This window comes from Oncorhynchus keta, chromosome 30, assembly GCF_023373465.1.
Source record: "Oncorhynchus keta strain PuntledgeMale-10-30-2019 chromosome 30, Oket_V2, whole genome shotgun sequence".
Classification (NCBI taxonomy): domain Eukaryota; kingdom Metazoa; phylum Chordata; class Actinopteri; order Salmoniformes; family Salmonidae; genus Oncorhynchus; species Oncorhynchus keta.
In genome coordinates, this window is record NC_068450.1 from 10,581,224 (window position 1) to 10,713,102 (window position 131,879).

A 131,879-nucleotide genomic window follows, 5' to 3' on the forward strand; every position below is an offset into this window, starting at 1 on the left:
ATAAAACATAATAAAAAGTCAGTTTAAATGACACTGAGGAGCAGTGTTTTTACAGCTAATGCCGGTTTGCCTGAGGCTGATGCCATGCAGGTGTTTGTACACATGTATATACACACACTCTCATTCAAATAAACACATACACGTGTAAATAGTACAAAATGTAGCAGTGTGATGTTGTTCTCCTAGATTACGCACCAAGTTGCACACAAGGACCAGTTCAAATAGGCCAGGTCAAGAGGGGATGTTAATCATTTGATAATAATAATAATAATTCAGTGTGTTTTATATTTAATTACAGCTGCATAGCTAATGTTTTTCTTTGGTGTACAAACACTTTTTCATATCAATATTGTACATACATGTGATTGTAAAGGTTTTGTATGTTTTGGTTTGGTCCATCGCGGGTTGTCTGTATTTCCATACCCCCTTATTGTTCTCTCTTGCCTGACCTTCAGCTAGCAAGGTATGTTGTCCTTGGCTCCCAAATTGTTCAATATAAAACCGTGGTAATGTTACACAATGTACTGTTATGCTACCATAAGTTTGTTACAATATGGACATTATAAAGATTTATGTTAATAAGTTTCACTGAGCTCGCTAACTAGGGTACCTATTGTAACTGGTGAGTACTGGGGACAGTGTTTGAGTGAGTGTCCATGTGCTCACGCAGGTGGCCTGAGAGCTGTGACTGTGCCAAGGGCTAAAATATTGTGTGTTGTCTCTTCGTGTGCAGATATGTCTTTTATTTTGTCTGAATTATGTTCTGTATCATTTTACTTGTATTGTATGGTGGGCTGTTGTGCCCTAAATGTGTGCGCGCAACACCTGTTATTTATTTTTGGCGCTCTCTTTTGCCTGACCTTTAGCTAGCAAGGTGCCTGAGAGCTGTGACTGCGCCAAGGGCTAAAATATTGCGTGTTGTCTCTTCGTGTGCAGGGCAAATAGCAATAATTCAACCAGCAGACCAACAGTTGTGGCAGTGTCCTAATTAAAAGTACACAACGCAGAACGAACCACGCCAAACAGACATGCACTCAAACATATACAGTTGTCCTTGATGTTATGATTTTAGTTTTTAGTCCTTGATGTCCTTTGTTTTTGTTGTTTGCTGTTTTCCTTTCTTTCTTCTCTTTACAGTGCCGTGCGAAAGTATTCGGCCCCCTTGAACTTTGCGACCTTTTGCCACATTTCAGGCTTCAAACATAAAGATATAAAACTGTATTTTTTTGTGAAGAATCAACAACAAGTGGGACACAATCATGAAGTGGAACGACATTTATTGGATATTTCAAACTTTTTTAACAAATCAAAAACTGAAAAATTGGGCGTGCAAAATTATTCAGCCCCCTTAATTATGTTAATACTTTGTAGCGCCACCTTTTGCTGCGATTACAGCTGTAAGTCACTTGGGGTATGTCTCTATCAGTTTTGCACATCGAGAGACTGAAATTTCTCCCCATTCCTCCTTGCAAAACAGCTCGAGCTCAGTGAGGTTGGATGGAGAGCATTTGTGAACAGCAGTTTTCAGTTCTTTCCACAGATTCTCGATTGGATTCAGGTCTGGACTTTGACTTGGCCATTCTAACACCTGGATATTTTTTAACCATTTGAATCATTCCATTGTAGATTTTGCTTTATGTTTTGGATCATTGTCTTGTTGGAAGACAAATCTCCGTCCCAGTCTCAGGTCTTTTGCAGACTCCATCAGGTTTTCTTCCAGAATGGTCCTGTATTTGGCTCCATCCATCTTCCCATCAATTTTAACCATCTTCCCTGTCCCTGCTGAAGAAAAGCAGGCCCAAACCATGATGCTGCCACCACCATGTTTGACAGTGGGGATGGTGTGTTCAGGGTGATGAGCTGTGTTGCTTTTACGCCAAACATAACATTTTGCATTGTTGCCAAAAAGTTCAATTTTGGTTTCATCTGACCAGAGCACCTTCTTCCACATGTTTGGTGTGTCTCCCAGGTGGCTTGTGGTAAACTTTAAACAACACTTTTTATGGATATCTTTAAGAAATGGCTTTCTTCTTTCCACTCTTCCATAAAGGCCAGATTTGTGCAATATACGACTGATTGTTGTTCAATGGACAGAGTCTCCCACCTCAGCTGTAGATCTCTGCAGTTCATCCAGAGTGATCATGGGCCTCTTGGCTGCATTACATTTACATTTACATTTAAGTCATTTAGCAGACGCTCTTATCCAGAGCGACTTACAAATTGGTGCATTCACCTTATGACATCCAGTGGAACAGCCACTTTACAATAGTGCATCTAAATCTTTTAAGGGGGGTGAGAAGGATTACTTTATCCTATCCTAGGTATTCCTTAAAGAGGTGGGGTTTCAGGTGTCTCCGGAAGGTGGTAATTGACTCCGCTGTCCTGGCGTCGTGAGGGAGTTTGTTCCACCATTGGGGGGCCAGAGCAGCGAACAGTTTTGACTGGGCTGAGCGGGAACTGTACTTCCTCAGTGGTAGGGAGGCGAGCAGACCAGAGGTGGATGAACGCAGTGCCCTTGTTTGGGTGTAGGGCCTGATCAGAGCCTGGAGGTACTGAGGTGCCGTTCCCCTCACAGCTCTGTAGGCAAGCACCATGGTCTTGTAGCGGATGCGAGCTTCAACTGGAAGCCAGTGGAGAGAGCGGAGGAGCGGGGTGACGTGAGAGAACTTGGGAAGGTTGAACACCAGACGGGCTGCGGCATTCTGGATGAGTTGTAGGGGTTTAATGGCACAGGCAGGGAGCCCAGCCAACAGCGAGTTGCAGTAATCCAGACGGGAGATGACAAGTGCCTGGATTAGGACCTGCGCCGCTTCCTGTGTGAGGCAGGGTCGTACTCTGCGGATGTTGTAGAGCATGAACCTACAGGAACGGGCCACCGCCTTGATGTTAGTTGAGAACGATAGGGTGTTGTCCAGGATCACGCCAAGGTTCTTAGCGCTCTGGGAGGAGGACAGCAGATCAGATCAGGAGGACAGCAGATCATCTCTGATCAGTCTTCTCCTTGTATGAGCTGAAAGTTTAGAGGGACGGCCAGGTCTTGGTAGATTTGCAGTTGTCTGATACTCCTTCCATTTCAATATTATCGCTTGCACAGTGCTCCTTGGGATGTTTAAAGCTTGGGAAATATTTTTGTATCCAAATCTGGCTTTAAACTTCTTCACAACAGTATCTCGGACCTGCCTGGTGTGTTCCTTGTTCTTCATGATGCTCTCTGCGCTTTTAACGGACCTCTGAGACTATCACAGTGCAGGTGCATTTATACAGAGACTTGATTACACACAGGTGGATTGTATTTATCATCATTAGTCATTTCGGTCAACATTGGATCATTCAGAGATCCTCACTGAACTTCTGGAGAGAGTTTGCTGCACTGAAAGTAAAGGGGCTGAATAATTTTGCACGCCCAATTTTTCAGTTTTTGATTTGTTAAAAAAGTTTGAAATATCCAATAAATGTCGTTCCACTTCATGATTGTGTCCCACTTGTTGTTGATTCTTCACAAAAAAATACAGTTTTATATCTTTATGTTTGAAGCCTGAAATGTGGCAAAAGGTCGCAAAGTTCAAGGGGGCCGAATACTTTCGCAAGGCACTGTAGTTCATTTTCTTGGCACATTGGGGGGGTTCTTGGGGATGGGGAATGGAATTATTTTAATTTTGTATTATTTTGGTATTTTTTCTTGGGGGGGGCTATGGGAGGGGTCTCAGATGGTTGATTGGCAGCTCTTAGGGAACTGTGGGGGGGATCCTGGAGGTTTCGGATCCCCGTTTTTGGCCTACAGACGTGCCCTTGAGCAGGGCGTTGACCCTGGATACTTCTGTGTGTCGCTCTGAATGGGAGTCTGTTGGATGACTGGTGTGGTGTAGTTGTTGGATGACTGGTGTGGTGTAGTTGTTGAATGGGAGTCTGTTGGATGACTAGTGTGGTGTAGTTGTTGAATGGGAGTCTGTTGGATGACTGGTGTGGTGTAGTTGTTGGATGACTGGTGTGGTGTAGTTGTTGAATGGGAGTCTGTTGGATGACTAGTGTGGTGTAGTTGTTGAATGGGAGTCTGTTGGATGACTGGTATGATGTAGTTGTTGGATGACTGGTGTGGTGTAGTTGTTGAATGGGAGTCTGTTGGATGACTAGTGTGGTGTAGTTGTTGAATGGGAGTCTGTTGGATGACTGGTGTGGTGTAGTTGTTGAATGGGAGTCTGTTCGATGACTGATGTGGTGTAGTTGTTGAATGGGAGTCTGTTGGATGACTGGTGTGGTCTAGTAGTTGGATGACTGGTGTGGTGTAGTTGTTGAATGGGAGTCTGTTGGATGACTAGTGTGGTGTAGTTGTTGAATGGGAGTCTGTTGGATGACTGGTGTGGTGTAGTTGTTGGATGACTGGTGTGGTGTAGTTGTTGAATGGGAGTCTGTTGGATGACTAGTGTGGTGTAGTTGTTGAATGGGAGTCTGTTGGATGACTGGTATGATGTAGTTGTTGGATGACTGGTGTGGTGTAGTTGTTGAATGGGAGTCTGTTGGATGACTAGTGTGGTGTAGTTGTTGAATGGGAGTCTGTTGGATGACTGGTGTGGTGTAGTTGTTGAATGGGAGTCTGTTCGATGACTGATGTGGTGTAGTTGTTGAATGGGAGTCTGTTGGATGACTGGTGTGGTCTAGTAGTTGGATGACTGGTGTGGTGTAGTTGTTGGATGACTGGTGTGGTGTAGTTGTTGGATGACTGGTGTGGTGTAGTTGTTGGATGACTGGTGTGGTGTAGTTGTTGGATGACTGGTGTGGTGTAGTTGTTGAATGGGAGTCTGTTGGATGACTCGTGTGGTGTAGTTGTTGAATGGGAGTCTGTTGGATGACTGGTGTGGTGTAGTTGTTGAATGGGAGTCTGTTCGATGACTGATGTGGTGTAGTTGTTGAATGGGAGTCTGTTGGATGACTGGTGTGGTGTAGTTGTTGAATGACTGGTGTGGTCTAGTAGTTGGATGACTGGTGTGGTGTAGTTGTTGGATGGGAGTCTGTTGGATGTCTGGTGTGGTGTAGTTGTTGGATGGGAGTCTGTTGGATGTCTGGTGTGGTGCAGTTGTTGGATGACTGGTGTGGTGTAGTTGTTGAATGGGAGTCTGTTGGATGTCTGGTGTGGTGTAGTTGTTGGATGACTGGTGTGGTGTAGTTGTTGAATGGGAGTCTGTTGGATGACTGGTGTGGTGTAGTTGTTGAATGACTGGTGTGGTGTAGTTGTTGGATGACTGGTGTGATGTAGTTGTTGGATGACTGGTGTGGTGTAGTTGTTGAATGGGAGTCTGTTGGATGACTGGTGTGGTGTAGTTGTTGGATGGGAGTCTGTTGGATGACTGGTGTGGTGTAGTTGTTGAATGGGAGTCTGTTGGATGACTGGTGTGGTGTAGTTGTTGGATGACTGGTGTGGTGTAGTTGTTGAGCGGCCTCACTGCAAGTATATTGTTTTTTTTTGGATATTCAATATAACAATGTTTAAAAAAATAAGAAAAAAAGAATGATGGGGTTCTTGGGGACCTTAAAATCTGTAGATGTGTTTTGGTACGCTTCCCCAAATCTATGCCTCGACACTATCTTGTCTCGGAGCTCTACGGACAATTCCTTCGACCTCATGGCTTGGTTTTTGCTCTGACATGCACTGTAAACCGTGGGACCTTATATAGACAGGTGTGTGCCTTTCGAAATCATGTCCAATCAACTGAATTTACCACAGGTGGACTCCAATCAAGCTGTAGAAACATCTCAAGGATGATCAATGAAAACAGAATCCACCTGAGCTCAAAAACTGTTTTTGCTTTGTCATACTGGGGTATTGTGCGTAGATTGCTGAGGATTTTTATTTATTTTATCCATTTTAGAATTAGGCTGTAGTTTTGCAAAATGTGGCAAAAGTCAAGGGATCTGGAAGGTATTCTGTACATGCATGAAAAAGTCAAGGGATCTGGAAGGTACTCTGTACATGCATGAAAAAGTCAAGGGATCTGGGAGGTATTCTGTACATGCATGAAAAAGTCAAGGGATCTGGAAGGTATTCTGTACATGCATGAAAAAGTCAAGGGATCTGGAAGGTATTCTGTACATGCATGAAAAAGTCAAGGGATCTGGAAGGTATTCTGTACATGCATGAAAAAGTCAAGGGATCTGGAAGGTACTCTGTACATGCATGAAAAAGTCAAGGGATCTGGAAGGTATTCTGTACATGCATGAAAAAGTCAAGGGATCTGGAAGGTACTCTGTACATGCATGAAAAAGTCAAGGGATCTGGAAGGTATTCTGTACATGCATGAAAAAGTCAAGGGATCTGGAAGGTACTCTGTACATGCATGAAAAAGTCAAGGGATCTGGGAGGTATTCTGTACATGCATGAAAAAGTCAAGGGATCTGGAAGGTATTCTGTACATGCATGAAAAAGTCAAGGGATCTGGGAAAAGGGGATCTGGAAGGTATTCTGTACATGCATGAAAAAGTCAAGGGATCTGAAAAAGTCAAGGTATTCTGTACATGCATGAAAAAGTCAAGGGATCTGGAAGGTATTCTGTACATGCATGAAAAAGTCAAGGGATCTGGAAGGTATTCTGTACATGCATGAAAAAGTCAAGGGATCTGGAAGGTATTCTGTACATGCATGAAAAAGTCAAGGGATCTGGAAGGTACTCTGTACATGCATGAAAAAGTCAAGGGATCTGGAAGGTATTCTGTACATGCATGAAAAAGTCAAGGGATCTGGAAGGTACTCTGTACATGCATGAAAAAGTCAAGGGATCTGGAAGGTATTCTGTACATGCATGAAAAAGTCAAGGGATCTGGAAGGTACTCTGTACATGCATGAAAAAGTCAAGGGATCTGGGAGGTATTCTGTACATGCATGAAAAAGTCAAGGGATCTGGAAGGTATTCTGTACATGCATGAAAAAGTCAAGGGATCTGGGAGGTATTCTGTACATGCATGAAAAAGTCAAGGGATCTGGAAGGTATTCTGTACATGCATGAAAAAGTCAAGGGATCTGGAAGGTATTCTGTACATGCATGAAAAAGTCAAGGGATCTGGAAGGTATTCTGTACATGCATGAAAAAGTCAAGGGATCTGGAAGGTATTCTGTACATGCATGAAAAAGTCAAGGGATCTGGAAGGTATTCTGTACATGCATGAAAAAGTCAAGGGATCTGGAAGGTACTCTGTACATGCATGAAAAAGTCAAGGGATCTGGAAGGTATTCTGTACATGCATGAAAAAGTCAAGGGATCTGGAAGGTACTCTGTACATGCATGGGCCTAAATCTTTCCAGAAAGGTGGAACGATTTATGTATTTCTTGCTTGAATGCATCTTGATGCATGTCAATTAGACTGTGACAGACCTGGAGGGGATTGTATTTTCAGACTGTTACTGTTCATCTGAGAGAATCTGTAAGTGTTTAAGCTAAAGTTGATCCTCCTCTCATTCAACCAGTCCCGACCTGTTAACTTGTCTTCCCAGAGCTTTTAGCTCTTGGTATTTTGTATTTTGTAAGCATTATGTTGGCATAGCCTGCCCCAGGACAACCTCAGACTGTAAGCTCAATTATGTGATGTGTGACGTACATCCATTAAATCTCATCACTGTGAGATTCTGTCTGTATTGTTATTGTGTTGTTAGGTATTAATGTATGGATGATGTCTGTATTGTTATTGTGTTGTTAGGTATTAACGTATGGATGATGTGTGTATTGTTATTGTGTTGTTAGGTATTAACGTATGGATGATGTGTGTATTGTTATTGTGTTGTTAGGTATTAACGTATGGATGATGTGTGTATTGTTATTGTGTTGTTAGGTATTAACGTATGGATGATGTCTGTATTGTTATTGTGTTGTTAGGTATTAACGTATGGATGATGTCTGTATTGTTATTGTGTTGTTAGGTATTAATGTATGGATGATGTGTGTATTGTTATTGTGTTGTTAGGTATTAATGTATGGATGATGTGTGTATTGTTATTGTGTTGTTAGGTATTAATGTATGGATGATGTCTGTATTGTTATTGTGTTGTTAGGTATTAATGTATGGATGATGTGTGTATTGTTATTGTGTTGTTAGGTATTAATGTATGGATGATGTCTGTATTGTTATTGTGTTGTTAGGTATTAATGCACCTGAAAAAACATCTGAAAATTGTTGTACGTGACTAACAAAAATTCTGATTTAGATTTTGAGTGATTCTGCCCATAGAAAAACCACGAGTAAATGCCAAGAAAGACAGAAACACGTTCAATCTTAACAGAGCTCATTCTCAACCTCTGTGCTTTCTGAAAGGGAATATAATGAGCTTCAGAGAAAACCGGCAGAGAGACAGGGTGCTGCATTTGTGACTCTCTCTCTCTTCAAACCCAGAGAAACCCATCGTATCTCACAGGCAAGCAGGAATTAGACAGGCAGTCAGGCAGGCAAGCAGGCTTCCGTTCCCCCTGCGGTGGGACAGATCCTGGGGATGCGGGGAACACTGTGCGTCAGCAGCCCTCATTACCACACAGCACACCGACATGGGCTGGGATAGGTGTATAGAGATAGAATCTCTAGAATGGGCATGCCAATTCAAGTCAACGGTCCGGCGGCCATTTTGAGTCTATTCAGAAACGTTTCATGTTCTATTAATTCTATTGCTATGGTTATTTCTACCACCAGCATAACGTCATAATCTAAGTCACCTATTCCCACCTGTTCCTTGGCCTAGCCAGCTGATGCGTGGTCAGAGTGTGGCGTGGGGGAGGGGAGGCTGGGTAAAGGAATAAGGGCACTGGATGAGGGGTAGGGCCAGATGGAGCAGGGTAGGAGGGAGTGAAGGGGGAGTGGACAGGGTTGGACCGGGGCCTCAGCCCAGCCCAGCACGACCAGGAAACAATCCCAGCAGACCCACTGGGCATGACATGTATCCTCTCTCAGAGAGGGCTGTGGACACTATGGCATGATGTAACAATGTACGTACTGCCAAAGCTTACTTTGGAAATGTACAATATTAACATAATTAAAATAGCAATATTGTCAACGGGACAACAGTAACAACAGTAATCAAGGGTGAAAATAACCAATCTGTTGAACAATAACAATAACAGTAATGATAAGAATAGAGGACATGTGCGGGTTGGTTGGTCTGACACTGTCCCTCATCTTATGACATCCAGCAATGTAGTGAGCTGCCAACCCACATCTCTCTGCGTCCTCCCCCAGCAGGACAGGTAGCCGATTGTCATCAGAGAGGTCTTTGAAACCTTGTATAAGGGTTTCAAATTTGGGGAAATGACACTCTCTAATTGTTTTATTAAAAAAAAAAACATTTAGTCAAGAAATGCAGCTCCGTCTCAGGTTCTGCAGTGGTGCAGTGGTTGCACAGCCTTTCCTCTACAGGGAGCCAGGTTCTGCTGTTGTGCAGTGGTTGCACAGCCTTTCCTCTACAGGGAGCCAGGTTCTGCAGTGGTGCAGTGGTTGCACAGCCTTTCCTCTACAGGGAGCCAGGTTCTGCTGTGGTGCAGTGGTTGCCACAGCCTTTCCTCTACAGGGAGCCAGGTTCTGCTGTGGTGCAGTGGTTGCACAGCCTTTCCTATACAGGGAGCCAGGTTCTGGGAGCCAGTTCTGCAGTGGTGCAGTGGTTGGGAGCCACAGCCTTTCCTCTTCTGCTGTGGTGCAGTGGTTACAGGCCTTTCCTCTACAGGGAGCCAGGTTCTGCTGTGGTGCAGTGGTTGCACAGCCTTTCCTCTACAGGGAGCCAGGTTTTTCCTGTTCTGTCTAACCTTTCTCAATTCTGGAAAGGCTTTTCCTGTGTCTAACCTTCTCAATGGAAAGGCTGTGCTCACTGAGCCTGTACTTTGTCAAAGTTTTTCTAAGGTTTTGATCAGTAACCATGGTCAAATAGTTAGCCACGGTGTACTGTTGATTTAGGGCCAGATAGCACTGCATTTTGCTATGTGCTCGTATTTCCCAATAAGCAATGTAGTTTTTGTTTGACTGTATTGTAATTTGGTTTATTCTGATTGATTGGAGGTTCTGGTCCTGAGGCTTCAGTGTGTTAGTAGAACAGGTTTGTGAACTCAGCCCCAGGACCAGCTGGATGAGGGGACTCTTTTCTTTGCTCAGCTCTTGGCATTGCAGGGCTTGGTAATGATATGAGAGGGGGTCACTGTATTTTAGATGTTTCCAATACTGAATTGCTCTTTTTTGTGTTTTTATTATTAGTGGATATTGGCCTAATTCTGCCCTGCATGCATTGTTTGTAGTTGTCCTCTGGACATGTAGGGGACTCTTATAGAACTCTGCATGCAGGGTTTCAATGGGGTGTTTGTCCCGTAGGGTAAAATCTTGTTTTGCAAGTGGACCCCACACCTCACTGCCATAAAATGCAATTGGTTCATGGACACATTCAATTAGTTTTAGCCACATTTTAATAGGTATTTAGCCCTGCGTGCTTTCTCTCTCAGTTCATTCACTGCCTCATTAAGGTATTCAGGTATTTTTTTTAAACATTTAAGTAATTGTAGTGTGTGCAGTACAGGTCTGGCAGTACTGCTCTAGCAGGTCCAGGCTCTGCTGTAGGTCACAGAAGGCACAGGTCATCTGCGAAGAACAGCCATTTTCTCTCGCTCTCTCTCTCTGTCCCTCTGTCCCTCTGTCTCTCTCTGTCTCTCTCTGTCTCTCTCTGTCTCTCTCTCTCTCTCTCTGTCCCTCTGTCTCTCTCTCTCTCTCTCTCTGTCTCTCTCTCTCTCTCTCTGTCTCTCTCTCTCTCTCTCTGTCTCTCTCTCTCTCTCTCTGTCTCTCTCTCTCTGTCTCTGTCTCCCTGTCTCTGTCTCTGTCTCTCTGTCCTCTGTCTCATCTCTGTCTCTCTCTCTCTCTCTCTCTCTCCCTCTGTCTCTCTCTCTGTCTCTCTCTCTCTCTCTCTCTGTCTCATCTCTGTCTCTCTCTGTCTCATCTCTGTCTCATCTCTGTCTCTCTCTCTCTCATCTCTGTCTCTGTCTCTCTCTCTGTCTCATCTCTGTCTCATCTCTGTCTCATCTCTGTCTCATATCTGTCTCATCTCTGTCTCATCTCTGTCTCATCTCTGTCTCATCTCTGTCTCATATCTGTCTCTCTCTGTCTCATCTCTGTCTCTCTCTGTCTCATCTCTGTCTCTCTCTCTCTCTCTCTGTCTCATCTCTGTCTCATCTCTGTCTCATCTCTGTCTCTCTCTCTCTCTCTCATCTCCCTCTGTCTCTGTCTCTCTCTGTCTCATCTCTGTCTCTGTCTCTGTCTCATCTCTGTCTCTCTCTCTCTGTCTCTGTCCCTCTGTCTCTCTCTCTCTCTCTGTCTCTCTCTCTCTCTCTCTCTCTCTCTCTCTCTCTCTCTCTCTGTCTCTCTCTCTCTCTGTCTCTGTCTCTCTGTCTCTGTCTCTGTCTCATCTCTGTCTCATCTCTGTCTCTCTCTCTCTCTCTCTCTCTCTCTCTGTCTCTCTCTCTCTGTCTCTCTCTCTCTGTCTCTCTGTCTCTGTCTCTGTCTCTCTGTCTCATCTCTGTCTCATCTCTGTAACACTGGTAATATAGAGAAGAGTCTGTCTGGCTGAGAGGTGGTGCCGTAACATAATATAGAGAAGAGTCTGTCTGGCTGAGAGGTGGTGCTGTAACACTGGTAATATAGAGAAGAGTCTGTCTGGCTGAGAGGTGGTGCTGTAACACTGGTAATATAGAGAAGAGTCTGTCTGGCTGAGAGGTGGTGCTGTAACACTGGTAATATAGAGAAGAGTCTGTCTGGTTGAGAGGTGGTGCTGTAACATAATATAGAGAAGACATTATTTAATAAAGAATGTAGAGAGGGACTGTGGTGTAGATAGACAGACATCCTCCTGTCTACTGAGGCCCCCGGGGGCCATGAACTACACACACAAGCATGTAGTTACAGTAGTCTCCTGAGGCCCTCAGGGGCCATGAACTACACACACAAGCATGTATTTACAGTAGGTATACGCTCACATACTCTTTAACTAGTTCATGCACACACCTTGTATTTTCTTGTCTCAGCAGGTTGCAGTAACCATCCACATCTCTCTATTGTCCAACATGACTGCAGAGGATGGAGGGGTGGGAGAGAGAGTGGGAGAGAGAGAGAAAGAGGGGGAGAGGGAGAGAGAGAGAGAGAGAGAGAGAGAGAGAGAGAGAGAGAGAGAGAGCACGAGAGAGAGAGAGAGCAAGAGAGAGAGTGAGAGAGCATGAGAGAGAGTACGGTAGAGAGAGCACGAGAGAGAGAGAGAGAGCTCAAGAAAGAGAGGGGGGTGAGACAGAGAGAGAGAGAGGGGGAAAGAGAGAGGGGGAAAGAGAGAGGGGGAAAGAGAGAGAGGGGGAGAGAGAGAGAGCGCACGAGAGAGAGGGGTTGAGAGAGAGAGGTTGGGAGAGAGAGCGTAAGGGGGAGAGAGAGGGAGGGGGTGAGAGAGAGAAAGAGAGAGCGTAATGGGGAGAGAGAGGGAGAGCGTAATGGGGAGAGAGAGGGAGGGGGGGTGAGAGAGAAAACAAATCTGTAAAACTAACAGCACTGTAAATTTTGATTTATAAACACCATTAACAGACTAGACATATCCTCTGGCTGGAAAACCTGCTTTTTATACCCTAACACCCCCCTCTCTATCCATCTGGTTTCTCAGACCCTTCTCTTCACTGCACACCAGGCTAGTGGGCTAGATATGTCATGTCTCAGCTGTTGTACTTTACAGTAGATTTTTTACTAAAAGTGGAGATGACACAGAACCAGTCTGTACTGTAGTTAATCTGGTATAAATGGATAATACGAAAAGGCAGAATATATACAGTTAAAGCTATGATCTGAGTTCTTTATGTTGGAAGTCATAGGAACACCCCAAAGCCCTGACCTGTGCCTCAGGAGCTCCTAATGTTTATGACCGATTCTTTCCCTTCCCATTCCCTCTCTCCTTGCCTTTTCAGTCAACATTAACATTCAGGGATATAGATGGTGAAACCAGATTAACATTCAGGGATATAGATGGTGAAATCAGATTAACATTCAGAGATATAGATGGTGAAATCAGATTAACATTCAGAGATATAGATGGTGAAATCAGATTATGATTCAGGGATATAGATGGTGAAACCAGATGGGATATAGATGGTGAAACCAGATTAACATTCAGGGATATAGATGGTGAAACCAGATTAACATTCAGGGATATAGATGGTGAAATCAGATTAACATTCAGGGATATAGATGGTGAAATCAGATTAACATTCAGGGATATAGATGGTGAAACCAGATTAACATTCAGGGATATAGATGGTGAAATCAGATTATGATTCAGGGATATAGATGGTGAAACCAGATTAACATTCAGGGATATAGATGGTGAAATCAGATTAACATTCAGGGATATAGATGGTGAAACCAGATTAACATTCAGGGATATAGATGGTGAAACCAGATTAACATTCAGGGATATAGATGGTGAAATCAGATTATGATTCAGGGATATAGATGGTGAAACCAGATTAACATTCAGGGATATAGATGGTGAAACCAGATTAACATTCAGGGATATAGATGGTGAAATCAGATTAACATTCAGGGATATAGATGGTGAAACCAGATTAACATTCAGGGATATAGATGGTGAAACCAGATTAACATTCAGGGATATAGATGGTGAAACCAGATTAACATTCAGGGATATAGATGGTGAAACCAGATTAACATTCAGGGATATAGATGGTGAAACCAGATTAACATTCAGGGATATAGATGGTGAAACCAGATTAACATTCAGGGATATAGATGGTGAAATCAGATTATGATTCAGGGATATAGATGGTGAAACCAGATTAACATTCAGGGATATAGATGGTGAAATCAGATTATGATTCAGGGATATAGATGGTGAAATCAGATTAACATTCAGGGATATAGATGGTGAAATCAGATTATGATTCAGGGATATAGATGGTGAAACCAGATTAACATTCAGGGATATAGATGGTGAAATCAGATTAACATTCAGGGATATAGATGGTGAAATCAGATTAACATTCAGGGATATAGATGGTGAAATCAGATTAACATTCAGGGATATAGATGGTGAAATCAGATATAACATTCATTCAGGGATATAGATGGTGAAATCAGATTAACATTCAGGGATATAGATGGTGAAATCAGATTAACATTCAGGGATATAGATGGTGAAACCAGATTAACATTCAGGGATATAGATGGTGAAACCAGATTAACATTCAGGGATATAGATGGTGAAACCAGATTAACATTCAGGGATATAGATGGTGAAATCAGATTAACATTCAGGGATATAGATGGTGAAATCAGATTAACATTCAGGGATATAGATGGTGAAATCAGATTAACATTCAGGGATATAGATGGTGAAATCAGATTAACATTCAGGGATATAGATGGTGAAATCAGATTAACATTCAGGGATATAGATGGTGAAATCAGATTAACATTCAGGGATATAGATGGTGAAATCAGATTATGATTCAGGGATATAGATGGTGAAACCAGATTAACATTCAGGGATGTAGATGGTGAAATCAGATTATGATTCACTGATATATACTGAACATATAAAAATATATATAAAATCATCATGTAATGTGTTGGTCCCACGTTTCATGAGATGAAATTAAAGATAGAATGTCCTTCATATCTACTGGTTCAGTTTTTGATAATGGTGGGGCCCAGGCCTCTAATGTTAGCTCCGTTACAGTCAACTATAATATAGGCCCTTATGTGAACCATTTTAACTTTGAGCCTGTTTCTTATGCTGAGTTCTATAAAGAACTAAAGGCAATAGACACTAAAACGTCTGCAGGTCCAGACAACCCGGACCCCCTACCTCTTAAAGATAGCAGCTGGTATTATTACTGAACCTGTGACACACATTTTCAACTTGAGTCTCTTGACCAATTCCATACCCAGCATTTGTAAATCAGTTTATGTCCTCCCACTGCTAAAGGGTAGAGATCCCTCAGATGCTAATAACTATGGTCCCATCTCTAAACTCCCTATCCTGGCCAAAGTCTATGAATCCCTAGTGAACTCACAGTTATAAAAAAACGTCTTAAGGATAACATACTGAGCTGGGTTCAGTCTGGTTTTAGATCGGGCACAGCAGCTATGGCCCTTTACCTGCAGCTATGGTCCTTCACCTGCAGCTATGGTCCTTCAACAGCAGCTATGGTCCTTCACCAGCAGCTATGGTCCTTCAACAGCAGCTATGGTCCTTCACCAGCAGCTATGGTCCTTCACCTGCAGCTACGGTTCTTCACCTGCAGCTATGGTCCTTCACCAGCAGCTATGGTCCTTCAACAGCAGCTATGGTCCTTCACCAGCAGCTATGGTCCTTCACCTGCAGCTATGGTCCTTCACCTGCAGCTATGGTCCTTCGCCAGTAGCTATGGTCCTTCACCTGCAGCTATGGTCCTTCACCAGCAGCTATGGTCCTTCACCTGCAGCTATGGTCCTTCACATGCAGCTATGGTCCTTCACCTGCAGCTATGGTCCTTCACCTGCAGCTATGGTCCTTCACCTGCAGCTATGGTCCTTCGCCAGCAGCTATGGTCCTTCACCTGCAGCTATGGTCCTTCACCTGCAGCTATGGTCCTTCACCTGCAGCTATGGTCCTTCACCAGCAGCTATGATCCTTCACCAGCAGCTATGATCCTTCACCAGCAGCTATGATCCTTCACCTGCAGCTATGGTCCTTCACCTGCAGCTACGGTTCTTCACCTGCAGCTATGGTCCTTCACATGCAGCTATGGTCCTTCACCTGCAGCTACGGTTCTTCACCTGCAGCTATGATCCTTCACCAGCAGCTATGATCCTTCACCTGCAGCTATGGTCCTTCACCTGCAGCTACGGTTCTTCACCTGCAGCTATGGTCCTTCACCTGCAGCTATGGTCCTTCACCTGCAGCTACGGTTCTTCACCTGCAGCTATGGTCCTTCACATGCAGCTATGGTCCTTCAACAGCAGCTATGGTCCTTCACCAGCAGCTATGGTCCTTCACCTGCAGCTATGGTCCTTCACCTGCAGCTCTGGTCCTTCACCTGCAGCTATGGTAAAAAAGCATCATTGTGCTGCTCTATTTGTTGTTAGCGACATTGTTCTCAGTGATGGGGCACTAAATTGGTTTAGGAACTATCTTTCTGACAGAACACAATGTGTTATATACTGACTTGCTTATCTTTTTTTTTTGTGAATTTTACCCCGTTTTCTGCCCAATTTCGTGGTATCCAATTGTTTTTAGTAGCCACTATCTTGTCTCATCGCTACAACTCCCGTACGGGCTCGGGAGAGACGAAGGTTGAAAGTCATGCGTCCTCCGATACACAACCCAAGCGGCACTTCTTAACACAGCGCGCAGCCAACCCGTAAGCCAGCCGCACCAATGTGTCGGAGGAAACACTGGCAACCTTGGTTAGCGCGCACTGCACCCGGCCCGGAGTCGCGCAATGAGACAAGGATATCCCTACCGGCCAACCCCTCCCTAACGACGCTAGGCCAATTTTGCGTCGCCCCACGGACCTCCCAGTCGCGGCCGGTTACGACGGAGCCTGGGCGCGAACCCAGAGTCTCTGGTGGCACAGATGGCGCTGCAGTACAGCACCCTTAACCACTGCGCCACCCGGGAGGCCAAGTCTAACTTTCTTGAGATTAATTAAGGGTGTGCCCCAGGGTTCTATTTTAGCTCCTGTGTTGTTCTCAAGTTTTAGGGAAATGGGATGCAACCAGCAAGTTGCATCTACAGTGCATTCGGAAAGTATTCAGACCCCTTTACTTTTACCACATTTTGTAATGTTGCAGTCTTAATCTAATATGAATATGGATTTTTTTCTCATCAATCTACACACAATAACCCATAATGACAATGCGAAAAAAGGTCAGCAAATGTATTAAAAAATAAATAAAAAACAGAAATACCTTGTTTACATGAGCATTCATAGCCTTTGATATGAGAAATTGAGCTCAGGTGCATCCTGTTTCCATTAATCATCCGTGAGATGTTTCTTCAACTTGATTGGAGTCCACCTGTGGTAAATTCAATTGATTGGACATGATTTGGAAAGGCACACACCTGTCTATATAAGGTCCCACAGTTGACAGTGTATGTCAGAGCAAAAATCAAGCCGAAAGAATTGTCCATAGAGCTCCGGGACAGTATTGTTTTGAGGCACAGATCTGGGGAATGGTACCAAAAGATTCTGCAGCATTGAAGGTCCCCAAGAACCCGGTGGCCTCCATCATTCTTAAATGGAAGAAGTTTGGAACCACCAAGACACTTCCTAGAACTGGCCGCCCAGCCAAACTGAGCAATCCTTCTCCCCCAATGACCAAGAGAAGACCAAGAGATGACTCTCTGTCAGAGTGACCACCGGGTTGGTGGTCACTCTGACAGAGCTCCAGAGTTCCTTTGTGGAGATGGGAGAACCTTCCAGAAGGACAACCATCTCTGCAGCACTCCACCCATCAGACCTTGATGGTAGAGTGGCCAGACGGATGCCACTTCTCAGTCAAAGGCACATGACAGCCCACTTGGATTTTGCCAAAAGGCACCTAAAGGACCATTAGAAACAAGATTATCTGGTGTGATGAAACCAAGATTGAACTCTTTGGCCTGGATGCCAAGCGTCACGTCTGGAGGAAACCATCCCTACAGTGAAGCATGGTGGTGGAAGCATCATGCAGTGGGGATGTTTTTCAGCGGCAGGGACTGGGAGACTAGTCAGGATCAAGGGAAAGATGAAAGGAGAGATCCTTTCTGAAAACCTTCTCCAGAGCGCTCAGGAACCTTCCAACAGGACAACGACCCTAAGCTCACAGCCAAGACGACACAGGAGTGGCTGCAGGGCAACTCTCTGAATGTCCTTGAGTGGCCCAGACAGATTCCGGACTTGAACCCGATTTAACATCTCTGGAGAGACCTAAAAATAGCTGTGCAGCGACGCTCCCCATCCAACCTGGCAGAGCTTGAGAGGATCTGCAGAGAAAAATGGGAGAAACTTCCCAAATACAGGTGTGCCAAGCTTGTAGCGTCATACCAAAGAAGACTCGAGGCCGTAATCACTGCCAAAGGTGCTTCAACAAGGTACTGAGTAAAGTATCTGAATCGAATACATATGTAAATGTGATATTTCCGTTTTTTTTAAACAGTTTTTGCTTGGTCCTTATGGGGTATTGAGCGTATATTGATGAGGGGAAAAAACTATTTAATCCATTTAAGAATAATGCTGTAATGTAACAAAATGTGGAAAAAGTCAATGGTTCTGAATGCACTGTATATGCAGATGATAGTCATATATTTTTATTTCGTTGATTGAACCTTTATTTAACTAGTTAAGTCAGTTAAGAACAAAATGTTATTTACAATGACGGCCTCTCCAGCCGAACCCAAATGACGCGTGGCCCATTGCACACCGCCCTATGGGACTCCCAATCACGCCCGGATGTGATACAGCCTGGATTCAAACCAGGGACTGTAGTGATGTCTCTTGCACTGAGATGCAGTGCCTTTAGACTGCTGCGCCACTCGGGAGCCCCAAAATGTATGTGCTCCTTCTCTGTTTCAGGCTGTTGAAGAGCTCCAGACTGCTTTTCAGTCACTGCAGGCCTCCCTTTCTGGTCTCAAACTGGTCTTGAATGTACAAAAAAAACTACATTCATGACCCTTCCCAGAGCTCGCAATCAGCCAGAGAAGGTTAGCATTGTCACATCTGGCAGCTTATCCATTGAAAAAGTGTCATCCTACAAATAACTAGGTATCTGGTTGGATGACAAGTTGTCCTTTAAAGTTCATATGGATAATATTGTGAGGAAGCTTAAATTGAAATTTTATTTTCGTAATAAGGCTTGCTATCTGCTTATGGCCAGACAGAGACCATGGGCCTCAATGGGCTTTTCCTGGTTAAATAAAGGTTCATTTCAAAAAATGAAAAAGTGTTTAAATCCTTGTTAGTGAGCATTTCTCCTTTGCCAAGATAATCCATCCACCTGACAGATGTGGCATATCAAGAAGAAGATTAAAATTGAAATACATGCATAGGTACACCTCCAATGGACTCAAATGATGTCAATTAGCCTATCAGAAGCTTCTAAAGCCATGACATCATTTTCTGGAATTTTCCATGCTGTTTAAAGGCACATTCAACTTAATGTATGTATCTTCTGACCCAATGGAATTGTGATAAAGTGAATTATAAGTGAAATAATCCGTCTGTAAATAATTGTTGGACAAATTACTTGTGTCATGCACAAAGTAGATGTCCTAACCGACTTGCCTAAACTATAGTTTGTTAACAAGAAATGTGCAGTCTGGTTGAAAAACTAGTTTTAATGACTCCAATCTAAGTGTATGTAAACTTCCGACTTCAACTGCATATCTCACTAGGTCAGGGTATTTAAGCCTCCATATATCCACTAGTATATCCATGACATTCATGATTTCCATAAGTGCCTGAGGGTGATAGTTTGTAGTGTGATTTCCTTTCTGGTCCATAGAGGTATTTAAGACCATATTAAAATCCCCCACCAGGGAGGGTAGCTGGGTCACCTAGGGCGACAGGGTAGCCTAGTGGTTAGAGTGTTTGACTAGTAACCAGAAGGTTGCAAGTTCAAATCCCCGAGCTGACAAGGTAAAACTCTGTCGTTCTGCCCCTGAACAGGCAGTTAACCCACTGTTCCTAGATCATCATTGAAAATAAGAATTTGTTCTTAACTGACTTGCCTTAACTAACATAAAATAGAGTCTAGTGTTGCTTGTAGAGTTGATTCATTTTATATATATATTTTCAAAGAATCTTGGATCATCATTACTTGAACCGTATAGGTTAATAAGCCATATCTGTTTATTGTCCAATAACATATTTAAAATCATCCATCTACCTTCAGGATCTGTTTGGACAATACGCACATTTGCATCAAAATTTTAGTTAATAGTTTTAGTTAATATCATCGCCCCTTTTGAATTTCTTTGCCCGTGAGAGAAGTATATCCCATCCCCCCAGTTATTTTCCCACAAAACTTCATCTAAAATTGTTGAATGAGTCTCCTGTAAACGATAGATATCATGTTCCTTCTCTTTGAGACAGATCAATACTAATCGTCTTTTCTTATTATCTGCTAAGCCATTACAATTATAACTGGCTATACTTATTTCACCATTTACCATAATGAGACACAAGTTTCAATTCTATTTATCATAATATATGTTTGTAAACGTACCATTAAAAAGTATCTATATAGCTGTACCATGATATTTGCATTGCTACTAAGTAAACCTTCAATTGGTCCCCACTATTCCACCCGCTAAAACCCCTCCTCATCCTGAATTGGGTTGTCATCCCGATGCCCAGTAGACCACCCCCGACCCCCCGGATCCCAAGGCCCCGGAGAGACCGGGACCCATCCTTGGAAAAGAGCACACAGTGCCACCCACAGAACAGAAGCAGATTAACTGCCAAATGCATTTACATCGCCCTCACCTCCATTTGTATTATATATAGCTATTAAAAAATATATATTTAAATATTCCTGTATATCTTATTTTCTATAATTAGCTATTAATATTTGTAGTAATGTAGGCAATTTACTGCAAGGAATGTTATCTCTTATCAGTCTCGACATTACCAGATATACATTATGGCAAGCAATTATTATTTTAGCAAACAATTATTATTTTACTAAACAATTATTATTTTAGCAAACAATTATTGTGATTCATCCTATATTGTCCCTAACATATTTTACTCCCTCGCAACACTTGTGGGACACACACACACACACACGCACACACACACACACACACACACACACACACACACACACACACACACACACACACACACACACACACACACACACACACACACACACACACACACACACACACACACAAACCCTTTCCACCACAACAACCATAGACTCAGATTCTCACCCTTTCCCCTGAAACACCCACAATATGGTCCCCCCGTAGTGACCATATTCCCAAGCATCTCCACGCAGTCAGACCATTGATTTTGTGCCACCAGGGCCACAATAATATGGCCCCTCTCTGAGTGTCTGAGTGTGACCCCATCCCCATGGGTTACTGCAGCTAGTGTAGCCAACAATGCCACTGCCTGGGTGGGGGCACCCCACTGGAATCCCCACCGGCTAGGTACAAGGTCATCAAGGTTCTCATCAGCAGCTTTGAGAATTCCCTTGTATATTATGCTCTCCCATCAGGGGGCTCTGGCTCTGCAGGACCAACCCTGCCAGGCAGGCTCAGAATCGTGAGGGGGCGGTGCTGCTCTAGAAGGTCTCTGACCACATTTTGGCTGCATACAGGCAGCTTACAGCAGGCCCATAAAACAGATTGGGACTTCTTCTTAGTATCTGGGTTGTTCAGGTAGGTGTCTAGGGTTTAGGGTTTTGGACCGTTCCATTAATATATGACCATAAATAATTACATTTGATGTATAATTTATTTTAAAAATGCAGTTCCTCGTGATAGGACAACAAATAAATTAGATGTATAATTTATTTTAAAAATGCAGTTCCTTGTGATAGGACAACAAATAAATTAGATGTATAATTTATTTAAAAAATGCAGTTCCACCATGATAGGACAATAAATAAATAAATCAATAAGATGTATAATTCATTATAAAATGTATATCCCTCATTGAAAGCTCTTTCACAACCGCTGATCACAGACATACGGTGGCATCCGTTTCCTTTCTCAATCACTTAACACCACACTTTCCCCAAACACCATAAAACACACACCAGCCACCTCAATACATCCACACATACTCACATACTGCGCCTTCTGACAGCTGTGTTTTCATCTCCATGTTTAATTAGTGCTTCTGTGTTCCAATCAGTTCTGTTTCACAATAGATAGAAAAGCTATATATTTTTGGGGTATTATTACAATTCATACCATGGCTAGTATTGAGTGTTTCGCTATTTGCATCCTCTATGAGAACTTTTAGAATAGACATGGAGTAGATCTTTGTGTCTCTGAACAATCGGTTATCAATATAGAGTTTATCGACTACTAGAGCTACTCTTTCCCCTTTCAATCTATTTTCCTTGAATATAGAACTTTAGGCTGTTCTGTCATTTCCTTCGGGAACTGGTCATTCATGTCTATTTTCGTGCCAGCAAGTCTTTCACCCAGGCTTTTAACCATTATTTTATCTTCAAAGAAAGCAAATTTGGCAACGATTGGGTGTTCATACCTCTGCCCTCTCTGTTCGAAGCGGTGTATATGTTCCAGTTGGATTTTGTCGATAGCTTCACATGGGATCTGAAGTAAGGAGGAACGCTGTAAGGAGGAACTGTCTAACTACAGATTCAGGAGCTTCTCCTTCTTTCTCTTGGATACCTGTAAGTACCAGATTCTCTCTCATGGATCTAGTCTGTATGTCCAGGAAGGCTTCTCTCAGAACGATGTTCTCCTTTCTAAGTTCCTTCACTTCGGTTTCAATCTTATTGACTGTCCCGTTTAGCTTGTTTGTGTCTTTCTCCAATGTCGCAGCTTTTTCGTCACTCATCTCGAGGCCTTCAACTCTTTTATATCCTTACTGACTAGTTCAAGTATGCCCAGTTTGTCATTTATTGATTTTAACAGATGGGTTTCGACCTTTACCATTCCCGGTGGTATTAAATCGTCTGTGTCTGCCATAGTGTCACGTTTCTGTTTTGAAATAGGTTCTCCTGTCTTACTCTCCAGACCAGGTTTCCACTGTGTGCATTCCCCCAGAATATGCTGATTTGGCGATCGCTTTTTGTTTTATAAGAAGGCGACCAAATTACCACCCCATCGACGGTGGGATTGCGTGATAAACCTCCAGGAGAACGCTACACTTCCCAGGAGTCATGTGTACCCACTGTCACAGGAGGAGACGTTGGCTATGGAGACATATTTCACGGAATCTCTGAGACAGGGGTACATTCGGCCCTACATTGAGGAAAAGGAGAGAGGACTGCGTCCGTGCATTGATTATCGCGGTCTAAATTCGATCACAGTGGGATTTAGTTATCCGCTACTTCTCATCACTACCGTGGTGGAATCATTCCACGGAGAGCGTTTTTTCACAAAACTGGACCTCAGGAGCACGTATAATCTGGTGCATATTCGGGGAGGAGACGAGTGGAAAACCGCGTTTAGTACCACATCTGGCTATTATGAGTACCTCGTCATGCCGTATGGGTTAAAGAATAAAAATAACAAGGGTAATACTGGGTAATAACAAGGGTAATAATGGGTAATAACAAGGGTTATACTGGGTAATAACAAGGTTATAATGGGTAATAACAAGGGTAATAATGGGTAATAACACGGGTAATAATGGGTAATAACAAGGGTAATAATGGGTAATAACAAGGGTAATAATGGGTAATAACACTGGGTTATAATGGGTAATAACAAGGGTAATAATCGGTAATAACAAGGGTTATAATGGGTAATAACAAGGGTAATAATGGGTAATAACAAGGGTAATAATGGGTAATAACACTGGGTTATAATGGGTAATAACAAGGGTAATAATGGGGAATAACAAGGGTTATACTGGGTAATAACAAGGGTAATAAAGGGTAATAACAAGGGTAATAATGGGTAATAACAAGGGTAATAATGGGTAATAACACTGGTTATAATGAGTAATAACACGGGTACTAATGGGTAATAACAAGGGTAATAATGGGTAATAACACTGGCTATAATGGGTAATAACAAGGGTTATAATGGGTAATAACAAGGGTAATAATGGGTAATAACAAGGGTAATAATGGGTAATAACAAGGTTAATAATGGGTAATAACAAGGGTAATAATGGGTAATAACAAGGGTTATAATGGGTAATTACAAGGGTAATCATGGGTAATAATGACAGGAGGGTTCTATAGAGACATGGAAAACATATGTTTTATATGGAATAACCTGTCGTATGAAGTTTCTGAAACATGTGAAGGAAGCTTTCACCTCAATACTGATACAGAGGTATTCAAAAGACAGTGAAGACCACAGTATAAAGAAGCGTGGCTTCACAGCATGGCTTCACAGCATGGCTTCACAGCATGGCTTCAACAGCATGGCTTCACAGCATGGCTTCAACAGCATGGCTTCACAGCATGGCTTCAACAGCATGGCTTCACAGCGTGGCTTCACAGCATGGCTTCAACAGCATGGCTTCAACAGCGTGGCTTCAACAGCATGGCTTCAACAGCATGGCTTCACAGCATGGCTTCAAGCATGGCTTCAGCATGGCTTCAAACAGCATGGCTTCAACAGCATGGCTTCACAGCGTGGCTTCACAGCGTGGCTTCACAGCATGGCTTCACAGCATGGCTTCACAGCATGGCATGGCTTCACAGCATGGCTTTCAAGAGCATGGCTTCAAACAGCATGGCTTCAACAGCATGGCTTCAAACAGCATGGCTGCATGGCTTCAAGCAGGCATGGCTTCAAACAGCATGGCTTCACAGCATGGCTTCAACAGCATGGCTTCACAGCATGGCTTCACAGCATGGCTTCAACAGCGTGGCTTCAACAGCATGGCTTCACAGCATGGCTTCAACAGCGTGGCTTCAACAGCATGGCTTCAACAGCGTGGCTTCACAGCGTGGCTTGTCTGCAAAGCATGGCTTCAACAGCAGGCTTCAGGCAGCATGGCTTCAACAGCATGGCTTCAGTCAGCGTGGCTTCACAGCGTGGCTTCAACAGCATGGCTTCAACAGCATGGCTTCACAGCATGGCTTCAACAGCATGGCTTCAACAGCATGGCATGGCTTCAACAGCGTGGCTTCACAGCGTGGCTTCAACAGCGTGGCTTCAACAGCATGGCTTCACAGCATGGCTTCACAGCATGGCTTCAACAGCATGGCTTCACAGCATGGCTAGTTCAACAGCATGGCTTCAACAGCATGGCTTCAACAGCGTGGCTTCAACAGCGTGGCTTCAACAGCGTGGCTTCAACAGCATGGCTTCAACAGCATGGCTTCAACAGCATGGCTTCAACAGCATGGCTTCAACAGCATGGCTTCAACAGCATGGCTTCAACAGCATGGCTTCAACAGCATGGCTTCAACAGCATAGCTTCAAGCAATAGCATGGCTTCAACAGCATGGCTTCAACAGCATGGCTTCAACAGCATAATTCAACAGCATGGCTTCAACAGCATGGCTTCAACAGCGTGGCTTCAACAGCGTGGCTTCAACAGCGTGGCTTCAACAGCATGGCTTCAACAGCGTGGCTTCAACAGCAACAGCATGGCTTCACAGCATGGCTTCAACAGCATGGCTTCAACAGCGTGGCTTCAACAGCATGGCTTCAACAGCATGGCTTCAACAGCATGGCTTCAACAGCATGGCTTCAACAGCATGGCTTCAACAGCATGGCTTCAACAGCATGGCTTCAACAGCATGGCTTCAACAGCGTGGCTTCAACAGCATGGCTTCACAGCATGGCTTCAACAGCATGGCTTCAACAGCATGGCTTCAACAGCATGGCTTCAACAGCATGGCTTCAACAGCATGGCTTCAACAGCATGGCTTCAACAGCGTGGCTTCAAAGCATGGCTTCAACAGCATGGCTTCAACAGCATGGCTTCAACAGCATGGCTTCAACAGCATGGCTTCAACAGCATGGCTTCAACAGCATGGCTTCAACAGCATGGCTTCAACAGCATGGCTTCAACAGCATGGCTTCAACAGCATGGCTTCAACAGCATGGCTTCAACAGCATGGCTTCAACAGCATGGCTTCAACAGCATGGCTTCAACAGCATGGCTTCAACAGCATGGCTTCAACAGCATGGCTTCAACAGCATGGCTTCAATGGCTTCAGCATGGCTTCAACAGCATGGCTTCAACAGCATGGCTTCAACAGCATGGCTTCAACAGCATGGCTTCAAGCAGCGTGGCTTCAACAGCATGGCTTCAACAGCATGGCTTCAACAGCGTGGCTTCAAACAGCATGGCTTCACAGCATGGCTTCAACAGCATGGCTTCAACAGCGTGGCTTCAACAGCGTGGCTTCAACAGCATGGCTTCAACAGCATGGCTTCAACAGCATGGCTTCAACAGCATGGCTTCAACAGCATGGCTTCAACAGCATGGCTTCAACAGCATGGCTTCACAGCATGGCTTCAACAGCGTGGCTTCAACAGCGTGGCTTCAACAGCATGGCTTCAACAGCATGGCTTCAACAGCATGGCTTCAACAGCATGGCTTCAACAGCATGGCTTCAACAGCATGGCTTCAACAGCATGGCTTCAACAGCATGGCTTCAACAGCATGGCTTCAACAGCATGGCTTCAACAGCATGGCTTCAACAGCATGGCTTCACAGCATAGCTTCAACAGCATGGCTTCAACAGCGTGGTTTCAAAGCATAGCTTCAGAGCTGGACGAAGGTGGTAGAGACAGGACCGAGGCTAAAGAGATGGGAGAAACATGTTTTGTTAAATCCTCTTCACACTGTTTAATGTCTGAGACAGAGAGAGGGAGGGAAGACGAGGAGAGACACGATGGATGGAAGATCAGCTCAGACAATCAAAGGAAGAAAGATTTAGTGGTATGTCCCACCAGGTACCCTATTCCTTATTTAGTGCACTACTTTTGACCAGAGCCTTGTATTATTATGCAATAATAGGGCAGTAAGGAAACAGGGTGACATTTTGGACGCATTCTTGGTGATGCCAGAGAGAGGAGTCTGTCTGGTGTACCCTGTCCTACCGTCTGTCTGGTGTAACCCTGTCCTACCGTCTGTCTGGTGTAACCCTGTCCTACCGTCTGTCTGGTGTACCCTGTCCTACCGTCTGTCTGGTGTACCCTGTCCTACCGTCTGTCTGGTGTAACCCTGTCCTACCGTCTGTCTGGTGTACCCTGTCCTACCATCTGTCTGGTGTACCCTGTCCTACCGTCTGTCTGGTGTAACCCTGTCCTACCGTCTGTCTGGTGTAACCCTGTCCTACCGTCTGTCTGGTGTACCCTGTCCTGCCGTCTGTCTGGTGTACCCTGTCCTACCGTCTGTCTGGTGTACCCTGTCCTACCGTCTGTCTGGTGTACCCTGTCCTACCGTCTGTCTGGTGTACCCTGCCCTACCGTCTGTCTGGTGTACCCTGTCCTACCGTCTGTCTGGTGTACCCTGCCCTACCGTCTGTCTGGTGTACCCTGTCCTACCGTCTGTCTGGTGTACCCTGTCCTACCGTCTGTCTGGTGTACCCTGTCCTACCGTCTGTCTGGTGTACCCTGTCCTACCGTCTGTCTGGTGTACCCTGTCCTACCGTCTGTCTGGTGTACCCTGCCCTACCGTCTGTCTGGTGTACCCTGCCCTACCGTCTGTCTGGTGTACCCTGTCCTGGTCTGTCTGGTGTACCCTGCCCTACCGTCTGTCTGGTGTACCCTGTCCTGGTCTGTCTGGTGTACCCTGCCCTACAGCATGTCTGTCTGGTGTACCCTGTCCTCCGTCTGTCTGGTGTACCCTGTCCTACCGTCTGTCTGGTGTACCCTGTCCTACCGCTGTCTGGTGTACCCTGTCCTACCATCTGTCTGGTGTACCCTGTCCTACCGTCTGTCTGGTGTACCCTGCCCTACCGGCTGTCTGGTGTACCCTGTCCTCCGTCTGTCTGGTGGCCCTGCCCTAGTCTGTCTGGTGTACCCATGCCCTACCGTCTGTCTGGTGTACCCTGTCCTACCGTCTGTCTGGTGTACCCTGCCCTACCGTCTTCTGGTGTACCCTGTCCTACCGTCTGTCTGGTCCCAGCCCTACCGTCTTCTGGTGTACCCTGTCCTACAGTCTGTCTGGTCAACCCTGTCCTTCCGTCTGTCATGGCCCTGTCCTACAGTCTGTGGTGTCCCAGTCCTGGCTTCATCTGTCTGGTGTACCCTGTCCTACAGTCTGTCTGGTGTACCCTGCCCTACCGCTGTCTGGTGTACCCTGTCCTAGCATGGCTGTCAACAGCCCTGTCCTACCGTCTGTCTGCATGGCCCACCAGCTGTCTGGTCACAGTCCTATGGTCTGGTGTACCCTGTCCTACCATCTGTCTGGTGTCACCCTGTCCTACACAGCTGTCTGGTGTACCCTGTCCTAGCTGTCTGGTGTACCCTGTCCTACCGTCTGTCTGGTGTACCCTGTCCTACCGTCTGTCTGGTGTCCCTGCCCTGGCTTCACAGTCTGGTGTACCCTGTCCTACCAGTCTGTCTGGCACCATCTGTCTGGTGTACCCTGTCCTACCGTCTGTCTGGTGTTCAACCGTCTGTCTGGTGTACCCTGTCCTACCGTCTGTCTGGTGTACCCTGTCCTACCGTCTGTCTGGTGTACCCTGTCCTACCGTCTGTCTGGTGTACTGTCCTACAGTCTGTCTGGTGTACCCTGCCCTTCTGTCTGCATGGCTTCCTGTCCTACCGTCTGTCTGGGTACCCTGTCCTACCATGTCTGTCTGGTGTACCCTGTCCTACAGCATGTCTGGTGTACCCTGCCCTACCGCTGTCTGGTGTACCCTGTCCTACCGTCTGTCTGGCTGTACCCTGTCCTACCATCTGTCTGGTGTTCACCCTGTCCTACCGTCTGTCTGGTGTACCCTGTCCTACCGTCTGTCTGGTGTACCCTGTCCTACCGTCTGTCTGGTGTACCCTGTCCTACCATCTGTCTGGTGTACCCTGTCCTACCTTCTGTCTGGTGTACCCTGTCCTACCTTCTGTCTGGTGTACCCTGTCCTACCGTCTGTCTGGTGAACCCTGTCCTACCGTCTGTCAGGTGTACCCTGTCCTACCTTCTGTCTGGTGTTCACCCTGTCCTACCTTCTGTCTGGTGTACCCTGTCCTACCGTCTGTCTGGTGTACCCTGTCCTGGAAGTCTGTCTGGTGTACCCTGTCCTACCATCTGTCTGGTGTACCCTGTCCTACCGTCTGTCTGGTGTACCCTGTCCTCCGTCTGTCTGGTGTACCCTGTCCCACCGCCTGTCTGGTGTACCCTGTCCTACCGTCTGTCTGGTGTACCCTGTCCTACCGTCTGTCTGGTGTACCCTGCCCTACCGTCTGTCTGGTGTACCCTGTCCAGTCTGTCTGGTGTACCCTGTCCTACCGTCTGTCTGGTGTACCCTGTCCTACCGTCTGTCTGGTGTACCCTGTCCTACCGTCTGTCTGGTGTACCCTGTCCTACCGTCTGTCTGGTGTACCCTGTCCTACCGTCTGTCTGGTGTACCCTGTCCTACCGTCTGTCTGGTGTACCCTGTCCTACCGTCTGTCTGGTGTACCCTGTCCCTACCGTCTGTCTGGTGTACCCTGTCCTACCGTCTGTCTGGTGTACCCTGCCCTACCGTCTGTCTGGTGTACCCTGCCCTACCGTCTGTCTGGTGTACCCTGTCCTACCGTCTGTCTGGTGTACCCTGTCCTACCATCTGTCTGGTGTACCCTGTCCTACCGTCTGTCTGGTGTACCCTGTCCTACCGTCTGTCTGGTGTACCCTGCCCTACCGTCTGTCTGGTGTACCCTGTCCTACCGTCTGTCTGGTGTACCCTGTCCTACCGTCTGTCTGGTGTACCCTGTCCTACCGTCTGTCTGGTGTACCCTGTCCTACCGTCTGTCTGGTGTACCCTGCCCTACCGTCTGTCTGGTGTACCCTGTCCTACTGTCTGTCTGGTGTACCCTGTCCTACCGTCTGTCTGGTGTACCCTGTCCTACCGTCTGTCTGGTGTACCCTGTCCTACCGTCTGTCTGGTGTACCCTGTCCTACCATCTGTCTGGTGTACCCTGTCCTACCTTCTGTCTGGTGTACCCTGTCCTACCTTCTGTCTGGTGTACCCTGTCCTACCGTCTGTCTGGTGTACCCTGTCCTACCGTCTGTCTGGTGTACCCTGCCCTACCTTCTGTCTGGTGTACCCTGTCCTACCTTCTGTCTGGTGTAGCCTGCCCTACCGTCTGTCTGGTGTACCCTGTCCTACCGTCTGTCTGGTGTACCCTGTCCTACCGTCTGCCTGGATCAAATGAGAGAGAGAGAGAGGACTGTTTGATAACATCATAGCATTGGTATCGCTCCAACATAACTCATACAGGTCTACGTCAGCCTGGGAATCTGATTAGCCAATGTTGTCTTGTGTTGATTTTATAGGCTTAGTCCTGTATAAACTAGAAACACGTAGATACAACTGTGCTCTTACAGTACATCCCTACTAACCCTTCCAGGAAGAATCTCAACCAGCCCAAGCAGGATATATCTTTCTCAGGGTTATTATCTGTCCCACCAGTCCTGTCACTATGCTGTCTCAGGGTTATGAGCTGTCCCACAGGCCCTGTCAATATGCTGTCTCAGGGTTATTAGCTGTCCCACCAGTCCTGTCACTATGCTGTCTCAGGGTTATGAGCTGTCCCACAGGCCCTGTCAATATGCTGTCCCACCAGTCCTGTCACAATGCTGTCCCACCAGCCCTGTCACTATGCTGTCTCACCAGCCCTGTCACTATGCTGTCTCATGGTTATTATCTGTCCCACCAGTCCTGTCACTATGCTGTCTCGGGGTTATCAGCTGTCCCACAGGCCCTGTCAATATGCTGTCTCAGGGTTATTATCTGTCCCACCAGTCCTGTCACAATGCTGTCTAAGGGTTATTATCTGTCCCACCAGTCCTGTCACAATGCTGTCTAAGGGTTATTATCTGTCCCACCAGTCCTGTCACTATGCTGTCTCAGGGTTATTATCTGTCCCACCAGTCCTGTCACTATGCTGTCTCAGGGTTATTAGCTGTCCCACCAGTCCTGTCACTATGCTGTCTCAGGGTTATTATCTGTCCCACCAGTCCTGTCACTATGCTGTCTCAGGGTTATTATCTGTCCCACCAGTCCTGTCACTATGCTGTCTCAGGGTTATTAGCTGTCCCACCAGTCCTGTCACTATGCTGTCCCACCAGTCCTGTCACTATGCTGTCTCAGGGTTATTATCTGTCCCACCAGTCCTGTCACTATGCTGTCTCAGGGTTATTAGCTGTCCCTATGCTGTCCCACCAGTCCTGTCACTATGCTGTCTCAGGGTTATTAGCTGTCCCACCAGCCCTGTCACTATGCTGTCCCACCAGTCCTGTCACTATGCTGTCTCAGGGTTATTAGCTGTCCCACCAGTCCTGTCACTATGCTGTCCCACCAGTCCTGTCACTATGCTGTCCCACCAGCCCTGTCACTATGCTGTCCCACCAGTCCTGTCACTATGCTGTCCCACCAGCCCTGTCACTATGCTGTCCCACCAGTCCTGTCACTATGCTGTTCCACCAGCCCTGTCACTATGCTGTCCCACCAGTCCTGTTACTATGCTGTCCCACCAGCCCTGTCACTATGCTGTCCCACCAGTCCTGTCACTATGCTGTCTCAGGGTTATTATCTGTCCCACCAGTCCTGTCACTATGCTGTCTCAGGGTTATTAGCTGTCCCTATGCTGTCCCACCAGTCCTGTCACTATGCTGTCTCAGGGTTATTAGCTGTCCCACCAGCCCTGTCACTATGCTGTCCCACCAGTCCTGTCACTATGCTGTCCCACCAGTCCTGTCACTATGCTGTCTCAGGGTTATTAGCTGTCCCACCAGCCCTGTCACTATGCTGTCCCACCAGTCCTGTCACTATGCTGTCCCACCAGTCCTGTCACTATGCTGTCTCAGGGTTATTAGCTGTCCCACCAGCCCTGTCACTATGCTGTCCCACCAGTCCTGTCACTATGCTGTCCCACCAGTCCTGTCACTATGCTGTCTCAGGGTTATTAGCTGTCCCACCAGCCCTGTCACTATGCTGTCTCAGGGTTATTAGCTGTCCCACCAGTCCTGTCACTATGCTGTCTCAGGGTTATTAGCTGTCCCACCAGCCCTGTCACTATGCTGTCCCACCAGTCCTGTCACTATGCTGTCTCAGGGTTATTAGCTGTCCCACCAGTCCTGTCACTATGCTGTCTCAGGGTTATTAGCTGTCCCACCAGCCCTGTCACTATGCTGTCCCACCAGTCCTGTCACTATGCTGTCTCAGGGTTATTATCTGTCCCACCAGCCCTGTCACTATGCTGTCCCACCAGTCCTGTCACTATGCTGTCTAAGGGTTATTAGCTGTCCCACCAGCCCTGTCACTATGCTGTCCCACCAGTCCTGTCACTATGCTGTCTAAGGGTTATTATCTGTCCCACCAGCCCTGTCACTATGCTGTCCCACCAGTCCTGTCACTATGCTGTCTCAGGGTTATTAGCTGTCCCACCAGTCCTGTCACTATGCTGTCTCAGGGTTATTGTCTGTCCCACCAGCCCTGTCACTGCTGTCCCACCAGTCCTGTCACTATGCTGTCTCAGGGTTATTAGCTGTCCCACCAGTCCTGTCACTATGCTGTCTCAGGGTTATTAGCTGTCCCACCAGTCCTGTCACTATGCTGTCCCACCAGCCCTGTCACTATGCTGTCCCACCAGCCCTGTCACTATGCTGTCTCAGGGTTATTATCTGTCCCACCAGCCCTGTCACTATGCTATCTCAGGGTTATTATCTGTCCCACCAGTCCTGTCACAATGCTGTCCCACCAGCCCTGTCACTATGCTGTCTCACCAGCCCTGTCACTATGCTGTCTCACCAGCCCTGTCACTATGCTGTCCCACCAGCCCTGTCACTATGCTGTCCCACCAGCCCTGTCACTATGCTGTCCCACCAGCCCTGTCACTATGCTGTCTCAGGGTTATTATCTGTCCCACCAGCCCTGTCACTATGCTGTCCCACCAGTCCTGTCACTATGCTGTCTCAGGGTTATTAGCTGTCCCACCAGTCCTGTCACTATGCTGTCTCAGGGTTATTAGCTGTCCCACCAGTCCTGTCACTATGCTGTCTCAGGGTTATTAGCTGTCCCACCAGTCCTGTCACTATGCTGTCTCAGGGTTATTAGCTGTCCCACCAGTCCTGTCACTATGCTGTCTCAGGGTTATTAGCTGTCCCACCAGTCCTGTCACTATGCTGTCTCAGGGTTATTAGCTGTCCCACCAGTCCTGTCACTATGCTGTCTCAGGGTTATTAGCTGTCCCACCAGCCCTGTCACTATGCTGTCTCAGGGTTATTATCTGTCCCACCAGTCCTGTCACTATGCTGTCTCAGGGTTATTATCTGTCCCACCAGTCCTGTCACTATGCTGTCCCACCAGTCCTGTCACTATGCTGTCTCAGGGTTATTAGCTGTCCCACCAGTCCTGTCACTATGCTGTCTCAGGGTTATTATCTGTCCCACCAGTCCTGTCACTATGCTGTCTCAGGGTTATTATCTGTCCCACCAGTCCTGTCACTATGCTGTCCCACCAGTCCTGTCACTATGCTGTCTCAGGGTTATTAGCTGTCCCACCAGCCCTGTCACTATGCTGTCTCAGGGTTATTATCTGTCCCACCAGTCCTGTCACTATGCTGTCCCACCAGTCCTGTCACTATGCTGTCTCAGGGTTATTAGCTGTCCCACCAGTCCTGTCACTATGCTGTCTCAGGGTTATTATCTGTCCCACCAGTCCTGTCACTATGCTGTCCCACCAGCCCTGTCACTATGCTGTCCCACCAGTCCTGTCACTATGCTGTCTCAGGGTTATTAGCTGTCCCACCAGAATATATTTAAATCAGCGAGTGCGCTGCATGTTGCATTCATCCAATGGCTGTTTCCATGAGCTGCATTGCTAGAAATATCTTAATGCATCTGCAGAATATTAACCTGGTCAGCTTGTAGAAATGTTCAATATTTTGCCTATCTGGGATAAATGTTGTAAGTGCATGACATTTAGGCTATATGACTGTCTAGATAAAGGCTATATGACTGACTAGATAAAGGCTATATGACTGACTAGATAAAGGCTATATGACTGAGATAAAGGCTATATGACTGACTAGATAAAGGCTATATGACTGACTAGATAAAGGCTATATGACTGACTAGATAAAGGCTATATGACTGACTAGATAAAGGCTATATGACTGACTAGATAAAGGCTATATGACTGACTAGATAAAGGCTATATGACTGACTAGATAAAGGCTATATGACTGACTAGATAAAGGCTATATGACTGACTAGATAAAGGCTATATGACTGACTAGATAAAGGCTATATGACTGACTAGATAAAGGCTATATGATTGACTAGGTATATGACTGACAAAAACACTACTATCGTGTTATATACAATCAGAAAATAACATTGAAAGGATTTTAACATTTAAATTCGAAACAACTTATGCAAGACACTGGTGGACTTTGCTTTCAGCATTGTCTACGATGTTAAATCTCAGAGAGTCGGCCATGCCATGGTGTTCACAGGGAGGTGAGGAAATAAAGACAATAACTCCATCTGGTGGTGGGAAGCAGAATGACAGTACTGCAGAACAAGATGCTGCCCGTTGACAAGTCTGCTACTGTAACTATAGGCCAGCTCCGTCGATATGTGTAAACGTTTGTCTTCAAAATACAGTGCCTCAGGCTAGCAACCAATTAAGCCTCTACATCTGCGTTGCTTACTCTCGTGGGTTTTTGGCTCGGTTTCTGTATAGGCCTTTGTGACAACTGCTGTTGTAAATAGGTCTCTATAAATAAATGTGATTGATTGATTAAAGCCTATCCAATGGGTTTAGCTGCAATGCTATATGCTTGTTTTGGAACCTGGATTAGATACTAATGGATGAGTGTTTTGCTGAGATGTTTGGCTACTGTTTTTAGAACTAAATCTGGCAACCACTGAATTGTCTTTATGCTGGGGACAGGCTATGGATTCGATTTGTTCACAAAAGCTTGTATCACAATTGATCAATCTAAAGAATTAAGACCAATTTCCTGATTGGAGGTATCAAGTGAGGGATTACATTGATTACGAAAACTAACACATCTGGTAAATATAGTTATATTCTAACGTATCTGGTAAATAAACTTCTGACTGTGGGAACTGTTTAATTCCTCGCGTCTTCTCTCCACTCGCCTCCTTCTCAAACCCCATTGGATGAGAGAGCCAGAGATCCCGCCTATCTGACTTTCTCCTTCAATGAGTTTTGAGAAGAAGGAGAGAGGAGCAAGGGAAACAATTAAGATTTGTCCGTTGACATTTGCGCCTGCTTTATGGAGTCTGTCACGTGACGAGCGTCCAGTTTGCGTTGATAAACACGGAAGTGGGACTGAAATGTGAAAACAAATATTTGCCGCATTGCCTCACAAAGTGTTATGACACAGTCGTTACCGATTCTTTTTAAAACGTGCACAATCTTAGTTTACTCGATTTCTGCTGTTATTTTGAATTAACCGTAATTATTTATAGTTCTGCTGTAGAGTAGATTAGCACAATGAAGAACTGTTTTGCTGCTGTGATAACACTATGCATTGTAATGCAGGTGAATGACGCTTTGGATTTCGAGAAAACGCGCACGGCATATTCTGCAAAGGCGAGTGAAATATCTGTAAATGTATTAAAATGTTGTTCAGTAACCTCCGCTATCAATTCATTATGTATGGTATAGTAACATAGACAATTCAATACTATTGCACAGATCTTTGGGTTCTCATGGGAGAACTGCGGTAAGCCAGACGACCCAGCGGTTCTGAAGACCCTAACCCTGTTCCCGGACCCCATCACAGTTCCAGGGGACCTGACGGCCAGTGCATCCGGGAACACAACGGTCGAGCTGGCCGCTCCCCTCGCTGTTAGTACTCAGCATGCACCAAGGGTCTCCTCCTAAAATGCTCAAATGAGATCTTGAATGCTATTTGATTACTTATGAAGTACACTGATTTGTTTAGGTAGCTAGCAGTGGTGGAAAAAGTACCGAAATATCATAGTTAATAAAAGTAAATATACCTTAATAGAAAATTACTCAAGTAAAAGTGAAAATGACCCAGTAAAATACTAGTTGTGTAAAAATCTAAAAGTATTTGGATTTAAATATACTTAAGTATCAAAAGTAAATGTAATTTCTCAAATATACTTAAGTATCACGAGTAAAAGTACAAGTATAAATAATTTAAAATTCCTTATATTAATCAAACCAGGTGGAATTTGCTTGTTTTTTAAAAAATCTACGGATAGCCAGGGACATGCTCCAACACTCAGACATTATTTACAAACAAAGCATGTATTAAGTGAGTCTGCTAGATCAGGGGCAGTAGGGATGACCAAGGATGTTCTCTGTTTAGTGATTCCGCCAGATCAGGGGCAGTAGGGATGACCAAGGATGTTCTCTGTTTAGTGAGTCTGCTAGATCAGGGGCAGTAGGGATGACCAAGGATGTTCTCTGTTTAGTGAGTCCGCCAGATCAGGGGCAGTAGGGATGACCAAGGATGTTCTCTGTTTAGTGAGTCTGCCAGATCAGGGGCAGTAGGGATGACCAAGGATGTTCTCTGTTTAGTGAGTCCGCCAGATCAGGGGCAGTAGGGATGACCAAGGATGTTCTCTGTTTAGTGAGTCCGCCAGATCAGGGGCAGTAGGGATGACCAAGGATGTTCTCTGTTTAGTGAGTCCGCCAGATCAGGGGCAGTAGGGATGACCAAGGATGTTCTCTGTTTAGTGAGTCCGCCAGATCAGGGGCAGTAGGGATGACCAAGGATGTTCTCTGTTTAGTGAGTCTGCCAGATCAGGGGCAGTAGGGATGACCAATGATGTTCTCTGTTTAGTGAGTCCGCCAGATCAGGGGCAGTAGGGATGACCAATGATGTTCTCTGTTTAGTGAGTCCGCCAGATCAGGGGCAGTAGGGATGACCAATGATGTTCTCTGTTTAGTGAGTCCGCCAGATCAGGGGCAGTAGGGATGACCAAGGATGTTCTCTGTTTAGTGAGTCTGCCAGATCAGAGACAGTAGGGATGACCAATGATGTTCTCTGTTTAGTGAGTCCGCCAGATCAGGGGCAGTAGGGATGACCAAGGATGTTCTCTGTTTAGTGAGTCTGCCAGATCAGGGGCAGTAGGGATGACCAAGGATGTTCTCTGTTTAGTGAGTCCACCAGATCAGGGGCAGTAGGGATGACCAAGGATGTTCTCTGTTTAGTGAGTCCGCCAGATCAGGGGCAGTAGGGATGACCAAGGATGTTCTCTGTTTAGTGAGTCCGCCAGATCAGAGGCAGTAGGGATGACCAATGATGTTCTCTGTTTAGTGAGTCCGCCAGATCAGGGGCAGTAGGGATGACCAAGGATGTTCTCTGTTTAGTGAGTCCGCCAGATCAGGGGCAGTAGGGATGACCAAGGATGTTCTCTGTTTAGTGAGTCCGCCAGATCAGGGGCAGTAGGGATGACCAAGGATGTTCTCTGTTTAGTGAGTCCGCCAGATCAGGGGCAGTAGGGATGACCAAGGATGTTCTCTGTTTAGTGAGTCTGCCAGATCAGGGGCAGTAGGGATGACCAAGGATGTTCTCTGTTTAGTGAGTCTGCCAGATCAGGGGCAGTAGGGATGACCAATGATGTTCTCTGTTTAGTGAGTCTGCCAGATCAGGGGCAGTAGGGATGACCAAGGATGTTCTCTGTTTAGTGAGTCTGCCAGATCAGGGGCAGTAGGGATGACCAAGGATGTTCTCTGTTTAGTGAGTCTGCCAGATCAGGGGCAGTAGGGATGACCAAGGATGTTCTCTGTTTAGTGAGTCCGCCAGATCAGGGGCAGTAGGGATGACCAAGGATGTTCTCTGTTTAGTGAGTCTGCTAGATCAGGGGCAGTAGGGATGACCAAGGATGTTCTCTGTTTAGTGAGTCCGCCAGATCAGGGGCAGTAGGGATGACCAAGGATGTTCTCTGTTTAGTGAGTCCGCCAGATCAGGGGCAGTAGGGATGACCAAGGATGTTCTCTGTTTAGTGAGTCCGCCAGATCAGGGGCAGTAGGGATGACCAAGGATGTTCTCTGTTTAGTGAGTCTGCCAGATCAGGGGCAGTAGGGATGACCAAGGATGTTCTCTGTTTAGTGAGTCCGCCAGATCAGGGGCAGTAGGGATGACCAAGGATGTTCTCTGTTTAGTGAGTCTGCCAGATCAGGGGCAGTAGGGATGACCAAGGATGTTCTCTGTTTAGTGAGTCCGCCAGATCAGGGGCAGTAGGGATGACCAAGGATGTTCTCTGTTTAGTGAGTCCGCCAGATCAGGGGCAGTAGGGATGACCAAGGATGTTCTCTGTTTAGTGAGTCCGCCAGATCAGGGGCAGTAGGGATGACCAAGGATGTTCTCTGTTTAGTGAGTCCGCCAGATCAGGGGCAGTAGGGATGACCAAGGATGTTCTCTGTTTAGTGAGTCCGCCAGATCAGGGGCAGTAGGGATGACCAAGGATGTTCTCTGTTTAGTGAGTCCGCCAGATCAGGGGCAGTAGGGATGACCAAGGATGTTCTCTGTTTAGTGAGTCCGCCAGATCAGGGGCAGTAGGGATGACCAAGGATGTTCTCTGTTTAGTGAGTCTGCCAGATCAGGGGCAGTAGGGATGACCAAGGATGTTCTCTGTTTAGTGAGTCTGCCAGATCAGGGGCAGTAGGGATGACCAATGATGTTCTCTGTTTAGTGAGTCTGCCAGATCAGGGGCAGTAGGGATGACCAAGGATGTTCTCTGTTTAGTGAGTCTGCCAGATCAGGGGCAGTAGGGATGACCAAGGATGTTCTCTGTTTAGTGAGTCTGCCAGATCAGGGGCAGTAGGGATGACCAAGGATGTTCTCTGTTTAGTGAGTCTGCCAGATCAGGGGCAGTAGGGATGACCAAGGATGTTCTCTGTTTAGTGAGTCTGCCAGATCAGGGGCAGTAGGGATGACCAAGGATGTTCTCTGTTTAGTGAGTCCGCCAGATCAGGGTCAGTAGGGATGACCAAGGATGTTCTCTGTTTAGTGAGTCCTCCAGATCAGGGGCAGTAGGGATGACCAAGGATGTTCTCTGTTTAGTGAGTCCTCCAGATCAGGGGCAGTAGGGATGACCAAGGATGTTCTCTGTTTAGTGAGTCCGCCAGATCAGAGGCAGTAGGGATGACCAAGGATGTTCTCTGTTTAGTGAGTCCGCCAGATCAGGGGCAGTAGGGATGACCAAGGATGTTCTCTGTTTAGTGAGTCCACCAGATCAGGGGCAGTAGGGATGACCAGGGATGTTCTCTGTTTAGTGAGTCTGCCAGATCAGGGGCAGTAGGGATGACCAAGGATGTTCTCTGTTTAGTGAGTCTGCCAGATCAGGGGCAGTAGGGATGACCAAGGATGTTCTCTGTTTAGTGAGTCTGCCAGATCAGGGGAAGTAGGGATGACCAATGATGTTCTCTGTTTAGTGAGTCCGCCAGATCAGGGTCAGTAGGGATGACCAAGGATGTTCTCTGTTTAGTGAGTCCACCAGATCAGGGGCAGTAGGGATGACCAGGGATGTTCTCTGTTTAGTGAGTCCGCCAGATCAGGGGCAGTAGGGATGACCAAGGATGTTCTCTGTTTAGTGAGTCTGCCTTTCAGGGGCAGTAGGGATGACCAGGGATGTTCTCTGTTTAGTGAGTCCACCAGATCAGGGGCAGTAGGGATGACCAAGGATGTTCTCTGTTTAGTGAGTCCGCCAGATCAGGGGCAGTAGGGATGACCAATGATGTTCTCTGTTTAGTGAGTCTGCCAGATCAGGGGCAGTAGGGATGACCAAGGATGTTCTCTGTTTAGTGAGTCCGCCAGATCAGGGGCAGTAGGGATGACCAGGGATGTTCTCTTGATAAGTGTGTGAATAAGGCAATTGTCCTGTCCTGCTAAAGGAAAATGTATGGTGTAAAATGTACATCATTTTCTTTAGGAATGTAGCGACAACAATATCAATAGTACAGATATCCCCAAAAACTACTAAAGTTCTCCTTTAAAGTATTTTTACTTAAAGACTTTACAGCGCTGGTAGCTAGTGAAAGGTAATTAACCAATTTGTTTTTGAGGTAGGCATATGGTATTGCCTGTCTTTTTAATATATACATATATATAGAATGAATAGGCTCTTGGTGGATAAAAATGGTCACAATAAAAGCCAGTTATACACACTATAGCCCTAATAAATAAGAGACCTTCAGTTCTTCCTGAAAAAGAATTGAAAGCTGTTACTTAGTCATTTCAGTTTGTAGACCTATTCAGACATGTGAGAGCCTATTACACTTTGTCTGTGTGTGTCTATTGTTGGCTCTGAGTGCTTCTGGGGGGCTCTGGGTAGTTCTGGGTGGCTCTGGGTAGTTCTGGGTGGCGCTGGGTAGTTCTGGGGGGCGCTGGGTAGTTCTGGGGGGCTCTGGGTAGTTCTGGGTGGCTCTGGGTAGTTCTGGGTAGTTCTGGGTGGCTCTGGGTAGTTCTGGGTGGCTCTGGGTAGTTCTGGGTGGCTCTGGGTAGTTCTGGGTGGCTCTGGGTAGTTCTGGGTAGTTCTGGGTGGCTCTGGGTAGTTCTGGGTGGCTCTGGGTAGTTCTGGGGGCTCTGGGTAGTTCTGGGTGGCTCTGGGTAGTTCTGGGTGGCTCTGGGTAGTTCTGGGTGGCTCTGGGTAGTTCTGGGGGGCTCTGGGTAGTTCTGGGGGCTCTGGGTAGTTCTGGGTGGCTCTGGGTAGTTCTGGGTGGCTCTGGGTAGTTCTGGGGGGCTCTGGGTAGTTCTGGGGGGCTCTGGGTAGTTCTGGGGGGCTCTGGGTAGTTCTGGGTGGTTCTGGGTAGCTCTGAGTGCTTCTGGGTGCTGTGTTGTTAAACAGGTAGAAACTTGCCTGCGGAAGGTTTGTCTGACTCACTGATCCCATGAGCTTCATGTGAGCAGCTCACCACATAAACCCCACTCTGCTGCACTGATGACACAAATAGATATGAAATGTACAGTATACTTCCTGATACAATGCTCCCCCATTACCATGTAAAGTTCACAGGAGAAGGGATGGCATTGACAGTGGTGTTGGCAATGTTCTGATCAAGAATGCACCAATGTAATATTGTTGCATTTTGAAAGTTTTTGCAACAGACGTACTAGACATTCTGCTTTAGTTGATGCAATGCATGTGTAACGGATATGAAATGGCTAGCTAGTTAGCGGTGGTTCGCGCTAAATAGCGTTTCAATCAGTGACGTCACTTGCTCTGAGACCTTGAAGTAGTGGTTCCCCTTTGCTCTACAAGGGCCGTGGCTTTTGTGGAGCGATGGGTAACGATGCTTCGTGGAGGGAGCTGTTGATGTGTGCAGAGGGTCCCTGGGTCGAGCCCGGGTCAGGGCGAGGGGACAGACGTGAAGTCATACTGTTACACATAGAAGAGTGACTTAATTGTTCTTCTTGGAAATCAATTTCTTAGATCACAGTGCCAGATTATCATTTTCCTTTCCTACCAAGTAAAAAGGCAGTAACTGCTCATAGTGTGGAACTGAGAAAAATGCATTTTATTTACCTTGGTTTCACAGTAACTTTATCCAGTTACTGCTAACATGACCCCCTTATTTTCTCCTGAACACAATACAATAGAGGCAGAATACTTGTCCACATGATTAAGCATGTATTTAATGTAACAAAAATGACATTAACTAATTTTCGACCAAATGAGCAGTTACTGCCTTTTAGCTTGGTAGGGCAGTAATAGCCTACCCAGAATTCCAATGGTGACATCATTGCAAGGGAAGAATATAACAGTTTCTTCTATGCTGTAAACGACTGGGGAACAATGTCCAAGTGAAGAATAGCTCGGCATTGGACACGGCTTTAAAACACCTTGGCACTGGTCTGATTTTCTCCTCTTTAGGTAACCTGGCCACGCTTGGTGGTACAACTGTAACATATAGTTTTATTGACACTTGTTATTTTATTGATTCTTTGTTTTTCATAACATCCTGGTCCTATTTAGGATGCATATTGGCCAGTCAAATGTCAAATAGTAGTTAAATAACAGTATTTTGTCCATAGGTAAATGTAACCTTGTGATGGCCTACCTTGTGGATAGGTGCATTGTTACTGTAGCCTACAATGTTTTTCCAGACATCCCACTTAACTGGCCCTATATATTTATCTTTTAGGTGAATGTGACCCTGGAGAAGGAGGTGGCAGGGTTCTGGGTCACGGTCCCATGTCTGGAAGAGATCGGGAGCTGCCATTACACAGACGGCTGTGACCTGCTCAACCAGCTCATACCGCCAGGACAGGACTGTCCTGAACCTCTTCACACCTACGGCATCCCCTGCCACTGTCCCTTTAAAGCTGTGAGTCTATACTGTAGTCCATCCCCTGCCACTGTCCCTTTAAAGCTGTGAGTCTATACTGTAGTCCATCCACTGTCCCTTTAAAGCTGTGAGTCTATACTGTAGTCCATCCACTGTCCCTTTAAAGCTGTGAGTCTATACTGTAGTCCATCCCCTGTCCACTGTCCCTTTAAAGCTGTGAGTCTATACTGTAGTCCATCCCCTGCCACTGTCCCTTTAAAGCTGTGAGTCTATACTGTAGTCCATCCCCTGCCACTGTCCCTTTAAAGCTGTGAGTCTATACTGTAGTCCATCCCCTGTCCCTTTAAAGCTGTGAGTCTATACTGTAGTCCATCCCCTGTCCACTGTCCCTTTAAAGCTGTGAGTCTATACTGTAGTCCATCCCCTGTCCACTGTCCCTTTAAAGCTGTGAGTCTATACTGTAGTCCATCCCCTGCCACTGTCCCTTTAAAGCTGTGAGTCTCAAGTTTGTGGTAGTGTTCATTAGGGAACAATAATTTGAAATCATTTTGCTATGAAAAATGGTCATGGTTGATCCTGGTCCCTCTACAGGCATATCTGTCCATTTTATTCCATTTGGTGCCTTTTGAACACAACAGTCCTACATGGTATGTGATGTAGAACGTACCTGTTATTCAGTGGTTACCGCTTAGGCTACTTCCCTCTTTCATATCCTCATCAGTGCAATGTAGTGAATGTCCGTTGATAGCACTGTGAATGATTGGTAACAGAGTGCTGTTTGTTGAACAGCAGCTAGCCTAACAACAAAACACTTCTCTGAATGTTTTCAACATTTGCACTTAGCGTTCTGTTGCTCAGTACTCATTATGTTTTTCCTCAAGGATACGTTTTTTTCTGTTTACTCAATGTCTACTGTGTTCAAATGACCTATTTTCTCTCTCCTGATGGTGCATACCTTTTCTATACAGTAAAACATGCTTTACTCAAAGGCTGTGTCCCAAATGACACCTTATCCCTGTATATACTTCGACCATGGTGCACTACCTTTGAATAGAGCCCCCCTATGGGCCTTGGTCATACGTAGTGCACTTTATAGGGTATAGGATGCCATTTGCGATGAAGTGGAAGTGTATTGATTGAAACCTCTATTTCCTGTCTGTTCTAAGGGGGTGTACACACTACCAGAGTCAGACTTCTACCTCCCTGACATTGACCTGCCCTACTGGCTGACCAACGGATACTACAGAGTACAAGGAGTGCTGGGAGCTATGGGGAAAGAACTGGGCTGCCTCAAAATCACCTTCTCTGTCCACTCTAATAACTAAACAATGGATGAATTACCTTCTCTGCCCACTCTAGTTAAATGGTGGATAAATGACCTTCTCTGCCCACTCTAGTTAAATGGTGGATAAATGACCTTCTCTGCCCACTCTAGTTAAATGGTGGATAAATGACCTTCTCTGCCCACTCTAGTTAAATGGTGGATAAATGACCTTCTCTGCCCACTCTAGTTAAATGGTGGATAAATTACCTTCTCTGCCCACTCTAGTTAAATGGTGGATAAATGACCTTCTCTGCCCACTCTAACTAAATGGTGGATAAATGACCTTCTCTTTCCACTCTATTAACTAAATGGTGGATAAATGACCTTCTCTGCCCACTCTAGTTAAATGGTGGATAAATGACCTTCTCTGCCCACTCTAGTTAAATGGTGGATAAATGACCTTCTCTGCCCACTCTAGTTAAATGGTGGATAAATGACCTTCTCTGCCCACTCTAGTTAAATGGTGGATAAATGACCTTCTCTGCCCACTCTAGTTAAATGGTGGATAAATGACCTTCTCTGCCCACTCTAGTTAAATGGTGGATAAATGACCTTCTCTGCCCACTCTAGTTAAATGGTGGATAAATTACCTTCTCTGCCCACTCTAGTTAAATGGTGGATAAATGACCTTCTCTGCCCACTCTAGTTAAATGGTGGACACAGGGAACATTATGTACCATTCAATGAGCTGGTCTACTGACATGTTGTCTTCTTTATTCTGAAGGGAACGTCTGCTCTCATCTCTTCTCATCTCATCAAAGTGCCAATTGAGAACTGGGCCTGTATACACAAAGCCTCTCAGAGTAGGAGTGCTGCTCTAGGATCAGTTTTACCTTTACAATCGTAATGAATAAGAGGGGGGACCTGATCCTAGATCAGTACTCTAAAACGCTTTGTGGATACTGGCCCTGTACCAAACAAGCAGTAAGTGAGCTGCTACTGTAGTGGTACTGTAGTTTAAGGATACGATTCAGACTCACTTTCAGGTAAAACAGTTAAGTTGAGTGATTTTGCATATGGCTTGCTACTGTACTGCTATGAACTTGTCAGAACCATTATGATTAAAAATAATAATAATAATATATGCAGAACCATTATCATGATTATTTTCCCGGGAATCTTCATGTTTTACAGTCTTATTTTTCTTAATGTTTTACACTGTCTTTTTTTATGCAGAATTATTTTTATTAGATTTCTTCTCAAGGTTGAATGACCGTGGATATGCTTCTATTGGTCATCGGCGTTTACCCTGGGTAAGGTACTGGTCACATGACTAGTAGTTTTAGGAGTTTTAATTGTGACAGTCGTTTCTAGCTGATGCTTACTGTGTCATCATTTTTGGTTCTATGGGTCGTAATGCTACTTCCTGTTGCTAGTGGTGACACTTCTGATTTTACGACCCCTGGGAATATGTTGTTCTTCCTGTTGCTAGTGGTGACACTTCTGATTTTACGACCCCTGGGAATATGTTGTTCTTCCTGTTGCTAGTGGTGACACTTCTGATTTTACAACCCCTGGGAATATGTTGTTCTTCCTGTTGCTAGTGGTGACACTTCTGATTTTACGACCCCTGGGAATATGTTGTTCTTCCTGTTGCTAGTGGTGACACTTCTGATTTTACAACCCCTGGGAATATGTTGTTCTTCCTGTTGCTAGTGGTGACACTTCTGATGACACTTCCTGTTTTTGACACTTCTGATTTTACCCCCTGGGAATATGTTGTTCTTCCTGTTGAGGGTGGTGACACTTCTGATTTTACGACCCCTGGGAATATGTTGTTCTTCCTGTTGCTAGTGGTGACACTTCTGATTTTACGACCCCTGGGAATATGTTGTTCTTCCTGTTGCTAGTGGTGACACTTCTGATTTTACGACCCCTGGGAATATGTTGTTCTTCCTGTTGAGGGTGGTGACACTTCTGATTTTACGACCCCTGGGAATATGTTGTTCTTCCTGTTGAGGGTGGTGACACTTCTGATTTTACGACCCCTGGGAATATGTTGTTCTTCCTGTTGAGGGTGGTGACACTTCTGATTTTACGACCCCTGGGAATATGTTGTTCTTCCTGTTGAGGGTGGTGACACTTCTGATTTTACGACCCCTGGGAATATGTTGTTCTTCCTGTTGAGGGTGGTGACACTTCTGATTTTACGACCCCTGGGAATATGTTGTTCTTCCTGTTGAGGGTGGTGACACTTCTGATTTTACGACCCCTGGGAATATGTTGTTCTTCCTGTTGAGGGTGTATTGATCTGTTATTTTCTGAAGGTGTTTTGTTGTTGACATGTTCAAAGTGCCTAAATAGACCTGCTGCTGGAAAGGAGATCTGCGAATCAGGTGGGACTGTGTGATGTTTCAAAGGGAAATGGAATGAAAGCAGCCAATCAATTCCCTCCCTCATATAATACCGTACCAACAGGCTAATCTTGTTCTATAACCAATTAAAGTGTTGTAAGGAATGTAAGTGCACTTCCTATCTTAAATAATAATTCTAATGAAATGGTTATCAAGTAAAGAAGTCTTAAGGAATCAACATGAAAAATTGTACCTCGATTATTTAGAAATGACATGCTTAATTACTACTGTAACAAATCAGCATTATGTTGGTCAATATTTCACTGTAAAAACATTTAAAAAATTTCGCCAATAAAATAATATCATATATGTTGGTAAGTCATTTGTTTTCTGAAATGCATTACTGTATTGCGCAATCAAGGTGTTCAGGATTTGAATCTCTGCAGTTTCACAGGATGGCCACAGGATGGCACTAGAGGTTAACCGTTGATTACATGACGGATATGCTAGTACCTAGTCTTTCTGATGTTGACCAGTCAGTCTGCAGTTGGAAATCCACTCTTTGTGTCCTCATTCCTGATTTTTACAGGGTGTACTCCAATTCACTTTACTAACATATGTCCAGGTGCTCTGTAGCCTCTCTCTCTCTCTCTCTCTCTCTCTCTCTCTCTCTCTCTCTCTCTCTCTCTCTCTATCCTCTCTCTCTCTCTCTCTATCCCTCTCTCTCTCTCTCTCTCTCTCTCTCTCTCTCTCTCTCTCTCTCTCTCTCTCTCTCTCTCTCTCTCTCTCTCTCTCCTATCTATCTCCTCTCTATCTCTCTCTCTCTCTCTCTCTCTCTCTCTCTCTCTCTCTCTCTCTCTCTCTCTCTCTATGTCTCAGAGCAGATGCCTCAATCAATTTATAAAATTTTTGACATGCGTTTTTCTGGATGTTTTTGTTGTTATTCTGTCTCACTGTTCAAATAAACCTACCATTAAAATGATAGACTGATCATTTCTTTGTCAGTGGGCAAACATACAAAATCAGCAGGGGATAAAATACTTGTTTCCCTCACTGTATATCCACAGTAAAACGAAGTTGAGTGTATGTAAACTTCTGACCCACTGGGAATGTGATGAAAGAAATAAAAGCTGAAATAAATCATTCTATCTACTATTATTCTGACATTTCACATTCTTAAAATAAAGTGGTGATCCTCACTGACATAAGACATGGGATTTTTACTAAGATTAAATGTCAGGAATTGTGAAAAACTGAGGTTAAATGTATTTGGCTGAGGTGGATGTAAATTTCCAACTTCAACTGTATATACAGGGGGTACCTGTCAATCTGTTTCACCTGGTACTTTTTCCCCAGTCTCTGTTTTTGCCTAGCCCTCCTGGTTTTGACCATCGCCTGTCCTGATGCCAAACCCGTCTGCCTGACCACTCTGCCTGTCCTGACCTCGAGCCTGTCTATCGCCTGGTACTGTTTGGACTCTGACCTGGTTTAGGAACTCTCGCCTGTCCTGACCTAGAGCCTGCCTATCGCCTGGTACTGTTTGGACTCTGACCTGGTTTAGGAACTCTAGCCTGTCCTGACCTCGAGCCTGCCTATCGCCTGGTACTGTTTGGACTCTGACCTGGTTTAGGAACTCTCGCCTGTCCTGACCTCGAGCCTACCTATCGCCTGGTACTGTTTGGACTCTGACCTGGTTTAGGAACTCTCGCCTGTCCTAACCTAGAGCCTGCCTATCCCCTGGTACTGTTTGGACTCTGACCTGGTTTAGGAACTCTAGCCTGTCCTGACCTAGAGCCTGCCTATCCCCTGGTACTGTTTGGACTCTGACCTGGTTTAGGAACTCTCGCCTGTCCTGACCTCGAGCCTGCCTATCGCCTGGTACTGTTTGGACTCTGACCTGGTTTAGGAACTCTAGCCTGTCCTAACCTAGAGCCTGCCTATCGCCTGGTACTGTTTGGACTCTGACCTGGTTTAGGAACTCTAGCCTGTCCTAACCTAGAGCCTGCCTATCCCCTGGTACTGTTTGGACTCTGACCTGGTTTAGGAACTCTAGCCTGTCCTAACCTAGAGCCTGCCTATCGCCTGGTACTGTTTGACTCTGACCTGGTTTAGGAACTCTAGCCTGTCCTAACCTAGAGCCTGCCTATCGCCTGGTACTGTTTGGACTCTGACCTGGTTTAGGAACTCTAGCCTGTCCTAACCTAGAGCCTGCCTATCGCCTGGTACTGTTTGGACTCTGAGCTGGTTGATTAACTCTAGCCTGTCCTAACCTAGAGCCTGCCTATCGCCTGGTACTGTTTGGACTCTGACCTGGTTTAGGAACTCTAGCCTGTCCTAACCTAGAGCCTGCCTATCGCCTGGTACTGTTTGGACTCTGACCTGGTTTAGGAACTCTAGCCTGCCTATCGCCTGGTACTGTTTGGACTCTGACCTGGTTTAGGAACTCTAGCCTGTCCTAACCTAGAGCCTGCCTATCGCCTGGTACTGTTTGGACTCTGACCTGGTTTAGGAACTCTAGCCTGTCCTAACCTCGAGCCTGCCTATCGCCTGGTACTGTTTGGACTCTGAGCTGGTTTAGGAACTCTAGCCTGCCTATCGCCTGGTACTGTTTGGACTCTGAGCTGGTTTAGGAACTCTAGCCTGTCCTAACCTAGAGCCTGCCTATCGCCTGGTACTGTTTGGACTCTGACCTGGTTTAGGAACTCTAGCCTGTCCTAACCTCGAGCCTGCCTATCGCCTGGTACTGTTTGGACTCTGAGCTGGTTTAGGAACTCTAGCCTGCCTATCGCCTGGTACTGTTTGGACTCTGAGCTGGTTTAGGAACTCTAGCCTGCCTATCGCCTGGTACTGTTTGGACTCTGACCTGGTTTAGGAACTCTAGCCTGTCCTGACCTCGAGCCTGCCTATCGCCTGGTACTGTTTGGACTCTGACCTGGTTTAGGAACTCTAGCCTGTCCTGACCTCGATCCTGCCTATCCCCTGGTACTGTTTGGACTCTGACCTGGTTTAGGAACTCTAGCCTGACCTGACCTAGAGCCTGCCTATCGCCTGGTACTGTTTGGACTCTGACCTGGTTTAGGAACTCTCGCCTGTCCTGACCTAGAGCCTGCCTATCGCCTGGTACTGTTTGGACTCTGACCTGGTTTAGGAACTCTAGCCTGTCCTGACCTCGAGCCTGCCTATCGCCTGGTACTGTTTGGACTCTGACCTGGTTTAGGAACTCTCGCCTGTCCTGACCTCGAGCCTGCCTATCGCCTGGTACTGTTTGGACTCTGACCTGGTTTAGGAACTCTCGCCTGTCCTGACCTAGAGCCTGCCTATCGCCTGGTACTGTTTGGACTCTGACCTGGTTTAGGAACTCTCGCCTGTCCTGACCTAGAGCCTGCCTATCCCCTGGTACTGTTTGGACTCTGAGCTGGTTTAGGAACTCTCGCCTGTCCTGACCTGCAAATATTCTGGATAGCCGTTTGATTAGATGTTCAGGAGTCTTATGGCTGGGGGGTAGAAGCTGTTTAGAAGCCTCTTGGACCTAAACGTGGTGCTCCGGTACCGCTCGCTCCGGTACCGAGAACAGTCTATGACTAGGGTGGCTGGAGTCTTTGACAATTTTTAGGGCCTTCCTGTGACACCGCCTGGTATAGAGGTCCTGGATGGCAGGAAGCTTGGCCTCAGTGATGTACTGGGCCATACGCACTACTGTCTCTATCGCCTTACAGTCAGATGCCGAGCAGTTACCATACCAGGCAGTGATGCAACCGGTCAGGATGCTCTCGATGGTGCAGCTGTAGAACCTTTTGAGAATATGGGGACCCATGCCAAATCTTTTTAGTCTCCTGAGAGGAAATAGGTTTTGTCGTGTCCTCTTCACGACTGTCTTGGTGTGCTTAGACCATGTTAGTTTGTTGGTGATGTGGACGCCAAGGAACTTGAAACTCTCAACCTGCTCCAATACAGCCCTGCCGATGAGAATGGGGGTGTGCTCGGTCCTCCTTTTCCAGTAGTCGACAATCATCTCCTTTGTCTTGATCATGTTGAGGGAGAGGTTGTTATCCTTGCACCATACGTTCAGGTCTCTGACCTCCCTATAAGCTCACTATAGGGAATATGGTGCCATTTGGAACTTGGGAATGCTATCTGCTGGACAGCAGGGGGGTTGGCTACCCTCCTGATGTCTGGTCCTCCTACTCTTTTGATGTCTAGTCCTCTTACCCTCCTGATGTCTTACCCTCCTGGTGTCTGGTCCTCCTACCCTCCTGATGTCTGGTGCTCCTACCCTCCTGATGTCTGGTCCTCTTACCCTCCTGATGTCTATTCCTCTTACCCTCCTGATGTCTGGTCCTCTTACCCTCCTGATGTCTGGTCCTGCTACTCTTTTGATGTCTGGTCCTCCTACTCTTTTGATGTCTGGTCCTCTTACTCTTTTGATGTCTGGTCCTCCTACTCTCCTGATGTCTGGTCCTCCTACTCTCCTGATGTCTGGTCCTCCTACCCTCCTGATGTCTGGTCCTCCTACCCTCCTGATGTCTGGTCCTCCTACTCTCCTGATGTCTGGCCCTGCTACCCTCCTGATGTCTGGTCCTCCTACCCTCCTGATGTCTGGTCCTCTTACCCTCCTGATGTCTGGTCCTCCTACTCTCCTGATGTCTGGTCCTCCTACTCTTTTGATGTCTGGCCCTGCTACCCTCCTGATGTCTGGTCCTCCTACCCTCCTGATGTCTGGTCCTCTTACCCTCCTGATGTCTGGTCCTCTTACCCTCCTGATGTCTGGTCCTCTTACCCTCCTGATGTCTGGTCCTCTTACCCTCCTGATGTCTGGTCCTCTTACCCTCCTGATGTCTATTCCTCTTACCCTCCTGATGTCTGGTCCTCTTACCCTCCTGATGTCTGGTCCTCTTACCCTCCTGATGTCTGGCCCTCCTACCCTCCTGATGTCTGGTCCTCTTACCCTCCTGATGTCTGGTCCTCTTACCCTCCTGATGTCTGGTCCTCTTACTCTCCTGATGTCTGGTCCTCCTACTCTCCTGATGTCTGGTCCTCCTACTCTCCTGATGTCTGGTCCTCCTACCCTCCTGATGTCTGGTTCTCCTACTCTCCTGATGTCTGGTTCTCCTACCCTCCTGATGTCTGGTTCTCCTACCCTCCTGATGTCTGGTTCTCCTACCCTCCTGATGTCTGGCCCTGCTACCCTCCTGATGTCTGGTTCTCCTACCCTCCTGATGTCTGGTTCTCCTACCCTCCTGATGTCTGGTTCTCCTACCCTCCTGATGTCTGGTCCTCCTACCCTCCTGATGTCTGGCCCTGCTACCCTCCTGATGTCTGGTCCTCCTACCCTCCTGATGTCTGGTCCTCTTACCCTCCTGATGTCTGGTCCTCTTACCCTCCTGATGTCTGGTCCTCTTACCCTCCTGATGTCTGGTCCTCTTACCCTCCTGATGTCTGGTCCTCTTACCCTCCTGATGTCTGGTCCTCTTACCCTCCTGATGTCTGGTCCTCCTACCCTCCTGATGTCTGGTCCTCTTACCCTCCTGATGTCTGGTCCTCTTACCCTCTTGATGTCTGGTCCTCTTACCCTCCTGATGTCTGGTCCTCCTACCCTCCTGATGTCTGGTCCTCCTACCCTCCTGATGTCTGGTCCTCCTACCCTCCTGATGTCTGGTCCTCCTACCCTCCTGATGTCTGGTCCTCCTACCCTCCTGATGTCTGGTCCTCCTACCCTCCTGATGTCTGGTCCTCTTACCCTCCTGATGTCTGGTCCTCTTACCCTCCTGATGTCTGGTCCTCTTACCCTCCTGATGTCTGGTCCTCTTACCCTCCTGATGTCTGGTCCTCTTACCCTCCTGATGTCCGGTCCTCCTACCCTCCTGACGCCTGGTCCTCCTACCCTCCTGACGCCTGGTCCTCCTACCCTCCTGATGCCTGGTCCTCCTACCCTCCTGACGTCTGGTCCTCCTACCTTCCTGATGTCTGGTCCTCTTACCCTCCTGATGTCTGGTCCTCCTACCCTCCTGATGCCTGGTCCTCTTACCCTCCTGATGTCTGGTCCTCCTACCCTCCTGACGCCTGGTCCTCCTACCCTCCTGACGCCTGGTCCTCCTACCTTCCTGACGCCTGGTCCTCCTACCCTCCTGATGCCTGGTCCTCCTACCCTCCTGATGTCTGGTCCTCCTACCTTCCTGACGCCTGGTCCTCCTACCCTCCTGATGCCTGGTCCTCCTACCTTCCTGACGCCTGGTCCTCCTACCCTCCTGATGCTTGGTCCTCCTACCTTCCTGACGCCTGGTCCTCCTACCCTCCTGATGCCTGGTCCTCCTACCTTCCTGATGCCTGGTCCTCCTACCTTCCTGACGCCTGGTCCTCCTACCCTCCTGATGCCTGGTCCTCCTACCTTCCTGATGCCTGGTCCTCTTACCCTCCTGATGCCTGGTCCTCCTACCCTCCTGACGCCTGGTCCTCCTACCTTCCTGACGCCTGGTCCTCCTACCCTCCTGATGTCTGGTCCTCCTACCCTCCTGATGTCTGGTCCTCCTACCTTCCTGACGCCTGGTCCTCTTACCCTCCTGATGTCTGGTCCTCCTACCCTCCTGATGTCTGGTCCTCCTACCCTCCTGATGTCTGGTCCTCTTACCCTCCTGATGTCTGGTCCTCTTACCCTCCTGATGCCTGGTCCTCTTACCCTCCTGATGTCTGGTCCTCCTACCCTCCTGATGCCTGGTCCTCCTACCTTCCTGATGCCTGGTCCTCCTACCTCCTGATGCCTGGTCCTCCTACCCTCCTGATGTCTGGTCCTCCTACCCTCCTGATGTCTGGTCCTCCTACCCTCCTGATGTCTGGTCCTCCTACCCTCTTGATGTCTGGTCCTCTTACCCTCCTGATGCCTGGTCCTCCTACCTTCCTGATGTCTGGTTCTCCTACCCTCCTGATGTCTGGTCCTCCTACCCTCCTGATGTCTGGTCCTCCTACCCTCCTGACGTCTGGTCCTCCTACCCTCCTGACGCCTGGTCCTCCTACCCTCCTGACGCACTCCCTGTTTATAGTAGGGTTGGGGCATGACTTCCCTTAATGCCTCCACAATCACACTCCCTGTTTATAGTAGGGTTGGGGCATGACTTCCCTTATGCCTCCACAATCACACTCCCTGTTTATAGTAGGGTTGGGGCATGACTTCCCTTATGCCTCCACAATCACACTCCCTGTTTATAGTAGGGTTGGGGCATGACTTCCCTTATGCCTCCACAATCACACTCCCTGTTTATAGTAGGGTTGGGGCATGACTTCCCTTATGCCTCCACAATCACACTCCCTGTTTATAGTAGGGTTGGGGCATGACTTCCCTTAATGCCTCCACAATCACACTCCCTGTTTATAGTAGGGTTGGGGCATGACTTCCCTTATGCCTCCACAATCACACTCCCTGTTTATAGTAGGGTTGGGGCATGACTTCCCTTAATGCCTCCACAATCACACTCCCTGTTTATAGTAGGGTTGGGGCATGACTTCCCTTATGCCTCCACAATCACACTCCCTGTTTATAGTAGGGTTGGGGCATGACTTCCCTTAATGCCTCCACAATCACACTCCCTGTTTATAGTAGGGTTGGGGCATGACTTCCCTTATGCCTCCACAATCACACTCCCTGTTTATAGTAGGGTTGGGGCATGACTTCCCTTAATGCCTCCACAATCACACTCCCTGTTTATAGTAGGGTTGGGGCATGACTTCCCTTATGCCTCCACAATCACACTCCCTGTTTATAGTAGGGTTGGGGCATGACTTCCCTTAATGCCTCCACAATCACACTCCCTGTTTATAGTAGGGTTGGGGCATGACTTCCCTTATGCCTCCACAATCACACATAGTAGGGTTGGGGCATGACTTCCCTTAATGCCTCCACAATCACACTCCCTGTTTATAGTAGGGTTGGGGCATGACTTCCCTTAATGCCTCCACAATCACACTCCCTGTTTATAGTAGGGTTGGGGCATGACTTCCTCCACAATTATAGTGCATGACTTCCCTTCCACAATCACACTCCCTGTTTATAGTAGGGTTGGGGCATGACTTCCCTTATGCCTCCACAATCACACTCCCTGTTTATAGTAGGGTTGGGGCATGACTTCCCTTAATGCCTCCACAATCACACTCCCTGTTTATAGTAGGGTTGGGGCATGACTTCCCTTATGCCTCCACAATCACACTCCCTGTTTATAGTAGGGTTGGGGCATGACTTCCCTTATGCCTCCACAATCACACTCCCTGTTTATAGTAGGGTTGGGGCATGACTTCCCTTAATGCCTCCACAATCACACTCCCTGTTTATAGTAGGGTTGGGGCATGACTTCCCTTAATGCCTCCACAATCACACTCCCTGTTTATTGTCAGGCTGGGGCATGACTTTCCAAATGCCAAGTCCTATAAAAATACACTATAAAATGCTGATCACTTTGAAGACAATGCGTATTAGTCTACAGTAGACTACTACTGAAAACTAAATATTTGGCTTAAGACTTTAATTGATTGTATTTGTTAAAAGATAATAACTGTTAATGTCTGGATATGGAGTTTCACATCTACTTATAAACTCTTACACATTGGTGAATGTTTACACCGTCAGTCTATGTGGGGAAACTACATTTCCAGCATGTATAAACAGTTATTGGCTCTTACATAAAATCCCCTGTTCACACATACAATGAACTCCATAGTTTTAGCCTACTGTTCCATACATATTTGGAAGTAGTCCAGCCTAATACACATTGTGTTCAAAGTGAGCGGCACCCCAAGCATATGACTATAGGATGGATGTAAAAAAAAGGCATGTCCCTACAATCTTAAAAATCTTTGACTTGTTTTTGTTTTTTCATCCTTGTTCTCAAACCTTCACGTTGAGAAAGTCCTAATTTCCTATCCTAGTGCCCTAGTAATGAAAAGGAAGGATGCCACATCCCTTCTACCTCCCTCTTTCTCAGATAAATGATTAGGCCTACCAATGACAATGACCCTTCCAGATGATCTCTTTCCAGTGTCCATTGAGGCCCTCTTTCTCAGATAAATGATTAGGCCTACCAATGACAATGACCCTTTCAGATGATCTCTTTCCAGTGTCCATTGAGGCCCTCTTTCTCAGATAAATGATTAGGCCTACCAATGACAGTGACCCTTCCAGATGATCTCTTTCCAGTGTCCATTGAGGCCCTCTTTCTCAGATAAATGATTAGGCCTACCAATGACAATGACCCTTTCAGATGATCTCTTTCCAGTGTCCATTGAGGCCCTCTTTCTCAGATAAATGATTAGGCCTACCAATGACAGTGACCCTTTCAGATGATCTCTTTCCAGTGTCCATTGAGGCCCTCTTTCTCAGATAAATGATTAGGCCTACCAATGACAGTGACCCTTCCAGATGATCTCTTTCCAGTGTTTTTTCCAAAGGCCTTATCGAGGCTAGCCTGATTCCAGATCTGTTTGTGCTGTTTTGCCAACTCCTATGGTCATTGTCATACTGCATAAACATTAGTTGGCAAGACAGCACCAACAGATCTGGGACCAGGATGGTCTATAGGTCCAGTGGTGTGTATGGGTTCTATAGGTCCAGTGGTGTGTATGGGTTCTATAGGTCCAGTGGTGTGTATGGGTTCTATAGGTCCAGTGGTGTGTATGGGTTCTATAGGTCCAGTGGTGTGTACGGGTTCTATAGGTCCAGTGGTGTGTACGGGTTCTATAGGTCCAGTGGTGTGTACGGGTTCTATAGGTCCAGTGGTGTGTATGGGTTCTATAGGTCCAGTGGTGTGTATGGGTTCTATAGGTCCAGTGGTGTGTACGGGTTCTATAGGTCCAGTGGTGTGTACGGGTTCTATAGGTCCAGTGGTGTGTATGGGTTCTATAGGTCCAGTGGTGTGTACGGGTTCTACAGGTCCAGTGGTGTGTATGGGTTCTATAGGTCCAGTGGTGTGTATGGGTTCTATAGGTCCAGTGGTGTGTATGGGTTCTATAGGTCCAGTGGTGTGTATGGGTTCTATAGGTCCAGTGGTGTGTATGGGTTCTATAGGTCCAGTGGTGTGTACGGGTTCTATAGGTCCAGTGGTGTGTACGGGTTCTATAGGTCCAGTGGTGTGTACGGGTTCTATAGGTCCAGTGGTGTGTACGGGTTCTATAGGTCCAGTGGTGTGTATGGGTTCTATAGGTCCAGTGGTGTGTACGGGTTCTATAGGTCCAGTGGTGCGTACGGGTTCTGTAGAGGTACCACATCTATGATCAGTACTGTAGAGGTACCACATCTATGGTCAGTACTGTAGAGGTACCACATCTATGGTCAGTACTGTAGAGGTACCACATCTATGGTCAGTACTGTAGAGGTACCACATCTATGATCAGTACTGTTCTAGAGGTCCACATCTATGATCAGTACTGTGGTGGTACCACATCTATGATCAGTACTGTGTAGGGTACCACATCTATGATCAGTACTGGGTTCTATAGGTACCAGTGGTGTGTATCTATGATCAGTACTGTAGAGGTACCACATCTATGATCAGTACTGTGGTGTGTAAGAGGTACCACATCTATGATCAATACTGTAGAGGTACCACATCTATGATCAGTACTGTAGAGGTACCACATCTATGATCAGTACTGTAGAGGTACCACATCTATGATCAGTACTGTGTAGAGGTTCCACATCTATGATCAGTACTGGTTCTATAGGTACCAGTCTATGATCAGTACTGAAGAGGTCCACATCTATGATCAGTACTGTGGTGGTACCACATCTATGATCAGTACTGTAGAGGTACCACATCTATGATCAGTACTGTTCTAGAGGTACCACATCTATGATCAGTACTGTGGTGTGTACCACATCTATGATCAGTACCAGTGGAGGTACCACATCTATGATCAGTACTGTGAGGTACCACATCTATGATCAGTACTGTTCTAGAGGTACCACATCTATGGTCAGTACTGTAGAGGTACCACATCTATGATCAGTACTGTTCTAGAGGTACCAGTGGTGTGTATCTATGATCAGTACTGTAGAGGGTACCACATCTATGATCAGTACTGTAGAGGTACCACATCTATGATCAGTACTGTAGAGGTACCACATCTATGATCAGTACTGTAGAGGTACCACATCTATGGTCAGTACTGTAGAGGTACCACATCTATGGTCAGTACTGTAGAGGTACCACATCTATGGTCAGTACTGTAGAGGTACCACATCTATGGTCAGTACTGTAGAGGTACCACATCTATGATCAGTACTGTAGAGGTACCACATCTATGCTTAGTGTAAACTAGACTCATTGCAGGGTTGTGGAGAAGACAGACGGTGTGTCAGAATAAAGAAATACGGGATGTAGAGAAGACAGCTGTTGTCTCAGAGTAAAGAAATACGGGATGTAGAGAAGACAGCTGTTGTCTCAGAGTAAAGAAATACGGGATGTAGAGAAGACAGCTGTTGTCTCAGAGTAAAGAAATACGGGATGTAGAGAAGACAGCTGTTGTCTCAGAGTAAAGAAATACGGGATGTAGAGAAGACAGCTGTTGTCTCAGAGTAAAGAAATACGGGATGTAGAGAAGACAGCTGTTGTCTCAGAGTAAAGAAATACGGGATGTAGAGAAGACAGCTGTTGTCTCAGAGTAAAGAAATACGGGATGTAGAGAAGACAGCTGTTGTCTCAGAGTAAAGAAATAGGGGATGTAGAGAAGACAGCTGTTGTCTCAGAGTAAACAAAGACATTGGAATCCATTGTTCTACACACTTTTATTGTTTTTATGCAACTTTTTGTTTGTCTTCTATTTTGCAAGAGAGACTTTCTGTGTCTAATATGTTCAAAGTTGAAATAATGCAATGTTGATTGAGATAAAATCTCTTTGTTCAATGTTGAAATGATTGAATGTTAATTGCAGGGAAATTTATTTTTGTAAGAGTGCCAACTTTCAGAGTCATATCTGTTTAACCTCTTGTAGTTTTGCATTTAACCCATGATGTCACCTTTGGGAAATGTGATTGTCAGCTAAAAGCCAATCAGAGCAGAGCTCTTCATGGGACACTGCCAACCTGCCCAGTAGTTTACATTCTGTGTGCAAGACCACACGCACGCACTCATACACCCACACACACATCAATACATTCCATACATATAGATCATTTAGCCTCCCTGTGACGTTGTGAGAGATCAGACCTCTGATTTCACAAACCTCTGGAAATGGATGATGTTATTGAAGAAGGCCTTGGATGTGTAATTACGTCTGACATCTTTAGAACGGGTGGGGTTTTGACAATAACTCCAACATTCCAGCATCCGTTGTCTGTCCCTTTTGTTCATATCAACCAGTCTTACGTACTGTATGTCTGGAACCAACAGTACCCTGAACCGTTTCTTCCTTCAAGCTATAAGACTACTTACTAGTTAGTCTGGCTATTTGGTTAACTATTTAACTATCTGCATTGACTGTTTTTGCAATCTTTAAAAAAAAAAAAAATGACATACCCTGCTGCTACTATTTGCTATCTGTCACTTTAGTCCTAGTTATATGTACATATCTCCATGTATATGGCAGCAGGGTAGCCTAGTGGTTAGAGCGTTGGACTAGTAACCGAAAGGTTGCAAGTTCGAATCCCCGAGCTGACGATCTGTAACTATCTGTCATTCTGCCCCTGAACAAGGCAGGTAACCCACTGTTCCTAGACCAGGTAACCCACTGTTCCTAGACCAGGTAACCCACTGTTCCTAGACCAGGTAACCCACTGTTGCTAGACCAGGTAACCCACTGTTGCTAGACCAGGTAACCCACTGTTCCTAGACCAGGTAACCCACTGTTCCTAGACCAGGTAACCCACTGTTCCTAGACCAGGTAACCCACTGTTCCTAGACCAGGTAACCCACTGTTCCTAGACCAGGTAACCCACTGTTGCTAGACCAGGTAACCCACTGTTGCTAGACCAGGTAACCCACTGTTCCTAAACCAGGTAACCCACTGTTCCTAGACCAGGTAACCCACTGTTGCAAGACCAGGTAACCCACTGTTCCTAGACCAGGTAACCCACTGTTCCTTGACCACTGTTGCTAGACCAGGTAACCCACTGTTGCAAGACCAGGTAACCCACTGTTCCTAGACCAGGTAACCCACTGTTCCTAGACCAGGTAACCCACTGTTCCTAGACCAGGTAACCTGCTGTTCCTAGACCAGGTGTGTTTTTCACATGGACTCTTCCTCAACATGTATTCTAAACCAACATTTTTATTTTTTTATTTTACCTTTATTTAACTAGGCAAGTCAGTTAAGAACAAATTCTTATTTTCAGTGACGGCCTAGGAACAGTGGGTTAGTTAACTGCCTGTTCAGGGGCAGAACGACAGGTTTGTACCTCGTCAGCTCGGGGATTCGAATTTGCAACCTTTCGGTTACTCGTCCAACACTCTAAAATGACAGATTCAGATCAATCCATACAATTCTTCATTTGTATCTTACTACAGTGAGAATTCAATATTATTGGACACATAATAGGCCTGATATAATTAAATAGCCTCTAGGCAATAGGAAAAATAATCCATGCATGAAACCTATGATTAGGTAACCTATTATGTGTGATATAAATCTGATAGGGCGTGTATTTGGTGTATTACGGTAAAATGTCAACTCCATAGACTTGAAACACCCACAAGCCTAAATTTTGCGTAACAGGATGAGCAATCCACTGATCTACACCGTGTTTCCCCTTCTAGAACGTGGGTCGGTTCAGTTTGTTTTAAGATCAGTTTTTTTGATTTTTAGAAAGAGAACCGCCCAACTGGTCGAGTTGAGTGAGTTGTTGTGAGTGAAAGTGAGCAGCACAGACCTCTTGAGAGACCATACCACAGCCCGGCGAGGCGCAGTGTTCAGAAGAGTTGGTAACTAGACAAGGACTGGTAGGGTTGACGAGAGGACGCGGGGCAGGCATGGGTTGCAGCCACAGCAAGGTGCGTGGCAGAATTGGCAAGACAATGTTATTTATTCATCTTTGTTGTGAAATAATCGAGTATATTAATTAAGTAACCAAGTGGTGTTTTGTTATTGTAGCTGCCCATTGTCGCACGGATTCTTAGCACAACACAGGCGTGTTGATATATTTTTTTAATCGATCAAGCAAAATAGTTTGTTAGATTATAGCCTAATTGCTGTCGTGCGTTAATCTCTAGTGGATTTTATTTATGGGGATTAGCATCGTGTTTTGCAACGCGTGATGTATTCTATCAGTTAATTTGTGCAAAGTTTTCTACAAGTTTTTATTGGAAACAGATGTGCTGAAAATAATTTTAAAAGATGTCTATCCTTTAGACGGACTTTCCCACGGTTTCAAACTCTACTTGACAAACGTAACAGTGCAGGGAACTCATCTGACGTCATTCTTCCGTATTAATTAGAGGAAGTTACAGGTTGACCAGACATTGACAGTTACTGGTGGTGATACATTGTATCAATGATCTTCGGTGTCATTGTATCGTCATCATCACCAGTAAATTCTACATTATATTAATTGATTGACACCCTGAAGCCTACATAGTCAGTGAATTACATCTGTGAAGGTTTTTTTTATTTTTACATTCTGATCATAGGAGTTGTTGGGTTTTTCTACTTAAGTGCCCAACATGAGTTGCTGTTTCCTGTGACGACTACTGAGAACTACAAATTGCACTGTTTTGTGATGGGAAAGAAGTGACTTGAGGATATGGAGTGTAATAATTAACATGTAGTTAAATGTATTTTAAGTAGGCTACAGTTAGATGTTCTAGTACTGCCTCTGACATTTACAACCAGTGGCACAGGTTTATATTACCATCCAGAAATAATACCCCAGATTGTACCACTTCCAGAAGGCGTTGAAGAGAGAGACTAGATTGATGAATCATTAAGTTTAAATTTATTTCCCCTTCAAACTCATCTGGCAATGCATCAAACAGTCACACATTGAGACCACTCACACAGTTAAAAACAGAGGGTATCCTTTGATTGATTAGTCAAGATTCTCTGTGTCGTGTATTTCTTCATTTCTCAATGGTGGTGTTTGACATAGAAAATATGTTTTCTTCTACAACAACAGAAATAAGTACTTAAGAGGTACTGCAAACCAAGCCACTGGCGAGCTGTATAGCAGCGTCTGCAGAGCAGATCACAAAACCATCTGTTTGGCTGGTTGACGTAGGCAACTGGAGAAGTGTGAAGGTCTGCTAGAGAGGGCTCTACAAGAGAAGCCTGGAGACACACACACACACACACACACACACACACACACACACACACACACACACACACACACACACACACACACACAGCAATATGGGTCTCCATACGGACCATGATGAAAATGCCACATGAAGAGACTCCTCCTCAGCCAAGTGTTAATGGCATATCACGGAACATGTGTTTCTCTGCTTGAAAGACTCAACCACAGTCTAAATGAAATGTCCTTTAACTAAGTCTGAATGTCCTTCGTTGTATTGAAGATGTGGTTTTAGTTTTCTGAATTTCCTTTGAGTTGTGGGGCTGTTTTTCTAGTTCTATCAGCCCGATGGTACATGTCTGTCTCCTATGCGTGTACCTATTGACAGGCCAGTTCTTTATTCACTTTTCTTTGGGGGGGATGTTTCGCACTCTTCTTGGAAAGTTTTTTTCAACTCTTGTGAGAGCATACCTGGACTAGATATTTCTCACAGAAGTCAGAAAACATTCAATCTTAACCTTGTACTCTTGGGGTCAGGAAGAACTTGTAAACATAAGGATTCCGGTGTAGGCTACAGTCTGCCATGGGGCTAGGATGTTCCCTGTGTGTTTAGTCAGTGAACACAGAACTCAACGTTGGAAGTTTCTCCAATGTTTAAAAAGACTGGGGAGACCGGGTCTCCGTCCCAAATGGCACCCTATTCCCTCTGTAGTGAACTGCTATGGGCCCTGGTCAAAAGTAGTGCACTACATAGGAAATGGGGTCCCATTTGGAGGTACAGCCTGAGAAAGAAGAGGTGTGATTTATGGTTATGTTAAAGAGAGCCTTTCCAACCCCACCTCAACATGTGCCCCTGGACTTGTGTGTTTAAGATCCTTAACTGAGATTTAAAGCAGGTAATAAAACGCATGCCCATCACACATCATGTTAAGATCCTTTTAGTAGTGGTGGTGGGATAACGGTGTGTTGCTTGGGGTTTCTATGTGTTTATACAGCGGTAGTGGTGGTGGGATAACGGTGTGTTGCTTGGGGTTTCTATGTGTTTATACAGCGGTAGTGGTGGTTGGATAACGGTGTGTTGCTTGGGGTTTCTATGTGTTTATACAGCGGTAGTGGTGGTTGGATAACGGTGTGTTGCTTGGGGTTTCTATGTGTTTATACAGCGGTAGTGGTGGTGGGATAACGGTGTGTTGCTTGGGGTTTCTATGTGTTTATACAGCGGTAGTGGTGGTTGGATAACGGTGTGTTGCTTGGGGTTTCTATGTGTTTATACAGCGGTAGTGGTGGTGGGATAACGGTGTGTTGCTTGGGGTTTCTATGTGTTTATACAGCGGTAGTGGTGGTTGGATAACGGTGTGTTGCTTGGGGTTTCTATGTGTTTATTCAGCGGTAGTGGTGGTTGGATAACGGTGTGTTGCTTGGGGTTTCTATGTGTTTATACAGCGGTAGTGGTGGTTGGATAACGGTGTGTTGCTTGGGGTTTCTATGTGTTTATACAGCGGTAGTGGTGGTTGGATAACGGTGTGTTGCTTGGGGTTTCTATGTGTTTATACAGCGGTAGTGGTGGTTGGATAACGGTGTGTTGCTTGGGGTTTCTATGTGTTTATACAGCGGTAGTGGTGGTTGGATAACGGTGTGTTGCTTGGGGTTTCTATGTGTTTATACAGCGGTAGTGGTGGTTGGGATAACGGTGTGTTGCTTGGGGTTTCTATGTGTTTATACAGCGGTAGTGGTGGTTGGATAACGGTGTGTTGCTTGGGGTTTCTATGTGTTTATACAGCGGTAGTGGTGGTTGGATAACGGTGTGTTGCTTGGGGTTTCTATGTGTTTATACAGCGGTAGTGGTGGTTGGGATAACGGTGTGTTGCTTGGGGTTTCTATGTGTTTATACAGCGGTAGTGGTGGTTGGGATAACGGTGTGTTGCTTGGGGTTTCTATGTGTTTATACAGCGGTAGTGGTGGTTGGGATAACGGTGTGTTGCTTGGGGTTTCTATGTGTTTATACAGCGGTAGTGGTGGTGGGATAACGGTGTGTTGCTTGGGGTTTCTATGTGTTTATACAGCGGTAGTGGTGGTGGGATAACGGTGTGTTGCTTGGGGTTTCTATGTGTTTATACAGCGGTAGTGGTGGTTGGATAACGGTGTGTTGCTTGGGGTTTCTATGTGTTTATACAGCGGTAGTGGTGGTTGGATAACGGTGTGTTGCTTGGGGTTTCTATGTGTTTATACAGCGGTAGTGGTGGTGGGATAACGGTGTGTTGCTTGGGGTTTCTATGTGTTTATACAGCGGTAGTGGTGGTTGGATAACGGTGTGTTGCTTGGGGTTTCTATGTGTTTATACAGCGGTAGTGGTGGTTGGATAACGGTGTGTTGCTTGGGGTTTCTATGTGTTTATACAGCGGTAGTGGTGGTTGGATAACGGTGTGTTGCTTGGGGTTTCTATGTGTTTATACAGCGGTAGTGGTGGTTGGATAACGGTGTGTTGCTTGGGGTTTCTATGTGTTTATACAGCGGTAGTGGTGGTTGGATAACGGTGTGTTGCTTGGGGTTTCTATGTGTTTATACAGCGGTAGTGGTGGTTGGATAACGGTGTGTTGCTTGGGGTTTCTATGTGTTTATACAGCGGTAGTGGTGGTTGGATAACGGTGTGTTGCTTGGGGTTTCTATGTGTTTATACAGCGGTAGTGGTGGTTGGATAACGGTGTGTTGCTTGGGGTTTCTATGTGTTTATACAGCGGTAGTGGTGGTTGGATAACGGTGTGTTGCTTGGGGTTTCTATGTGTTTATACAGCGGTAGTGGTGGTGGTAACGGTGGATAGGTGTGTTGCTTGGGGTTTCTATGTGTTTATACAGCGGTAGTGGTGGTTGGATAACGGTGTGTTGCTTGGGGTTTCTATGTGTTTATACAGCGGTAGTGGTGGTTGGATAACGGTGTGTTGCTTGGGGTTTCTATGTGTTTATACAGCGGTAGTGGTGGTTGGGATAACGGTGTGTTGCTTGGGGTTTCTATGTGTTTATACAGCGGTAGTGGTGGTTGGATAACGGTGTGTTGCTTGGGGTTTCTATGTGTTTATACAGCGGTAGTGGTGGTTGGATAACGGTGTGTTGCTTGGGGTTTCTATGTGTTTATACAGCGGTAGTGGTGGTTGGATAACGGTGTGTTGCTTGGGGTTTCTATGTGTTTATACAGCGGTAGTGGTGGTGGGATAACGGTGTGTTGCTTGGGGTTTCTATGTGTTTATACAGCGGTAGTGGTGGTTGGATAACGGTGTGTTGCTTGGGGTTTCTATGTGTTTATACAGCGGTAGTGGTGGTTGGATAACGGTGTGTTGCTTGGGGTTTCTATGTGTTTATACAGCGGTAGTGGTGGTTGGATAACGGTGTGTTGCTTGGGGTTTCTATGTGTTTATACAGCGGTAGTGGTGGTTGGATAACGGTGTGTTGCTTGGGGTTTCTATGTGTTTATACAGCGGTAGTGGTGGTTGGATAACGGTGTGTTGCTTGGGGTTTCTATGTGTTTATACAGCGGTAGTGGTGGTTGGATAACGGTGTGTTGCTTGGGGTTTCTATGTGTTTATACAGCGGTAGTGGTGGTGGGATAACGGTGTGTTGCTTGGGGTTTCTATGTGTTTATACAGCGGTAGTGGTGGTTGGATAACGGTGTGTTGCTTGGGGTTTCTATGTGTTTATACAGCGGTAGTGGTGGTTGGATAACGGTGTGTTGCTTGGGGTTTCTATGTGTTTATACAGCGGTAGTGGTGGTTGGATAACGGTGTGTTGCTTGGGGTTTCTATGTGTTTATACAGCGGTAGTGGTGGTTGGATAACGGTGTGTTGCTTGGGGTTTCTATGTGTTTATACAGCGGTAGTGGTGGTTGGATAACGGTGTGTTGCTTGGGGTTTCTATGTGTTTATACAGCGGTAGTGGTGGTTGGATAACGGTGTGTTGCTTGGGGTTTCTATGTGTTTATACAGCGGTAGTGGTGGTTGGATAACGGTGTGTTGCTTGGGGTTTCTATGTGTTTATACAGCGGTAGTGGTGGTTGGATAACGGTGTGTTGCTTGGGGTTTCTATGTGTTTATACAGCGGTAGTGGTGGTTGGATAACGGTGTGTTGCTTGGGGTTTCTATGTGTTTATACAGCGGTAGTGGTGGTTGGATAACGGTGTGTTGCTTGGGGTTTCTATGTGTTTATACAGCGGTAGTGGTGGTTGGATAACGGTGTGTTGCTTGGGGTTTCTATGTGTTTATACAGCGGTAGTGGTGGTTGGATAACGGTGTGTTGCTTGGGGTTTCTATGTGTTTATACAGCGGTAGTGGTGGTTGGATAACGGTGTGTTGCTTGGGGTTTCTATGTGTTTATACAGCGGTAGTGGTGGTGGGATAACGGTGTGTTGCTTGGGGTTTCTATGTGTTTATACAGCGGTAGTGGTGGTTGGATAACGGTGTGTTGCTTGGGGTTTCTATGTGTTTATACAGCGGTAGTGGTGGTTGGATAACGGTGTGTTGCTTGGGGTTTCTATGTGTTTATACAGCGGTAGTGGTGGTTGGATAACGGTGTGTTGCTTGGGGTTTCTATGTGTTTATACAGCGGTAGTGGTGGTTGGATAACGGTGTGTTGCTTGGGGTTTCTATGTGTTTATACAGCGGTAGTGGTGGTTGGATAACGGTGTGTTGCTTGGGGTTTCTATGTGTTTATACAGCGGTAGTGGTGGTGGGATAACGGTGTGTTGCTTGGGGTTTCTATGTGTTTATACAGCGGTAGTGGTGGTTGGATAACGGTGTGTTGCTTGGGGTTTCTATGTGTTTATACAGCGGTAGTGGTGGTTGGATAACGGTGTGTTGCTTGGGGTTTCTATGTGTTTATACAGCGGTAGTGGTGGTTGGATAACGGTGTGTTGCTTGGGGTTTCTATGTGTTTATACAGCGGTAGTGGTGGTTGGGATAACGGTGTGTTGCTTGGGGTTTCTATGTGTTTATACAGCGGTAGTGGTGGTTGGATAACGGTGTGTTGCTTGGGGTTTCTATGTGTTTATACAGCGGTAGTGGTGGTTGGGATAACGGTGTGTTGCTTGGGGTTTCTATGTGTTTATACAGCGGTAGTGGTGGTTGGGATAACGGTGTGTTGCTTGGGGTTTCTATGTGTTTATACAGCGGTAGTGGTGGTTGGATAACGGTGTGTTGCTTGGGGTTTCTATGTGTTTATACAGCGGTAGTGGTGGTTGGATAACGGTGTGTTGCTTGGGGTTTCTATGTGTTTATACAGCGGTAGTGGTGGTTGGATAACGGTGTGTTGCTTGGGGTTTCTATGTGTTTATACAGCGGTAGTGGTGGTTGGATAACGGTGTGTTGCTTGGGGTTTCTATGTGTTTATACAGCGGTAGTGGTGGTTGGATAACGGTGTGTTGCTTGGGGTTTCTATGTGTTTATACAGCGGTAGTGGTGGTTGGATAACGGTGTGTTGCTTGGGGTTTCTATGTGTTTATACAGCGGTAGTGGTGGTTGGATAACGGTGTGTTGCTTGGGGTTTCTATGTGTTTATACAGCGGTAGTGGTGGTTGGATAACGGTGTGTTGCTTGGGGTTTCTATGTGTTTATACAGCGGTAGTGGTGGTTGGATAACGGTGTGTTGCTTGGGGTTTCTATGTGTTTATACAGCGGTAGTGGTGGTGGGATAACGGTGTGTTGCTTGGGGTTTCTATGTGTTTATACAGCGGTAGTGGTGGTTGGATAACGGTGTGTTGCTTGGGGTTTCTATGTGTTTATACAGCGGTAGTGGTGGTTGGATAACGGTGTGTTGCTTGGGGTTTCTATGTGTTTATACAGCGGTAGTGGTGGTTGGATAACGGTGTGTTGCTTGGGGTTTCTATGTGTTTATACAGCGGTAGTGGTGGTTGGATAACGGTGTGTTGCTTGGGGTTTCTATGTGTTTATACAGCGGTAGTGGTGGTTGGATAACGGTGTGTTGCTTGGGGTTTCTATGTGTTTATACAGCGGTAGTGGTGGTTGGATAACGGTGTGTTGCTTGGGGTTTCTATGTGTTTATACAGCGGTAGTGGTGGTTGGATAACGGTGTGTTGCTTGGGGTTTCTATGTGTTTATACAGCGGTAGTGGTGGTTGGATAACGGTGTGTTGCTTGGGGTTTCTATGTGTTTATACAGCGGTAGTGGTGGTTGGATAACGGTGTGTTGCTTGGGGTTTCTATGTGTTTATACAGCGGTAGTGGTGGTTGGATAACGGTGTGTTGCTTGGGGTTTCTATGTGTTTATACAGCGGTAGTGGTGGTTGGATAACGGTGTGTTGCTTGGGGTTTCTATGTGTTTATACAGCGGTAGTGGTGGTTGGATAACGGTGTGTTGCTTGGGGTTTCTATGTGTTTATACAGCGGTAGTGGTGGTTGGATAACGGTGTGTTGCTTGGGGTTTCTATGTGTTTATACAGCGGTAGTGGTGGTTGGATAACGGTGTGTTGCTTGGGGTTTCTATGTGTTTATACAGCGGTAGTGGTGGTTGGATAACGGTGTGTTGCTTGGGGTTTCTATGTGTTTATACAGCGGTAGTGGTGGTTGGATAACGGTGTGTTGCTTGGGGTTTCTATGTGTTTATACAGCGGTAGTGGTGGTTGGATAACGGTGTGTTGCTTGGGGTTTCTATGTGTTTATACAGCGGTAGTGGTGGTTGGATAACGGTGTGTTGCTTGGGGTTTCTATGTGTTTATACAGCGGTAGTGGTGGTTGGATAACGGTGTGTTGCTTGGGGTTTCTATGTGTTTATACAGCGGTAGTGGTGGTTGGATAACGGTGTGTTGCTTGGGGTTTCTATGTGTTTATACAGCGGTAGTGGTGGTTGGATAACGGTGTGTTGCTTGGGGTTTCTATGTGTTTATACAGCGGTAGTGGTGGTTGGATAACGGTGTGTTGCTTGGGGTTTCTATGTGTTTATACAGCGGTAGTGGTGGTTGGATAACGGTGTGTTGCTTGGGGTTTCTATGTGTTTATACAGCGGTAGTGGTGGTTGGATAACGGTGTGTTGCTTGGGGTTTCTATGTGTTTATACAGCGGTAGTGGTGGTTGGATAACGGTGTGTTGCTTGGGGTTTCTATGTGTTTATACAGCGGTAGTGGTGGTTGGATAACGGTGTGTTGCTTGGGGTTTCTATGTGTTTATACAGCGGTAGTGGTGGTTGGATAACGGTGTGTTGCTTGGGGTTTCTATGTGTTTATACAGCGGTAGTGGTGGTTGGATAACGGTGTGTTGCTTGGGGTTTCTATGTGTTTATACAGCGGTAGTGGTGGTTGGATAACGGTGTGTTGCTTGGGGTTTCTATGTGTTTATACAGCGGTAGTGGTGGTTGGATAACGGTGTGTTGCTTGGGGTTTCTATGTGTTTATACAGCGGTAGTGGTGGTTGGATAACGGTGTGTTGCTTGGGGTTTCTATGTGTTTATACAGCGGTAGTGGTGGTTGGATAACGGTGTGTTGCTTGGGGTTTCTATGTGTTTATACAGCGGTAGTGGTGGTTGGATAACGGTGTGTTGCTTGGGGTTTCTATGTGTTTATACAGCGGTAGTGGTGGTTGGATAACGGTGTGTTGCTTGGGGTTTCTATGTGTTTATACAGCGGTAGTGGTGGTTGGATAACGGTGTGTTGCTTGGGGTTTCTATGTGTTTATACAGCGGTAGTGGTGGTTGGATAACGGTGTGTTGCTTGGGGTTTCTATGTGTTTATACAGCGGTAGTGGTGGTTGGATAACGGTGTGTTGCTTGGGGTTTCTATGTGTTTATACAGCGGTAGTGGTGGTTGGATAACGGTGTGTTGCTTGGGGTTTCTATGTGTTTATACAGCGGTAGTGGTGGTTGGATAACGGTGTGTTGCTTGGGGTTTCTATGTGTTTATACAGCGGTAGTGGTGGTTGGATAACGGTGTGTTGCTTGGGGTTTCTATGTGTTTATACAGCGGTAGTGGTGGTTGGATAACGGTGTGTTGCTTGGGGTTTCTATGTGTTTATACAGCGGTAGTGGTGGTTGGATAACGGTGTGTTGCTTGGGGTTTCTATGTGTTTATACAGCGGTAGTGGTGGTTGGATAACGGTGTGTTGCTTGGGGTTTCTATGTGTTTATACAGCGGTAGTGGTGGTTGGATAACGGTGTGTTGCTTGGGGTTTCTATGTGTTTATACAGCGGTAGTGGTGGTTGGATAACGGTGTGTTGCTTGGGGTTTCTATGTGTTTATACAGCGGTAGTGGTGGTTGGGATAACGGTGTGTTGCTTGGGGTTTCTATGTGTTTATACAGCGGTAGTGGTGGTTGGATAACGGTGTGTTGCTTGGGGTTTCTATGTGTTTATACAGCGGTAGTGGTGGTTGGATAACGGTGTGTTGCTTGGGGTTTCTATGTGTTTATACAGCGGTAGTGGTGGTTGGATAACGGTGTGTTGCTTGGGGTTTCTATGTGTTTATACAGCGGTAGTGGTGGTTGGATAACGGTGTGTTGCTTGGGGTTTCTATGTGTTTATACAGCGGTAGTGGTGGTTGGATAACGGTGTGTTGCTTGGGGTTTCTATGTGTTTATACAGCGGTAGTGGTGGTTGGATAACGGTGTGTTGCTTGGGGTTTCTATGTGTTTATACAGCGGTAGTGGTGGTTGGATAACGGTGTGTTGCTTGGGGTTTCTATGTGTTTATACAGCGGTAGTGGTGGTTGGATAACGGTGTGTTGCTTGGGGTTTCTATGTGTTTATACAGCGGTAGTGGTGGTTGGATAACGGTGTGTTGCTTGGGGTTTCTATGTGTTTATACAGCGGTAGTGGTGGTTGGATAACGGTGTGTGTTGCTTGGGGTTTCTATGTGTTTATACAGCGGTAGTGGTGGTTGGATAACGGTGTGTTGCTTGGGGTTTCTATGTGTTTATACAGCGGTAGTGGTGGTTGGATAACGGTGTGTTGCTTGGGGTTTCTATGTGTTTATACAGCGGTAGTGGTGGTTGGATAACGGTGTGTTGCTTGGGGTTTCTATGTGTTTATACAGCGGTAGTGGTGGTTGGATAACGGTGTGTTGCTTGGGGTTTCTATGTGTTTATACAGCGGTAGTGGTGGTGGGGTAACGGTGTGTTGCTTGGGGTTTCTATGTGTTTATACAGCGGTAGTGGTGGTTGGATAACGGTGTGTTGTGGGAGGAGGTCAGAAGGTGGCTGGTCTCCAGGGCAGCAGCATGGAATTGCCCTACTTACAAAAACAGTTATGATTGACCTCGCTGTAACTCGTAGGCTATGCTCAACTAGTATAGGTTATTCTACAACAGCGTAATGTATCTAATGCAGAAATGTTATTATTAAGACTCTATCATTTACTGGTATGATCAGTTTGAAGTAAATCACATTGTACAACCAGTATGAAGGCCCAGGTCAGCTGTTGAATCATAAAACTGTAGCATAGACATGTTACGTAACTTTTGAACAAACTAATGATTCATTTCCAGTCATGTGGGTACTAATCACTCCCTGTGAGAGAGCCATATGGGTCAAGCACCAATCAGAAGCTTTACATAAGATCTTACCCTGCTCCAGTTTACGAACAACAAGTTCTGTGGTCCCTGGCACTTCAAAACATCCAAAATAAGGTGGAAGTCAAATCAAATGTTATGTCACATGCTCCGAATACAAGTGAAATGCTTACAAGTGAAATGCTTACTTACAAGCCCTTAACAAAAAATGCAGTTTTAAAAGGGGGGTTATACTAAAATTAACTGAAATAAAAAACAAAACTTTTCGTTCTTATTTGTAATATGTTGCGATATTGTCGTATTGTATTCCTACATCAGACACACTCTTTTTCTCCTTGTAGAGGAAAAGCAAAGTGAAAGAGGAAGAGAAGACGGTGAAGGAGGTCAACAACAGTCAAGATGGAGGAGGAGGTGAGGGGTGTGGTTTCCTGTTCTGTTGTAGACTGACGCTGTGACTACTCCTCTCCTGTTGTGTTGTAGACTGACACTGTGACTACTCCTCTCCTGTTGTGTTGTAGACTGACGCTGTGACTCCTCCTCTCCTGTTGTGTTGTAGACTGACGCTGTGACTACTCCTCTCCTGTTGTGTTGTAGACTGACGCTGTGACTCCTCCTGTCCTGTTGTGTTGTAGACTGACGCTGTGACTCCTCCTCTCCTGTTGTGTTGTAGACTGACGCTGTGACTCCTCCTCTCCTGTTGTGTTGTAGACTGACGCTGTGACTCCTCCTCTCCTGTTGTGTTGTAGACTGACACTGTGACTCCTCTCAGGTTGTGTTGTAGACTGACGCTGTGACTACTCTCCTGTTGTGTTGTAGACTGACGCTGTGACTACTCCTCTCCTGTTGTGTTGTAGACTGACGCTGTGACTACTCCTCTCCTGTTGTGTTGTAGACTGACGCTGTGACTACTCCTCTCCTGTTGTGTTGTAGACTGACGCTGTGACTCCTCCTCTCCTGTTGTGTTGTAGACTGACGCTGTGACTCCTCCTCTCCTGTTGTGTTGTAGACTGACGCTGTGACTACTCCTCTACTGTTGTGTTGTAGACTGACGCTGTGACTCCTCCTCTCTTGTCGTGTTGTAGACTGACGCTGTGACTCCTCCTCTCCTGTTGTGTTGTAGACTGACACTGTGACTACTCCTCTCCTGTTGTGTTGTAGACTGATGCTGTGACTCCCCCTCTCCTGTTGTGTTGTAGACTGACGCTGTGACTACTCCTCTCCTGTTGTGTTGTAGACTGACGCTGTGACTACTCCTCTCAGGTTGTGTTGTAGACTGACGCTGTGACTACTCCTCTCCTGTTGTGTTGTAGACTGACGCTGTGACTACTCCTCTCCTGTTGTGTTGTAGACTGACGCTGTGACTACTCCTCTCCTGTTGTGTTGTAGACTGATGCTGTGACTCCTCTCCTGTTGTGTTGTAGACTGACACTGTGACTACTCCTCTCCTGTTGTGTTGTAGACTGACGCTCTGACTCCTCCTCTCAGGTTGTGTTGTAGACTGACGCTGTGACTACTCCTCTCAGGTTGTGTTGTAGACTGACGCTGTGACTCCTCTCCTGTTGTGTTGTAGACTGACACTGTGACTACTCCTCTCAGGTTGTGTTGTAGACTGACGCTGTGACCCCTCTCCTGTTGTGTTGTAGACTGACACTGTGACTACTCTTCTCCTGTTGTGTTGTAGACTGACGCTGTGACTACTCCTCTCCTGTTGTGTTGTAGACTGACGCTGTGACTCCTTCTCTCCTGTTGTGTTGTAGACTGACACTGTGACTCCTCCTCTCCTGTTGTGTTGTAGACTTACGCTGTGACTACTCCTCTCCTGTTGTGTTGTAGACTGACGCTGTGACTCCTCCTCTCCTGTTGTGTTGTAGACTGACACTGTGACTCCTCTCAGGTTGTGTTGTAGACTGACGCTGTGACTACTCTCCTGTTGTGTTGTAGACTGACGCTGTGACTACTCCTCTCCTGTTGTGTTGTAGACTGACGCTGTGACTCCTCTCCTGTTGTGTTGTAGACTGACACTGTGACTACTCCTCTCAGGTTGTGTTGTAGACTGACGCTGTGACCCCTCTCCTGTTGTGTTGTAGACTGACACTGTGACTACTCTTCTCCTGTTGTGTTGTAGACTGACGCTGTGACTACTCCTCTCCTGTTGTGTTGTAGACTGACGCTGTGACTCCTTCTCTCCTGTTGTGTTGTAGACTGACACTGTGACTCCTCCTCTCCTGTTGTGTTGTAGACTTACGCTGTGACTACTCCTCTCCTGTTGTGTTGTAGACTGACGCTGTGACTCCTCCTCTCCTGTTGTGTTGTAGACTGACACTGTGACTCCTCTCAGGTTGTGTTGTAGACTGACGCTGTGACTACTCTCCTGTTGTGTTGTAGACTGACGCTGTGACTACTCCTCTCCTGTTGTGTTGTAGACTGACGCTGTGACTACTCCTCTCCTGTTGTGTTGTAGACTGACGCTGTGACTACTCCTCTCCTGTTGTGTTGTAGACTGACGCTGTGACTACTCCTCTCCTGTTGTGTTGTAGACTGACGCTGTGACTACTCCTCCTGTTGTGTTGTAAACTGACACTGTGACTACTCCTCCTGTTGTGTTGTAGACTGACGCTGTGACTACTCCTCTCAGGTTGTGTTGTAGACTGACACTGTGACTACTCCTCTCCTGTTGTGTTGTAGACTGACACTGTGACTACTCCTCCTGTTGTGTTGTAGACTGACGCTGTGACTACTCCTCTCAGGTTGTGTTGTAGACTGACGCTGTGACTCCTCCTCTCCTGTTGTGTTGTAGACTGACACTGTGACTCCTCCTCTCCTGTTGTGTTGTAGACTGACACTGTGACTACTCCTCTCAGGTTGTGTTGTAGACTGACGCTGTGACTACTCCTCTCCTGTTGTGTTGTAGACTGACGCTGTGACTCCTCCTCTCCTGTTGTGTTGTAGACTGACACTGGGACTCATCCTCTCCTGTTGTGTTGTAGACTGACGCTGTGACTCCTCCTCTCCTGTTGTGTTGTAGACTGACGCTGTGACTCCTCCTCTCCTGTTGTAGACTGACGCTGTGACTACTCCTCTCCTGTTGTGTTGTAGACTGACACTGTGACTCCTCTCCTGTTGTGTTGTTGACTGACACTGTGACTACTCCTCTCCTGTTGTGTTGTAGACTGACACTGTGACTACTCCTCCTGTTGTGTTGTAAACTGACACTGTGACTACTCCTCCTGTTGTGTTGTAGACTGACGCTGTGACTACTCCTCTCAGGTTGTGTTGTAGACTGACACTGTGACTACTCCTCTCCTGTTGTGTTGTAGACTGACACTGTGACTACTCCTCCTGTTGTGTTGTAGACTGACGCTGTGACTACTCCTCTCAGTTTGTGTTGTAGACTGACGCTGTGACTCCTCCTCTCCTGTTGTGTTGTAGACTGACACTGTGACTCCTCCTCTCCTGTTGTGTTGTAGACTGACACTGTGACTACTCCTCTCAGGTTGTGTTGTAGACTGACGCTGTGACTACTCCTCTCCTGTTGTGTTGTAGACTGACGCTGTGACTCCTCCTCTCCTGTTGTGTTGTAGACTGACACTGGGACTCATCCTCTCCTGTTGTGTTGTAGACTGACGCTGTGACTACTCCTCTCCTGTTGTGTTGTAGACTGACGCTGTGACTACTCCTCTCCTGTTGTGGTGGTCCTGTAGCTCAGTTGGTAGAGCATGGCGCTTGTAACGCCAGGGTAGTGGGTTCGATCCCCGGGACCACCCATACGTAGAATGTATGCACACATGACTGTGAGTCGCTTTGGATAAAAGCGTCTGCTAAATGGCATATATTGTAGACTGACACTGTGACTCCTCTCAGGTTGTGTTGTAGACTGACGCTGTGACTACTCCTCTCCTGTTGTGTTGTAGACTGACGCTGTGACTCCTCCTCTCCTGTTGTGTTGTAGACTGATGCTGTGACTACTCCTCTCCTGTTGTGTTGTAGACTGAAGCTGTGACTCCTCCTCTCCTATTGTGTTGTAGACTGACGCTGTGACTCCTCCTCTCCTGTTGTGTTGTAGACTGATGCTGTGACTACTCCTCTCCTGTTGTGTTGTAGACTGAAGCTGTGACTCCTCCTCTCCTGTTGTGTTGTAGACTGACGCTGTGACTCCTCCTCTCCTGTTGTGTTGTAGACTGATGCTGTGACTCCTCCTCTCCTGTTGTGTTGTAGACTGACGCTGTGACTACTCTCAGGTTGTGTTGTAGACTGACGCTGTGACTACTCCTCTCCTGTTGTGTTGTAGACTGACGCTGTGACTCCTCCTCTCCTGTTGTAGACTGATGCTGTGACTCCTCCTCTCCTGTTGTGTTGTAGACTGAAGCTGTGACTCCTCCTCTCTTGTTGTGTTGTAGACTGACGCTGTGACTACTCCTCTCAGGTTGTGTTGTAGACTGACGCTGTGACTACTCCTCTCCTGTTGTGTTGTAGACTGACGCTGTGACTCCTCCTCTCAGGTTGTGTTGTAGACTGACGCTGTGACTCCTCTCCTGTTGTGTTGTAGACTGACACTGTGACTACTCCTCTCAGGTTGTGTTGTAGACTGACGCTGTGACCCCTCTCCTGTTGTGTTGTAGACTGACACTGTGACTACTCCTCTCCTGTTGTGTTGTAGACTGATGCTGTGACTCCTCCTCTCCTGTTGTGTTGTAGACTGACGCTGTGACTACTCCTCTCCTGTTGTGTTGTAGACTGATGCTGTGACTCCTCCTCTCCTGTTGTGTTGTAGACTGATGCTGTGACTACTCCTCTCAGGTCGTGTTGTAGACTGACACTGTGACTCCTCCTCTCCTGTTGTGTTGTAGACTGACACTGTGACTACTCCTCTCAGGTTGTGTTGTAGACTGATGCTGTGACCCCTCTCCTGTTGTGTTGTAGACTGACACTGTGACTACTCCTCTCCTGTTGTGTTGTAGACTGATGCTGTGACTACTCCTCTCAGGTTGTGTTGTAGACTGACACTGTGACTACTCCTCTCCTGTTGTGTTGTAGACTGACGCTGTGACTACTCCTCTCCTGTTGTGTTGTAGACTGACGCTGTGACTCCTCCTCTCCTGTTGTAGACTGACGCTGTGACTACTCCTCTCCTGTTGTGTTGTAGACTGACACTGTGACTACTCCTCTCCTGTTGTGTTGTAGACTGACACTGTGACTACTCCTCCTGTTGTGTTGTAGACTGACACTGACTACTCCTCCTGTTTTGTTGTAGACTGATGCTGTGACTACTCCTCTCAGGTTGTGTTGTAGACTGACACTGTGACTCATCCTCTCCTGTTGTGTTGTAGACTGACGCTGTGACTCCTCCTCTCCTGTTGTGTTGTAGACTGACACTGTGACTACTCCTCCTGTTGTGTTGTAGACTGACGCTGTGACTACTCCTCTCCTGTTGTGTTGTAGACTGACACTGTGACTCCTCCTCTCCTGTTGTGTTGTAGACTGACACTGTGACTACTCCTCCCTGTTGTGTTGTAGACTGAGCTGTGACTACTCCTCTCCTGTTGTGTTGTAGACTGACGCTGTGACTACTCCTCTCCTGTTGTGTTGTAGACTGACGCTGTGACTACTCCTCTCCTGTTGTGTTGTAGACTGACGCTGTGACTGACACTGTGACTACTCCTGGTTGTGTTGTAGACTGACGCTGTGACCCCTCTCCTGTTGTGTTGTAGACTGACACTGTGACTCCCTGTTGTGTTGTAGACTGACACTGTGACTCCTCCTCTCCTGTTGTGTTGTAGACTGATGCTGTGACTACTCCTCTCAGGTTGTGTTGTAGACTGACACTGTGACTCCTCCTCTCCTGTTGTGTTGTAGACTGACACTGTGACTACTCCTCTCAGGTTGTGTTGTAGACTGATGCTGTGACCCCTCTCCTGTTGTGTTGTAGACTGACACTGTGACTACTCCTCTCCTGTTGTGTTGTAGACTGATGCTGTGACTCCTCCTCTCCTGTTGTGTTGTAGACTGATGCTGTGACTACTCCTCTCAGGTTGTGTTGTAGACTGACACTGTGACTACTCCTCTCCTGTTGTGTTGTAGACTGACGCTGTGACTACTCCTCTCCTCTCCTGTTGTAGACTGACGCTGTGACTCCTCCTCTCCTGTTGTAGACTGACGCTGTGACTACTCCTCTCCTGTTGTGTTGTAGACTGACACTGTGACTACTCCTCTCCTGTTGTGTTGTAGACTGACACTAACTACTCCTCCTGTTGTGTTGTAGACTGATGCTGTGACTACTCCTCTCAGGTTGTGTTGTAGACTGACACTGTGACTCATCCTCTCCTGTTGTGTTGTAGACTGACGCTGTGACTCCTCCTCTCCTGTTGTGTTGTAGACTGATGCTGTGACTCCTCCTCTCCTGTTGTGTTGTAGACTGATGCTGTGACTACTCCTCTCAGGTTGTGTTGTAGACTGACACTGTGACTACTCCTCTCCTGTTGTGTTGTAGACTGACGCTGTGACTACTCCTCTCCTCTCCTGTTGTAGACTGACGCTGTGACTCCTCCTCTCCTGTTGTAGACTGACGCTGTGACTACTCCTCTCCTGTTGTGTTGTAGACTGACACTGTGACTACTCCTCTCCTGTTGTGTTGTAGACTGACACTGTGACTACTCCTCCTGTTGTGTTGTAGACTGATGCTGTGACTCTCCTCTCCTGTTGTGTTGTAGACTGACACTGTGACTCATCCTCTCCTGTTGTGTTGTAGACTGACGCTGTGACTCCTCCTCTCCTGTTGTGTTGTAGACTGACACTGTGACTACTCCTCCCTGTTGTGTTGTAGACTGACGCTGTGACTACTCCTCTCAGGTTGTGTTGTAGACTGACGCTGTGACTCCTCCTCTCCTGTTGTGTTGTAGACTGACACTGTGACTCCTCCTCTCCTGTTGTGTTGTAGACTGACACTGTGACTACTCCTCTCAGGTTGTGTTGTAGACTGACACTGTGACTACTCCTCTCCTGTTGTGTTGTAGACTGACGCTGTGACTCCTCCTCTCCTGTTGTGTTGTAGACTGACGCTGTGACTACTCCTCTCCTGTTGTGTTGTAGACTGACGCTGTGACTACTCCTCTCCTGTTGTGTTGTAGACTGACGCTGTGACTACTCCTCTCCTGTTGTGTTGTAGACTGACACTGTGACTACTCCTCTCCTGTTGTGTTGTAGACTGACACTGTAACTACTCCTCCTGTTGTGTTGTAGACTGATGCTGTGACTACTCCTCTCAGGTTGTGTTGTAGACTGACACTGTGACTCATCCTCTCCTGTTGTGTTGTAGACTGACGCTGTGACTCCTCCTCTCCTGTTGTGTTGTAGACTGACACTGTGACTACTCCTCCTGTTGTGTTGTAGACTGACGCTGTGACTACTCCTCTCAGGTTGTGTTGTAGACTGACGCTGTGACTCCTCCTCTCCTGTTGTGTTGTAGACTGACACTGTGACTCCTCCTCTCCTGTTGTGTTGTAGACTGACACTGTGACTACTCCTCTCAGGTTGTGTTGTAGACTGACACTGTGACTACTCCTCTCCTGTTGTGTTGTAGACTGACGCTGTGACTACTCCTCTCCTGTTGTGTTGTAGACTGACACTGTGACTCCTCCTCTCCTGTTGTGTTGTAGACTGACGCTGTGACTCCTCCTCTCCTGTTGTGTTGTAGACTGACGCTGTGACTCCTCCTCTCCTGTTGTGTTGTAGACTGACGCTGTGACTCCTCCTCTCCTGTTGTGTTGTAGACTGACACTGTGACTCATCCTCTCCTGTTGTGTTGTAGACTGACGCTGTGACTCCTCCTCTCCTGTTGTGTTGTAGACTGACGCTGTGACTCCTCCTCTCCTGTTGTGTTGTAGACTGACGCTGTGACTACTCCTCTCCTGTTGTGTTGTAGACTGACACTGTGACTCCTCTCCTGTTGCTTGTCTGGTTGTCTTTTATTACATCTCTGATGCAGAGGGTTTTATACATCACAGTGCCTCTTGACTCATTATAAAATACTCTATTATTAGGCCCACTAATAACCTGTACATAATAACTGGGCTCCAGTATGGCTCAGTTTGTAGAGGATAGCGCTTGCAACACCCTGGGCTGCTCGTACATAATAATGTATGCATGCATGACTAAGTCACTTAGCGTCTGCTAAATGGCATAAAATATCTGAGTGTTTTAAATGACACACACTTTGTCATGATCCCGGTAGGTTGAAATGATGTCACTACACCCAGAAACTGGTTTTTAAAGGGACATCAAAATGACCTCATTTCAACCAGTCAGTTTTGAATGCTTCGATGGCCTTAGAAACACTGATGTGTCAACACTGTGCTGTCTGCATTAGAATACTCAACAGGTACTGTCTTGTGTACTTGGTGTGTACTCTGTTGTCATGTAATTATGGTTCTCAGGGTCATGCCTTCACCAAGTGCCTGAGTGAACAAGACTGTGTTGGTCTAGCCTGCTGAGCTAAAAACCTAAGACATTAACTCTGAGAGATAACACAAGTTTCCATGTCTCAGGAAGGTCAATCATCACTCGGAACGTGGTTCACCAAACTAGTCTCGAGTTCCTCAGAAGTTGAACTGGAGCTCTCCCCTATACATATCGGAGTAGCTCTAAGTATTTTATAGTCAGACAAATTGAGTTAGTATATTCTAGTGGTGTTGTATTGGGTCTAGTCTGACCAGTAAAGGTTGCAGCCAGGTCTGGTTTGGTTCAACCCCTCTGCCAACTACATTATGGGTTTGGCTCAATCACACAGTACTCAGTACTAAGCAGTAGACGAAGCCTGTGGATACTGTACATACTGTACATGTGAATAGTCCTTCTGTACATGATAGACATGTGAATAGAACTGACTGTGATTTCTTATCCTGACATGTCTACATAATATATTTCTATCTGAGCATTCTAGCAAGGTTTTTGTCTTGATAACCACAGCCGTGGGTCGTGTTCAGGTACATTGTAAAATAGCGAATGTAGAATTTTGCCATGTAGAACAATACTTTTTGTTATTGCACATGTTCAGGTATTCCCTCCCTGTTTGTTTTCTTCTGTTTGTTACTTACTGAATACAACCCCTGGTATCCCCTCCTCCAGGTAAAGTCCCTCTGGAGGAGCTGAACGTGGGTCTAGAAGCAGAGAAGCAGCTGGGTCAGTATGAGTGGCAGCTGAAGATCCTACGGGAGGTGCTGTCTGCCTCTGGGACCCAGGAGAGGGAGGAGCTACTAAAAGACCCAACCCAAGGAGAGCTCTGTGCCCTGGTCCACAACATCATTGAGAAGGTATCTAACCCCATAGAAAGCTCTGGTCCACAACATCATTGAGAAGGTACCTAACCCCATAGAAAGCTCTGGTCCACAACATCATTGAGAAGGTATCTATACCCCATAGAAAGCTCTGGTCCACAACATCATTGAGAAGGTATCTAACCCCATAGAAAGCTCTGGTCCACAACATCATTGAGAAGGTATCTAACCCCATAAAAAGCTCTGGTCCACAACATCATTGAGAAGGTAGGTGACCCTTAGACCACAGAAGATTCATTTCCATTCTAACCAAATGGATGGGTAGCCAGGAACCAAATGAATAGATAGGATGGGTAGCCAGATACCGAGAGGATGGGTAGCCAGATACCGAGAGGATGGGTAGCCAGACACCGAGAGGATGGGTAGCCAGACACCGAGAGGATGGGTAGCCAGACACCGAGAGGATGGGTAGCCAGATACCGAGAGGATGGGTAGCCAGACACCGAGAGGATGGGTAGCCAGACACCAAGAGGATGAGTAGCCAGACACCAAGAGGATGGGTAGCCAGACACCAAGAGGATGGGTAGCCAGACACCAAGAGGATGGGTAGCCAGACACCAAGTGGATGAGTAGCCAGACACCAAGTGGATGAGTAGCCAGACACCAAGAGGATGGGTAGCCAGACACCAAAAGGATGAGTAGCCAGACACCAAGTGGATGAGTAGCCAGACACCAAGTGGATGAGTAGCCAGACACCAAGTGGATGAGTAGCCAGACACCAAGTGGATGGGTAGCCAGACACCAAGTGGATGAGTAGCCAGACACCAAGTGGATGGGTAGCCAGACACCAAGTGGATGGGTAGCCAGACACCAAGAGGATGAGTAGCCAGACACCAAGAGGATGAGTAGCCAGACACCAAGTGGATGAGTAGCCAGACACCAAGTGGATGAGTAGCCAGACACCAAGTGGATGAGTAGCCAGACACCAAGTGGATGAGTAGCCAGACACCAAGTGGATGGGTAGCCAGACACCAAGTGGATGGGTAGCCAGACACCAAGTGGATGGGTAGCCAGACACCAAGTGGATGGGTAGCCAGACACCAAGTGGATGGGTAGCCAGACACCAAGTGGATGGGTAGCCAGACACCAAGTGGATGGGTAGCCAGACACCAAGTGGATGGGTAGCCAGACACCAAGTGGATGGGTAGCCAGACACCAAGAGGATGGGTAGCCAGACACCAAGTGGCTGGGTCATCCTTTAGCCCACTTATTGTAGACCATCAATCCACTACTACATTAAGTGTGATCTGGACCACCGTATCACTGAGAAGGTAGATAGTCACTGCTAGCCCACTTCTCTCAGCTCACTGTTTGCCCACTTCCCTCAGCTCACTGCTAGCCCACTTCCCTCAGCTCACTGCTAGCCCACTTCCCTCAGCTCACTGCTAGCCCACTTCCCTCAGCTCACTGCTAGCCCACTTCCCTCAGCTCACTGCTAGCCCACTTCCCTCAGCTCACTGCTAGCCCACTTCCCTCAGCTCACTGCTAGCCCACTTCCCTCAGCTCACTGCTAGCCCACTTCCCTCAGCTCACTGCTAGCCCACTTCCCTCAGCTCACTGCTAGCCCACTTCCCTCAGCTCACTGCTAGCCCACTTCCCTCAGCTCACTGCTAGCCCACTTCCCTCAGCTCACTGCTAGCCCACTTCCCTCAGCTCACTGCTAGCCCACTTCCCTCAGCTCACTGCTAGCCCACTTCCCTCAGCTCACTGCTAGCCCACTTCCCTCAGCTCACTGCTAGCCCACTTCCCTCAGCTCACTGCTAGCCCACTTCCCTCAGCTCACTGCTTTGCCCACTTCCCTCGGCTCACTGTTTGCCCACTTCCCTCGGCTCACTGCTAGCCCACTTCCCTCGGCTCACTGCTAGCCCACTTCCCTCGGCTCACTGCTAGCCCACTTCCCTCGGCTCACTGCTAGCCCACTTCCTCGGCTCACTGCTAGCCCACTTCCCTCGGCTCACTGCTAGCCCACTTCCCTCGGCTCACTGCTAGCCCACCACACTGCTAGCCCACTTCCCTCGGCTCACTGCTAGCCCACTTCCCTCGGCTCACTGCTAGCCCACTTCCCTCGGCTCACTGCTAGCCCACTTCCATACTATATACTCGGCTCACTGCTAGCCCACTTCCTCGGCTCACTGCCAGCCCACTTCCCTCGGCTCACTGCCAGCCCACTTCCTCGGCTCACTGCCAGCCCACTTCCTCGGCTCACTGCCAGCCCACTTCCCTCAGCTCACTGCTAGCCCACTTCCCTCAGCTCACTGCTAGCCCACTTCCCTCAGCTCACTGTTTGCCCACTTCCCTCAGCTCACTGCTAGACCACTTCCCTCAGCTCACTGCTAGCCCACTTCCCTCAGCTCACTGTTTGCCCACTTCCCTCAGCTCACTGCTAGCCCACTTCCCTCAGCTCACTGCTAGCCCACTTCCCCAACCCGTATATTGACCGTATAGCCTGTACCATTTACATTCACCATATACCATCGGCCAGCAGCATACCACCCTGCATCCCACTGCTGGCTTGCTTCTGAAGCAGAGCAGGGTCGGTCCTGGTCCAGTCCCTGGATGGGAGACCAGATGATAGTGTAAGTGATGTTGGAGGGCCAGTAGGAGGCAGCCTTTCCTCTGGTTTAAAAATATATCCCAATGCCCCAGGGCAGTGATTGGGGACATTGCCCTGTGTAGGGTGCTGTCTTTCGGATGGGACGTTAAACAGGTGTCCTGACTCTCTGAGGTCATTAAATATCCCATGGCACTTAATTGTAAGAGTAAGGGTGTTAAACCTGGTGTATATACCCTGTACCATTTACCATCTACTATATACCCTGTACCATTTACCATCTACTATATACCCTGTACCATTTACCATCTACTATATACCCTGTACCATTTACCATCTACTATATACCCTGTCCCATTTACCATCTACTATATACCCTGTACCATTTACCATCTACTATATACCCTGTACCATTTACCATCTACTATATACCCTGTACCATTTACCATCTACTATATACCCTGTACCATTTACCATCTACTATATACCCTGTACCATTTACCATCTACTATATACCCTGTACCATTTACCATCTACTATATACCCTGTACCATTTACCATCTACTATATACCCTGTACCATTTACCATCTACTATATACCCTGTACCATTTACCATCTACTATATACCCTGTACCATTTACCATCTACTATATACCCTGTACCATTTACCATCTACTATATACCCTGTACCATTTACCATCTACTATATACCCTGTACCATTTACCATCTACTATATACCCTGTACCATTTACCATCTACTATATACCCTGTACCATCTACTATATACCCTGTACCATTTACCATCTACTATATACCCTGTACCATTTACCATCTACTATATACCCTGTACCATTTACCATCTACTATATACCCTGTACCATTTACCATCTACTATATACCCTGTACCATTTACCATCTACTATATACCCTGTACCATTTACCATCTACTATATACCCTGTACCATTTACCATCTACTATATACCCTGTACCATTTACCATCTACTATATACCCTGTACCATTTACCATCTACTATATACCCTGTACCATTTACCATCTACTATATACCCTGTACCATTTACCATCTACTATATACCCTGTACCATTTACCATCTACTATATACCCTGTACCATTTACCATCTACTATATACCCTGTACCATTTACCATCTACTATATACCCTGTACCATTTACCATCTACTATATACCCTGTACCATTTACCATCTACTATATACCCTGTACCATTTACCATCTACTATATACCCTGTACCATTTACCATCTACTATATACCCTGTACCATTTACCATCTACTATATACCCTGTACCATTTACCATCTACTATATACCCTGTACCATATACCATCTACTATATACCCTGTACAATTTACATTCACCATATACCATCTACTATATACCCTGTACCATTTACCATCTACTATATACCCTGTACCATTTACCATCTACTATATACCCTGTACCATTTACCATCTACTATATACCCTGTACCATTTACCATCTACTATATACCCTGTACCATTTACCATCTACTATATACCCTGTACCATTTACCATCTACTATATACCCTGTACCATTTACCATCTACTATATACCCTGTACCATTTACCATCTACTATATACCCTGTACCATTTACCATCTACTATATACCCTGTACCATTTACCATCTACTATATACCCTGTACCATTTACATTTACCATTTAAATCCACCATATAAACTATTCAGACACCTTTACTTTTTCCACATTTTGTGGAAATAAATAGTACAAATAGTACCCCATAATGCCAAAGTGAAAAAAATAAAGGTTTTTATATTTAAAAAAAACACAGAACTTATTTACATAAGTATTCAGACCCTTTGCTATGATATTTGAAATTGAGAAGGTGCATCCTGTTTCCATCGATCATCCTTGAGATGTTTCTACAACTTGATTGGAGTCCACCTGTGGTAAATTCAATTGATTAGACATGATTTGGAAAGGCACACACCTGTCTATATAAGGTCCTGACAGTGCATGTCAGAGCAAAAACCAAGCCATGAGGTCGAAGGAATTGTCTGTAGAGTTCTTAGACTGGACTGTGTCCAGGCGCAGATCTGGGGAAGGGTACCAAAACATTTCTGCAGCATTGAAGGTCCCCAAGACACAGTGGCCTCAATCATTCTTAAATGGAAGAAGTTTGGAACCGCCAGGACTCTTCACTGAGACCAGAGTTCCTCTGTGGATATGTGAGAACCTTCAAGAAGGACAACAATCTCTGCAGCACTCCACCAGCACTCCACCAGCACTCCACCAGCACTCCACCAGCACTCCACCAATCAGGCCTTTATACTACGAGTGGCCAGGCGGAAGCTGGAATGAAACCAATATGTAAGGCAGGTCCTCGCCAGACATCACCGGCAACAACGTCGCCTATGGGCACAAACCTACCGTCGCTGGACCAGACATGACTGGCAAAAAGTGCTCTTCACTGACGAGTTGCGGTTTTGTCTCACCGGGGGTGATGGTCGGATTCGTGTTTATCGTCGAAGGAATTTGTGTTACCCCGAGGCCTGTGTTCTGGAGTGGGATCAAGGTGGAGGATCCGTCATGGTCTGGGGCGGTGTGTCACAGCATCATCGGACTGAGCTTGTTGTCATTGCAGGCAATTTCAACGCTGTGCATTACAAGGAAGACATCCTCCTCCCTCATGTGGTACACTTCCTGCAGGCTCATCCTGACATGACCCTGCAGCATGACAATGCCACCAGCTATACTGCTGGTTCTGTGCGTGATTTCCTGCAAGACAGGAATGTCAGGGTTCTGCCATGGCCAGCGAAGAACCCGGAACTCAATCCCATTGAGCACGTCTGGGACCTGTTGGATCAGTAGGTGAGGGCTAGGGCCATTCCCCCGCAGAAATGTCTGGGAACTTGCAGATGCCTTGGTGGAAGTGTGGAGTAACATCTCACAGAAAGACCCTGGGTCTCGACCCCGCCCTGTGCAACTGGGTACTAGACTTCCTGACGGGCCGCCCCCAGGTGGTGAGTGTAGGTAACAACATCTCCACCCTGCTGATTCTCAACACTGGGGCCCCACAAGGGTGCGTTCTGAGCCCCCTCCTGTACTCCCTGTTCACCCACGACTGCGTGGCCATGCACGCCTCCAACTCAATCATCAAATTTGCAGACGACACTACAGTGGTAGGCTTGATTACCAACAATGACGAGATGGCCTACAGGGAGGAGGTGAGGGACCTCTGAGTGTGATTTCAGGAAAATAACCTTGCACTCAACGGCAACTAAAAAAGGAGATGATCGTGGACTTCAGGAAACAGCAGAGGGCGCACCCCTCTATCCACATCGACGGGACAGTAGTGGAGAGGGTAGTAAGTTTTAAGTTCCTCGGCGTACACATCACGGTCAAACTGAATTTGTCCACCCACACAGACAGCATTGTGAAGAAGGTGCAGCAGCGCCTCTTCAACCTCAGGAGGCTGAAGAAATTCGGCTTGTCACCAAAAGCACTCACAAACTTCTACAGATGCACAATCGAGAGCATCCTGTCGGGCTGTATCACCGCCTGGTACGGCAACCGCTCTGCCCACAACCGTAAGGCTCTCCAGAGGGCTCTCCAGAGGTTAGGGAGGTCTGCACAACGCATCACCGGGGGCAAACTACCTGCCCTCTGGGACACCTACACCACCCGATGTCACAGGAAGGCCATAAAGATAATCAAGGACAACAACCACCCGAGCCACTGCCTGTTCACCCCGCTATCATCCAGAAGGCGAGGTCAGTACAGGTGCATCAAAGCTGGGACCGAGAGACTGAAAAACAGCTTCTATCTCAAGGCCATCAGACTGTTAAACAGCCACCACTAACATTGAGTGGCTGCTGCCAACATACTGACTCAACTCCAGCCACTTTAATAATGGAAATTGATGTTAAAAAAAAATGTATCACTAGCCACTTTAAACAATGCCTCTTAATATAATGTTTACATACCCTACATTACTCATCTCATATGTATATACTGTACTCTATACCATCTTGTTTACATACCCTACATTACTCATCTCATATGTATATACTGTACTCTATACCATCTACTGCATCTTTATGTAATACATGTATCACTAGCCACTTTAACTATGCCACTTTGTTTACATACTCATCTCATATGTATATACTGCACTCAATACCATCTACTGTATCTTGCCTATGCCGTTCTGTACCATCACTCATTCATATATCTTGATGTACATATTCTTTATCCCTTTACACTTGTGTGTGTATAAGGTAGTAGTTGTGGAATTGTTAGGTTAGATTACTCGTTGGTTATTACTGCATTGTCGGAACTAGAAGCACAAACATTTCGCTACACTCGCAATAACATCTGCTGACCATGTGTATGTGACAAATAACATCTGCTGACCATGTGTATGTGACAAATAACATCTGCTAACCATGTGTATGTGACCAATAACATCTGCTAACCATGTGTGTGACCAATAACATCTGCTAACCATGTGTATGTGACCAATAACATCTGCTAACCATGTGTATGTGACCAATAACATCTGCTAACCATGTGTATGTGACCAATAACATCTGCTAACCATGTGTATGTGACCAATAACATCTGCTAACCATGTGTATGTGACCAATAACATCTGCTAACCATGTGTATGTGACCAATAACATCTGCTAACCATGTGTATGTGACCAATAACATCTGCTAACCATGTGTATGTGACCGATAACATCTGCTAACCATGTGTATGTGACCGATAACATCTGCTAACCATGTGTATGTGACCAATAACATCTGCTAACCATGTGTATGTGACCAATAACATCTGATTTGAATCCTGATTTGAATCCTTACGTTCACCATCTACCCTTTCCACACTGAGCAGAGCCTAGCCAACTGTACTGTGCTGGCCTGACTATACAGCATGTCCACCATTAGTGGAGAGGACAATGAGAAAATAAAATATCCATGCCAACGCAGTGCAGTTGGCACGATAGTATGAAAAGGGCATTAGTGTTTAATTAGTGTGAGCCACAAAGCCACTACTACAACATATTATTACTAAGCAGATCAGAACAAGTCAATCTGTTCCTCCTGCAGGATTGCATTGTGATTTGTTTCTGAATTGCACAGTGTCTTACACCAGGAACTTGGTTATTCTTTTGAGTTGAGGTCTCAGTGGCTGCACCCTAGTCCCTATATCGTCCCTAAGGGCTCTGGTCTAAAGTAGTGTACTACAGGGTGCCATTTGGGACAGTACCCATGTTTCCAGGGACACGGCCCATGTTTCCAGGGACACGGCCCATGTTTCCAGGGACACGGCCCATGTTTCCAGGGACACGGCCCATGTTTCCAGGGACACGGCCCATGTTTCCAGGGACACGGCCCATGTTTCCAGGGACACGGCCCATGTTTCCAGGGACACGGCCCATGTTTCCAGGGACACGGCCCATGTTTCCAGGGACACGGCCCATGTTTCCAGGGACACGGCCCATGTTTCCAGGGACACGGCCCATGTTTCCAGGGATGTGCAGCTTGAAGTCGGAGTGACTGAAGGCAGAATAACCAGAGCATCACAGTAACATGATGATGTCAAGTCATATATTGTACAGCTATTGGAGATAATGAACACATGCTGGTATTATACACCTAGTAGAGCAGGTCATCTGGTATTATACACCTGGTAGAGCAGGTCATCTGGTATTATACACCTGGTAGAGCAGGTCATCTGGTATTATACACCTGGTAGAGCAGGTCATCTGGTATTATACACCTGGTAGACCAGGTCATCTGGTATTATACACCTGGTAGACCAGGTCATATGGTATTATACACCTGGTAGAGCAGGTCATCTGGTATTATACACCTGGTAGAGCAGGTCATCTGGTATTATACACCTGGTAGACCAGGTCATCTGGTATTATACACCTGGTAGACCAGGTCATCTGGTATTATACACCTGGTAGACCAGGTCATCTGGTATTATACACCTGGTAGACCAGGTCATCTGGTATTAAACACCTGGTAGAGCATGTCATCTGGTATTATACACCTGGTAGACCAGGTCATCTGGTATTATACACCTGGTAGACCAGGTCATATAATATGGTATTATACACCTGGTAGACCAGGTCATATGGTATTATACACCTGGTAGACCAGGTCATCTGGTATTATACACCTGGTAGAGCAGGTCATCTGGTATTATACACCTGGTAGACCAGGTCATCTGGTATTATACACCTGGTAGACCAGGTCATATGGTATTATACACCTGGTAGACCAGGTCATATGGTATTATACACCTGGTAGACCAGGTCATCTGGTTTTACACACTTGTTTTGTTTTTGTAACAGAGATCTCACTGTTTTTATATTTGGTTTTCACTTTGTCGAGCTCCTATGACACGTGTGGCTGTACATGGCTTCAACCCCTGTCCCCGTGTTGTTGATCATCTCCAGGTGGAAACAGAGACGGCTGCTGACATGACTGTTCTCTATGTGGAGAAGAGCCAGAGGACCGCAGAGCAGCACGCGAGACAGCTGGAAGGCAAGACTAGAGCTTGTGAAATAACTTCTGTATGTAGATGGAATAACCATGTGGATTGTGTTGGAACTGGAATGCGAATTGAGTAATCATTGACTGATGTTATCCCGACCCGTAGAACTACATATAGAATTCCTATTATCCCCCACAGAACGGCAGAGGAGACAGAGTGAAGAGAGAGAACGGCTAACAGAGACACACCAGGCAGCAGAGAAAGTGTTGAAGGTATGTGTGTTTAGTTGTCTCTCTAACTTGATCAGTTTGTATCTCCTGTTTTGATGTACTGTGGTCTATACAGCACCCCTTCTAACTGTGTACTAGGACGTACAGAACTGACCAGTAGGTTTTCTTTTAAAGGAGGAGGTAGAGGAGCTGACTACAGAGCTACAGGTGTACAATCAGTTAAAGAAGAGAGTTGACGAGTCTACCTTCAAGAAGGACCTGCAGCGGAACATTCAGGTGTGTGTGTGTGTGTCTCTTTCTGCGTGGCTTGTGTGTGATCCCATAGCCTGTTCACTTAGTTGGACTGTTGTTTGAGACATCTGGTCTCCAGGTCTCATTACTATGCTGTTAATTTTATACTCTTCCTCTCGCTCCCCCTCCCCTTCTCTCTCTACTCTCGCTCTCCCCTTCTCTCTCTACTCTCGCTCTCCCCTTCTCTCTCTACTCTCGCTCTCCCCTTCTCTCTCTACTCTCGCTCTCCCCTTCTCTCTCTACTCTCGCTCTCCCCTTCTCTCTCTACTCTCGCTCTCCCCTTCTCTCTGCTCTCACTCTCCTCCTCTGCTCTCACTCTCCCCCTCTCTCTCTCTCTCCCTCTCCCCTCCCCTTCTCTCTACTCTCCCTCCCCTTCTCTCTCTACTCTCCCCTCCCCTTCTCTCTCTACTCTCTCGCTCTCCCCTTCTCTCTCTACTCTCGCTCTCCCCTTCTCTCTCTTACTCTCGCCTCCCCTTCTCTCTGCTCTCCCCTTCTCTCTCTCCCCCTCCCTTCTCTCTCTACTCTCCCCTCCCCTTCTCTCTCTACTCTCCCCTCCCCTTCTCTCTCTACTCTCGCTCTCCCCTTCTCTCTATACTCTCGCTCTCCCCTTCTCTCTCTGCTCTCGCTCTCCTCTCTCCGTTCTCTCTCTCCTCTCGCTCTCTCTCTCGCTCTCCCCTTCTCTCTCTCTCCCTCTCTCTCTACTCTCACTCTCCGCTCTCGCTCCCTCTCTCTCTCCTCTCACTCTCCTTCTCTCTCTCTTCTCTCTCACTCTCCTTCTCTCTCTCTACCTCACTCTCCTTCTCTCTCTCTCTCTCACTCTCCTTCTCTCTCTCTACGCTCGCTCTCCTTTCGCTCTCGCTCTCCTTCTCTCTCTCTCTCTCTCTCTCTCTCTCTCTCTCTCGCTCTCTCTCTCTCTCTTCTCTCTCTCTCTCTCTCTCTCCTTCTCTCTCTCTACTCTCGCTCTCTCCTTCTCTCTCTCTACTCTCGCTCTCTCCTTCTCTCTCTCTACTCTCGCTCTCTCCTTCTCTCTCTCTACTCTCGCTCTCCCTTCTCTCTCTACTCTCCCTCTCTCCTTCTCTCTCTACTCTCGCTCTCCCCTTCTCTCTCTACTCTCGCTCTCCCCTTCTCTCTCTACTCTCGCTCTCCCCTTCTCTCTCTACTCTCGCTCTCCCCTTCTCTCTCTACTCTCGCTCTCCCCTTCTCTCTCTACTCTCACTCTCGCTCTCCCCTTCTCTCTCTACTCTCGCTCTCCCCTTCTCTCTCTACTCTCGCTCTCCCCTTCTCTCTACTCTCGCTCTCCCCTTCTCTCTCTGCTCTCACTCTCCCCCTCCCCTTCTCTCTCTGCTCTCGCTCTCGCTCTCCCCTTCTCTCTCTGCTCTCGCTCTCCCCTTCTCTCTCGCTCTCTCCTTCTCTCTCGCTCTCCTCTCTCTCGCTCTCCCTCTCTCTCGCTCTCACTCTCTTCGCTCTCCTCTCTCTCTACTCTCCTCTCCTTCTCTCTCTCTACTCTCGCTCTCCTTTTCGCTCTCGCTCTCCTTCTCTCTCTACTCTCGCTCTCTCCTCTCTCCCTCTACTCTCTCCTTCTCTCTCCTCTCTCTCTACTCTCGCTCTCCTCCTCTCTCTCTACTCTCCCTCTCTCTACACTCGCTCTCTCCTTCTCTCTACTCTCGCTCTCCCCTTCTCTCTCTACTCTCGCTCTCCCCTTCTCTCTCGCTCTCCTTCTACTCTCGCTCCCCCTTCTCTCTCTCTCTCCCTTCTCTCTCACTCTCTCTCCTCTCACTCTCTTGCCCATCTCCCCATCTCTCGGAGCTCACTCTCCCCTTCTCATCTGAAGAGTGACTCTCGCTCTCTTCTCTGCTTCTCTAGGTCTCGCTCTCCTTCTCTCTCGCTCTCTCCTCTCTCTCTACTCTCGCTTCTCCTCTCTCTCTACTCTAATGCTCTCTCCTCTCTCTCGCTCTCACTCTCTTGCTCTCCCTCTCTCTCTACTCTCTTGCTGCTCTCCTCTCTCTCTACTCTTGCTCTCCCTCTCTCTAACTCTCGCTCTCCCTTCTCTCTCTACTCTCGCTCTCCCCTTCTCTCTCTACTCAAACTCTCCCCTTCTCTCTCTGGGGACTCGCTCTCCCATTCTCTCTTACTTCGCTCTTGCTTCTCTCTCTAATTTCGCTCTGGGATTCTCGCTTATGTTCTTCTCTACTCTAACAAGTCTTCTCCCCTTCTCATCTCTATTCTCAGCTCTCCCTTCTCTCTTTCTCTCCCTTTTTCGCAGAACCCTTCTCGCTCTCCCTTGCTCAACCATCTCCTTATCTCTTGCTCTTGCTCTCGCTCTCCCCCATCTCCCCTTCTCTCTCTGCTCTCCCCTTCTCTCCCGCTGTCCTCTCCCGCTCCCTCCTCTCTCGCTCTCCCCTTTCTCTCGTTCTCGCGCGCTCTCCCCTTCACTCTTACACTCGCTCTCCCCTTCACTCTTACACTCGCTCTCCCCTTCATCTCTCACTTTTGCTCTCCCCTTCTCTCGCTCTCATTCTCGCTCGCTCCCCTTCTCTCTCTCTTTCCTTCTCTCTCTCTCCTCTCTCCTTCTCTCTCTCCAGGCCCATGGCAGTCCTGGGCCATTCTGGGAGCAGGAGCAGGAGAGTCTGCTGTTTGTCATTGAGATGAAGAGTGAACGTATTCAGGAGCAGGGAAACAAACTGCTACAGATGCAGGTTCTGGTAGGTTGACTGGGACTTGGACTGGCAGTCTGTCTATCTGTCAGACTCTTAGATTTCTCCTAGTCAAAGTTTTATTTAATGTGCATCATCACAGTCTCAATACACGTTACAGAGGAATAAAACAGAAACAAGAAATCTTAGGTGCTCTGCGCTGTCAAAAAATACTCTGGGTTATAGAAGTCTGACACCGTACCCAAACCGCACGCAAATTTATTTTCTCCCCCCCCACACCAAACGCCTTCACGAAACGCAGGTTGAACTATCAAAACAAACTGAACCAATTATATTCATTTGGGGACAGGTCGAAAAGCATTAAACATTCATGGCAATTTTAGTTAGCTAGCTTGCTGTTCCTAGCTAATTTGTCCTGGGATATAAACGTTGAGTTATGTTGCATTTCAGGTAAAATAACAAGTCTTCACCGCCTAACTTTGCATTTCTATTACGTCAGGTGGAGAAGAATCTGTCTCTGGAAGACCAGGTCATCACTGTTTTACAGCAGAACGAGGACCTGACGGTTCGGATTGACAACCATCAAAGCCTTATACAGTAAGAACTGCTGCTGCTCATCAGCTGATATCCACACCATCTCTGTCTGTTGGAATATTCTGTTTCCCTGGAGTTGTTGCTAACGGTCTGTTTCCCTGGAGTCGTTGCTAACGGTCTGTTTCCCTGGAGTCGTTGCTAACGGTCTGTTTCCCTGGAGTCGTTGCTAACGGTCTGTTTCCCTGGAGTCGTTGCTAACGGTCTGTTTCCCTGGAGTCGTTGCTAACGGTCTGTTTCCCTGGAGTCGTTGCTAACGGTCTGTTTCCCTGGAGTCGTTGCTAACGGTCTGTTTCCCTGGAGTCGTTGCTAACGGTCTGTTTCCCTGGAGTCGTTGCTAACGGTCTGTTTGCCTGGAGTCGTTGCTAACGGTCTGTTTCCCTGGAGTCGTTGCTAACGGTCTGTTTCCCTGGAGTCGTTGCTAACGGTCTGTTTCCCTGGAGTCGTTGCTAACGGTCTGTTTGCCTGGAGTCGTTGCTAACGGTCTGTTTGCCTGGAGTCGTTGCTAACGGTCTGTTTGCCTGGAGTCGTTGCTAACGGTCTGTTTGCCTGGAGTCGTTGCTAACGGTCTGTTTGCCTGGAGTCGTTGCTAACGGTCTGTTTCCCTGGAGTCGTTGCTAACGGTCTGTTTCCCTGGAGTCGTTGCTAACGGTCTGTTTCCCTGGAGTCGTTGCTAACGGTCTGTTTCCCTGGAGTCGTTGCTAACGGTCTGTTTCCCTGGAGTCGTTGCTAACGGTCTGTTTCCCTGGAGTCGTTGCTAACGGTCTGTTTCCCTGGAGTCGTTGCTAACGGTCTGTTTCCCTGGAGTCGTTGCTAACGGTCTGTTACCCTGGAGTTGTTGCTAACGGTCTGTTTCCCTGGAGTTAACGTTGTTAGGTCTGTACCAGGAAGTCACATTGTAGAAGACTACATGTCAACAAGGCTGTAAATAGATGAACAAACAAACCTAATAATATCTGTTCTAACAAACTTAAATTTAGCAAATGGCTTTGGCATTTAGATCAGATGTGAATGTGGTGCCACTTGGTGGAGAAAGTGGTGAGAATATTTCTTAAAGTTGTGGCAGTTTACAGTACTTTAGTGTAAAAGTTAAATTTCACCATAGAAACTTGTGTAATTTCTTTTACATTAAAGTATATAGATGCTGGAGGACTTTTTGGTGCAACTTCTACTTATGGCAATGCCTTTACGCTTGTAGAATTTTGATGAACAGTGATTTGAGGTCAGCAATATATTTATAAAATCTACTTTGCTACAGATTCGTTTTTTTTTTATCATTATGAATGTCTTCCTGTCAAACTATCAATGTAATACAGAGCATTCTGAAAATATTCAGACCCCTTGACTTTTACCACATTGTTACATTACAACCTTATTCTACAATTGATTACATTGTTTTTTTTACACACATTACCCCATAGTGATGAAGCAAAAACACATTTTACATAAGTATTCAGACCCTTTACTCAGTACTTTGTTGAAACACCTTAGGCAGCGATTACAGCCTTGAGTCTTTTTGGATATGATGCTTCAAGCTTGGTACACCTATATTTGGAGAGTTTCTCCCATTCTTCTCTACAGATCCTCTGAAGCTCTGTCAGGTTGGATGGGGAGCGTCGCTGCACAGCTATCTTCAGGTCTTTCCAGAGATTGGATTCAAATCCGGGCTCTGGCTGGGCCACTCAAGGACATTCAGAGACTTGTCCCGAAGCCACTCCTGCGTTGTCTTGGCTGTGTGTTTAGAGTCGTTGTCCTGTTGGGAAGGTGAACCTTCGTCCCAGTCTGAGGTCCTGAGCACTCTGGAACAGGTTTTCTTCAAGGATCTCTCTGTAGTTGGCTCCGTTCATCTTTCCCTTGATCCTGACTAGTCTCCCAGTCCCTGCCACTAAAGAACATCACCACTGAAACCACCACGCTTCACTGTATGGATGGTATATGCCTGGTGATGAGCGATGCCTGGTTCACATAGTTCAATCTTGGTTTCGTCAGACCAGATAATCTTGTTTCTCATGGTCTGAGAGTCCTTTAGGTGCCTTTTGGCAAACTCCAAGCAGGCTGACATGCCTTTTTACTGAGGAGTGGCTTCCGTCTGGCCACTCTACCATAAAGGCCAGATTGGTGGAGTGCTACAGAGATGGTTGTCCTTCTGGAAGGTTCACCCTTCTCAGGTTCTTGGTCACCTCCCTGACCAAGGCCCTTTTCCCCGATTGGTCAGTTTGGCCGGGTGGCCAGCTCTAGGAAGTGTATTGGTGGTTCCAAACGTCTTCCATTAAGAATGATGGAGGCCACTGTTCTTCCTTCAATGCTGCAGAAATGTTTTGGTACCTTTCCCCAGATCTGTACCTCGACACAATCCTGTCTCGGAGCTCTACGTACATCCCTTTGTCCTCATTGCTTGGTTTTTGCTCTGACATCCACTGTCAACTGTGGGACCTTATATAGACAGGTGTGTGCCTTTCCAAATCATGTCCAATCAATTGAATTTACCACAGGGGGACTACAATCAAGTTGTAGAAACATCTCAAGGATGATCAATGGAAACAGGATTAAAACCGAATTCAATTTCAAGTCTCATAGCAAAGGGTCTGAATACTTATGTAAATAAGGTATTTCTGTTTTTTTTTGTTTTAAATACAGTTGCAAAAATGTGTCATTATGAGGTATTGTGTGTAAATTGAGGTAAAACATTTATTTAATCAATTTTAGAATAACGATGTAATGTAACAAAATGTGGACAAAGTCAATGGGTCTGAATACATTCCTAATGCACTGTCTACGTGTCTTCTAATATTTGTCCTTCCCTGTGCTCCTGTCTGTAGGCAGCTCTCCAAGGAGCACCAGGACCTCCAAGGGACGTTAGACAGGCAGACAGGTCTCTGTCAGAGGCTCACCCAGGAGAAAGACCAACTCATGTTTAAACTGAAGCACAGAGACTCCTGTCCTACCTTCCCATCCTTCCCCATAGTGTCTGAGATCTCCCCCAGCTGATCCACCCAGACCCAACAGGACAATCGGTTACTTCTGTCTTAATCCTGTCTAGGGTTGCAAGCATGGATCCGTTAACTTTCCCAAAATTCTAAAATTATTTTTTTCAGTAATCCCTGATTGGAGGATTCCAAGAATCCCTGATTGGAGGATTCCAAGAATCAGGAAGTAATATACACGGAGGGACTTCTCCAACCTGGAATTTTTCAAGTGAAATTTCTGAAACATCTGGGGATTGTGGGAATGTTTCGGGGCTTTTGCAACCCTACTGTAATCCTACTTTGACAACCAAAGTCCAGGTACCTTTACAAAGGGCTATAGTCACATGTTTGATAGAACCTGATGCCAAATTTGTTTTTAAAGGTTTTATACCTGCTGTGCCGTAGAGTACATAATGTTTCTGTAGCAGTATGGTATTCATAAAACAGGACTGTTTTTTTTGGGGGGGCATTGGGCACAGCCATGCACTGTTGGATTTAACTGACACCCTGCTGTTCAACTGAGATTCTCATAGTTGTGTTACTGTTCAACTGAGATTCTCATAGTTGTGTTACTGTTCAACTGAGATTCTCATAGTTGTGTTACTGTTCAACTGAGATTCTCATAGTTGTGTTGCTGTTCAACTGAGATTCTCATAGTTGTGTTACTGTTCAACTGAGATTCTCATAGTTGTGTTACTGTTCAACTGAGATTCTCATAGTTGTGTTACTGTTCAACTGAGATTCTCATAGTTGTGTTACTGTTCAACTGAGATTCTCATAGTTGTGTTACTGTTCAACTGAGATTCTCATAGTTGTGTTACTGTTCAACTGAGATTCTCATAGTTGTGTTGCTGTTCAACTGATATTCTAGGTGAATGAGACAGTGTTCATTGATGGTTTGAGTTGCAGTTGGAGAGGCAGATGTTTAATCATGTAGTACGTAGCTAGTAGCTACATCTTTATCTACCTTCTTCCTGAGGCAGGATATAATGCAGTATATACAATTTAAACAGTAACTTTAGACAACAGCTTTTGTATTAGAGATATGTTTGACTCGGTTGTTTCATACAATATGGGAAATGGATTGCCATGGTTATTTTATTTTTGCAGATGAGGACATTTTTGTGACTTTTTTTTTTTTTAAGTTACAAAGAACCAAAAGCACTTATCAGTGTTTTTAATTTGTATTTCTTCTGATGCACTAGCACTTTTAATCAGTATTTTACTAGTACTAAATGTGAGAAAGGTTGCTGTAAAAAAATACTTGTTTACTCCTGTGTTTTACATTTTGTTTGTTTACATTGACATTTGAATAATTTAGCCAACTCCTTTATCCACAAAGGCAGAGGATCTAGGAGGAGAGAGAGAGCTTGAGTTACAATAAACTGCATCTGAACCACTGTACTTTGTGTTTGTGTGAAATGTGTCAGTGTCTCCACTAGGGGGCAGGTTGTGTGAAATGTAATAAGCTAGTGTTAATTGTTTATATTCCATTTGACAGAACTCCTATTCTGTAGCTGTATTATTTAGTGTGTATTATCTTCCTATTTATACCAAAAGGCTCTTCTCAGATATTTAAAAAAAAAATTCAGTCTTAGGTAACAGTTATTTTTTCCATACTGTGTGTAATGCATTGTGATAAACGCTGGGGGGCAGAAGAGGACAGTTGTGTGGAAAGAGTTGATGATGAGTATTGCTTTGGCTCGGTCCTGTTCTGCTTTATTTTCTGACACATTGTATTTGTATTCTCCAGTATGTTTTCACGGAAAGGAAAAGGCTGTCGCAGTGAAATAATAATGAACATTTTATGTATTTGTCAAGTCAATGTGGAAAACATGTTGAAAGTGCAGAAAAGATACTGATGATGTTAATTTGTTTTAGGGTATAGTCACTTTATAATATCTAAAGGGTTAATTAGTTCCTAATTTATGAAATAATTTACCCCGCAAAGGGGTAAATGAGGTGATTTGAGAAGGTGTCGGATGGGACTAACAACCGCAAAGGTGAAGCTGATTGACACATTCATTGGTGACTTTTGAACCCTGGTGCTTGAACCCCTCCACCCCACCCCCACCTTGTGCTTTGCTCAGGGCTGATGGGGAGCAGAGGAGGTGAAAGTGGGACCCCTCTCACCCCCCTCTCTGTCTCGTTGCGGCCGGCAGCGGAACCGTTCGCTCAGCGGATGTGAAAAGGATCACTATGGATGTTTGACAGGCCAGGACAATACCTGGTGGGGCTCCACGCTAACTGCAGGTCAAACCCCTGGCTGTGGTGTCACCCAGTTCCCAGGGCATTTCACAGTCACCTGGGGGAACACCTTTCTGCGTTTGGCCTCCCAAATGGCACCCGAGCAACAATACAGCATCCTGTTACCACTCCCAGTCACAATGAGGAGCACGTCAACCCCATCTGCACACAGACACACACAGTCTAGCTAGCATGGCAACTCAGCCGCCAGTCTAGGGTAAACCTGTAGAAACTAACCCTAGACTGGAGGCTGAAGCTGGGGAAACTAACCCTAGACTGGTGTTGATTTGTTAGAGGCTAATAAAGTCTGATTTACTATAACCACCAAGCCAAAACACCCACAATGCTTCCCTTTGAAAAGTGAGTCATGACAGAGACACACAGCACTATGGTTAATATTCCTGGGGTGGTGGAGAAGAAAGAGGAACGAGGTGATGTGTCTGGTGTCATGACCGTGTTTAGAACACACCTGAATTGTCTTGGTCCCTCTGTGCGTTATTAGCTGTGTGAGTTTAGTACAATACCTGACCCTGCCTCATCATTTGCTAATTGCTCAGAAATAGAAGCATATTCCCATATTCATTAACAGACTACTGAAAATGTTTCCATGACCTCTGTGTCCTCATGCCTGATTAATAACATGTGAATACACTCCTAGTATCTTTATTACAATTTTGATTATTTTTTTACAGGCAACGATAACCCTTAAATTACCAAGTGGGGAATTAAGAATTAAAAACCTCATGCAAATTTCTGTAGGTAATTACCAACTGCTATTTGTGGCAACTGAGGTGTTTTTCTACGCATTTGCTGAGAACAAAAAAGGTGAAAATTGCACCCAGGGGAAAACAGCTTTGAGGGAAAGGAGGTGTAGTAATCGCAACCGTCTCTCTCTCTCTCTCTCTCTCACTCACTCACTCACTCACTCACACACACACACACACACACACTGTATTCTACCTGTTCTCTACCCTCCTAGGGTTTTAGTAGATTTTGGCAATTTAAAAAAACATATTTTAAATTCAGAAAAAATGCAACTCTGCAAATAATTATCTCCATGGGCTTGGTTGAAATGTTGATTTAAAGACCCGGGTTCATCTTAGGAATAATTATCTCCATGGGCTTGGTTGAAATGTTGATTTGAAGACCCGGTTTCATTTTAGGAATAATTATCTCCATGGGCTTGGTTGAAATGTTGATTTGAAGACGCGGTTTCATCTTAGGAATGAAAAACACATCACAATGAAAAACACATCACAAACGAAATAAAATAAAATTGCAATGCATTCAGAAAGTTTTCAGACCCCTTGACTTTTCCACATCTTGTTATGTTACAGCCTTATTCTAAAATCTATCAAATACATTTTTGTCCTCAATCTACTTACAATAACCCGTAATGACAAAGCAAAAACAGTTTATTTTTTATTTTAGCACAAAAAAAACAGAAACCTTATTTACACAAGTATTCAGACCCTTTGCTATGAGACTCTCAATTGAGCTCAGGTGCATCCTGTTTCCATTCATTATCCTTGAGCTGTTTCTTCAACTTGATTGGAGTCCATCTGTCGCAAAGCCAATTAATTGAACATGATTTGGAAAGGCACACACCTGTCTATATAAGGTGCCACAGTTGACAGTGCATGTCAGAGCAAAAAGTTCGAAGGAATTGTCCGTAGAGCTCTGAGATAGGATTGTATCGAGGCACAGAACTGGTGAAGGGTCCCAAACAATGTCTGCAGTATTAAAGTTCCCCAAGAACACAGTTGCCTCCATCATTCTTAAATAGAAGAAGTTTGGAACCACCAAGACTCTTCCTAGAGCTGGCTGCCCGGCTAAACTGACCAATCGGGGGAGAAGAGCCTTGGTCAGGGAGGTGACCAAGCACCCAATGGTCAATCTGACAGAGCTCTAGAGTTCCTCTGTGGGGATGGGAGAACCTTCCAGAAGGACAACAATCTCTGCAGCACTCCACCATTCAGGCCTTTATACTAGAGTGGCCAGACGGAAGCCCCACCTCAGTAAAAGGCACATGACAGGCCGCTTGGAGTTTGCCAAAAGGCACCTAAAGGACTCTCAGACCATGAGAAACAAGATTCTCTGGTCTGATGAAACCAAGATGGAAATCTTTGGCCTGAATGCCAAGCGTCACATCTGGAGGAAACCGGGCACCATCACTATGGTGAAGAATGGTGGTGGCAGCATCACGTTGTGGGGATGTTTTCCAGCGACAGGGACTGGGAGACTAGTCAGGATCGAGGGAAAGATGAACGGAGCTAACTACAGAGAAATCCTTGATGAAAACCTGCTCCAGAGTGCTCAGGACCTCAGACTGAGGTGAAGGTTCACCTTCCAACAGAACAATGACCCTAAGCACACAGACAAGACAACGCAGGAGTGGCTTCAGGACAAGTCTCTGAATGTCCTTGAGTGACCCAGCCAGAGCCCGGACTTGAGCCCGATCAAACATCTCTGGAGAGACTTGAAAATAGCTGTGCGGCGACGCTCCCCATCCAACCTGACAGAGATTATCCGTTCACCTGCTCTCTGTCTCACAAAGACGGCAGTTGGAACCAAAAATCAAAAATTTGGACCAAAGGACAGATTTCCACCTGTCTAATGTCCATTGCTTTTGTTTTTTTGGCCCAAGCAAGTCTCTTCTTCTTATTGGTGTCATTTAGTAGTGGTTTCTTTGCATAAATTCGACCATGAAGGTCTCCTCTGAACAGTTAATATTGAGATGTGTCTGTTACTTGAACTCTGCGAAACATTTATTGAGGCAGGTAACTCTAATGAACTTGTACTCTGCAGCAGAGGTAACTCTGGGTCTTCCTTTCCTGTGGCGGTCCTCATGAGAGCCAATTTCATCATAGCGCTTGATGGTTTTTGGGACTGCACTTGAAGAAACTTTCAAAGTTCCTGACATTTTCCGCATTGACTAACCTTCGTGTCTTAAAGTAATGACGGACTGTTGTTTCTCTTTGCTTATTTGAGCTGTTCTTGATATAATATATATATAATATGGACTTGGACTTCTGTATACGACCCCTACTGTCACGCCCTGACCTTAGAGATCCTTTTTATTCTCTATGTTTGGTTAGGTCAGGGTGGGACTCGGGTGGGAAAGTCTATGTTTTCTGTTTCTTTGTTTTTGGCAGAGTGTGGTTCCCAATCAGAGGCAGCTGTCTATCGTTGTCTCTGATTGGGGATCACATATAAGTTGTCATTTTCCTTTTGGGTTTTGTGGGATCTTGTTTTCTGTTTAGTGTCTGTACCTGACAGAACTGTGCGCTTTCGTTTTCACTTTATTTTGTTTGAGAGTTTTTTGAAAATAAAAATCATGAACACTTTCCACGCTGCGCTTTGGTCCACTCCTTTCGACGAGAGCCGTAACACCTACCTTGTCACAACACAATTGATTGGCTCAAATGAAACAAAGAAATAAGAAATAAATACATTCTACAAATTCATTTTTAAGAAGGCACACCTGTTAACTGAAATGCATTCCAGGTGACTACCTCTTGAAGGTGGTTGAGAGAATGCCAAGAGTGTGCAAAGCTGTCATCAAGGCAAACGGTGGCTACTTTGCCTTGATTATACTTTTTGGGGTTACTACATGATTTCATGTGTTATTTCATAGTTTTGATGTCTTCAATAATATTCTACAATGTAAAAAAATATAGAAACTAACCCTGTTCAGACATGACCAGCCATTCACTAACACCAACCCTGTTCAAACATGACCAGCCATTCACTAACACCAACCCTGTTCAGACATGACCAGCCATTCACTAACACCAACTCTGTTCAGACATGACCAGCCATTCACTAACACCAACCCTGTTCAGACATGACCAGCCATTCACTAACACCAACCCTGTTCAGACATGACCAGCCACTCACTAACACCAACCCCGTTCAGACATGACCAGCCACTCACTAACACCAACCCCGTTCAGACATGACCAGCCATTCACTAACACCAACCCCGTTCAGACATGACCAGCCATTCACTAACACCAACCCTGTTCAGACACAACCAGCCATTCAGCACTAGCAGGTCCTACTATACCACCTGACCCAGAGCCAAATGGTCTTGTAGGCAGGGCTCCATGTACAGATGGTCTGCCTCGCACCCTCCTGTCCAACCCCATCTTCTGCTTTCTACATTTACAAATTACTCAAAAGTACTTTGGACATACGGGCCATTCAGATTTCACATCTCCAAATATGATTTACATCTGCTTACTTTGTTCAAAATACTAAATGTTCATTTGTATTGTATTCAATGTGTGGTTAATATAATGTTCATATACATATGTGTACAGTGCCTTGCGAAAGTATTCGGCCCCCTTGAACTTTGCGACCTTTTGCCACATTTCAGGCTTCAAACATAAAGATATAAAACTGTATTTTTTTGTGAAGAATCAACAACAAGTGGGACACAATCATGAAGTGGAACGACATTTATTGGATATTTCAAACTTTTTTAATGTGGCAAAAGGTCGCAAAGTTCAAGGGGGCCGAATACTTTTGCAAGGCACTGTATGTACTGTTTGTCCTTTCACATGAGTCAAAGTGAAATCCTGAGATGCAACACGAGAGGTCTCATTACAACCGGAATCTTGTGGTCCTGGTTAGCTTCTGTCAGAAAGGAGACTGATTGTAGTTAGCTTCCATCAGATAAGAGACTGATCGTAGTTAGCTTCTATCAGATAAGAGACTGATCGTAGTTAGCTTCTGTCAGAAAGGAGACTGATTGTAGTTAGCTTCCATCAGATAAGAGACTGACTCTTCCAGTTAGCTTCTATCAGATAAGAGACTGATGATCATGGGTCTCTTGGTTAGCTTCTGTCAGAAAGGAGACTGATTGTAGTTAGCTTCCATCAGATAAGAGACTGATCGGGATGTTAGCTTCTATCAGATAAGAGACTGATCCTGGTGTGTTAGCTTCTATCAGATAAGAGACTGATCGTGCAGGCTTCTATCAGATAAGAGACTGATTGTAGTTAGCTTCCATCAGATAAGAGACTGATCGTAGTTAGCTTCCATCAGATAAGAGACTGATCGTAGTTAGCTTCCATCAGATAAGAGACTGATCGTAGTTAGCTTCTATCAGATAAGAGACTGATCGTAGTTAGCTTCCATCAGATAAGAGACTGATCGTAGTTAGCTTCCATCAGATAAGAGACTGATCGTAGTTAGCTTCTATCAGATAAGAGACTGATCGTAGTTAGCTTCTATCAGATAAGAGACTGATCGTAGTTAGCTTCTATCAGATAAGAGACTGATCGTAGTTAGCTTCCATCAGATAAGAGACTGATCGTAGTTAGCTTCTATCAGATAAGAGACTGATCGTAGTTAGCTTCTATCAGATAAGAGACTGATCGTAGTTAGCTTCTATCAGATAAGAGACTGATCGTAGTTAGCTTCCATCAGATAAGAGACTGATCGTAGTTAGCTTCCATCAGATAAGAGACTGATCGTAGTTAGCTTCCATCAGATAAGAGACTGATCGTAGTTAGCTTCTATCAGATAAGAGACTGATCGTAGTTAGCTTCTATCAGATAAGAGACTGATCGTAGTTAGCTTCTATCAGATAAGAGACTGATCGTAGTTAGCTTCCATCAGATAAGAGACTGATCGTAGTTAGCTTCCATCAGATAAGAGACTGTGGTCCTGGTTAGCTTCCGTCATATTAGAGACTGTGGTCCTGATTAGCTTCCATCAGATTAGAGACTGTGGTCCTCGTTAAATTCCATCAGATAAGAGACTGTGTTCCTCGTTAGCTTCCATCAGATTAGAGACCGTGGTCCTTGTTAGCTATGATAGGAGACTGATAGATCGGAGACTGATAGATAGGAGACTGATAGATATGAGACTGATAGATAGGAGACTGATAGATAGGATACTGTGGTCCTAGTTAGCTTCCATCAGATAAGAGACTGTGGTCCTAGTTAGCTTCCATCAGATAAGAGACTGTAGTCATAGTTAGCTTCCATTAGATTAGAGACTGATCGTAGTTAGCTTCCATCAGATTAGAGACTGATCGTAGTTAGCTTCCATCAGATAAGAGACTGATCGTAGTTAGCTTCTATCAAATAAGAGACTGATTGTAGTTAGCTTCCATCAGATAAGAGACTGATTGTAGTTAGCTTCCATCAGATAAGAGACTGATCGTAGTTAGCTTCTATCAGATAAGAGACTGTAGTCATAGTTAGCTTCCATCAGATAAGAGACTGATCGTAGTTAGCTTCTATCAGATAAGAGACTGTAGTCATAGTTAGCTTCCATCAGATAAGAGACTGATTGTAGTTAGCTTCTATCAGATAAGAGACTGTAGTCATAGTTAGCTTCCATCAGATAAGAGACTGATCGTAGTTAGCTTCCATCAGACAATAGACTGATCGTAGTTAGCTTCTATCAGATAAGAGACTGATCGTAGTTAGCTTCCATCAGACAATAGACTGATCGTAGTTAGCTTCCATCAGATAAGAGACTGATCGTAGTTAGCTTCCATCAGATTAGAGACTGTGGTCCTGGTTAGCTTCCGTCAGATTAGAGACTGTGGTCCTGATTAGCTTCCGTCAGATTAGAGACTGTTGTCATAATTAGCTTCCATTAGATTAGAGACTGATCATAGTTAGTTTCCATCAGATTAGAGACTGATCATAGTTAGCTTCCATCAGATTAGAGACTGATCATAGTTAGTTTCCATCAGATTAGAGACTGTGGTCCTCGTTAAATTCCATCAGATAAGAGACTGTGTTCCTCGTTAGCTTCCATCAGATTAGAGACCGTGGTCCTCGTTAGCCATGATAGGAGACTGATAGATAGGAGACTGTGGTTCTCGTTAGATTCCATAAGATTAGAGACCGTGGTCCTTGTTAGCTATGATAGGAGACTGATAGATCGGAGACTGATAGATAGGAGACTGATAGATATGAGACTGATAGATAGTAGACTGATAGATAGGAGACTGCTAGATAGGAGACTGATAGATAGTAGACTGATAGATAGGAGACTGATAGATAGGAGACTGATAGATAGGAGACTGTGGTGTCGTTTGTTTAGCCGTCCCATCAAACGAGGCAGATTAATCGCTTGAACAAGTCAGTTTCACTGTATATATAAATCAACAGGCTTGGAGGCAGCCCTGCCTGCTCTCCAATGAAACCCAATCCCACTCTGTTCCAGGTGCATGTCCCTCTGTATCTGTACATCAGTCCTATGACTGAACCGGTCCTAGCAGATCATGTAACACTGGTGAAGATGATTTGGGGTTTGGATGTACTCATATGTCACATTATTAAGCTGTCATATTAATTCATCACAAGAAGAAAACTTGCATTGAATAACTGATTGACTTTCAAACTGTAATACAACAAAATAGGTTATAGGGATACAAATAAGATACAAATAAGATGTTAACCTTGATATTAGGCTCATACTAATATGCCATTAGTTTACAGCTATTGAAGTGATCATGTATTTTGTGACATGTTTAAAATCAATCTCATAGATGGGATACTGTACGACCAAATGATACTTCAATCCTATTATTGTAAAAACTCTCAAAATGCAAGACTGAACAATGATGAATTCATTATATTTACCCTCTAATTTGTCTGTCAGAATAACCTGCCAACACTTCTACTGTTCTGTCAGTCACTGGAGATTCCATGACACACAAGTAATGACACCATTCATTACACGCACAGATTAACAGTGTAGATTAGATTAGTGTAGATTAGATCCTGAACGTGAGTTATTTGTGTCTGTTTCATGTACCAGTAAACCTCATCTGCCTCATCCCTGGTATAACACCATGGCGTTGGTTTATCCCTGGGATAGAGTGAATTATGACATTTTTGTCATAGCTCTCATACAGGCGAGAACATGTCGGAGTAATAGAGTTTAGTTTATGGTACTAGACCTCCTGGAGCAATTTGTCCTCGACAACAACACATAAAGTATTGCTTTAGTGTTGAGTAGGCCTCACTAAGAGCCCCTTGGCCAATTTCAGTTGGTTGGGGTCTGGAACAAAGATAGGGGTGGCAGGGTAGCCTAGTGTTGGACTAGTAACCAGAAGGCTGCAAGTTCAAACCCCCGAGCTGACAAGGTACAAATCTGTCGTTCTGCCCCTGAACAGGCAGTTAACCCACTGTTCCTAGGCCGTCATTGAAAATAAGAATTTGTTCTTAACTGACTTGCCTAGTTAAAATAAAGGTTAAATTTTAAAAAATACAGTCTGTGGGATGTTGTCAATGAATGGATGCCATTCTCAAAATATACTGTAGGTCATTTGACAGCAAAACTATCACATAGTCAATGATAACCCTACAGTACCTACTCCTTTATGTAGACTTAAACTAAAATCTGCACATCAAGCATCAGCTACTTTACCATAGAAGTTACATGTAATCTAACACAATGTATTAATTATGTCACTATAATGGCGTACTATGGTTACATTGCAACTTCTGACATTTCTAGATCTATTCTGGAATCATATTCCTATGTCTAGATTCATTGTGGTTCATGGTGAAGAATGTGGTTATTCAATAGCGTTCCACATGACATCCCCAACGACAATAGGCTACACCTTGATCAATGATAGGGGCTGATTATTAAGGAAACAGGAAGTCCATGAGACCGTTATGACTGTTCCAGCAGAGATCTTCCTCCTCTTGGTGTTTATGGACTATGAGCTCTTATGGAGCACGATCCACTTCTACAATAGGATGAAGAAGACAATACACAACCATGCACTGTGTGGTCTTGTCCTGTTCTACAATAGGATGAAGAAGACAATACACAACCATGCACTGTGTGGTTTTGTCCTGTTTGATTGTTTATGTCCTGTATTGTCCTATTTTGTTTCACAACACTGCAAGAAGAATCTCCGCAAAGGAATAATGAGGTGATTCTAATCAAATCAAATCTACTCAGGAGGAGTGTCTGAGTTGACTTATGTCACACACACAAAGCTGAAGAGAACCCTCCTCTGCCTCAATCTCCATAGTTACTGAAGAGAACCCTCTTCTGTCTCTAACACCATAGTGACTGAAGAGAACCCTCCTCTGCCTCGAACACCATAGTGACTGAAGAGAACCCTCCTCTGCCTCGAACACCATAGTGACTGAAGAGAACCCTCCTCTGCCTCAATCTCCATAGTTACTGAAGAGAACCCTCCCCTGCCTCGAACACCATAGTGACTGAAGAGAACCCTCCCCTGCCTCGAACGCCATAGTGACTGAAGAGAACCCTCTTCTGTCTCTAACACCATAGTGACTGAAGAGAACCCTCCTCTGTCTCAATCTCCATAGTGACTGAAGAGAACCCTCCTCTGTCTCAATCTCCATAGTGACTGAAGAGAACCCTCTTCTGTCTCTAACACCATAGTGACTGAAGAGAACCCTCCTCTGTCTCAATCTCCATAGTGACTGAAGAGAACCCTCCTCTGTCTCAATCTCCATAGTGACTGAAGAGAACCCTCTTCTGCCTCAATCTCCATAGTTACTGAAGAGAACCCTCTTCTGTCTCAATCTCCATAGTTACTGAAGAGAACCAACCCTCTTCTGTCTCTAACATTATAGTGACTGCAGAGAACCCTCTTCTGTCTCTAACACCATAGTGACTGAAGAGAACCCTCTTCTGCCTCAATCCCCATAGTTACTGAAGAGAACCCTCTTCTGTCTCTAACACCATAGTGACTGAAGAGAACCCTCCTCTGCCTCAATCTCCATAGTTACTGAAGAGAACCCTCCCCTGCCTCGAACGCCATAGTTACTGAAGAGAACCCTCTTCTGTCTAACACCATAGTGACTGAAGAGAACCCTCCTCTGCCTCAATCTCCATAGTTACTGAAGAGAACCCTCTTCTGTCTCTAACACCATAGTGACTGAAGAGAACCCTCCCCTGCCTCGAACGCCATAGTGACTGAAGAGAACCCTCCTCTGTCTCTAACACCATAGTGACTGAAGAGAACCCTACTCTGCCTCAATCTCCATAGTGACTGAAGAGAACCCTCTTCTGTCTCTAACACCATAGTGACTGAAGAGAACCCTCCTCTGCCTCTTACACCATAGTGACTGAAGAGAACCCTCTTCTGCCTCAAACACCATAGTGACTGAAGAGAACCCTCTTCTGCCTCAATCTCCATAGTGACTGAAGAGAACCCTCCCCTGCCTCAATCTCCATAGTTACTGAAGAGAACCCTCCCCTGCCTCGAACGCCATAGTGACTGAAGAGAACCCTCTTCTGTCTCTAACACCATAGTGACTGAAGAGAACCCTCCTCTGTCTAACACCATAGTGACTGAAGAGAACCCTCTTCTGTCTCAATCTCCATAGTTACTGAAGAGAACCCTCTTCTGTCTCTAACACCATAGTGACTGAAGAGAACCCTCCTCTGCCTCAATCTCCATAGTGACTGAAGAGAACCCTCCTCTGCCTCTTACACCATAGTGACTGAATCAAACCCTCTTCTGCCTCAATCTCCATAGTGACTGAAGAGAACCCCCCCCCGCCCTCAATCTCCATAGTTACTGAAGAGAACCCTCCCCTGTCTCTAACACCATAGTGACTGAAGAGAACCCTCCTCTGCCTCAATCTCCATAGTTACTGAAGAGAACCCTCTTCTGTCTCTAACACCATAGTGACTGAAGAGAACCCTCCCCTGCCTCGAACGCCATAGTTACTGAAGAGAACCCTCCTCTGTCTCTAACACCATAGTGACTGAAGAGAACCCTCCTCTGCCTCAATCTCCATAGTTACTGAAGAGAACCCTCTTCTGTCTCTAACACCATAGTGACTGAAGAGAACCCTCCCCTGCCTCGAACGCCATAGTGACTGAAGAGAACCCTCCTCTGTCTCTAACACCATAGTGACTGAAGAGAACCCTCTTCTGTCTCTAACACCATAGTGACTGAAGAGAACCCTCCTCTGTCTCTAACACCATAGTGACTGAAGAGAACCCTACTCTGCCTCAATCTCCATAGTGACTGAAGAGAACCCTCTTCTGCCTCAATCTCCATAGTGACTGAAGAGAACCCTCCCCTGCCTCAATCTCCATAGTTACTGAAGAGAACCCTCCCCTGCCTCGAACGCCATAGTGACTGAAGAGAACCCTCTTCTGTCACTAACACCATAGTGACTGAAGAGAACCCTCCTCTGTCTAACACCATAGTGACTGAAGAGAACCCTCCTCTGTCTCAATCTCCATAGTTACTGAAGAGAACCCTCTTCTCTCTCTAACACCATAGTGACTGAAGAGAACCCTCTTCTGTCTCTAACACCATAGTGACTGAAGAGAACCCTCCCCTGCCTCAATCTCCATAGTTACTGAAGAGAACCCTCTTCTCTCTCTAACACCATAGTGACTGAAGAGAACCCTCTTCTGTCTCTAACACCATAGTGACTGCAGTCAGATAGTAGAGAGGACACTGCTCCCAGTGAGACACTATGATTGGAGATAGTTGAGAGGACACTGCTCCCAGTGAGACACTAATTGGAGGTAGTTGAGAGGACACTGCTCCCAGTGAGACACTATGATTGGAGATAGTTGAGAGGACACTGCTCCCAGTGAGACACTATGATTGGAGGTAGTTGAGAGGACACTGCTCCCAGTGAGACACTATGATTGGAGGTAGTTGAGAGGACACTGCTCCCAGTGAGACATTATGATTGGAGATAGTTGAGAGGACAGTGGTGCATGGTGTGACCTTCCACATTGATTACCAGACCATGTCTAAACCATCTCACAAAATTTCCCATCACTCACTCACTCACACATATACAGAGGTTTCCTCCCCACTAGTCTATCACATATGTACAGTATATAAATACTGAAAGTCATTTTGAAAATGAAAGCTGTCATCTGAAGTGACTGACCAGACTGAGGCCTTGAGACCCCTTGACTTTTTCCACGTTTTGTTACGTTACAGTCTTTTTCTAAAATGGATTAAATCATTTGTTTCTCTCACCAATCTACACACAATACCCAAGTGACAAAGTGAAAACAAGTATTTAGAAATGTTTGCTAATTTAGTTTAAAAAATAAAACAACTGAAATACCTTATTCATGTATTCAGTATTCAGAACCTTTGCTATGAGACTCATAAATGTAGCTCAGGTGCATCCTGTTTCCATTGGTCATCCTTGAGATGTTTCTACAACTTGATTAGAGTCCACCTGCGGTAAATTTAATTGATTGGACATGATTTGGAAAGGCACACACCTGTCTATATAAGGTCCCACAGTTAACAGTGCATGTCAGAGCAAAAACTAAGCCATGAGGTCGAAGGAATTGTCCATAGAGCTCCGAGACAGCATTGTGTCGAGGCACAGATCTGGGGAAGGGTACTAAAAAATGAATGCAGCATTGAAGGTCCCCAAGAACACAGTGGCCTCCATCATTCTTAAATGGAAGAAGTTTGGAACCACCAAGACTCTTCCTTGAGCTGAGCAATTCTTATTCTTATCCATATTTTTTAAACTGCATTGTTGGTTAAGGGCTTGTAACTAAGCATTTCACTGTAAGGTCTACACCTGCATGTGACTAATACAATTTTATTTGATCATGCTGTGGGAGTGTTCTTCAGCAGCAGGGACTGGGAGACTAGGACGTATTGAGGGAAAGATGAACAGAGCAAAGTACAGAGAGATCCTTGATGAAAACCTGCTCCAGAGTGCTCAGGATCTCAGACTGGGGCGAAGGTTCACCTTCCAACAGGACAATGACCCTAAGCACACAGCCAAGACAACACAGGAGTGGCTTCAGGACAAGTCTCTGAATGTCCTTGAGTGGCTCAGCCAGAGCCCGGAATTGAACCCGATCAAACATCTCTGGAGAGACCTGAAAATAGCTGTGTAGCGTCGTTCCCCATCCAACCTGACAGAGCTTCAGATGATCTGCAGAGAACAATGGGATGAACTCCACAAATACAGGTGTGCCAAGCTTGTAGCATCATACCCAAGAAGACTCGAGGCTGTAATCGCTGCCAAATGTGCTTCAACAAATTACTAAGTCAAGGTCTGAATAGTACTATACTTAACGCTATGGAAAGATCCAATTACCTCACAAAATAACTTTAACCCGACAAAAAAAAAAAAAACGTATTAATCTACAGACACAGACGCTGCAACACTGGAAAAGTTGTGTGAGGAGGTAGCAGGGCTGAGGGGGAGTTTGGAGTTTAGCCAGAGTGCAATTCTGACGCTCCAAGGAGATAACAAGGCACTCACAGTCAAGGTTAAAAAAATCCACGATTCCAACATGGAATGTCTACTCAGGGAAAACAGGATGAAGAAGGAGTCGCTACTATCAAATCAAATCAAATGTATTTATATAGCCCTTCGTACATCAGCTGATATCTCAAAGTGCTGTACAGAGACCCAGCCTAAAACCCCAAACAGAAAGCAATGCAGGTGTAGACATACAAAGTCGTGGCACGTGTAAAAAATATTTAAAAATCTGGGATTCCTGAGGACGCATCCAATAATCCAGAGGGATTATATTATTATTATTGATCAGAGAACTCATACAATCCGCCTTGAAACTTACAAAAGAGACTGTAAACAAGGTGGCTTTCCAGCGAGTACACAGACTTGCATCGTCACTTTAACTATACATTCATGTACATACTACCTCAATTGGGCCGACCAACCAGTGCTCCCACACACTGGCTAACCGGGCTATCTGCATTGTGTCCCACCCACCACCCGCCAACCCCTCTGTTACGCTTCTGCTACTCTCTGTTCATCATATATGCATAGTCACTTTAACCATATCTACACATACTACCCCAATCAGCCTGACTAACCGGTGTCTGTATGTAGCCTCGCTACTTTTATAGCCTCGCTACTGTATATAACCTCTCTACTGTATATAGTATTTTTACTGTTGTTTTATTTCTTTACTTACCTTTTGTTCAACTAATACATTTTTTGCACTGTTGGTTAGAGCCTGTAAGTAAGCATTTCACTGTAAGGTCTACCTGTTGTATTCGGCGCACGTGACAAATAAACTTTGATTTCATTTGATTTGACTTGGAGCTCGGAGCGATAAGACAAAGGGTCCCCGACCGATCATCGCAAAATTTGAACATTACCAACAAAAGGAGCTAATCAAAAGCAGGGGAAGGAGCTTAATGGGACCAAATTCAGTCTCAATGAATAATTTCCAAGGGAGATGAACAAACGTCGAGACTGTTTCCAGTACAGAGGCAACAGAGGGAGAAGGGTAAGCGTGACTTTCTCCTTATGGACAAACTCTTTATAGATGGACAGCTATTCCGAGACAGATCAATAACACGATGGCTGTACTAGATGCTGCCGAGACTTCAGGTTACGAAAAAAAGAATTGTAAAAATATCTGAACACTCTGAAGTGGATATGAACACACACGTACTCAATTACATGCTCACTTACACATATGGACGTATACATACACACACACACCTAATCTCGCTCTCTTCTCTCACTCTCTCTTCTCTTCTCTCCTCTCCGTCTCTGACTTCTTTCTCCATTGTCAAACTGTTCTTTCATTTAATACGTTCTTGTTTGTCTATATTTTTTATGTATTTGTCTACAAGTTTATATATGTTTACAACGAGCACATCGAAGATATCAGAATAGGGGCATTGGGGAATAATAACATATTCCACGGAATACATTTGTACTGTAGTGAAGCCGTCAGTACAAGGCCTTTTTCATGATCATGTGAAACGTCAATTGCTATGGAAATGCTGGGATGTGTTTATCAATGATGCAATTATGATGCAACTATGATGGTGATACGATATGGATTACAATGATCATCATGAACATTGTGGCTATACGCACTACATGTTACACACATATAGACACTCAACCATGCAAATTGTCAGAGTTAATATTTATTTAGACATCACACATTATAGTCTTACCCTTATACAGACATCGTACACACTTTCACTAAATCACATCCAATATCATACACATCAACCTACTTTACTACACAAATAATATCTTGCCTCACATTTCTAACATCTGTGGCATTGGCTCACAGGTAAACAGGCAAGGGAATAAAACAAATATTACTAGAACCTATTTCTTGAATTCTAAATATCAGACATTTGAAAGCTCTCGTTTTGACCTTCATAATACCTCTGATGGCAGTAACTTTACAAGCACTAATTATGGTCAATTTAGACTGAGAAGAGTATCTAGTTAAGGTAAGGGGTGAAATAAGTATAGCCAGTTATAATTATAACGGTTTAGCAGATTATAAAAAAAGATCAGTCTTTACGTGGCTAAAAGAAAAGGAATATAACACATTGTTTACAGGAAACTCACTCTACATCCTGAGATGAAGTTGTTTACAGGAAACTCACTCTACATCCTTAGATGAAGTTGTTTACAGGAAACTCACTCTACATCCTGAGATGAAACTCACTCTACATCCTGAGATGAAGTTGTTTACAGGAAACTCACATCCTGAGATGAAGTTGTCCTGAGATGAAGTTGTTTACAGGAAAGTCACTCTACATCCTGAGATGAAGTTGTTTACAGGAAACTCACTGAAGTTGTACATCCTGAGATGAAGTTGTTTACAGGAAAGTCACTCTACATCCTGAGATGAAGTTGTTTACAGGAAACTCACTCTACATCCTGAGATGAAGTTGTTTACAGGAAAGTCACTCTACATCCTGAGATGAAGTTGTTTACAGGAAAGTCACTCTACATCCTGAGATGAAGTTGTTTACAGGAAAGTCACTCTACATCCTGAGATGAAGTTGTTTACAGGAAACTCACTCTACATCCTGAGATGAAGTTGTTTACAGGAAAGTCACTCTACATCCTGAGATGAAGTTGTTTACAGGAAAGTCACTCTACATCCTGAGATGAAGTTGTTTACAGGAAAGTCACTCTACATCCTGAGATGAAGTTGTTTACAGGAAACTCACTCTACATCCTGAGATGAAGTTGTTTACAGGAAAGTCACTCTACATCCTGAGATGAAGTTGTTTACAGGAAAGTCACTCTACATCCTGAGATGAAGTTGTTTACAGGAAAGTCACTCTACATCCTGAGATGAAGTTGTGTGGAAAAAGGAATGGACAGGTGAAATAATTTTCTGTCAACGACAAAGGAACTCAAAAGGTGTGATGTTATGAACTAACAAAAATGTAGATTTGAATGTGCAAATAGACAGGAATGATTCGCAAGGAAGGTAGATATTTTTGAATATGAATGTGGACGGAAAAAAAGATTTGGCTCATTAATCTATATGGTCCAAATCAGGATGATCCATACTTCTTCTAAAATATTTATACCGATTTATTGAACTTACAGGCAACAAAGGATCAAACCATTATGGTAGGAGACTAACACAGTGTTAAGTACCTCAATGGACCGTAAAGGTAATCACTCTACAAGCTATCATCCCTGTGCCCTTATTAAGGAAATCACAAATATTATGGACACATTAGAAATAGGGGATATTTGTAGACTAAAAAACCCAACCTAGTCGTCTTGACTACTTTCTTGTCTCTTTCTCTCTTGCATCGAAGGTTTAAAAAGTTTTAATAGGAGACAGAATGCGATCGGATCATCATCTAATTGGCCTCTTATAGTTTTTCCACGTGGACGGGGATATTGGAAATTTTATCAAAGTTTACTGGAGGACAACTTATTTTTAACTAACACAAAATAATTTATAAGTGAATTTTTCCAGAGTAGTATAGGTTTAGCAAATCCCCTTATTGTTTGGGATACCTTTACATGTACCTTCAGGGGTCATTCAATTCAATATTCATCAATAATAAAAAAGCAGTTTCTGGCTAAAGAGACGAGACTAACAAGGGAAATACATGAACTAATACTACAGGTAGAGAGCAATAAAAACGATACTACAAGTTAGAGGAGAAACAAAAAGAACTTGAGGAATCTATATAATGTAATCTATCACACAAATAAAGCAAACTGGATGGAATATGGAGAAAATTGCACAAAATTCTTCTTGAATCTCCAATACAGGAACGCTAACAAAAATAACTTGCAGAAACTCGTTACTGACAACGGAGTCATCTTTGATTCTCCGAATTATAAGAGGAAGCGAAATATTTTCGGCAGATATTCTCTTTTCCGTCTCATCCGCTTCCAGAGATGGAAGATTATGGTAAGGAATTATTTCCAAATAATATTTTTAAAAAATGGAAAATTAAACAAATGTACAGAAAGATCAGTGCTAAGGAAAAATGGCAGAGGAATACCTTTTTGAGGCTATTAAATCCTTTCAGTCTAGAAAAATCCCAGGGCTTGATGACATACCGGTAGAGGTGCAGTATATCAAGCCTTTTTTTGATATACTAAAAGCTCCATTGTTAGATTGTTTTAACTACCCCTATAGAAATGGTAGTCTGTCGGGTACTCAGCAGGAAGGTCTGATGTCTCTATTATTATAACAAGACCCAGATGGAAAATATAAAGACCCAGTCTATCTAAAAAAAACTGGAGGTCTCTTACACTTCAATGTCGTGATGCTAAAATACTAGTGAAATGCATAGCACTCAGAATTTAAAGGGTTTTACCAGGTATTGTTCATCCTGATCAGACAGGTTTTTTACATGGTCGATACATTGGAGATAATATACGACAACTACTAGAAATAATAGATCAAGAAACACCTAAGAAGCCAGGTCTGGTATTTATAGCGGATTTTGAAAAGGTATTTTATAAAGTAAGACTGGATTTTATTTATAAATGCCTGGATTTTTTCAATTTCGGTGATTCTCTCATAAAATGGGTCAAAATAATGTATAGCAACCACAGGGATAAAATAGTAAATACCGGCTACTTCTCAGAGAGTTTTGAATTGTCAAGAGGAGTTAAACAAGGGTGTCCACTGTCAACATATGTATTCGTTATGGCCATCAAAATGCTAGATATTAAAATCAGATCCAATAACAACATTAGAGGATTAGAAATCGAAGGCCTAAAAACAAAGGTGTCCATGTATGCCGATGACTCAAGTTTTATATTAAGTCCGCAAGCTACATCCCTGCAATGTCTCATTGAAGATCTAGATAACTTTTCTGTACTCTCTGGACTAAAACCTAATTATGATAAGTGTACAATATTATGGATTGGATCTTTTTAAAAATACATTTTTTATATTACCCTGCAGTTTACCTATAAAATGAGCTGATGATGAAGTAGACATACTTGGTATTCAAATCACAATATATATAAATAAAATGTTCATAATGAATTTCAATAGAAAACTTGTAAAAATAGACAAGATCCTGCAACCATGGAGAGGTAAGTACCTGTCCATTTATGGAAAAATGGCCCTGATTAACTCCTTAGTCATATCTCAGTTTACTCATGTACTTATGGCACTGTCTACTCCTGATGATTCTTTTATCAAATCATATGAGCAAAAAAATATTTAGCTTTATCTGGGATGCTAAACCAGACAAATAAAATGTGCCTATCTATATAATGAATTGGGTGGGTTGAGATGATTAAATATAAAAGCACTAAACCTCTCTCTAAGAACTTTACTCATTCAAAAGTTTTACTTGAACCGTAAATGGTTCTCAAGTAGATTACAAAGGAAAGCTCATCCATTGTTTAAAAATTGCCTTTTTCCCTTTTGTGCAGATTGCCATGTCTCATTTCAATTAATTGAAAATTATACTTTTTCGAAGTATCTCTCTTTTTCAAACAAGCATTGCAGAGCTGGCTGCAATTTCAATTTCATCCGCCTGAAAATTTAGAACAAATATTATGGTTGAACTCAAATGTGCTGGTTGATACAATACCTGTATTTATGGGAAAGATGTTTGAAATGGGTATTTTGTTCTTAATTAATAAATGATATTGTAAATTGGAATGGTAGAGTTATATCCTTCATGGAGTTATCAATTATTGTACGGGAAGGTCTGTTCAATCCAAGAGTACAACCAATTGATTACAGCGTTGCCCCAAACATGGAGGAGGCAGGTGGCAGCGGGGGAGGTAGGGAACTGGTCTGTCTGCCCAATATAAAGGATCAAAACTGGAGGAGGCAGGTGGCAGCGGGGGGAGGCAGGTGGCAGTGGGAGGAGGCAGGGAACTGGTCTGTCTGCCCAATATAAAGGATCAAAACTGGAGGAGGCAGGTGGCAGCGGGGGGAGGCAGGTGGCAGTGGGAGGAGGCAGGGAACTGGTCTGTCTGCCCAATATAAAGGATCAAAACTGGAGGAGGCAGGTGGCAGCGGGGAGGCAGGTGGCAGTGGGAGGAGGGCAGGTGGCAGGGAACTGGTCTGTCTGCCCAATATAAAGGATCAAAACTGGAGGAGGCAGGTGGCAGGGGAGGGCAGGGAACTGGTCTGTCTGCCCAATATAAAGGATCAAAACTGGAGGAGGCAGGTGGCAGGGAGGAGGCAGGTGGCAGCAGGAGGAGGCAGGTGGCAGGGGAGGCAGGTGGCAGTGGGAGGAGGCAGGTGGCAGCAAAACTGGAGGAGGCAGGTGGCAGCAGGAGGAGGCAGGTGGCAGCAGGAGGAGGCAGGTGGCAGGTCTGTCTGCAGGGAGGAGGTAGGAGGCAGGTGGCAGTGGGAGGAGGCAGGTGGCAGTGGGAGGAGGCAGGTGGCAGCAGGAGGCAGGCAGGGAGGAGGCAGGTGGTCTGTCTGCCCAGGTATAAAGGAGGAGGGAGGAGGCAGGTGGCAGTGGGAGGAGGCAGGTGGCAGTGGGAGGAGGCAGGTGGCAGTGGGAGGAGGCAGGTGGAGGAGGCAGGTGGCAGGGATGAGGAGGCAGGTGGCAGCAGGAGGAGGCAGGTGGCAGCAGGAGGGAGGAGGAGGCAGGTGGCAGCAGGAGGAGGCAGGTGGCAGCAGGAGGAGGCAGGTGGCAGTGGGAGGAGGCAGGTGGCAGTGGTCAGGTGGCAGTGGGAGGAGGCAGGTGGCATAGGTGGCAGGAGGAGGCAGGTGGCAGCAGGAGGAGGCAGGTGGCAGTGGGAGGGAGGCAGGTGGCTGGGAGGAGGAGGTGGCAGGTGGTGGCAGGAGGAGGTAGGTGGCAGCAGGAGGAGGCAGGTGGCAGTGGGAGGAGGCAGGTGGCAGTGGGAGGTGGCAGGGAGGAGGCAGGTGGCAGGGAGGACAGGTGGCAGGGAACTGGTCTGTCTGCCCAATATAAAGGATCAAAACTGGAGGAGGCAGGTGGCAGTGGGAGGAGGAAGGGAACTGGTCTGTCTGCCCAATATAAAGGATCAAAACTGGAGGAGGCAGGTGGCAGTGGGAGGAGGCAGGGAACTGGTCTGTCTGCCCAATATAAAGGATCAAAACTGGAGGAGGCAGGTGGCAGTGGGGAGGTCTGTCTGCCCAAGGCAGGTGGCAGGTGGCAGGGAGGAGGCAGGTGGCAGCAGGAGGAGGCAGGGGCAACTGGCAGGTGGCAGTGGGAGGAGGTAGGTGGTCAGTGGGGAGGAGGCAGGTGGCAGCAGGAGGAGGCAGGTGGCAGGATCAAAACTGGGAGACAGGTGGCAGGAGGAGGTAGGTGGCAGGGAGGAGGCAGGTGGCAGCAGGGAGGCAGGTGGCAGTGGGAGGAGGCAGGTGGCAGCAGGAGGAGGCAGGTGGCTGTCTGCCCAGCAAAACTGGAGGAGGCAGGTGGCAGGCACAGCAGGAGGAGGTAGGTGGCAGTGGGAGGAGGCAGGTGGCAGGAGGAGGAGGCAGGTGGCAGTGGGAGGAGGCAGGTGGCAGTGGGGAGGCAGGTGGCAGGAGGAGGCAGGAGGAGGCAGGTGGCAGCAGGAGGAGGTAGGGAGGAGGTAGGTGGCAGCAGGAGGAGGCAGGTGGCAGCAGGAGGAGGAGGCAGGTGGCAGCAGGAGGCAGGCAGGTGGCAGGTGGCAGAGGAGGCAGGTGGCAGGTGGGAGGAGGCAGGTGGCAGCAGGAGGAGGCAGGTGGCAGGTGGCAGGAGGAGGCAGGTGGCTGGTGGCCCAGGAGGAGGTAGGTCAAAACTGGAGGAGGTAGGTGGCAGCAGGAGGAGGCAGGTGGCAGCAGGAGGAGGCAGGTGGCAGCAGGAGGAGGCAGGTGGCAGTGGGAGGCAGGTGGCAGGTGGCAGCAGGAGGAGGGCAGGTGGCAGCAGGAGGAGGTGGCAGGTGGGCAGTGGGAGGAGGCAGGTGGCAGTGGGAGGAGGCAGGTGGCAGCAGGAGGAGGAGGCAGGTGGCAGTGGGAGGAGGGTCTGTCTGCCCAATATAAAGGTGGCAGTGGGAGGAGGGATCAGGTGGCAGTGGTGGCAGGGAGGAGGCAGGTGGCAGTGGGAGGGCAGAGGAGGAGGCAGGTGGCAGCAGGAGGAGGCAGGTGGCAGCAGGAGGAGGCAGGTGGCAGCAGGAGGAGGCAGGTGGCAGCAGGAGGAGGCAGGTGGCAGTGGGAGGAGGCAGGTGGCAGTGGGAGGAGGCAGGTGGCAGCAGGAGGAGGCAGGTGGCAGCGGGAGGAGGCAGGTGGCAGTGGGAGGAGGCAGGTGGCAGCAGGAGGAGGCAGGTGGCAGCAGGAGGAGGTAGGAACTGGTCTGTCTGCCCAATATAAAGGATCAAACTGGGAGGGTGGCAGTGGGAGGAGGAAGGGAACTGGTGGGGATCAAAACTGGAGGGCAGGTGGCAGGGGAGGAGGAGGGAACTGGTGGCAGTGGGAGGGATCAGGCAGGTGGCAGTGGGAGGAGGCAACTGGTCTGTCTGCCCAATATAAAGCAAAACTGGAGGAGGCAGGTGGCAGCAGGAGGAGGCAACTGGTCTGTCTGCCCAATATAAAGGATCAAAACTGGAGGAGGCAGGTGGCAGTGGGAGGAGGAAGGGAACTGGTCTGTCTGCCCAATATAAAGGATCAAAACTGGAGGAGGGTGGCAGGTGGCAGTGGGAGGAGGCAGGGAACTGGTCTGTCTGCCCAATATAAAGGATCAAAACTGGAGGAGGCAGGTGGCAGTGGGAGGAGGCAGGGAACTGGTCTGTCTGCCCAATATAAAGGATCAAAACTGGTGGAGGAATAAAAATAACATAAATAGGAAACTCTACCAGTTTCATTTGACGACCAGGATGTTGACAACTGCCATATGAATTGCAAAATAGTTGGGAAGAGATTTTTGATGTACCGATTCCACGGTACAGGGTGTATGAGTTGATATATAAAACAACCCAAGATTCAAGACTTCATGCTTTTCAGCTAAAATTATTATATAGAATTCTTGCCACCAACAAAATGTTGAATATTTGGGGCATCAAATCAGCAAGCTCTGCAGATTTTGTTGTGAGGATACAGAACCAATAGACCATTTATTTTGGTATTGCCCTCAGGTAGCCCGTTTCTGGTCTCAGGTTCAGGAATGGCTGAAAATGCATAACATTGATCTAAAATTAACCCTAGAAATAATACTGTTCGGAGATCTGGAGAGACCGGGTCAGTCAATTACGAATATAATAACACTGTTAGTAAAAGTATTTATCTTCAACTCGCAATCTGTGTATTCTATTCGATTAGATAGATTGAAATTGTACGTTAAACATCACAACATTGTTGAAAGATATGTGTTGCGTAGAAATCCAAAGAGGTTGGCCAGCAGAGATAGATGGGATGGGCTGAGGGTGACCAGCAGAGATAGATGGGATGGGCTGAGGGTACCAGCAGAGATAGATGGGATGGGGTGAGGGTACCAGCAGAGATAGATGGGATGGGCTGAGGGTGACCAGCAGAGATAGATGGGATGGGCTGAGGGTGGCCAGCAGAGATAGATGGGATGGGCTGAGGGTGACCAGCAGAGATAGATGGGATGGGCTGAGGGTGACCAGCAGAGATAGATGGGATGGGCTGAGGGTGACCAGCAGAGATAGATGGGATGGGCTGAGGGTGCCAGCAGAGATAGATGGGATGGGCTGAGGGTGACCAGCAGAGATAGATGGGATGGGCTGAGGGTGACCAGCAGAGATAGATGGGATGGGCTGAGGGTGACCAGCAGAGATAGATGGGATGGGCTGAGGGTGACCAGCAGAGATAGATGGGATGGGCTGAGGGTGACCAGCAGAGATAGATGGGATGGGCTGAGGGTGACCAGCAGAGATAGATGGGATGGGCTGAGGGTGACCAGCAGAGATAGATGGGATGGGCTGAGGGTGACCAGCAGAGATAGATGGGATGGGCTGAGGGTGACCAGCAGAGATAGATGGGATGGGCTGAGGGTGACCAGCAGAGATAGATGGGATGGGCTGAGGGTGACCAGCAGAGATAGATGGGATGGGCTGAGGGAAGCTGAGGGTTGGGATGTAGAATTGGAGACAAGTGGGAGTGGAGTTGCTCTGTGTGACATAAAATGAGGGTGAAAGTCAAAAATAAAGTAAAAATAGAACATAATAAAAAAGTATGTTTAAATGACACTGAGGAGCAGTGTTTTTACAGCTAATGCCGGTTTGCCTGAGGCTGATGCCATGCAGGTGTTTGTACACATGTATATACACACACTCTCATTCAAATAAACACATACAAGAACACACACATACATGTAATTGTGCCAGACATACACACAAACATATACAGTTGGCATTGCTGTGATTATTTTAGTTGTCCTTGATGTCCTTTGTTTTAAAGTGGTTTTATTTGATTTATTTTTTGCATTGTTGTTTGCTGTTTTTTTCTGTCTTGTTTTGTATCTTTAGTTCAAATCTCTTGGTTGTTGGTGCATTGGGGGGTTATTGTGGGGTTATTGTGGGTGGGAAATGGAATTCATTCTATTTTTAAGTATTCTTGTGGGAGGGGTCTCGATTGGTTGAGGGACAGCTATTTGGGGAACTGTGGGGGGGATCTTGGAGTGTTCGAGTTCACGTTTTTTGGCCTGGTGAGAGATCTGTCAACGTGCCCTTGAGCAAGGCATTGACCCTGGATGCTTCTGTGTGTCTCTCTGAATGGGAGTCTGTTGGATGACTGGTGTGGTGTAGTTGTTGAATGGGAGTCTGTTGGATGACTGGTGTGGTGTAGTTGTTGAATGGGAGTCTGTTGGATGACTGGTGTGGTGTAGTTGTTGAATGGGAGTCTGTTGGATGACTGGTGTGATGTAGTTGTTGAATGGGAGTCTGTTGGATGACTGGTGTGATGTAGTTGTTGAATGGGAGTCTGTTGGATGACTGGTGTGATGTAGTTGTTGAATGGGAGTCTGTTGATGACTGGTGTGATGTAGTTGTTGAATGGGAGTCTGTTGGATGACTGGTGTGATGTAGTTGTTGAATGGGAGTCTGTTGGATGACTGGTGTGGTGTAGTTGTTGAATGGGAGTCTGTTGGATGACTGGTGTGATGTAGTTGTTGAATGGGAGTCTGTTGGATGACTGGTGTGGTGTAGTTGTTGAATGGGAGTCTGTTGGATGACTGGTGTGATGTAGTTGTTGAATGGGAGTCTGTTGGATGACTGGTGTGATGTAGTTGTTGAATGGGAGTCTGTTGGATGACTGGTGTGATGTAGTTGTTGAATGGGAGTCTGTTGGATGACTGGTGTGGTGTAGTTGTTGAATGGGAGTCTGTTGGATGACTGGTGTGGTGTAGTTGTTGAATGGGAGTCTGTTGGATGACTGGTGTGGTGTAGTTGTTGAATGGGAGTCTGTTGGATGACTGGTGTGGTGTAGTTGTTGAATGGGAGTCTGTTGAATGACTGGTGTGATGTAGTTGTTGAATGGGAGTCTGTTGAATGACTGGTGTGGTGTAGTTGTTGAATGGGAGTCTGTTGAATGACTGGTGTGGTGTAGTTGTTGAATGGGAGTCTGTTGGATGACTGGTGTGGTGTAGTTGTTGAATGGGAGTCTGTTGGATGACTGGTGTGGTGTAGTTGTTGAATGGGAGTCTGTTGGATGACTGGTGTGGTGTAGTTGTTGAATGGGAGTCTGTTGGATGACTGGTGTGATGTAGTTGTTGAATGGGAGTCTGTTGGATGACTGGTGTGATGTAGTTGTTGAATGGGAGTCTGTTGGATGACTGGTGTGATGTAGTTGTTGAATGGGAGTCTGTTGGATGACTGGTGTGATGTAGTTGTTGAATGGGAGTCTGTTGGATGACTGGTGTGATGTAGTTGTTGAATGGGAGTCTGTTGGATGACTGGTGTGATGTAGTTGTTGAATGGGAGTCTGTTGGATGACTGGTGTGATGTAGTTGTTGAATGGGAGTCTGTTGATGACTGGTGTGATGTAGTTGTTGAATGGGAGTCTGTTGGATGACTGGTGTGATGTAGTTGTTGAATGGGAGTCTGTTGGATGACTGGTGTGATGTAGTTGTTGAATGGGAGTCTGTTGGATGACTGGTGTGATGTAGTTGTTGAATGGGAGTCTGTTGGATGACTGGTGTGGTGTAGTTGTTGAATGGGAGTCTGTTGGATGACTGGTGTGATGTAGTTGTTGAATGGGAGTCTGTTGGATGACTGGTGTGATGTAGTTGTTGAATGGGAGTCTGTTGGATGACTGGTGTGATGTAGTTGTTGAATGGGAGTCTGTTGGATGACTGGTGTGGTGTAGTTGTTGAATGGGAGTCTGTTGGATGACTGGTGTGATGTAGTTGTTGAATGGGAGTCTGTTGGATGACTGGTGTGATGTAGTTGTTGAATGGGAGTCTGTTGGATGACTGGTGTGATGTAGTTGTTGAATGGGAGTCTGTTGGATGACTGGTGTGATGTAGTTGTTGAATGGGAGTCTGTTGGATGACTGGTGATGTAGTTGTTGAATGGGAGTCTGTTGGATGACTGGTGTGGTGTAGTTGTTGAATGGGAGTCTGTTGGATGACTGGTGTGATGTAGTTGTTGAATGGGAGTCTGTTGGATGACTGGTGTGATGTAGTTGTTGAATGGGAGTCTGTTGGATGACTGGTGTGGTGTAGTTGTTGAATGGGAGTCTGTTGGATGACTGGTGTGATGTAGTTGTTGAATGGGAGTCTGTTGGATGACTGGTGTGATGTAGTTGTTGAATGGGAGTCTGTTGGATGACTGGTGTGATGTAGTTGTTGAATGGGAGTCTGTTGGATGACTGGTGTGATGTAGTTGTTGAATGGGAGTCTGTTGGATGACTGGTGTGATGTAGTTGTTGAATGGGAGTCTGTTGGATGACTGGTGTGATGTAGTTGTTGAATGGGAGTCTGTTGGATGACTGGTGTGATGTAGTTGTTGAATGGGAGTCTGTTGGATGACTGGTGTGGTGTAGTTGTTGAATGGGAGTCTGTTGAATGACTGGTGTGATGTAGTTGTTGAATGGGAGTCTGTTGGATGACTGGTGTGATGTAGTTGTTGAATGGGAGTCTGTTGGATGACTGGTGTGATGTAGTTGTTGAATGGGAGTCTGTTGGATGACTGGTGTGATGTAGTTGTTGAATGGGAGTCTGTTGGATGACTGGTGTGGTGTAGTTGTTGAATGGGAGTCTGTTGGATGACTGGTGTGGTGTAGTTGTTGAATGGGAGTCTGTTGGATGACTGGTGTGGTGTAGTTGTTGAATGGGAGTCTGTTGGATGACTGGTGTGATGTAGTTGTTGAATGGGAGTCTGTTGGATGACTGGTGTGATGTAGTTGTTGGATGACTGGTGTGGTGCAGTTGTTGGATGACTGGTGTGGTGTAGTTGTTGAATGGGAGTCTGTTGGATGACTGGTGTGGTGTAGTTGTTGAATGGGAATCTGTTGGATGACTGGTATGATGTAGTTGTTGAATGGGAGTCTGTTGGATGACTGGTGTGATGTAGTTGTTGGATGACTGGTGTGGTGGAGTCTGTTGGATGACTGGTGTGGTGCAGTTGTTGAATGGGAGTCTGTTGGATGACTGGTGTGGTGTAGTTGTTGAATGGGAGTCTGTTGGATGACTGGTGTGGTGTAGTTGTTGAATGGGAGTCTGTTGAATGACTGGTGTGATGTAGTTGTTGAATGGGAGTCTGTTGGATGACTGGTGTGGTGCAGTTGTTGAATGGGAGTCTGTTGGATGACTGGTGTGGTGTAGTTGTTGAATGGGAGTCTGTTGGATGACTGGTGTGATGTAGTTGTTGAATGGGAGTCTGTTGGATGACTGGTGTGATGTAGTTGTTGAATGGGAGTCTGTTGGATGACTGGTGTGGTGTAGTTGTTGAATGGGAGTCTGTTGGATGACTGGTGTGGTGTAGTTGTTGAATGGGAGTCTGTTGGATGACTGGTGTGATGTAGTTGTTGAATGGGAGTCTGTTGGATGACTGGTGTGATGTAGTTGTTGAATGGGAGTCTGTTGGATGACTGGTGTGATGTAGTTGTTGAATGGGAGTCTGTTGGATGACTGGTGTGATGTAGTTGTTGAATGGGAGTCTGTTGGATGACTGGTGTGGTGTAGTTGTTGAATGGGAGTCTGTTGGATGACTGGTGTGATGTAGTTGTTGAATGGGAGTCTGTTGGATGACTGGTGTGATGTAGTTGTTGAATGGGAGTCTGTTGGATGACTGGTGTGGTGTAGTTGTTGAATGGGAGTCTGTTGGATGACTGGTGTGATGTAGTTGTTGAATGGGAGTCTGTTGGATGACTGGTGTGGTGTAGTTGTTGAATGGGAGTCTGTTGGATGACTGGTGTGATGTAGTTGTTGAATGGGAGTCTGTTGGATGACTGGTGTGATGTAGTTGTTGAATGGGAGTCTGTTGGATGACTGGTGTGATGTAGTTGTTGAATGGGAGTCTGTTGGATGACTGGTGTGGTGTAGTTGTTGAATGGGAGTCTGTTGGATGACTGGTGTGATGTAGTTGTTGAATGGGAGTCTGTTGATGACTGGTGTGATGTAGTTGTTGAATGGGAGTCTGTTGGATGACTGGTGTGGTGTAGTTGTTGAATGGGAGTCTGTTGGATGACTGGTGTGATGTAGTTGTTGAATGGGAGTCTGTTGGATGACTGGTGTGATGTAGTTGTTGAATGGGAGTCTGTTGGATGACTGGTGTGGTGTAGTTGTTGAATGGGAGTCTGTTGGATGACTGGTGTGATGTAGTTGTTGAATGGGAGTCTGTTGGATGACTGGTGTGATGTAGTTGTTGAATGGGAGTCTGTTGGATGACTGGTGTGATGTAGTTGTTGAATGGGAGTCTGTTGGATGACTGGTGTGATGTAGTTGTTGAATGGGAGTCTGTTGGATGACTGGTGTGATGTAGTTGTTGAATGGGAGTCTGTTGGATGACTGGTGTGATGTAGTTGTTGAATGGGAGTCTGTTGGATGACTGGTGTGATGTAGTTGTTGAATGGGAGTCTGTTGGATGACTGGTGTGGTGTAGTTGTTGAATGGGAGTCTGTTGGATGACTGGTGTGGTGCAGTTGTTGAATGGGAGTCTGTTGGATGACTGGTGTGATGTAGTTGTTGAATGGGAGTCTGTTGGATGACTGGTGTGATGTAGTTGTTGAATGGGAGTCTGTTGGATGACTGGTGTGATGTAGTTGTTGAATGGGAGTCTGTTGGATGACTGGTGTGATGTAGTTGTTGAATGGGAGTCTGTTGGATGACTGGTGTGGTGTAGTTGTTGAATGGGAGTCTGTTGGATGACTGGTGTGATGTAGTTGTTGAATGGGAGTCTGTTGGATGACTGGTGTGATGTAGTTGTTGAATGGGAGTCTGTTGGATGACTGGTGATGTAGTTGTTGAATGGGAGTCTGTTGGATGACTGGTGTGATGTAGTTGTTGAATGGGAGTCTGTTGGATGACTGGTGTGATGTAGTTGTTGAATGGGAGTCTGTTGGATGACTGGTGTGATGTAGTTGTTGAATGGGAGTCTGTTGGATGACTGGTGTGATGTAGTTGTTGAATGGGAGTCTGTTGGATGACTGGTGTTGTGGTGTAGTTGTTGAATGGGAGTCTGTTGGATGACTGGTGTGGTGTAGTTGTTGAATGGGAGTCTGTTGGATGACTGGTATGATGTAGTTGTTGAATGGGAGTCTGTTGGATGACTGGTGTGATGTAGTTGTTGAATGGGAGTCTGTTGGATGACTGGTGTGATGTAGTTGTTGAATGGGAGTCTGTTGGATGACTGGTGTGATGTAGTTGTTGAATGGGAGTCTGTTGATGACTGGTGTGGATGTAGTTGTTGAATGGGAGTCTGTTGGATGACTGGTATGATGTAGTTGTTGAATGGGAGTCTGTTGGATGACTGGTGTGATGTGGGAGTCTGTTGATGACTGGTGTGGTCTGTTGGATGACTGGTGTGGTGCAGTTGTTGAATGGGAGTCTGTTGGAATGACTGGTGGTGTAGTTGTTGAATGGGAGTCTGTTGGATGACTGGTGTGGTGTAGTTGTTGAATGGGAGTCTGTTGGATGACTGGTGTGATGTAGTTGTTGAATGGGAGTCTGTTGGATGACTGGTGTGGTGCAGTTGTTGAATGGGAGTCTGTTGAATGACTGGTGTGGTGTAGTTGTTGAATGGGAGTCTGTTGTGGTGTGGTGCAGTTGTTGAATGGGAGTCTGTTGGATGACTGGTGTGGTGCAGTTGTTGAATGGGAGTCTGTTGATGACTGGTGTGGTGCAGTTGTTGAATGGGAGTCTGTTGAATGACTGGTGTGGTGTAGTTGTTGAATGGGAGTCTGTTGGATGACTGGTGTGATGTAGTTGTTGAATGGGAGTCTGTTGAATGACTGGTATGGTGTAGTTGTTGAATGGGAGTCTGTTGGATGACTGGTGTGGTGCAGTTGTTGAATGGTGTTGATGACTGGTGGTGCAGTTGTTGAATGGGAGTCTGTTGGATGACTGGTGTGGTAGTTGTTGAATGGGAGTCTGTTGGATGACTGGTATGGTGTAGTTGTTGAATGGGAGTCTGTTGGATGACTGGTATGTGTAGTTGTTGAATGGGAGTCTGTTGAACTGGTATGATGTAGTGTTGAATGAGTCTGTTGTGGTATGATGTAGTTGTTGAATAGGAGTCTGTTGGATGACTGGTATGATGGTTGTTGAATGGGGAGTCTGTTGAACTGGTATGATGTAGTTGTTGAATGACTGTTGATGACTGGTGTGATATGGTTGTTGAATAGGAGTCTGTTGAATGACTGGTGTGATATGAGTTGTTGAATAGGAGTCTGTTGGATGACTGGTGTGATGTAGTTGTTGAATAGGAGTCTGTTGATGACTGGTATGATGTAGTTGTTGAATAGGAGTCTGTTAGATGACTGGTGTGATGTGGTTGTTGAATAGGAGTCTGTTAGATGACTGGTATGAATTGAATAGGAAATCTGTTAGATGACTGGTGTGGTATGGTGTTGTTGAATAGGAGTCTGTTGGATGACTGGTGATATGAAGTTGTTGAATAGGAGTCTGTTGGATGACTGGTATGATGTGAGTTGTTGAATAGGAGTCTGTTGGATGACTGGTGTGTATGATATTGTTGAATAGGAGTCTGTTAGATGACTGGTATGATATGGTGTTGGTAGGAGTCTGTTGGATGACTGGTATGTGTGTTGTGAATGAGAAGTCTGTTGGATGACTGGTATGATATGGTTGTTGAATAGGAGTCTGTTGGATGACTGGTATGATGTAGTTGTTGAATAGGAAGTCTGTTGGATGACTGGTATGATGTGAATTTATTGAATAGGAATCTGTTAGATGACTGGTGATATGGTGTTGAATAGGAGTCTGTTAGATGACTGGTGTGATATGGTTGTTGAATAGGAGTCTGTTAGATGACTGGTATGATGTAGTTGTTGAATAGGAGTCTGTTAGATGACTGGTATGATATGTAGTTGTTGAATAGAGTCTGTTGATGACTGGTGTGATGTAGTTGTTGAATAGGGAGTCTGTTGAATGACTGGTGTGATGTGGTGTGAATAGGAGTCTGTTAGATGACTGGTATGATATGGTGTTGAATAGGAGTCTGTTAGATGACTGGTATGATGTATGGTTGAATAGGAAATCTGTTAGGTGACTGGTGATGTGGTTTGTTGAATGAGTCTGTTAGATGACTGGTATGATATGAGTTGTTGAATAGGAGTCTGTTAGATGACTGGTATGATGTGGTGTTGAATAGGAATGTCTGTTAGACCACTGGTCTGATATGAATGTTGAATAGGAATCTGTTAGATGACTGGTATGATGTAATTGTTGAATAGGAATCTGTTGGATGACTGGTATGATGTGAATTGTTGAATGAGGAATCTGTTGGCCAACTGGTATAATGTAATTGTTGAATAGGAAGTCTGTTAGATGACTGGTATGATGTGTTGTTGAATAGGAGTCTGTTAGATGACTGGTATGAATATGGTGTTGAATAGGAGTCTGTTGGATGACTGGTATGAATGGTGTTGAATAGGAGTCTGTTAGATGACTGGTATGATATGGTGTTGAATAGGAGTCTGTTAGATGACTGGTGATATGGTGTTGAATAGGAGTCTGTTGGATGACTGGTGGTGATGGTGTGTTGAATAGGAGTCTGTTGGCCAACTGGTATGATGTAGTTGTTGAATAGGAGTCTGTTGGATGACTGGTATGATGTGGTGTTGAATAGGAGTCTGTTGGATGACTGGTATGATGTAATTTGTTGAATAGGGAGTCTGTTAGGTGACTGGTGTGATGTGAATTTGTTGAATAGGAGTCTGTTAGATGACTGGTACGATATGAATTGTTGAATAGGAGTCTGTTGGATGACTGGTATGATATGATTGAATAAGTCTGTTGAACTAGTGTGAGTCTGTTAGATGACTGGTATGATGTGGTTTATTGAATAGGAAGTCTGTTAGATGACTGGTATGATATGAATTATTGAATAGGAAGTCTGTTAGATGACTGGTATGATGTGGTGTGAATAGGAGTCTGTTAGATGACTGGTATGATAGTTGTTGAATAGGAAGTCTGTTAGATGACTGGTATGATATGGTGTTAATAGGAGTCTGTTGGATGACTGGTGTGATGTAGTTGTTGAATAGGAAGTCTGTTAGATGACTGGTATGATATGGTGTTGAATAGAAGTCTGTTGGAGTGACTGGTATGATGGTATTGTTGAATAGGAAATCTGTTAGAATGACTGGTATGATGTATATTGAATGAGTCTGTTAGATGACTGGTATGATATAATTATTGAATAGAAATCTGTTGGATAACTGGTATGATATGGTGTTGAATAGGAAATCTGTTAGATGACTGGTATGATGTACTTAATTTGTTAGATGACTGGTATGATATAATTATTGAATAGGAATCTGTTAGATGACTGGTATGATAAGTTGTGAATGAGAATCTGTTAGATGACTGGTATGATATGGTGTTGAATAGGAGTCTGTTGGATGACTGGTATGATGTAATTGTTAATAGGAAATCTGTTGGATGACTGGTATGATAAAAGTTATTGAATAGGAGTCTGTTAGATGACTGGTATGATGTAATTGTTGAATAGGAGTCTGTTGAGAATGCTGGTATGATGTAATTGAATAGGAATCTGTTGGATGACTGGTATGATGTAATTGTGAATAGGGAGTCTGTTAGATGACTGGTATGATGTAGTTATTGAATGGGAGTCTGTTAGATGACTGGTATGATATGGTGTTGAATGGGAGTCTGTTAGATGACTGGTATGATGTAGTTGTTGAATAGGAAGTCTGTTGGATGACTGGTATGATGTGTTGAATAGTAGAGTCTGTTGAATGACTGGTATGATGTGTTGAATAGGAAGTCTGTTGGATGACTGGTATGATAGTTGTTGAATGGTCTGTTAGATGACTGGTGTGATGTAGTTATTGAATGGGAGTCTGTTAGATGACTGGTGTGATGTAGTTATTGAATAGGAGTCTGTTGGATGACTGGTATGATATGGTGTTGAATGGAGTCTGTTGGATGACTGGTATGATGTAATTGTTGAATGGGAGTCTGTTAGATGACTGGTATGATGTAGTTGTTGAATGGGAGTCTGTTAGATGACTGTACAGTTGTTGGATGACTAATTGTAGTACGAATTGTTGAATAGGAATCTGGTGAATGACTGGTGTAGTGGCAATTTGTTGAATAGGAAGTCTGTTAGATGACTAATTGTAGTATGAATTTGTTGAATAGAGTCTGTTGAGCCAACTGAGTATGATGTAGTGTGAATAGGAAGTCTGTTGGATAACTGGTAATGGTACAGTTGTTGGAATAGGAAGTCTGTTGAATAGCTGAGTATGTATGGGTATTGGAATAGTCTGTTGAGATGACTGGTATGATGTGAGTTGTTGAATGGGAGTCTGTTAGATGACTGGTATGATGTAGTTGTTGAATAGGAGTCTGTTGGATGACTGGTATGATGTAGTTGTTGAATGGAGTCTGTTGGATGACTGGTATGATGTAGTTGTTGAATGGGAGTCTGTTGGATGACTGGTATGATGTAGTTGTTGAATGGGAGTCTGTTGGATGACTGGTATGATGTAGTTGTTGAATGGGAGTCTGTTAGATGACTGGTATGATGTAGTTGTTGAATGGGAGTCTGTTGGATGACTGGTATGATGTAGTTGTTGAATGGGAGTCTGTTAGATGACTGGTATGATGTAGTTGTTGAATGGGAGTCTGTTAGATGACTGGTATGATGTAGTTGTTGAATGGGAGTCTGTTGGATGACTGGTATGATGTAGTTGTTGAATGGGAGTCTGTTAGATGACTGGTATGATGTAGTTGTTGAATGGGAGTCTGTTAGATGACTGGTCTGATGTAGTTGTTGAATGGGAGTCTGTTGGATGACTGGTCTGATGTAGTTGTTGGATGACTGGTATGATGTAGTTGTTGAATGGGAGTCTGTTGGATGACTGGTATGATGTAGTTGTTGAATGGGAGTCTGTTAGATGACTGGTCTGATGTAGTTGTTGAATGGGAGTCTGTTAGATGACTGGTATGATGTAGTTGTTGAATGGGAGTCTGTTAGATGACTGGTATGATGTAGTTGTTGAATGGGAGTCTGTTGGATGACTGGTATGATGTAGTTGTTGAATGGGAGTCTGTTGGATGACTGGTATGATATAGTTGTTGAATGGGAGTCTGTTAGATGACTGGTATGATGTAGTTGTTGAATGGGAGTCTGTTAGATGACTGGTATGATGTAGTTATTGAATGAGAGTCTGTTGGATGACTGGTATGATGTAGTTGTTGAATGGGAGTCTGTTGGATGACTGGTATGATGTAGTTGTTGAATGGGAGTCTGTTG

At 45.7% G+C, this 131,879-nt stretch overlaps 1 protein-coding gene and 2 long non-coding RNA genes across 3 annotated transcripts; 2 read left to right on the top strand and 1 right to left on the bottom strand.

The window, feature by feature from the left end:
• The first annotated feature begins 35,095 nt into the window (after nt 1-35,095).
• LOC118380154 (coiled-coil domain-containing protein 69-like) lies at nt 35,096-96,951 on the top strand. The gene is made up of 11 exons (XM_052487544.1): nt 35,096-35,409; nt 35,515-35,667; nt 41,941-42,123; nt 70,743-70,812; nt 79,522-79,706; nt 88,778-88,865; nt 89,014-89,087; nt 89,220-89,321; nt 91,919-92,038; nt 92,490-92,587; nt 95,401-96,951. Exons 1-11 carry the CDS (start codon nt 35,311-35,313, stop codon nt 95,567-95,569), a joined length of 1,341 nt encoding a protein of 446 aa, XP_052343504.1. The 5' UTR covers nt 35,096-35,310; the 3' UTR covers nt 95,570-96,951.
• On the bottom strand, nt 43,428-44,148 carry LOC127913883 (uncharacterized). The gene is made up of 3 exons (XR_008087105.1): nt 43,999-44,148; nt 43,733-43,960; nt 43,428-43,577 (listed from the first exon to the last, which is right to left on the bottom strand). It is a non-coding gene; the product is annotated as an uncharacterized LOC127913883 (long non-coding RNA).
• On the top strand, nt 58,374-58,868 carry LOC127913885 (uncharacterized). The gene is made up of 3 exons (XR_008087107.1): nt 58,374-58,445; nt 58,492-58,606; nt 58,805-58,868. It is a non-coding gene; the product is annotated as an uncharacterized LOC127913885 (long non-coding RNA).
• Nucleotides 96,952-131,879: the final 34,928 nt, after the last annotated feature.

Bases quoted from the DNA above. Each gene is read 5' to 3' on its own strand.
- LOC118380154 (XM_052487544.1), top strand. From the start codon at position 35,311: ATGAAGAACTGTTTTGCTGCTGTGATAACACTATGCATTGTAATGCAG. The intron at 35,668-41,940 runs GTTAGTACTCAG...TTTATCTTTTAG, and splicing joins AGCTGGCCGCTCCCCTCGCT to GTGAATGTGACCCTGGAGAA. The intron at 79,707-88,777 runs GTATCTAACCCC...GATCATCTCCAG, and splicing joins TCCACAACATCATTGAGAAG to GTGGAAACAGAGACGGCTGC.